At 42.7% G+C, this 144179-nt stretch overlaps 1 protein-coding gene across 1 annotated transcript; it reads left to right on the forward strand.

Moving 5' to 3' along the window:
- Nucleotides 1-233: 233 nt before the first annotated feature.
- On the forward strand, nucleotides 234-48826 carry PAPSS1 (3'-phosphoadenosine 5'-phosphosulfate synthase 1). The gene is made up of 12 exons (XM_081020310.1): nucleotides 234-787; nucleotides 9909-10023; nucleotides 12195-12430; nucleotides 14715-14853; nucleotides 15701-15819; nucleotides 25133-25246; nucleotides 26425-26536; nucleotides 29496-29701; nucleotides 32159-32294; nucleotides 35088-35356; nucleotides 40574-40803; nucleotides 48106-48826. The coding sequence occupies exons 1-12, from the start codon at nucleotides 728-730 to the stop codon at nucleotides 48242-48244; spliced, it is 1875 nt and encodes a 624-aa protein (XP_080876436.1). The 5' UTR covers nucleotides 234-727; the 3' UTR covers nucleotides 48245-48826.
- The last annotated feature ends 95353 nt before the right edge of the window (nucleotides 48827-144179 follow it).

The raw sequence follows: 144179 nt of genomic DNA on the forward strand, positions 1-144179 counted from the left end.
GCCTTCCTCCCACCTCCGCCTCTCCTTCCTCCTCCACCACAAACAGCAGCAGGCAAGAGAGAGCAGCGCCGGCCAGGCTAGAGGGGCAAACCCGGAAGCACTGGGCCCCATCCGCTGCCGCTGCCGCTGCTGCTGCTCCTCCTTCCCTTTCATAGGCCGGAGCCGTCTTAGACGCCGCCCTCCCTCGCCTCGCGCATTTCCCGCCCCCGCCCTCGTCTGACAAGGCGAGCGCGCGCGGAGAGGCAAGCGCTGTGCGGCGTGGCAGTCAAGGGTTGCGCGCCCGCCCGCGCGCGTGTCCTGGGAGGAAACCGGGAGCGCGCCGCCGTGCGCGTGGCCAGAGCTCTCTCTCTCTTTCTCACTCCGCCCGGCCGCCTGATTCTCGCTCCTCCCCTTTCGGTCCCTTCTCCTCCCTGGCTCGCGCCCCACCTACTCCACCCGTCTCCGTTTTACCAGGCAGGCGCAGGCGCGCGCGCAAGAGTCTCCCAGCGCCAAGCCGGCATCTCCGAGCAAGCAGCAGCAGCAGCAGCATCTTCCCCTCCCCTCCCGCCTCGCCTCCTCTCTCTCTCTCGCTCCCTCCCCTATCTCCTCGCCTTCAGGCCCCGCGCCGAATCCTAGCTCTCAGCGCGCGCGCCTTGCCTCTGCGCTCGCCCTTCCTTTTTCTGTCCCCGCATCTCCTCCTCCTCCTCCTCTTCTGCCAACATCCCCGGCGTCCCGGGCTCTCTTGCAAATGGATTTGCCCGCGAGCCACTGCAAAAAAGTCAAGCTGAGCAACAAAGTGCAGAGTTGGGTAAGTCTGTTTTTTTTTTCCTTTTTGAAGCTAGCTGCAGTTTGGCAAAATAGCACACCTGGTGAGAGGAAGGTGGCCCCTTCCCAAGGAAGAAAACAGTCCAAAGAGAAAAGAGGAAGGGGGGAGAGGGATGCCTCCCTGCCGGGATGCGGCTTTACTTGAGCAACCTTTTGGCGTGGTGGTTTTTGCTGCTGGCTGCCGGAGGCTCGAGTGAGGCGAGCGCAGTGGCTTGCAGCGCCTCTCTCTTTGCGTTTGCACAAGATGGGGCAGGCTTGGGAAGTGGGTGGAGGAAATAACGCAGGCTGCTTGGGATACGAAGCCTTCCTCGCTCGGCGGGAGGATCGCATTTCAATAGATTCCACTGACGTGTCTGCATTTTTATTTTATTTTTTTTGCTCTGAGGGAGGGAAAAAGAGAGGAAGGCAATTCATCTCTTCGCTCTCCTCGCTGCAAATGTCTCTGGTATAGCCTGTCTTTATGAATGAAGTTAAATATGCCAGTTCTCCGTTGCTAAGAGTGGCCTTATAGTGCCGTGTTTGCTTTAAAAGTTGTGGGTGGCAAGCATAACTGTGATGCAGAGGAGCATGTAACCTCATTCAGCATCACCCCCCCCCTCTTTTCCTCCTTTTTCTTCATGTCTATTGGAGGAGGAAAGGAGTGGGATCTCAAGAGTACAATGTGAGCATTCATAAATCTTGGGCAGCCCCAACACTGAAGTTCTTTGTGGGTTGCCTGTTGAATGAGAGCACTGTGGAAGGAGGCATGAACAAACTTGGGTTTTAATTGCAAAGGTGCCAACAGGTCAATTTACAGTGCTGGCCAAAGGCTAGGAAACTACTGGGGGCAGTGGTGGAAAGAGGCCTTTGCTAGAAAAGAGGTGGTGGGTTTTGATGGCATAATTAATAGCTGTAATTATTGGGGGGGGGGGGAGAGCTATGTTGCTTTCTTAATGCATGATTCTGAAAGCTTTATCATGATACTTTTCAAATGGAAGAAGAAATTTAAAAGGTGTCCTTTACCTACTTCATCTCAAAGATTATGCTTTAGAAAAAAGACTAGTCTTGTGATGTGTGATGAACATTCATTGTGAGACCCAGAATCTAGCCATGTGAACATAGGAACTGCCCGATACCACCAAGCCAGTGGTCCATCTGCCTCAGTATTGTCTACACTGACTGGCAACAACTCTCCAGGGTTTCAGATGGGGAAGTTTTCCCCATCCCTTTCTGGAGATGCTGAGGATTGAACCTGCGACCTCCTTGCAAAATAGATGCTCTTCTACTCTGCTATATCCCTTTCTAAAGGGCTATCAAGGAGGGTGGGGTTGGGCAGTTAAGGTGATGCAGAGAGCATGTTATTGGTGGTTAGAATTCCTTGATGGTCTGCCTTCAGTTGGTTAGAGTGTGGCGCTGGTAAGGCCAAGTTTGCAGGTTCGATCCCTGTTTGGGACATCTGCATATTCCTGCATTCCAACTCTGATTCTAAGGCCAGAAAGAAGTCTGAAATGAGCGTTGAATCACACTAACCTCAGATCCCCGCTTGAGTTCCATAGCTTCTTCTGGTATGCCTCCTGTAGTGGCACTTTAGCTAAAAGGAAAAGTGTTCCTGATGAAAATGTGTAGCCCAGAAGAACAGCTGGAGTGCTCTTAGTTTACATAACCCTTAGCCAAATCATGGCTTAGCACAGGGGTTGCCAACCTTTTCAGGCCTGTGTGCTGCCAGTGCCACTGGCAGAGGAAGAGGAGTGCGGGGGGAGTGCACTGCTCCTGGCAGGGTGCCATTGCGGCTGCCCCTCGCCCCAGGACACACGCCAGCCCTGCCCCCTTCTCTCCCCCCCCCCGGTGCCAAAGCATGAAGCTCCGCCACTGGTCAGTTCCACTCCTTCTGGTCACTTTTCTCCCCATCCCCTGACCAGATCAGTTTCCATCCCTCCAAAAGGCAGAAACAGAGACTGTGCACGTGCTTCACTTTTTCAAGGGATCTGGGTAAAACGCGAACCCAGCGGAATTGACCTGAGCCTTGAAAAGCCCAAAATAATTCACAGAGGAAGTGGGAAAGAATGCCACTCTTGCAACTTTTCCTTCAGCTCCATGTACTTTTTGAGGGAGAAAATGTTAACTACTTCCATCACCTCATGACCAAGGGGGCATTTGGACGGAGGCTTTGTGGGGTCTAGGAAAAGACTCTAAGGGTGCTGTGTTGGGGAACGGACTTAGTATAAGCATGTGGGTTCCTAGAGAGAAGTTCATGACCACTTCTCGCCTCCCCTGGTCCTGCTACTGTCTTGCAATCTGTGGCAGAGACATGGTTTGACTTACCGTACCTTTGAAACCAGACTCGTCATTTGTCTCCTACAGACAAACCATGAGCTCTAAATGAAGATCAAGCCACAGTTACATCTCATAGTTTGTCATGTGACAAACCATGAAATCAGAGGCTCTACGCTCAGGGTGGGGTGCCAGATCTTTATTTCACCCCCCGCCATGCCAACGTTGACCAGAGGGCAGCAGCACCCTTAGTTGACATCAGGAGACTGATAGTTGGGTAGCTCTGCCCACCTATCAAAGTGGACCCATGGGGGAGGGTTCTACTTCATCCGCAGGAAGCATGTTGGCAGAACAGCAACCAGCTAATGAGCGGAGGGTTTGGTCTTGCTTTCTGCAGGGGTCTGCTTCACCCTTCAGTTCCCCACCCCTACTCTAAGTCACATCTTGGTTCTGCCCCTGTGCCTGTAATTTTTTTTTAAAAGTAAATTTTCTTAGCTCAAGTGAAACAAATTATTCCACCCAGCGTTCAAAACTCACCCGGCACCAGTCGCATTGCACGACAGGCAACTGGCCTTTCGCAAGCAAGGGGAGAGATGTCTGGTTGCCAACATTTCCATCTGGCTGTCTGGTGATGCTGCACTAGTTAGCTGGTTAGTGGTGCACCAAAAGACATGTCTCTTTTGATGCTGCCCTGCCCTGCGAATCAGCTGATCTGTGGGGCAGCGCAGCACCAGAAGATGCACCAACAGGAGGCTGGACCTTTGATCTGATCCAAGAGGACTGGTTTTATGTTTTTATGGTAATGGATTGCCCTTTATTCAAAGTTTCAGATAATCAAAGTGTGGCTATCATAACAGCTTGTTATGATTTCTCATCCTTCTTGTAAAGTAATAATTCCACCTCTCTTTCTTTCTGCACTAGGGGTGTGTGCATACATGTGTGAGTTCATAAGCTTATTTATTTACTTTGACCACTTCATGTACCTGGTAATATGGCTTCCTTGAGCCAGAGACCACAATTTGTTAGTCTTCAAGGTTGCATAAGTGTTTTTTAAATGTTACTTATGGAAGACACCTGACCCAACACTCTTCTCTGGCTGTGCCCTGTAGGACCAGATCAGTAATAGAAGCCATACTCTTATTGACAGTCTCACTGCTACTTAACAATGTTGTCACTGAGGACTCCCTGGTAAGCTTTGAAAATGAAATTAGCAGGGTTCCTAGGAACACGGTTGGTTGTGCACATACCACACTAAAGGGTATCCAGTGTAACTTTATCATGCTACTCAGTAACTTTGTAGAACATCAATATAAATAGCACCGCTCCTTTTTAGTAATGCATGACTGCTATAGGTAAGACGACTATAGATAATTAGCTGCCAAGCACTTTGGTACTCAGCGGTAGAGCACCCTGTTGCTGAGTAAACCCAGCACAATCATGGACAGCAGATAAGTTAGCTTGAGAAAAGCCAACAAAGCTAGATTTCAGCCCAGAAACCTAGTAAGTCAGCATTCTATCCCATCAGACATCGTGAAAGTTCAGGGTGCTAATTCTGAAAAGGACGTTACTGACATTCCGAGGCACAACTTTCAAAGCAGCTCAGTAAAAATTTGCATAAATGCTTCCTAAATCAAGACATGATTATTCTTCCCTCTCTTTAATTTTTTTTTTTAGTTTGGACTAATTTCTTTTTTGGTATTTATAGGGCTGGGAGGTGGGGATATTCCAACTGTTTCCCTTCTGTTTTCTAAGACGCAGAACTACCTGTTAAAGGCAGATGCATATACCCAGCCTTAAAGGCTGCTGTATGTAGGGAATCCTCTCAACAATTTTAAGTGTGGGACAGTTTGGAGCAGAGAAGCCATTTCCCTCTCTTCCCCCAGCATAGGATTGCAGGCATGTGTTTTTGGGGTAAAAGTGGAGTTTTGCATATTTCTTCAGTACGCACAACCTTGCCTAACCTTGTATCATGCTTCTCTTGATAAATGTGTGGTTCTGGTTTGTTTAAATGCTCTGAACCTGGGCAGGTGACGTTAGCGGGGATAATTTCTGTTCAGTTTAGCTTCAGTAAAACAAGGAAGGGGGTGTTTAATTGGCCTTGACGTTGGATTGGTACAAAAGCTGCCAGTAGCAAGGTTCCAAATAGAACATAACAATTGCTTAGCGATTTTTATATCTTCTGCAAGTATCTGCATTGCCTGTTCCAAATTTTTACTGGAGTTCTGTCCAGATTACAGCGAATAGATTAGGTGGGTGGTGTTGCAGAGGTGGATTTTTTTTCCAGCCTTCCTCACCCACTTCTCTCAAAATGTTAGTGTCATACTTTCACATCTGGTCTGTGGTATACTAAAAAAATATAAACCCTATTAGGGAAGAACTGTAGCTCAGTAACAGAACATCTGACTCTCATGCAGAAGGTTCCTGGTATCTCCTGGGAATAGCAGTTGCCTGAAACCCTGGAAAGCCACAGCCAATCAGCATAGACAACACTGAGCTAAATGGGCCAATAGTCTGACTGGATATAACAGTGCATAGACAATAATAGAACCTAAAATATGCAAATATACTATAGTGTTCTCAAATAATATATATGCAATCGATATAGCAGAAGACTGATTGCAAGTCCTTTTTGACTAATTAGGTTTTTTCAGTCATGACCAAATTTCTTCAAATACATACATCACTGAGAGAAGATCATTTCTTGTTCTCCACAAGGATGCAAATAGGATATTTCACTCAAATTACATTCTCCGGTTCTTCCCAGGACCAAAACAGAAGGCTTTCCAATGTGGAAAATCTACCTCTCCTTGTGGTATTGGAATTTCTTACCTTTTCTAGGAAGCTAATGACCATTTCTCTGTGTTTCAATATGGACTGTTTCTATCAATTCTTACCAAACTTGAAAAACCCCCAAAACAAAGCTGAGCAAGAAGAGGCTTTTTTTAAAAAAAGAGAGAGAAAAGGAATGGGGTATTTATGACCAGAGAACTGTTCCTTCTTGCTGCTTGGCAAGCCAGGTAAGTATTCCATGAAGTTGGCAAGCAGGCATAGCCAACTGAGTTTCTGGACCTTCTCCAGTTTTTGTTTAAGCAAACTATTATATCCCCTGTATTTTAACACTTCAGTTTGCTATCATGATGGTTCCTATGTCCAGGAAAGCAAAACATGAAGATTATCTGCTCGCTTTTCTTGTTGCTGTGGAGATAATCTCATACTTTTGCTTCTCAAAGGAAGTTCCTATATCAGCAGTTAGTGCAAGATTTTAGTTAAATGTTTTTGACCACAGTGCCTAATTTGTTAAACTGCTGTTGCTGTTTGGAGGTAAGATTACCTTTGTAGGTTCACAGTGCCTGTATGTTAAGAAGTCAGCAGCCAGCAGGAAACTTAGAAATTGTAGGCCTATTGTATATTTGGTATGTGTTGTATATGTGACAGTTATTCCCCACTTTTTAGGGCAGTGTCAGCAGAGTTTCTTGCGTCGTGATTGTCAACTGTTCTTTGTTGATGCAGGTGCCATGGAAAGTTGGGATGCTTAGGGTTAAGTTATTTTAAAAATGCTGAAAATGTTTTAGGGTTGACCTTTCCTTACAGCCCAAGGCCCAAGTATTATTTCCTCTTCCTTGAATGGGCAATCCAGGTTGACCTTTGCTTCTCTGCTGCCACCATCCTGATGCAGTTCAGGCTACTTGTGTCAATTTCACAGGCAAGATCTAGAAATGCTTAGCTAAGTTCTGTGCTAGTGGACTTCAGCTGGAGTTAGCTGGTGATGAGGCCCCATGAAGTCTACATTGTTTATCTGCCAGGAGAATAGAGAGAGAGACTTCTGGTTCCAGGCTCAGCTGTTGCTGCAGCAGATAATCGAATCGTAGAATTGGAAGGGATCATGAGGGTCATCTAGTCCAACCCCCTTTTTGCCCCACATGGGTCTTGAACCCGCAACCCTAAGTCGTGCTTACCGACTGAGCTAAGCTGATAGTTCAGAAGTTAGAAGAAACTTTAATTCTATCTTTATCATGCTCTGTATATTCTGCTTGGTTATAGTGCAACTGGTATAGTTTGATCCAAGGGGATTCTGAATTCACATTCTTATCTCCAGCCTTTTAGCCAGGCTACCATAGAGTCATATTTATCGGTATTCCGAACTAGCAGCCTCATATCCAGTGTTGTGCAGGAATTTTAAGAAACAAAAGGAAAAAAGTGCAGTTATTTGAAGTCAGTTGCTAAAATCCGTGCAATTTTGAAAGGTTCAGTCTGCCATCTTGAGTTAAAATGGCATCCATTTTTGTATTCAAAAATAGACATAAATATATAGCAAATATGGTGGGAGCTAACAGCTGTTCTCCTAATGGTTCTACTTAGATGCCCAAGTAAGGTGGTATTCTTTGTGACCCTCTGGGGATGCCAGGGTGCAGAGAAGGGAAATACCGTATTTTTTGCTCTATAAGACTCACTTTTTCCCTCCTAAAAAGTAAGGGGAAATGTGTGTGCATCTTATGGAGTGAATGCAGGCTGCACAGCTATCCCAGAAGCCAGAACAGCAAGAGGGATTGCTGCTTTCACTGCGCAGCAATCCCTCTTGCTGTTCTGGCTTCTGAGATTCAGAATTTTTTTTTCTTGTTTTCCTCCTCCAAAAACTAGGTGCGTCTTGTGGTCTGGTGCGTCTTATAGAGCGAAAAATACGGTAACTATTTTAAGGAACCCACACTAAGTTGCAGCAGGCTAAACCTGAGTAGCCAATTTGGTGCATTCCAGATGTGAACTGCAGCCCACATGATTCCTGAGTTATTGCCACGCTGGCTAGGGTTGATGGGAGTTGGGAGTCCAAGCCATCTGGAAAATACCATGTTGTCTATCCCTGGAAGCTTGTTTAGATAACGCAATTTTGTCCTGTGAAACAGCTTTCAAATCTTGCTCCGTTGAAAACGGGCAGGGCTTTACAAGCCATCTTTATCGGTCATTGTTTGTGTAGTGATTCAGCCTCCAAGTAACAGTTGGAGAGATTCAGCTAGGAATCTGTTGGGTGACTGGACCGCTGCTACCTCTTAACATAGCCTACCTTGCAGGGTGCTTGCAAAGATAAAATTGTGTGAGTATGTTGTTGTGACGTGGCCTCCTAAGTGGGTTTAGCTTGGAAGTGGAGGTGGTGTAATAACTTACATAACACATTGTTAGTCAATGAAGGTCTAGGACATGGCTGGTGTAGAGGAGGGAAAAACCGTTGCGGCTGTGTAAATGGATGTGTACAATGGTAAGTAGTGGAACTGTGTTAGGTAATAACGTATTTAATTGTGATGACCTCCAGATCCTTCTGCTTTTTCTAGTTAGGCATAGACTAGAGGAGAAATGTCATTTGAGTAACTTGAGGTTTGTATGTCTTCCGCTTTTGAAAGACTAGTATAATTCCATTGTCAGAAGAATCCCAAGTGGGGTAAAGTAGATCGTAGGCAAATTAAATGTAGTAGAGACCAGAGTGGCTTTAAAAAGAAACTAAAATTTTGCCTGTAGCTTCTTATTTTTGTCTTGTGGTTAGTGCATAAGGCTGCACTCTGTTTTCAAGAAGTTAAATTGTTTAAATGCTGGCATTGCAAAAGCATGAGAGGACATTCAGAGCTGCCCAATCCAAGTGCACATAATTTTAATTTGGGAGTTAACCTATGGATTTTTGACTGCAGCACGGGGCAGTACCCGCAAGACAAATATTGCAGAAGCCATGGGGAGCCCAAGAAGGAAGTTGGTGTGTGTAGTGGGGAACAACTATGAATCAGGAGTTCCCCAGTTTAAATCTAATCTCTGCCATGCTTTTGCTAGGTAATATTTGTAGCTTGCCTATCTCTAACCTCAGCCCTATATCTGCTATATGGAAATAACACTTACCTACTATACCAGGTTGCTGGCAAGAATTATAGTGAGAGAATACATATGAATCACTTTGACCTAGGGCTATACAGACACTGTTTAGATGCTGGATAGTTAATTTTGCCAACTAAAGGGGGTCATGGTAGTATCTTCGTAGCCAGAAGAGTTGAAGTTTGTCATCCTTGGAGCAGTAGCTGCCAGATTCTTGAGTGATCTGAGACCATCCTGCTGAATTTTGAACTGCCTGCTTACTCCCCTCCTTTCTTAGAACCCATATCAGCAGGAAGTTGTGCAAAATAGGTCTCTCCCAGTCCCGGGATGCTACAAAACTCTGGTGTGCTTTTCAATACTGTGTCTTATGAGGAAGGCAGAACTGCCTGTGTCCCCTTCTTAGTCTTAACCAGCCTTCGCCAGGTGGATGCCCACCAGATGTTTTGGACTACAACTCCCATCAGGCCCTGCCAGCTGCAGTCCCAACAACATCAAGTGGCAAACACTAGTCTTAACAAATTTTGCTACAAGGAGCTGTGGAAGGCAGCCATCCCAACATGGCCACACGGTTAGTTGTCCCTTCCTTGCATCGAAATGGATCTTGTGCCTTTTTAGTGGCCCTGTTAGAAATCATGAAGAAGCTTTCAAATCTCTGTGCAATTTATGCCTGTTCAATTGAGCCTAGAGTTCAGTGTCGGTGGTTCTAAAATGTGATGGTGAAGTGCCCTGAAACGATGGACAATATCAACAAGTGTATGGATAATAGCATAAAAGCATTTTGAAACTCCAGTAGCCCAAAGAGGATTATCTTCTAGTTTTGACATACTGCTGCATTATTTTACATCCTTGAGGAAAGTGTCACAGAACTCCACATTTATTTATTTTTTGATCGCACGGCATTCTGTTAATATTTCTCGTTTGTGCCAGTTCGCTTTAATATGTTACCTGGATTGTCGAAAATTGATTATTTAAGGAACTGAAGAACTTTACCTGTTTATTTCTTTCAGGGAATGCAGAGAGCTACCAATGTCACCTACCAAGCCCACCATGTCAGCCGCAATAAGAGGGGTCAGGTAGTAGGGACCAGAAGTGGCTTTCGGGGCTGCACAGTCTGGCTAACAGGTACAGTATTGCTGCCCATAAGTTTGCTCTGTTTTAGTGTGTTGTTTGCTCTCTTGCCATTATAAAGTGATGGCAGCGGCAGGAGGTACCAGCTAAATATTTTCGCAGTAGCTCTTGCAGGAGCCAGAATTGCAAATTGACTACACTGGTACCTTGGGTTGCAAACACTTCGGGTTACAGACTCCGCTAACCCAGAAATAGTACCTCGGGTTAAGAACTTTACCTCAGGATGAGAACAGAAATTGCGCAGCGGGAGGCCCCATTAGTTAAAGTGGTACCTCAGGTTAAGAACAGTTTCAGGTTAAGAACGGACCTCCGGAATGAATTAAGTTCTAACCCTGAGGTACCACTGTACCTTTACACAGATTCCCTTTCACTGTCTTCATTGAACATTTGTTTGTATGATCCCAACGTATCTTCACAGAAGGCTGGGGTTAGTGTTGGCTCCCTCATTTTTTAGGGAAGCAATATGACCTATATATATATGCTTGGGAACATTTTAAACATTACAGTTTGGATTGAAGAGTCTTTCACTTGGAGAGGCAGAAATTCCACCATCTTCCCCCTCCACCTGTAGCTCTTGCACCATATCCAGTCCGGAAGAGCCGGTGTGGCATAGTGGTTAGAGAGTGTTGGGCTAATGCCTGGGAGACAGGGGTTCTAGTCCCCACTCAGCCATGAAGCTCACTCAGTGATCTTGGGCCAGTCACTTGTCTCTCAGCCTAATCTATCTCACAGGGTGGTTGTGAGGATAAAATGAGGAGGAGGAGAACCATTAACACCCCCTTGAGCCTCATGGAGGAAAGGTTGTTAGCAATTTCACTCCTCCGATGCTGCAGATGGGATTGTTGTAAATTACATGCCTATCTGGGACGACTCTGGGAAAGGAAGACAGTCTTATCTATTCTGCTGCGGGTACTATTACACTGTACTTTTCCTTTTATTTCTTTCTGTTTGTTCTCTCGGAGCTGGAGAGAACGGACACCATTATGCTTTTGTCTGTACATAGTGTGTAAATAAATAGTAGATTAGCTCTACGGTGTCTCACTCTTCTTGCTGTGTTATGCCAGAAGATTAGTGTGCATTTATCATTATGATGTATGTCGTTAGAAGCGCACTGGAAGAGAAGGGAGATGCCTTTTCCAGAGCTGCGCGTACCGGAGGACGCTCAGAGTTTCGGGGGCTTGCAGGGCACCCCAGGGTGTTTTCCAACAAATAAAATAAAAAAAGAAATTCCCTAGGGAGGTGGGCTCCCTCTCAAACCATAGCAACAGATTCTAGAGTTGGGGAACACAGAGAAGACTTACCGTACTTTTCTGTGTATAAAACACCCCCATGTATAAGATGCCTCCTATTTTGGGGGACTCCAGATTAAGAAAACACCCCTCAGCGCTACCCGTGTATAAGACAAGCCCCAATTTTAAACCTAATTTTTTGATAAAAAACACCCCTAGTCTTATACATGGAAAAATACGGTAATTACATTAAGAGAATGAAAATTTAGAAAGAAGCTTATGAATTTCCCATGTGGCCAACCGTTTGACACAGGGAAAAATGAAATTAGCACATAGGCATGTATTTTTTGCAGTTTTGCTCACTGGCATACTGGCACGTGCCTATGCAGTGAAATGGATGCAAGTATTTCTGCCATGTGGTGATACATGCAGTTTGTTCACATTTTCCTGCACAGTGTGCTTTTTTCCTGTGTAGGAGATACGCAGCTTTTCAAGGCAGCTGATTTCTTGATGTTATCTTAAAGAGCGAACATTTTGCTGATGAACTCTGAAAAAGTAGGGAGTGTCAAGATGAGTACCCATTTGTCTAGATGGAAAGAGGGAGGGTAAAATTTTAGGGGGCCTTGTGCGACATTTTAAGAATGTTATGTGAATGTTAAGCATTCACATAACACAGTCCCCCCCCCCCCGAATTTCAGGCATATACTTAAAAGCTGCAGGAGTTGTGTGGCCATAGGCGGAGTCCTAAGCATGCTAAACTTGGAAGTGTATCCCATTCATGTAGTTTATTTTGGAGTGAACATGATTAATATTACATTTCCAGTCTCCTAAATATGATGAGCCAGGCATGATTTTTAAATGTCAGTCATCTATTGACTTTTATTGACAAGATCCTGTGTTTTTTTTGGGTTATTTTTTTCTTTAAAACTAATGTAGGTTTGTCTGGAGCTGGGAAGACCACAGTTAGCATGGCACTGGAAGAATATCTAGTGTGCCATGGCATTCCATGCTATACCCTGGATGGTGACAACATCAGACAAGGCCTTAATAAGAATCTAGGATTCTCACCAGAAGACAGGGAAGAAAATGTCCGCCGGATTGCTGAGGTTGCCAAGTTGTTTGCAGATGCTGGCTTGGTGTGCATCACTAGTTTTATTTCTCCTTATGCCCAGGTGAGCACCCCATGTCCTCATTTTACACCGAAATTGCACTGCGGTGTTAACTATTTCAAGAATATGGTCAGATAATCCTTCCTTTGTTGAATGTGTTAAATTTTGGCTGAGATTTAGGAGCCCCTTACACACATCAGAAATTGTGTTTTTTCAGTGGGCGTTATATGCTCATCTGAAGGGGTTTATGAAATTCCCTCTAAGGGGTGTTTGAGAGGCCACGGTGAGGACAAGCTTGGTGTACAGCCTTTGTTTCCTGTCCAGTAGATTCAGGTTACTATAAATTAAAAACAACTGAAATTAGACTCAGTGGCGCTGTGGTCTAAACCACTGAGCCTAGGGCTTGCCTAATGGAAGGTCGGCGTTTCGAATCCTCGCAGCGGGGTGAGCTCCCGTTGTTTGGTCCCTGCTCCTGCCAACCTAGCAGTTCGAAAGCACGTCAAAGTGCAAGTAGATAAATAGGTACCACTCCGGCAGGAATATAAACGGCGTTTCCGTGCGCTGCTCTGGTTCGCCAGAAGCGGCTTAGTCATGCTGGCCATATGACCCAGAAGCTGTCTGTAGACAAACGCCGGCTCCTTCGGCCTATAGAGCGAGATAAGCGCGCAACACCAGAGTCGTCTGCAACTGGACTTAATGGTCAGGGGTCCCTTTACTTTTTTAATGCTATAGAACACAATAAACTGCAGACTTCCTGTTTTTGAAAAGCCAAGCCATGAACCCCCTACTTTTGAAAATTTTAATATCTCTATGGTCGTTTTATTGGTGTAAATGGCATCATGGGTGGGTTAAGCAGACCCCCCCGGGACCCACAGATCACGAGCTGGGAACTACTGCTATGGAAAGGAAGACCTGTGGTGCAATTTATTTGCAGATGTGTCAGTTGAGCTAACCAGAGGGTGTAGCTAGAAGCACCCAGGGTACTAGGTTCATAGCCTCCTAAGTGAGAATCACATCAGAACAGCAAAATTGGCAACTCCTTTCCACTTTGCTTAACGCTCCCTCTCTCACTCCAGGCAAAACTGGCTAACACCTTAGTAGGTACTGCCAGGATTAAGGGGGTTAGCTTCCCCTTAAGTCACATTTTTTAATTTTTGTAAACTACTTGTTTATTTAGAAGGCTTGGGGCAGGTGGACCTGCAAATGGTTAGGCAGGTAGTTAAACACAAAGGTAATACTGTGGAAGGGAAGCTGGCAACACCTTGCATAGGCTTGGAAATGGTGCAAGAGAAATCTGAAGCAAGTTTTCATTGTATTTCAAAACATAGCCTTAGACTTAGTAAGGCAGAATTTTTAAAACATAATTAGCAAGGAGAAAATTGGCTTTTTAGAAAGAACATACCATATATTCAGTAACAAAACAAGCCTGTGTTACTTTCTAAACAAGTCATTTTCAAACCATGAATTACAAAGCAGGCTTTTTAAACTTTTTTTTTTTGAAAAACTTTTTTAAAATACCAGTTTTCCTGTTTCACACTTAACATTAAGCTGAGATCCTTTGAAAATAAACTCAGAAGATTTCCAACCCCAACCCACATGTGAACTGGGTGCTTTTTTCTGGCTCTCTGAGGCTCATTCACATAGTGGTCTAACATTATGTGCAAACCAGCGCTTGGAAAACGTCAGAAGTACAATTCAACCTCTTCTGATCCTCACTGTCTCTCTATCTCTCATCTCTCTCCCATCCCAGCTTCATGTTTAGGAGTAGGCTGGGACTCATCACATCCACCCCAAAGGGGTGGGATGCTCACCATGGCAAGTGTGACAAACATATGTTTATGCTGGGCATATAAAAATGCTACCTACTGTGCAAGTCTAAATTAATTACTCGTTTGGTGTGCTCTGAAGACCAGCAGTCATTCAAGCAGATACAACATTTGATAACATTTTCAGTTAGCTTGATACGTAAGCAGCCACTGTGTCTAATCATGAGACTTTGCAATGCCTTGTGTTTCATTCCCCTCCCCCTTATGACATGATACCCTCATGTAGACATAGCACTGGTTCCCTGAAAATTGTGGTTTTGTAAATTGGGAGTCAGATTCACCACCTTCCATGTGCATCAGCACAAACTAGGTTTTCTCTTAAACATGGTTTGAAAGCCCACTTCAAACTGATACTACACTCTACAGTGAAGATTTGTATTTGTTATTGATACTGATAACCAAGGTTACAAGGAAGCCTTTTTGTGTTAACCGTGACTTGCATTTCACTGGGTCGTTGTTTAGCGTGTGATGTGGTGGAAAGTTTTATTTCTGCCATTGCTTTTCTCTTTGTTACTTCTCAGGACCGTAACAATGCAAGGCAAATTCACGAAGTGGCAAGCCTGCCTTTCTTTGAAGTATTTGTGGATGCTCCATTGTACGTTTGTGAGCAGAGAGATGTGAAAGGCCTCTACAAAAAAGCTCGTGCTGGAGAAATTAAAGGTGAGCTTTCATGCCAAAGTTCTTTTATGGTGTCCCAACTGGGGCTGTTGGGCTATTGCCTACTGTACGAATGAGCTAATGACAAATAAAATATAATGCAAGCCATCTGCTCTCTGTAATACTAGGGTACAGAAGAGCACCCATTTAATTATTTTCTTACTTTGATATCTTGCCTTTTCTTAAAAACATGGAGCCCAAAGTGGCATAAATGTAGTTCCCAAGTGGTCACCTACCTAGGTGCTGACCAGACACAGACCTGCTTAGCATCAGAAAAGTGGTGGTCTCATATGCTATGTCTAAGCATATATACACAACCCAGTAACACTGCAAAGAATCCAAATGGAACCATACTTAGCTGTCGTAACTGTTACTCATTCTCCCTGAGAGCAAAATTATTGATTACTCTGGCTATTGTTTACTCTGGATACAAAGCTGCTTTTTAAAATCCAGTACCTTCTCTCAAACTGCTCATGCCCAACAAGATATGCTGTCTAAGCATATATATAAGCAATATATATATATGCACACAAACATTGCCCAGAAGAGAAATAAAATTTGAAATTACTGATGTATCAGCCTCCACAAGCTTTACTTGTAACTCATATTCCCTGTTCAAAAATGTGCTTATGACATTGTCTTTGTCCACAAGAAGATTTACAGTGAGACAGAAGGACCCTTTTAGTTACTGTTCAGTAATTATTTTGGGATGGACCAGAAAAGACCAGGAATGTTAGATGCAAGCAAGCTTTTCAGATAAGTAGCTGGAATAACATATTACAGCAGGAGACTAGAAGACCCATCTGAAAAGCAGCCTTGTCCTATGTTCTGTTTTTCTCCCCCCACTCAGGTTTTACTGGTATTGACTCAGAGTATGAGAAACCTGAAGCCCCTGAGCTGGTACTCAAAACAGATTCCTGTGATGTCAATGACTGCATTCAGCAAGTTGTGGAACTTCTGCAAGAGAGGGTATGGAGTCTTGTAGTGCTGACTTGTAAACATCTTGTGAAGTTGCCAGCTTAATATTCACTGCACATGTAAGCGGGCTTATTGAGAAGTAGGAGGTGCAACATTTGGTCCCTGACTTGGTTAGATTCATCGATTTAAAAACTTCCAATGGAGTGGCAACTCCTGTGTATTTTCCAAGAACATGTAAAATGTGTCCCTCTCTTCAGAAGTGTGGTTTTATTAATATGCAGGCTTCTGCAGATCTGCTCAGTGCAAACTTGCACCATTAATTAAGTTAAGTTTCGTTGCTTGCTGATATCCCTGTTTGAGGGTGGAATTCATAATACTGCTAAGAATATTGTCAGTGCAAGCATTTTTACTTGCCCAGTGGAGTGATCCCCACTTTCCTCCCTCATGTGCTTTGCTTGGGGGGTTCTTCCCACTCTTAAAAAGGGTTTGGTGGAGGGATGGGGGAAGCCCTGATGTGGTAGCAGAGGTCCTTGCACTGACTTCTGCTAGTGGAATGGGGTAGTTGAATCTGGTGAAATGCAACATTAGTCACACTCGAGTGTAAAACCCCTAAAACCAATGCAGCGGGTCTAATTCTATTGGGTGATACCCAGCAATCTATATCTTGCATCGGTGAACAAACAGTACTTCACCCGCATGACTTCAAATATTTCAGTCTTTTCAATGTGACAGGAAAAAGGACAGCAAAACCGAGAGCTGCTTTTGCATTTAGTGCTTGAGCAAAGCTATTGTTGGTCTGCCATGGTAAGAAGTGATGATCTTACACATTCGGCTTATGAAGGGATAACTGCAGTTACTTCATGAATAAATGGTATAATATGCGAACTGCAGCTTTTTTGGTATTATTGTTACTGGGCTGACTTGCCCTTCTTGTAATTGGATCATTTGAGGGTGGAGGAGGAGTGCCTGTATTAAAGTGTCTGTAATAAACGAACAGCCAAGAGCTATGCAAGAGGAAAAGTTGTTCTGTTCTGAAATGGCAATTCCCAAAAGGCAGGTTGTAGCTGCTACCATGGGCTTCCAGCTGTTAGTGGTGCAGAGATCATAGTGGAATTGCTTGAATGAAGAGAATTGGGGAATGAATACACAGAGCATCAATAAAGAGAGACTTTACGGCAGCGCTCTTATTTTTGGAAACTCCCTTGCCCCTCTGTCTTAAATGGAAATGAACTACCTGTTTTTTGTTCTCGTTTTGTTTTCACTGTGAGTGAATGAAAAGAAAAGAAAGGCATGTTGCTGTCCTTTTTTGTATGTTTCTGCTACATTAATGCACATTAGCAGAATCACTTTTTTATTTTGTAAGTCATGGAGCTCTGTGAGATCCTTATCACGGAAAGGAGAAAGCAATTTGGGCTTGTATATGTCTGCTAAAACATAGCTTAAATGTGTTTGGCTGATCCATGTGGAGGCTCCCATTGGGTACCCAATGGAGATCCAACAGTAAACACTGATTACTTTTCAACTTTTTGCAGTTTATGTATAAGCTATAACCACCACCTAGATAACTTCCTCAGTAAGAGAGGGCAAACCCCCTGGTATGTTACTACTGTGAAAGCTATCTTACCTCCACTGTTGGAAGTGGTATGCTTCCAAATATCAGTTGCTGGAAAACTCAGAAGGTGGGAGTGTGATTGCACTCGGTCGCTAGTTGTGGACTTCCCATGGCATCCTAAACAGGGTGTTGGACTAGATGGGCAACTTGCAGGTTATGTTCCTAAAACTTACAGAAGAATTTCAAAGGCATTTAAGAATTAACCCCCCCCACCCCAAGTCAGTGAATTCACCTAAACTCTCAAACTGCTGGTATTCCTAGTACCATTAGTAATCCAGTTTATTTTGTTGTATACTTGTATTAGCACTTCCATTTGATGCCGCTGAGTCAGGTTTCTGCTGATGCCACAGTTCATTTTTATTGAAATAAGTTTCATTTCGCACCATTTCAGCTAGAGAACCAATGTGCCAGTATGAAAGACTCCCTGTTCTTTCCTTTGTGCTTCTTAAAATGGGTTTTGACCTGTGCGGCCATGATAGTTCCGCTTAGAGACTGCACATGTTCCATTTTCTTCCTCTTATTGCAATGGGAAGAAGATGACATGTTTTAAACTCCCCAGCAAGTATTGGACCCAAAGGAGAGAAAGCAGTCAGTTTTGAAAGTATGCTCCAACAAATGTTCTCAGTTGAGTTATAAACGTGCTTTTCCTTAGTTATGTTACTCAAAATAAATGGTTAGGTAAAGTGTCTCATAATATTTTTCATTGCTGTTATGTCAGACTTGGGTGAAATATGGTCTCTCTGTAATTGATATACCTCCTAGGATGTAGCATCCTGGAACTCGCCATTTTTCAAATGAGCATTGTTCACCTGGCTCCATCCACATATAGAGCTCCAGCAGATTCCTCACCCAGCCAGCTGTCCAAAACGGCTTGTGCTGAGCTGTGTGCATTCAAGTGAAATAGTTGGAAACTACTTCTCTTGGAGCCTTTTCAAAACCCTCCATAAACAGGTTGTCATTCAAATGGTAAAATAATTCAAAGCCTTGCATTACCAGAGATGAAAATAAGCAAATATTATGGGTGCTATTGGCCATGCTTGCTGGGAATTCAAGTTCAGCGACACCTTCCAATCAATGGTACATTGGGACACCAGAATGCAGAAAATTGGAAACTTTCAGATGCTGCCTCCCTGTTTATAGGAACATGGGACATTCCCAGTTCTTTCTGGGGATGCTAGGAATTGAGTTTGGGACATTCAACATGCTAAGTAGATGCTTTATCCCTGAGCTATAGCCTTAAAGTAAGAAACCATGGCTCACAAAGAGCAGTCAAACCAGGAAAAAATTCTGCATTGCAACAGAAGTTAAAATATTTATGCCCCGAGACACAAAATGTTTTACTCATGTGACCAAACAGAATCAGATCATTCTGGCTGTAATCCAACACAGACTGATACTAGTGGTTTTAAGCATTTCTGTATTGTGGCCTTTGACTTCTTTTGGAAACAGTTGGCAATGTGAAATGTACATGGCTGTTAAGGGGCAGGCAACATCCTTGCTACAGAACAAATCCTTTGCAATTATTTAGTTCAATTTATATCCCCCTTCCTTTCAAAGGAGCCCAAAGGAGATTGATTTAATTAAATCTACGGCTTTGTTCATGCAACGTTGTGCATGTCCTATAGTACAGCTAAGTTCATTATTTGAGTTACCTCTGCAATGTTCATTCTGTAATCTTCCTGTGGATATGCACTTGATTCAGGCAGTGTTAGAATTTTGTTAGGTTCTGGATAGCTGTTAAAAAGAAGTTACCTCGTGTTGCTGCATTCAGTTTTAGAGGGTGCAATAAACATCTTTTGGTTCCTAGTCCTGAATAATGAATCAATATTGACCTAACAGCTCATTAAAATGAATAATAATTATTTTATTATTTGTACCCCGTCCATCTGGCTGGGTTTCCCCAGCCACTCTGGGTGGCTTCCAGCAAAGATTAAAAATACATTAAAATAACATTACACATAGCATTGCAGCTATGTAGATAATAGAATACTATCTTTTTATGATGGGGTGGTTTTGCATTTTCTGACTAGTGATAAATGCATTGGTAAGTCCAACAATCGCAGTGAAATGTGGAACAAATGACTATGTTAAGATACATTTTAAAAGAAACTTGGAAACACATACACTAAGTAGAAGAATAGAAGCATTGTTACCCTTCCCTATGTACCTTCCCCACCCTCCAACTCTTCTCCCCTTTTTTCTTCCCAGCCTTATACTGCATGCAACACTAACGCCTCACAACAAATGAAACTGAGCTGTAGAAAACAAAACTTGAAAAAAGAGACAATGCACGTAATTCTTTTTGTAAACTAAGACATCTTTAATGAAAGTTATTATTAAAAAACACTTCGAAAAAAGCACAAGCTTCACCACTAGAGGGCTTCCAAACACCGCATTTTTCACTGAGCTGTATGTGACTCCTAAGAGATGAGGTTCTTGCCTCTGTTTTCAATCTAAAGCGATGTTTTAAAAGTTGTATCTGTATGTACCAGGAGCATTAGATTTACTAATGCTATAAATTACTTGGATGTTTAGCCTTTTCATGTAGTCACGGTTTAATGTCCTGAAATGTATTTTGTGCCCGTGCACAAGTCAAGCTTCTCAGCTCAAGTAGCGTTGAGATGCTGCTGGTGTTTGCATCTTGGGCTAAGGGTGAAATGCAAGTATGTACGCTGATTGTGCCTTGTGTGTGTCACATTTATGGCAGTCAGGATAGTAGACTCTGCAGTAGTCACACAACACGACTTGATTCCCACGTTTGGAACAACTTCATAAAGTGTAAAAGAAAAATGCTTTAATAATTTGCTAAAATGCTTCCTAAAACGACTTGCCTCTATGCTTGTTCTTATACTTTCAAAGCAGACGACGACGAAGGAGCTTTTAATATTATGTGGCTTTTAACAGAATGCTCATTCCTAGCAGTTTGATTGGAAACACTCTTTAACTAAAACTATATTTTTTGTTTTAAAACAAGGCACACCACATATTTAGATGCAGTCTCTTATATCTGTCTTGCCCACAGGCTTTCTGGCTATATACTTTAAAATATAAACATTTAAAAATAGACTTGTAGTGTTCACAAATAAAACATATGCCCCATGTGAAAAACGACTGTGCAAATGAAGTCCTTTTATTACATTAAAAAACAAACACTTTGTTTCTAAAACTTTTGCCGATGACTATGTATTTCTGCAAAATAGCAGACAATATCTTTAAGGCCGCTTACTAATAGACTTTGGCCATTAGGCGTTATGAAGTAAAGAAAGTAGTATTAATTTCAAAATAGACATAGAATCTAGCAATAAAATGATTCGACTTTGTTGTTAACTAAACGGGTTCCTTGTCTGTAAAGCCTGAGGGATATTTGTTCTCCGGAGCTCACTGACATCTTTTGTAGACACACTAAAAGCAAGATACTTGCATATCTGCAAGCACTGAAGAGTAAATGTGTAAATCGCTAATGCATGAATCTCAGCTGTGCTTGGATCTGCGTGCTCCAAAGTTCTTTTAATGACACCGATCTGGCTGTGACTGGGACTTGTGTTAACTGTGATTCATATCCATCTTGTTTTTGCAGTTACAATGGGGGTTCAGAACCAGTTTTAAGTGTCCAATCTGATCCTCATCATTATAGCTTATCCTAGCACTTTTTTTTTTTTGCAAAGATTTACTATAGAAGTCTTCTATTACTATAGAAACAGCGAAGATCGCACAACTTACAACAATCTGATCCGATACAGAAATGTCATAATGAAAACATAACTTTGAAATGAACAACTTATATCAAATAAAGTAATATTCAGTAATCCATTGGGATTACAATAAAATAAAATTAAATATCAGCAAATAAACGAAAATTCATTCTTAATTGCAATAAATATTTTCTAAACTATAATAAATAAAAATAACAAGTTACAGTGCATAAAATAACACAGTACAACTTGAGAAGCAAAGACACACACTATCTATCTATCTATCTATCTATCTATCTGTCTATCTATCTATCTCCCTATCTCCCTGAACTCCAGATTGGGCTGGGAGAGAATCCCATCTGAAATCCTGGAGAGATGCAGCCTGTCGTTGTATTCTTGAATGGTCTGACTCAGTGTGAGGCATAATCCTGCATTTCTGTGGATGCAAACTTTTACACATTTAACCCGAGATCAAGCCCCATAAACCTCCACTGTTGGTCTGTAGGTTCGTATTTTTTCTTTAGTATTTTGGTGCAGATCCGTAGGATGCCACCCTATGGTGTTAATTACAGAGATCTAGATTGTGGTGGTGGTGGTGTCAACAGCCCAGCCAAAAACAGTATGTGCTTCATCTGAGGCAGCTACCTCCTGGACTTTCCTGTTGGAAAGGCGGATGGTTTCGCCACTTTAGGACAGAGTTGTGTAGGGTCCCTCTGCCAAACAGTAGCCAAGGAAGACTCCTGCTGGCTTCTTCTGTGGGAAAGGATAGGGCAAGGAGAAGCTTGCCAGCTTGGCTCCTCTGAAGTGAGGCATACTAGACATTGCTATCCAGCTGATTGGAGCAACCCATGCTTACATCCTGCAGGAAGGCTTGTTGCTTGCCAAAGGTCTACATCACAGTCACCAGGGTCACTGAAAAAATATTAAAAGTTGGGTTCTTGGGAGTAAGGGCCCATGAAACAAGCATTTGTCCCCCCAAATGGACAACACACCATTTTAGAGCCCTTTAGAGACATTGAAACTGGCCTCAGTCACTGCTTTCTTCCTCAATCTTTTGCAGCCATTATTCTCAACAGTTATTTATAAAATAAAAACTAGTGGAACATACCACTACCATTGTAAAGTCAGCAACACTGCTTACCTTTGGGTCTGACAGTAGATTCCTTTCTGTGCAGTATTATGTATGTTAAAGCTGCCCAGATGCTATGAACTGAAATCTGAGTGGCAGGGTGTTTGCTTTCATTTTGTTAGTTTCTAAAATATTTTGGTAGATGCTCTTTGGATAATCAGTCAGTGTCTATATACAGCCCATCATCTTCCTTCTACAGCAATTGCTGTTTCCTTCGGGAAGGAATTAACATACAAATTTCTGAATGAGGTTCTCATTGAGCTGTTTTCTCAAACTATGCTAATTAGGTTTGGATAGAAGAATCCCCTGTGCATCTAGTTACTGAACCTTTTGACAGATTCCAAGCATATTGGTGTAGATGTTCCAGCCTTGTGAGGAATGGAAGAATTTAGGAGCAGACTTCGGTTTGTGTTAAGTCTTTTGAATGGCTGCCTTATTTTAAGACACCCTGTAGTATATTTTTCCAGATTCAGAATCGAAGCATGATAGACTTTCCTTTTTTTAAGTGCACAGAACTTTTTGGTAGGGGGAGGGTGGGACAAAGAGGCTGCTTAAGCACCAATATTTTAACATGCTTTAAGTTACTTATAGCATTTGAACACGTCATTGGCGAGGAATTTAACTTTGTGGTGACTCTGTCACGTTCTTTTCCCACTCGAATGTTGTTCTGGTTGTCTGTGTCCTCCTCTGTGCTGTCTGGCAAATGCTGAACTGCACTGTTTTTTGGTTTTTTAATTCAAAATGTTCCAAACCAGGCACCACATTTGTATTGTCTTGTGCCATGCTTTTAAGTCTTAGCTGTGATGAGTTTGGGCCATCACACAGTAAGAAAGGGGAGGACAAATTTATCACTGTATAAGGTTTAGATTAGAAAGTGGAGGGAGGACAAATAATTCTTAGTTCCTTTGTTGCTGCTTTGTTGTCTCTCATGAAGTTGGAGGAGGAGGTACAAAAGGGAAGATGTATAGATGTATGGTTCTGTCCATCAGTTAGGAGAACGAATGTCTCCCTGTGCAGAGTAAGCAGCAACAAAGGAAGTAAGGTAAAGGTAAAGGGACCCCTGACCATTAGGTCCAGTTGTGAACGACTCTGGGGCTGCGGCGCTCATCTTGCTTTACTGGCCGAGGGAGCCAGCGTACAGCTTCCGGGTCATGTGGCCAGCATGACTAAGCTGCTTCTGGCGAACCAGAGCAGCGCACGGAAACGCCATTTACCTTCCCGCCAGAGCGGTACCTATTTATCTACTTGCACTTTGACGTGCTTTTGAACTGCTAAGTTGGCAGGAGCAGGGACCGAGCGACGGGAGCTCACCCCGTTGCGGGGATTCGAACCGCCGACCTTCTGATTGGCAAGCCCCAGGCTCTGTGGTTTAACCCACAGCGCCACCTGCGTCCCTAACAAAGGAAGTATGAGCCACCTATTCTTTTTTTCTATCCTAGTGTACATTGTTCCATCAGTTTTGTCAGTGGGATTGCTAGTGCAGGTTGATAACGCTGGGGGAGCAGATATAACTGGAGAACTGCTTCTTTTTCTATCATTCATTCAAGGTAGGGTGCGCCTAGTTCTTCCCCTCTTCATTTTATACGCCCAACAGCCCTTTAAGGTAAGTTATGATGAGAGCATGTGATTGGCCCAGAGTCACTCCATGAGCTTCGTGGCCGAATGAGAAGGGCTTTTTTTCTCGCTGGAACTCACCAGAACTCAGTTCCGGCACCACTCAGGTGGGCAACATTGCCATTGTAAGAGAACAAGGGAGGTGCCCATGGTGAGTTCCAGAATACTACTACTACTACTACTACTACTACTACTAATAAATTTTATTTATATCCCACCCTCCCTAGCTGAAGCCAGGCTCAGGGCGGCTAACAACAATAAAATAATACAACTTTCTAAAATCATTTCATTATAAAATTAATTCAAATCAAATTGATGGCAACCATTGGGCTAGAGTTCTGTGAAGATTGCCAAAGGAGGAAGTCAGGCTGTGCCCTGGCCAAAGGCCTGGTGGAACAGCTCTGTCTTGAAGGCCCTGCGGTAAGATGTCAAGTCCCGCAGGGCCCTAGTCTCTTGTGACAGAGCATTCCACCAGATTGGAGCCACAGCCGAAAAAGCCCTGGCTCTAGTTGAGGCCAGCCTAACTTCTCTGTGGCCTGGGACCTTCAAGATGTTTTTGTTTGAAGACCGTAAGTTCCTCTGTGGGACATACCAGGAGAGGCGGTCCCGTAGGTACGAGGGTCCCAGAACCTCTTTTTCTAGAAAAATAGCACTGCCCATGAACATTTGGACACCGATCTCCCAGGTCTTAATCTCAGCACTCTTAACCACCACCCTGGGGCTTGGATTAAGCATTCATAGGTCTGGTTGAATGGCCACTTTTACTGTAGGGATGGGCAATTGGTTTCCTACCTAGGCTCCCAATTCTAAGACATCTTCTTTTTCCTGTGTATATAACTTGTTTCCATTTAACTAGGCCTCCCGCTTCTTTTTTCATCAGATTATTTACATTCTTGTGGTGAAAGTAGGGTCGAGCCTTTCCTTGGTTGAGAGGTCAGTTCAGCCTTTTTTTGGCTATAAGGGAAGGCAATCAGACCTCCAGGTATAGGGCGGTATATAAATTCAATAGTAATAATAAAATGACAATGCAATCTAAACCAAATCTACTCAGAAGTAAGTCTTGTTGACTTCAAAGGGACTTAACTCTCAGTTAACATCAAAATGTTTTAGAGCCGCTGCTGGATTTTTCAGCGATGTGAGATTTAAGAAGATAAAAATGTTTCTGCAGATAACTTGAATGGCAAAAGCACGAGCATAAATACAGGTTACAGCTAGTTTTAAAAGGCAGCAGGCTGCTGACCCGCAGCACCACCATTTGATATGTAGCATATAAAATAATAATACGAAATTTTAACAACTTTCGCCTTTTTCTTTCAGGACATTGTACCAGTGGATGCCTCTTACGAGGTTAAGGAGCTGTATGTGCCTGAAAACAAACTTAAATTGGCCAAAACAGATGCAGAGTCTTTACCTGCCCTGGAAATAAATAAGGTAATATAGTTTTGCAAAGCCCACAAAAGTATTTTTACTTGTCCAGATAGAACCTGTGTTATTTGTGGCATATTGATCTCCCAGTCTGCTAAAACTGTTTTGCCTTGGAGTCTTCTCTTGCTCACCCCTCGTGATTGGCTGAGTAGCGATTTGCAAGCTTGAGATACAGTGGTACCTCAGGTTCCATACACGTCAGGATACAGACTCCGCTAACCCAGAAATAGTACCTCGGGTTAAGAAGAAGAAGAAGAAGAGCTTGGATTTGATATCCCGCCTTTCACTCCCTTTAAGGAGTCTCAAAGCGGCTAACATTCTCCTTTCCCTTCCTCCCCCACAACAAACACTCTGTGACGTGAGTGGGGCTGAGAGACTTCAAAGAAGTGTGACTGGCCCAAGGTCACCCAGCAGCTGCATGTGGAGGAGCGGAGACGCGAACCCGGTTCCCCAGATTACTTGACTACCACTCTTAACCACTACACCACACTGGCTCCTGGGTTAAGAACTTTGCTTCAGGATGAGAACAGAAATCGTGCTCCGGCGGCGCGGCGGCAGCAGGAGGCCCCATTAGCTAAAGTGGTGCTTCAGGTTAAGAACAGTTTCAGGTTAAGAACGGACCTCCGGAATGAACTAAGTACGCAATCAGAGGTACCACTGTAGCAGGAATTGGGTTCTGTTTCCATGATTCAATTTCAAACTACAATTCTGATTGTTCTGCCTTTCAGCCATAAGTCTATCCCCCCCCACCCCCGCCCAATGTGTCAGTGCTTTGGGACAACTTGCCTTACTTTAGGAAGTATCTTGTTGATATCATTGAACTGGCCTATTTTCCCTTTCTAACTAGTCTGCCACTGTCTCCGGTAATTTCCCCCCTACAGCATCTGTATTGCATCTGAGTAGCCGGTAGTTTAATATAATCACGTTTCTGAAGTCTTCAGCATGCTATGCATTTCTCTTTTTCCACTTCAGTTTAGATTTATGCCTCTGTTTTAATTGGTTAACTTCTCTTTCTGCAGTCCCAAATTTGACTGTTGACCCCTGTGGCATTCATGCAACTTCATTAATCCCTTGTTTGTTAATGGCTACTTGTCTCTGTTTATCACTCTGAGCAGCTGCATCTAGATGCAGTAAAGCAGTGATGGGGGATCTTTGGTCTAATATTATCAACTTTCCTGTTTTAGCTGGATATGCAGTGGGTACAAGTCCTGGCGGAGGGCTGGGCAACACCACTGAATGGCTTTATGAGAGAGAGAGAATACCTGCAGTGCCTTCATTTTGACTGCCTGCTTGATGGTAAGACACCTTGAAATTTACATACAGTAGCATCAGTTTATGTTGGTCATGTGGGCGGGCTTTGGATAATCATCTCATTTAGTCTCTTTAAAACATAGCTTGTCATAGGTCCAGTAAAAAATTCAAAGTCAGCTTCATAAGCCACTTCAAACCATGAGTCATGAAGCTAGCCTATTAAAACTACCCATTGTTTGTTTTTAAACTAGAATCATTGGTTTGAATGTGATGCTAAGCTGAGATTCTTCGAAAGACTCTCGGCTGAGTATGAGGAAAAGGGGAAAGTTTTGCCCAGGCTCCTTGAGGCAAAAGCCAATATTTTTGCAAATGTGGCTACTGGTAAAAAACCAAAACCCTCCTCTCCAGGGTTTTCCCCAAGCAATTGGAGACTGCGCCTGCACTCGACTGATCTTTCCCCTGCCCTTTTCATTTCTCTCTGTGTTATGGGGCACCAGGGAGCAGGGCAGCTGGTTGCAACAGGAGGGGGAGACTCCCTGGATTCTTCAGCAGCCTGTCTCATCTGTTTCCTGGTTCCCCTCCTCTCCTGCCTCTGAGTCTGGTCTGCCTTCTGCCACAGTCTCTTCCTGCTCACTAAACGCTGTTGTCCCTTCAGCTTCCGACATCTCCTCCCCACCAGTTTGCTCCCTCTTCTTTCTCTGACCTTACATCATTGTCCCACCACCAATCCCCTGGTTCTGAGCCTTGTTCCCCTATGGGGTTCCCTTGGAGGTTCCCCAGCTGGTGCCTCCCACCTCTCCTCTGCATCCAGCCAGACCGTGACATCACGTATGGTTGAAACCACATACGTGAAATTCATGTAAGATGCATGCGCACAGACACACTCAACACACACAGCTCCCTGTCACATATAATATATATGCACATGCTTAAATATATTTATACACACAAACATATTTATTGATTTATCTTGTGGACTAGTAGGGACCCAAAAAAATGATCTAGATGTCATTGCTGAAAAAAAGAAGGAACCTGCCAGGAGTCCAGGGGTCATAGTGAGTTTCATAAAGGAGTGAGAAACATGTAAGAGAAGAGCTAATATGTCAAATGCATGGATAGCCATCTGCAAAACATTTACTCTACAAATATTATAACCTTGTATACTAAAATTTGTTTCTTTATTGGAAACAAATGTAGTTCTAAGAATTCCAGGTAATAGCTTCCCGCAAGCATAAAATCAACTGGCAATCGTTGAAGCTTGAAGTGATAAATGCAGAACGTTTCTTTGTAAGGAAATGGATATTTAAAACAAACCATGTATTGTTGTAGGATCGCCATACATTGCAGCAGGCTGTTGGGTGTCAAATTCGCAAGACATAGACAAAAATGCCATGTTCCAGATTAATTTTGTAGGAACTCCCTATTAATATGTGCACAAGCTTTTTCAGCTTGAGCATAAGTTTTGTCAGTGTTACAGTAGGTTCATATTTTGGAGATCTGTTCTTGTTATTAACATTGATTTATTAATTGCCTTCTAAGTCAGTGTTTCCGAAGCTTGGGTCTCCAGCTCTTTTTGGACTACAACTCCCATAATCCCCATCTAGCAAGACCAGTGGTCAGGGATGATGGGAACTGTTGTCCAAAAACAGCTGGAGACCCAAACTTGGCAAACACTGTTCTAAGTGAAGGAGCCTGCCTGATGCCGGAAGGCAGTGTTTTCCAAAGTGTAGGAACTGCCACAATGAAAGATCAATTTAGTACAACTCCGGAACAAATGCTATGTGGCTGTGCCAGTTCTGCGGATCGAAGTGGTTGAATGGGTATATATGTACTTTACCATAGTACTTTTGACATTTGAGAGATTATTGTATTATTCCTACTAATTTTTATGTGCATCGGTGAGCTCCCGATTGCTCGGTCCCTGCTCCTGCCAACCTAGCAGTTCGAAAGTACGTCAGAGTGCAAGTAGATAAATAGGTACTGCTCTGGCAGGAAGGTAAACGGCATTTCCGTGCGCTGCTCTGGTTCACCAGAAGTGGCTTAGTCCTGCTGGCCACATGACCCGGAAGCTGTACGCTGGCTCCCTCAGCCAATAAAGCGAGATGAGCGCCGCAACCCCAGAGTCGGCCACGACTGGACCTATTGGTCAGGGGTCCCTTTACCTTTACCTTAACCACCTTAGTAGAAGTAATACTGGAGAATGGATTGCATAAGTCAAGTAAGTCTGTCTGTGTTTATACCTACCCCTGCCAAAATGTGAACTTCCTTTTATTTCCTCAAAATGCTTCAGTGGGTGCTTCCAACTTTTCTGCAGCAGTTGGGTATCTCTTAGCTTCCAATCTTGCGGATCACCAGAAGGAAATATGTGTCTCTTTGCCCCAGGCATTAGTTATTTGCTTCAACTGCATGACAATAAGGCAATTTCAAGCCAATATGGCAGGGGCAGTATTGGGGAACAGTCGTGTGTGCCCTACTCAGTTATGGAAGAGCTGGGACTTCGCTAAGTTTTTACTGTTGAGTTGGCGGGTTTTTCCACAAGGCACGTTTCCTGGGTGTATCTGTGAATTGATGGCATTGCAACTCTTCCAGAGAACCAGGAACCATTGCAATAGCAGCCCGAATGCCGCATGTGTTTGGAGAGTGCAATTGCTATTTGCATTGCAGTGAGAATGAATATTAGAATGAGAGAGTCTTATGCAACTTGATTCCATCTTCCAGCTCAGGGCAAGGGATCTTCCACTTGTACCCATAATAGACCTGTTCCTTGGTGCCTTTACCTAGGTACCAGTCTGGAGAAGTAAAAAAATTCTGCAAAGGATTCCTGAGACAGGCCTATATCTCAAGTGAACCCAAGGCTATGTAGCCCTGCTATGCATTAGGAAAGGGTGGGCTCTCAGAACAGTAGGCTTTTAAGCACTACTGTTTTGCCAGGACACCTGGATGACTTTTCCATTTAGATGACAACTACCATTGCGTTGCTTCTTCTTCTTTTTTCACCCTACAGGGGGAATCATTAACCTGTCAGTGCCTATAGTGTTGACAGCCACAACGGAAGACAAGGAGAGACTAGATGGCTGCACAGCTTTTGCTCTGCTGTATGACGGTCGCCGTGTGGCTATTCTCCGCAATCCAGAGTTCTTCGAGCACCGGAAAGAGGAACGCTGTGCCCGGCAGTGGGGGACAACGTGCAAGGACCACCCTTACATCAAGGTAGGCTTTTGCAAGGCTTGCTAACCTGAAGCTCTTAATGAAGTTCCATACAGAAGTGCGAGGAATAATCCATATGCAAACCACAGCCCAGATTCCAATCTTCCCTAGCAAATTCTCTCTCCCGTTTGGTACAGCCGACTGCTTGTGGACACATTCTGTGGCCATTCAGAGCGTGGAAGCCTGTCTCGGGTGATTGTGTGTGCATATATAGATAGATATGTGACAGAAACAGATTTAGGATGAGCCCCGTAGTCTGCCAGGGAAGATCAGAGAGAATTTTGTCCTCTCCTGTGGTTTATAAATGTAGCCTTGTGTGCAAGAGACATAGAGGAAGCACACCAAAATGAATTGCTCAGCAGCGATGACAGGAAAACAGCTGGCTGCTCTGCTTCAGGGCTTGGCTCAGCCGGATCAGAATATTTAGAGCCCAGTCTTCAAGTTAATGATTTTTTTAAAAAATGCTATGTTAATTGTTAAATGGCCCTAATTCAGGTCATAGTTCAAATTCTTAAATGGGGTAGAATGCTAGTTTTGCTGCAGGCATGCTTGGGCAAAAGTGGATTTTGTGGGGCTGGGTTGGAAAAAAACATCGTGAAGGCAGGGGTGGGGAGAGAACTGCCTCGCTCCATCTATGGGGCAGGTGGGGAACTGAGTTTGTCTCCCTCACCCCCCACCAACAGAACGAATGCTCTGCCCCAACCACTAGTTGCCTTAGGTCTGGGAAACACAATCTGGCCTCTGCTGTTGAAGAGTTTGGATTTGGATTTGATATCCCGCTTTATCACTACCCGAAGGAGTCTCAAAGCGGCTAAGAATCTCCTTTCCCTTCCTCCCCCACAACAAACACTCTGTGAGGTGAGTGAGGCTGAGAGACTTCAAGAAGTGTGACTAGCCCAAGGTCACCCAGCAGCTGCATGTGGAGGAGCAGAGATGCAAACCCGGTTCACCAGATTACGAGTCTTAACCACTACCCCACATTGGCCAGAGGAGCAACACTGTAGGATGAGTTGCAGAACATGTATTCAAGGAAGGCAGAGAGAGTCTGGCGTAGTGGTTAGAGTGTCGCACTAGGACCTGAGAGAGCAGGACTCAAATCCCCAATCCGCCATGAAGCTCACTTGGTGACTTTGGGCCAGTTGCTGCTTCTCAGCCTAACCTACCTCACAGGGTTGTTGTGGGGATGAAATGAGGAGGGGGAGAACCATGTACACCACCTCGAGCTCCTTGGAGAAGAAAGTGGGACCTAAATGCAGTAAATAAATAAACAAACCACCAACAGTTTGGCCCCAAATGGACACAAAAGCCCGTTTCCAACTCACCATTTTTGTTACGGCATTGTCAAACTGATCCCCTTCCTCTGCATTTCTCCCACCCCCACCCCAATTCCCTTGTACAGTGGTGCCTCGCAAGACGAAATTAATCTGTTCCGCGAGTATCTTCGTCTAGCAGTTTTTTCGTCTTGCGAAGCAACCCTATTAGCGGCTTAGCGGATTAGCGCTATTAGCGGTTTAGCGGCTATTAAAGGCTTAGCGGCTTAGCGGTTTAGCTGCTAAAAGGCTATTAAAGGCTTAGCGGCTTAGAAAAAGCGGGGGAGCGAAAAAAAATCTCAAGACTCGCAAGACATTTTCGTCTTGCGAAGCAAGCCCATAGGGAAATTCGTCCTGCGAAGCGCATTGAAAAACAGAAAACCCTTTCGTCTAGCGGGTTTTCCGTCTTGCGGGGCACCACTGTATATGTTTTTTTTTAATTTGTGAGCTTTTTTTTAAAAAAAAGTGAGTTATTTTGGGGAAAGTTGGATGAAAATAAATATGTGAAGTATAGCTTGGCACGATGGCGCCAGGGGCATATAGCAGCTCTGTTGCGAACTAGGTGAGGGCATCTCGAACACCACCTTCACTAGTCTTAAAGCGTCAACAGTGGCTCCTGATCAATTTCTGGGCCCAATTCCAGGTGCTTGTTTAAAACGCCATAGTCCTGTTGGATCAATCAAAGACATCTTGGTTCCGATAATGGCCATCTACTCCTGTTCCCAGCAAGTGGCCTTAAGTGGTATGCTGAGAGCCAGTGTGGTGTAGTGGTTAAGAGCGGTGGACTCATAATCTGGTGAACCGGGTTCGCGTCTCCGCTCCTCCACATGCTGGGTGACCTTGGGCTAGTCACACTTCTCTGAAGTCTCTCAGCCTCACTCACCTCACAGTGTTTTTTGTGGGGGAGGAAGGGAAAGGAGAATGTTGGGCCACTTTGAGACTCCTTCAAGTAGTGATAAAGCGGGGTATCAAATCCAAACTCTTCTTCTTCTTCTCTGATAGCGGAGCAGAATTCAGTCATTGTAACTATTGGCCATTGATAGCAGTGCCCAATCCCCAAATCTGAAATTCAGAATTAAAAACAGCTTAGACAAATTGCAGGAATAGTGTTGCATGCTGTTGAAACAACTCCGTTCCTTAAATTTCCTAGATGGTCATGGAACAAGGGGATTGGCTTGTGGGGGGTGATCTCCAAGTCCTTGATCGCATTTACTGGAATGATGGCCTTGACCAATACCGTCTCACACCTGCTGAACTAAAGCAGAAGTTCAAAGACATGAATGCTGGTAAGTTATTGCATGAAGAGGGGTGGTGTGAAAGTGAGCAAGAGACAGAGAAATTCATTTCCCGCTGCCCAGAAGCTCACCAGCAATGTCTCTTTCAGCAAAGGGCAGCACAGTACCAGTGGGATTTTACTTTATTTCCCCTTTTTGTTTTGAACAAAACACAATTTCTGTGATTGCAGTCCTAAAAAAGCAGTAGTGAAGGACTGTGGTCAAAGTAGTTCTGAAAGTGTTTGCTTGCCTTCCAAAAGTGATCGGCGGTGGTAACAACTTTTCAAACACCTTTGGTGATGTGTGCCCAAGTTTTGCTGCACCTTTTAAAAGACTTGCCAGGTAAATCCCAGCGTATGGTGAATCTTATGGTCTCTCTCAGTACTTCGACTGTTTTGCCTTTGTTGAATTGTCCTAGATTTTCTTGTGAAAGCAATAAAAAAAAAGTCCTTGCAAAGGAACAAACCACATGTGTCTCACAGGGAACTCAGAGTGCGATGAAAGGTATTACAGTTTTTCTGAAAAATTAGTTTTGGGAATAGTTTTGCTAGCTTCACAGCCGAGTTGAGAAATCCGCAGCCTGTTAGGTTGTTTGTTTTGTTTTCCATTTTTGTGTTTCGTGTTAGAGAAATAAGGAACAGACCAAGCAGTAATAATCTGGCAGCTGATTGTTCTGTGCTGTTTTAGCTGGGATAGTGAGAGCAGCCTCCTGTACAACTCTCAAAAGGGTGCTTGGGGGAAGGCGGCTGAAAACAGAGGCAGGGGAAAAATAAAAACCCATGTTCTTCTTTGAAATAACCAAATTATAATAGGTAGGACCCCAAGCTTGAATTAATTTTGGTTTTATATGGGAGAGAGGCGGGTTAAATCTCCATTGGTAAGGTTGATATTTAAGGGTGAACTTTTTTCTTTGAATTTATTTTGGCCCTGAGATATTTCTTTAATAGGGCAAAAGGGCATGGCAGCATATGTGAAGGCGTTGTGCTAAAGGGTTGGGTTTTTGGAAGACAGTACTTTTAGAGTTACATAATTATAACTGGTAATTCATTCACCTGAGTTAGCTTTATTAAATATATTTCAGAGTCAGAATGCAGATATCTTATTTAAATCTCTCATTGCTTACCCACTGTTTGCCCGGTTTGGGAAAGACTTGGAAGGGGTGTCCTTATCAAATTGGCTTAAAGGAGCTTGGACCGATGGAGAAATTGAACAACAAAATATGGTTAGCTCATGAACGAGACACAAGGACTCATTTACAACTGACTACATAAATAAGGAAAAAAATTCTGATTTTTTTTTTGAGACATCCAGACTTTTTGTCGTTGTTCTGTGTCTTTAGACTGCTGATTGTGTATTCTTGTGCTGTATTTTCACAATAATTTTTGTTAAGGGTTTTGTGTGTTTGTTTTCCAAAAAGTCCATAAAGTTATTTTTTAAAAAATAGAAAAAAGTTTTGTGGATGTGTTTGCAGTGGGAAGGAACTTCTAGTAATGAGTAGTGGTTTTAGAAAACATTCTTTAGAATATACTGGACCTAAAGTTTTGCTACTGTACTGTTAGTATTACTTAAATTGATCAGCTCATTCAATCAGTTAGAGCTATGAGTAGACAGCATGTAGCACTCCAGATGTTCTTGGACTACAGCTCCCATGATCCTTCACCACTGGCCAAGCTGTCTGGGGCTGATGGGAAGTGGGGTCCCATCTGCATGGAATCTCATTAGCTTCCCCGAGCTAGAAGTTAGGTAATGGAATTTAAAACCTTCCGTTGTCTTAAAAAGAAGCAACTTGACATTTACAGATCTTGAGTAGCTTGTTTGGAAAACCAAACATAACACGAGAACTGAGCTGCTGCACTTTTCTGTAGTAAAAAAAATGAGCAATGAGTAGAAACAGGACTTGTTATACTTGGGTTAAGAAAACGGAGGCTCTAGTCCAGTGATAGCAAGTCATGTGGAAAGAGATTTCCATGCGTGGCGAAGTTGAAGTGGGAAAACACACACACACCCTCTTTCCATTATGAAAGGGAGAAGCATCTTTTATCTCCCCCTGCTTTGCCCCATGTAGTGTCTGATTCTTGCCAGTTTTGATAACTTCTAAAACATGTTTAGGGCAAGGGGGAACTCACTGCTCCTGTAGCAATGAGTGTTTAATTTGGGGTTGGTTTTTTGTGGCATGCCTATAATGCATACAAAAATTCCCTTGATTCAAGGGAATATGTTGATCGGCCAAGCCTCTTTTGATTCTTGGTTTCGCTACTCTTTTATTTCCAGCCATTTATCTAATTGAGAGCTATTTAAATATCCCTGTCAGAGCTCTCATCGCTCAGTTCGCAGCATTGAGACATTACACGACCAGTGATGAGATGTGGCAGCCCTGTGCTGCTGGGCTGCCGTTTGAAGGATCCTTGGCGCCAAACGCAGGTGACAATAGTGCTGGCGAAATGTCATATGATTGTAGAAAATGCCAGGCAGCCAGCCACTGGCTGAGACTTTAAATATTCCCAATAGAAGTACAGCCCTGTGTAGTAGTGTTCATTGCAGCAATGTTGTTCTTTGATCTCTCAAATGCTTGGCACTGTCAAGCGGACAGCTGTGTTGTCGTATCTCTCTTCAGTCGTCTGGCAGGGTTCCTGTCACCCACCCATTCCTCTCCCAGCTGCATTGGGAGCGAAGCCTTTCTGCAAATGATAGACTGTGCAAGGTCTGAAACCGAGGCCTATAGAACATTGCAGGCTGCTTGTCGCTGACGGCTTCTGCCTGAATGAATAACTGTCAAGCATATTGGCTCTCTCTTTCTCCCCTTAGACGCTGTCTTCGCCTTCCAGTTGCGCAACCCTGTGCACAGCGGACATGCCCTGCTAATGCAAGATACTCATAAGCAGCTTCTGGGTCGAGGTTACAGGCGCCCAGTCCTCCTTCTGCATCCTCTGGGGGGCTGGACAAAGGACGATGACGTTCCTCTGTCGTGGCGGATGAAACAACACGCAGCAGTCCTGGAGGAAGGGATATTGAACCCAGAAACGACTGTGGTGGCCATATTTCCTTCTCCCATGATGTATGCTGGACCAACTGAGGTATAACGAGTTGTGTTTTTGTTCTTAGTTCATCCCGACTGATTTCCCTGATGTTTGTTTGTCAATATGGTCTCCTTCGGAGACAACCACTACACTCCAAAACCCTTGCGTGGTGGTTGTGCTGCGAGGAATTTCCAGAGTTTGGTTTCAAGGCCTTAAATGGGAGGTCCTTCAGAAACTTCCTGTTTACACTTAAAGGGGCTTGTTGCGCCATCTCTTCCTCTTCCCTTTATTTCAAAGGTCATATGAGTGCTCTTTAACAGGTTGAATCGTGGCCAAAGCTGAAAGAGCTGGGTTCTCTTCTTATTCCAATGTTTTTCGTCTGATCTACATGGAGTTGAGGAAAACAGCTGAGAAGGGAACATGCTTTTGGCAGACTCCTTGACTGAACAAATGGCTTCGAGGCATGACATGCAGTGCTATAAAGATGGCTTTCTTTCAATCTGCGATTTAGAAATATTTGAGTTGCTTATTGGTGGGGATTAAGCTTTTTTATACCCTATTGCCATTTTGCATTTTGTAAAGCTTTTGAGGTCGTTTCACTTCTGTTCCCTCCCAATTGCTTAAAGTCCATTTACTTTTAGGCCATTTAGCTTGCTTGCTGGGGTGGTGGCGGTGGTGAGTAAAATTCATGCAGAAGGCAGAACCACATTAATCCTAGGATTCAGGTGAAATATATCCTGCCATTTCTTTTGATGATCTTTCTAATCTGTGTCCTATCTGTATTTTGAAAGAGTCTCTCACTTGATGGACTCTTCAGCCTAGGGGAGAAGACTGGACTAAGGTGAGGTAGCATGTAGGATAGTAAACGCAACTTGGGACTTCTGTCCAGGGAAATTCTACTAAAAAGGTGCTAAACTCATAGCGTCAAAGCTGTGGGGTCTTGTATTGTTAGCTAGCCATCATGCCCTTTGTGTGTGTATATATATATATATGTTTAAAAAAGGTGTTTGCCTCAAATAACTGCAGAGAACTTTGCAAAAACTCAAAACAGAAAACTATAATCTTAAGAATTCTGATACTTGGGCAATGCAAATGTTTTTGTGTGGAGAATTCCATCCTTTGGATCTCTGGCATCTTCCTTTCAGGCTTTCCTTTTCAAGACTTCCCTTATCTCCATTTTACATTCCTAAAATGCTAGTTTATTAGTGGAAGAGCACTGTCCATGCATATTTTTAATGCTTCACACTATGGGCTATCACACTATCTGGAGCAGGGGTTGGGTAAATCCTGTTCACTACAATGGAAACAGATAACATGCCTGATCCCTTCACTACTTGCCATATTTATTGTGTTTTCCGAAAACTTTGCATGTGAACATGCTTTCCCTTGTGGTTTTGAGATGTGCGTTTGGGGAACATGGAAGCAAGGAGCTGAACAAAACCTGTAAACACTGTTTTCAGTCATGGATGCAAATAAAATAAGAAATGTTCCTTTATTTATGCCGCGTTTTTCAATGACCTCAGAAAACCATTTGCCAATAGTGTGTTTTAGGCAACTAATAAAATACAACTCTTCCTTTAATCATTTTCTGTAGGTCATTTAGAAGACATTGGTACCAGATTTGTTTCTGTAGCACAAATGACTTGCAGAACAACAGACAGCTGCTAAGCCAATATGGTTATCAACTGTCTGAACATAGTTTCCCAGTCAGTAAAGATTTAATGGACATGTTTTGTTGGTCTCAATCTGATATATTTTTTTTTGAAACTCCTTTAAAAACAAGCTTTTTATGGGGTGCTGTCCAATAAGCTAGGAAATTGTGTTTTCAGCCTATAGGTTTATTACCTACATGATAGCAAAAGATATGTTTGAAAAGTATAGATACTTTTGCAGGAGTGGGGTTGGGGTAAATCCTGATTGCTAAAATCATTGGGGAAGATGCGTGCATAGCGGCTTATGTCCAACACTATCAGTCTTTTGGAAAACAACCTTGCTCATAAACCTTATGAATTTTTACCAGTAGGATGGGAATCTTCCTTCCTTGCTTGATTTGCCTACAGCAACCTAAAGCAAATAATTTTCCAAATCTGTCCTAAACACCCAGAGCTGGAGTGGCACAGCTGTGCATCATTGTTTAAATAGGACATACTGGTGTAGAGCAAACTCCTAAAAGTTTGGGATAACAAGGGGGGGGGGCCCACATGTTTTTGAAACATATCTCCCTCCAGCTGCAGCATAATCTGTAGTGCATGTCCCTCCTTCTTGTGGTCAAGGTGAAAATGTTTACCACTTGTTCACTCTGGCAATTGTTCAGATTAGCTGCTGGCTGTCATACTTGCACTCTGGTGTGCAGAGGGTTTGGGTGGTAAACTTCTTTTGCTAGTACAGTGGTACCTCGGGTTACATACGCTTCAGGTTACATACGCTTCAGGTTACAGACTCCGCTAACCCAGAAATAGTGCTTCAGGTTAAGAACTTTGCTTCAGGATGAGAACAGAAATTGTGCTCTGGTGGGGGGGGGGTCGGCAAGAGGCCCCATAGGCTAAAGTGGTGCTTCAGGTTAAGAACAGTTTCAGGTTAAGTACGGACCTCCGGAACGAATTAAGTACTTAACCTGAGGTACCACTGTAATCTGTGCGTTTTATAATGTCACATTTTAAAGTGTTTTGAAAAAAGTTGTGAGTGTGATGGTTGCAGTGGTGCCCACACTTTTTTCAAAGAGGGCCGGATTTGATGAAGTGAACATGTGTGAGGGCCGACCAAAGTTGTTGAGGAGCTTTTTGGGGAATTTAACCCCAAAGTTGTTGAGCTTTTTCTACAATTTTACCCCAAAGTTGTTGAGTTTTTTTTCAGCATTTTACCCCAGGACATATACTGCCACGGGGGCTGGATTAAATTGACCGGCGGGCCAAATTAGGCCCCTGAAACGGACCTCAGACATGCCTGGTTTAAAGCTTTCTCTGAAACCTGATGTCTGACTTGCAACATAATGTGCCAGTAAAGAAGAAAGAGCTTGACTGCATTTGTAGTGGCACTGATGTGTTATGTTAATGTTTATTTCTGTGCTGCCTTTCAGCCCAAAAAAGCCCCCAAGTAGACTCACAAGAGATACAATAAATAAATAATGTTAGATACCAGATAAAAATCTTTTGGGCAGTATTCAGCACACCATGGAAAAGCTTAGAGGACACACTAGCCTGGAATCTGTACAAGAACTTTATTATTTCTCTCCAAGAGGAACAGAACAGCAACAGGTAAACTCCTGATTCTGCTGCACTGCCACCTAGTGATTAAACTATATAATGACACAATCCAAGCACATTACTTACTATGAAAAGTCTTTTTCCGCCCTGAATTTTGTAACTTTGTCTTTTGTGTTTTGTTTGTGTTGTCACTTCTGGGTAGATGAGAAACTCTGCAGTCTTTGACTACTGCAGAGGAGCTTGCAAGCAAGGGTGGGGGGAGATGAGTGAATGCTAAGAAGCATAAACCTTTGTCAGCTTGCAGTTCTGGAGCTATTCTTAAGCATCCAGCTTAAAATGAATAATTTTTGTTGCAAACACTTTTTATTAGCAATTTATTTTATTATGTCAAAAGGATGTGAATTGGAAATCTCCTGGCTGGAATAAGCAAAATGGTGTTGTTGTTTTTCTTGAGCAAAGGTTCTGGAAAAAATTAGGAGAATCTCAGCTTACTACTTCTCTTTCCTCTGTGGTTGTGCAAAAGCCTCAGAAACTCACAGATGAATAAAAGATCTCTAACAAACCCACAAAATCCATCTCATGATTAGGGCTGCAAAGTTGGATTGATTAACTGGTTAGATTATTCTTATTTTTTAAAACAAAATCTGTCGCTTGACTACAAAGATGCCCAGGCTAACTCTTGTTATTTTTGTTTTTAAAAGCATTTTTAAAAATTAGACGTACATACTCAGGGTTGCAGGTTCGATGCCCGTATGGGACAGCTGCATATTCCAGCACTGCAGGGGGTTGGACTAGATGATCCTCAGAGTCCCTTCCAACTCTATGATTCTATGACCTATATAAGCCTATATCTTTCCAGGTTTATTCTGGTTTCAAATAAGGGTTAATATTATGGCATAAAACGGTAGCATTCAGATTAACTGGTAGCCTAGGAAACCCTCCTGCAACATGAAGGGCAATATGGCCACACACCCAGCAATTACCGTAATTTTCCATGTGTAAGACGAGGATTGTTTATTTTAAAATTATGTTACAAATTGGGGGGTTGTCTTATACACGGATAGTGCAGTGTGGGAACGGGCGCTTGGTTGCTTCTGCGAGCAGGAGATAGTCAGTGGCAATTGGGCGGGTGATTGGAGACTGTGGCAAGGGCTGTTGTAGATTAGCTGTTGCTGCAGCAATTGGGCGGGTGATTGACAGGTGCTAGTGGTGACCAGGCAGACGATTGGTGGCTTTGTCGATGTGTGAGATTGCCTGCATTTGTCTGGTGGGTGAAAGATTATCAGGAATCCTCCCCCAAAAAAGCTCAACAGCCCTGGGCAATCCCCCCTCAAAAAACCCAACAAGTCTGGGCAATACTCTCCCCCCAAAAAAGCTTAACTTTTGGCAACCTCCCCCCATTTTCTTAATTTGGAGTCCCCCAAAATAGGGGGTGTCTTATACACGGGGGCGTCTTATACACAGAAAAATACGTATTTCTCTGGGCAATGGGTTCACTCATGACCTTGAAACCAGCTCACCAGCTTTTTGCTTTCTGCTTCTACACGCCATCCCCCCAACTTGTTGCTCTTTTAAGAATCCAGTTTCCCTCCTTGTCCATGCCTTCCCACTTTAGCTAACCAGAGTTGAATGCATGACTGCGATTGAAAGCTTTCCTTGGCACTAGTCTCTGTCTTGTCCAGAGGCATGCCTTTATGGTCACTTGATCAAAGGGGAGCTAATTGACTCAAATGGGTAGCCTCCCCTCGAGAGTGCTAGTTTTGACTCCTGGCAGGAAGGTTTCTTTGCCATGGGGCCGTCTATTGTTTTAGGGAACTGCTGTACAAATTACTTTCAAGTATTGCCTTTCCGAATGGTGTGTGTGTGTGTGTGTGTTCGTTCACCCATACCTAATAAACAAGTGGGTGACCACAGTAGCTCTGCTGTGGGTGAGCACATGACCTGGAGGCTTGTTTCGGAGAGCTGGAGAATATTTTTTTGCTTTCTTGTACAGCGAGTGATGGGCTTCTTCTCCGGTTTCCATGGTTCCATCCTCCCTTCTGCTAACGTTGCTTTTCCGATCTCATCCTAGGTTCAGTGGCATTGCAGGTCGAGGATGGTAGCTGGAGCAAACTTCTACATTGTGGGTCGAGATCCTGCCGGCATGTCTCATCCCGAGACTGGAAAAGATCTCTACGATCCAACCCATGGTGCCAAAGTGCTGACTATGGCGCCAGGCCTGATAACGCTGGAAATCGTACCCTTCAGAGTGGCAGCTTATAACAAGAAAAAGAAATGCATGGATTACTATGACTTGGAACAGTAAGTTTTTTCGGTTTTAAGAGCTGATTAATGTCCCACGGTCCCACACAGTACGCTGGATATGGTGATTTGGAATTTGGCTTTGCACACCAGCACGTCTCAGCATATACCTTCCAAGTAAATTCTCATTTCTCGGGGTCCAAGGTCCATTCATTCCTGTCTTGTTTGGAAACCAACGGCCCCCACTGGAAACCATTTAGCGATTTTAAGCTGGTATCTTGTGAACTTTGTATAACCGCCCCCCCCCCCCGAAAACCAACTTGAATCTGCGCTGCTCTGAATTTGCTTTGCCAGTCTGGGTGGCCTGGGAATGAAACCAGACTGTGTTCCCGCATCTATCATACAAAATATTGCTTTGCCACGATAATGTAGGCCATGTTTCAAATTTTTGTTTCAAACTTCTTCTTTTAAGAGTTTAGTTTCAGGTTACACATGATACTGTTGTTCAGTTTTACAAGTTTCTAGGTTATGTTTCAATTTCAGTATGTTTATAATTATGGGCAGTACTTTTGTCTGTGGTACCTGTCTAAAATCCCTCTGTATAAATCTTTAATTTTTTGTTAGCACACTTTATGCAGAATGCTGCGTTGTGTAGGACAGAAATCAGATGCAAGGTAGGCTGTACATTCATGTCACTGACAGATTTAAGGAAGCCTATTTATGCTTCAGATAGAAAAACAGTAAATAAAGAAACCTACAAAAAGAGACCTCAACAAAATACAGCGGATCAGTCGGTTTATTTTTATTCATTTATTTAATTTAAATATTTATAAGACACACTTTCATATAAAATATTGTTGGCAAGCAGAGGCGTTATGTTGCAAAGTTGGTGCAAAATCAGGCATGCATAATTTTATAAACTTCTATTATCTCATCTCTTACTCTCCTCCTTCTCTAAGCTAAAAAGACCCAAACATTGCAACCTTTCTTCATAGGGAAGTCGCTTCACCCTTTGGTCGTTGCTCTTCTCTAAACCTTTTCCAGCTCTACAATATCCTTTTTCAGGTCAGGCGACCCTACACACCGTATTCCAAATGCAGCCTGCACCAACAATTTGTGCAATGTTGTTAACGATACTGTTTAATTTCCAAGGTTTTTAATTAAGATATGCTGCATCATGGAGGAGATTAAGGGGGGGGGGGGAATGGTAGTTTCCATAACATCACCTCTCGTATGAGAGGCAGAAAGAAATTCTGACACAATTTCATGCATTTTTTAGCATGAGTTGCGCAAGCAGCCCTAGTGACAATCCTGTTCTGGCTCTGTGCACAGTGTCACAAATCCAATATTCTGTCATCTGTTGGGTTGGTTGGTCACACAGGGTTAATGCTCCATTAGAAAGCAGGGCCAGTGAATGTGGTGTTTCTTCTGGAACACACACACACACACACACACACACACACACACACACCAGATTCTGGGAGGGCCCAGTCAGGAAGCCCAGCTGGGAGTTAGCATTCTTGTTTTTATGTTCCGTAGCAACGTCACTCTTATTTGTCTCGCTGCTTCGTGTGGACAGGCATTGTCTGTCACACGGATTAGCACCTTGGATGTGTCGGCTGGGAATGGTGTCTGTACTCAGGCCTTCACTCGCTCGCAGCCAATCTCTGCCCCGAATCAAACCCCAGCGAAGTTTCCAGAGCAGCTGGCCTTGTGGCGCAGGTGGCTGTTTGCTGGTTGGTGGCGGCCTGGAAAATGTATACTTCCCCTGCTGTATAAAAACAGCTCGCTGCATGCTGTGGCCTTTTCCATCCGCGAGGCACGGCGGTGGTGGGGAAAAAGAAAAAAGCATGCGGCCGGGCAAAAGCTTCCAAGTGGTTCTTAATTAATTAGGCTGTGCCGATGTGTTTACTGTAGCTGGATTGGAAAGAAGATGGCTGGCAAGACGTGAAAGCAGAACTCCCATTTGGAATGGTGTCTGCAGCATGAAGCGCAGATGTAGGGTGAAAGATTCTCAGAAGAAGGTGCCTAGGGAGCGGCGCTTTAAATCCCCCTTCAAAAGGGAAGCATGCCAGCCGACAGAGCTACACACACACACACACACACACAGAGAGAGAGAGAGAGAGAGAGAGAGAGAGAGCTTGGCACTCTGGGGGAATATAAGGCTTTGATTGGCCTCCTTTCCCCTCTTTTAATCAAAAAGTCGGAACAGAACAAACTTGTAGGCTTTTATTATTCCATTTCCTGTGCCAGACAGCAGGTCATGCTCAAATCTTCTACATAAATATGGGTATTGTCACTTGAGGAATTTTTGATTAAACAAAATGCAGCGTTGGAGCAGTTTATTGCCTGAAGAGACAAGCAGCGGCCCTAGAGCACGATACAGATTGTCTGTTCTTCTCTTCCCCTTCCCCTCACCCAGTGCCATTTGTATTTGAATCGGAAAGACGTTTTTGAAACCTTGGCAGGCACCAGCCACATATTTTATTTTTTGCAGGCCCAATGCGCAAAGTGGAAAATTGGGAAGGAGTGTGCATAGGGAATGTTTCACAAGGGGGAAATTAAGATGGGTTTAGTCTTCCCAGAGTCCTAGACTCGGTCTTGGACTATCAATAGCAAGCATGTTCCTCAATTGTGTAGGTAGCACTTTGTCAAGACTTCTGGACGATCCAGGCAATGAATACAGTAGGAGGGCTTTTGAAGTATTGAAAACATTGATTGTGATGAAAATTTGCCAGTAAACACACACACACACACACAGAGAGAGAGAGAGAGAGAGAGAGAGAGAGAGAGAGAGAGAGAGTGTTTGGCCAGTTATCAGACTGCTTATGATGAAAGAACATCTGGCCTATTTAATATTTTTTTTTTTTTTAAGAGTACATGTATTTGGCCATGTGAGGATGGGTAAATATTACAAGACAAGACTTGGCAAGTCAACCATATTGTTTTGGTGGTGCACAGATTCATAAGCTTTTATTGGAACACTACTGTACAATTTAGCCACAGGGTGCTGCTCAGAACAAGCATTGTTCAGCATGGAAATGTGTCTTGCAAAAAACCCAAGAGAGGTCCCTTTGGAGAAGTTAATGGTTCTGTGTCTTTGCAATATCGGATGTCCCTTTATCCCTTGCAGAGTTTTTGTATACAGTAGCTCTAGGAAGTTTATATCCGCTCCTGGAGCATTTGTTGTTGGCCCAAGAGAATGAGAGGTGGTTGCCACACATGCTTCTTGACTGATGGCTACAGTTTAGCAGGAGGGTCCTTTAGCTTAGTTAGAGAAACACTTGCTGTGCATGCAGAATTTGATAGCTCAGCTAGAACGTGTACTGCTGCATAGCAAAGGTACAAGCAAGTCCCAAGAGGATGGTAGGAATGAATGTCAAGCAGAATTGTGGAAAACTTGCCCAGGTGAGGAAGAAAAAACCCTGGACTAAAAACTCTTGCAAGTACTGGGGGGGGGGGGGGGAGCTTTCACTCTTCCCTATTTTAATAAACCTCTTATTATCCAGCCAGACTAATTGGATTCAGATCAGAAGAGAGAAAGTAGTTCTTCGAATGCAGTACATAATATGCAGAGTTCTGTATTCCACAAGACGTCGTGATGGCAACGAAAGCTTAGATGGCTTTAGAAAACGGGGATTAGCCAGATTAGAAATCTCTATCAGTGGCTATTAGGCATGGAAACTTAAGCGGAAACACATTTTGTGGAGGCTGTGTGCCACTGAATGCTGCTTGTTGGATGACATCGGAATGGCAAAGCTGTTGCTTATGTGCCCTGCTTGTGGGGCATCTGATTGCCCAATGTAGGAAACAGGACACTAAGCTAGAGGGGCGCCTGGCGCAATCCTGCAGGTGTGCTCTTACGTTACATCCTTATGACTTCTCATATGGCACGTGTTGTTTTGAAGCCAAAGAGAAACATAAACGTTGCTCTTTCTGATCCTCCACATTTTAATGATTGACACTATGAGAATTGTGTTTTTTTTAACCTTTATCTTTTCCATTTATGAATTGCTTCCCGTTACGCATCCCGAAGCAGTTTACAATATAATAACATATATAAAAGCAGTTTTTTAAAATAAAAAACCCCAGTTATAAATACAAAACAGTTTAAAACAATGGCATATACATAAAACCCAATTCAAATCCAAGGCAGATACCAACTGGGATAAAGGTCTTAGAAGACTTTAACGGGTGCCAGAAAGACAATAGAGAAGGCATGGGGCTGGTATGCAGTGGGAGGGAGTGCCAAAGGTTAGGTACTGCCTCACTAAAGGCTGGATTCCAACATTGTGCAGAACAGACCTCATGATAGGATGGCATCTGCAGGACTCCTCCTCCTTCAGAATGCAGTGATTGCTTGGGGATGTAGGGGATGAAGCAATCTTTTTGCTGAGGTGGATTTAGGGCCGCGTGACCCGTTCCACCACACTGGGCACTGAGCCTAGGGGACACCGCAGGTCACAGCAACTATGACATAGTTATTTGAGCAGGCGAGAGGTTTTTTTTGGGGGGGGAGGCGGGATTTGGCCTTGTACAGGGCACCGCTGAAATTTGAAAGGCCAAAGTCCGCCCTGCTTTTAGATCTTTTTGTCACAAGCTGTATAGGACTTTGCGCACCAATGGCAGCACCTCAAACCTATCCCAGTAGCTAATCGGCAGCCAGTGTTGAAATATTCTTATAAAAAGCAAAACATCGTATGGAATTTAAAAAAACAACGTTCCTGCCCCAAAGATTGCAATTTAATAAACAGCATAGAGATTTTAAAAAAAGAAATTGGACACTCATCTAACCAACTTGAGTATAATGGAAGCCTCTATTTGTTAAGGTTCTTAAAGGATGAACCAGTTGAGTGTACCAGATCTCAACAAAAGCAGAGTATTGCAAGCAAAAGAGAGAGAATGACTCGAGTTACAAATCTGCTGCCCAGATAGGAAAGGGGAAAAAAGGACCAAGGTCAAAACAATTCCCTTGAACAGGACCCAGACATGAATGGGCTTCAAAAAGGCAAAATACGAATGTACCAACTCAAACCTGCTCACAGTCAAAGTTGATGGACATCATTAAGGATTGCTCTTCATGCAGTTCTGCTTGACAGGGGCAATCAAAGAATTGCAACAATCCCACCTTCAATTGCATACAAAATAACTGGATGTTGCAACTTCGTATCCAGTGAATCAAATCAAAGATGTATGCCCCTGTTGTGTTGCATGCACTGTGAGAAAAACGTAGTCCCTGTTTGCTAAGTGTAGCTTAATATCCGCGCAAACAAAACGATCCCCAGCAAACATTTGGCTTCTATTCTCCCCCTCCCACCACCACCACCCTGAGCCATATCCAACTGAGGTCAGCGTTTGGCTTATATTTCAAACAAGCTAGCAGCAGATGAGTAAGAAATAGATGCTGCAAACTGAATAAACAGAGTAAGTAAAACCATTGCATTTTATTGTTGGATTAATCGCTGTTGCTCCAGAGGATTTAGAAGTTCCTGTCTCTTTGCATCCTTATTTTTAATTTGCTTTAATAAAATTCAATCTAGGTACTTTACAAAAAAAAAATCTTGTGGTGACCTGGATTTTTGGTTTTTGCCTCATGGGTCCTTCTAGCAATTTGATAAATGTTATGTTTCTGACTGAATGAAAATATTTTCCATTCTAGGAAAATGCCTTCATTCTTTTATTTAAGGCCTATAATTGCCATTCTGGGTTGCATAATACTGTCTCCCATAGCAGTCAGCTGGGTATCCAGGCATTGATGCCCACCTGTTTTATTTTTCAGTCTCAACACTGGTAAAAAGGTAAAGGGACCCCTGATCATTAGGTCCAGTCATGGCCGATTCTGGGGTTGCGGCGCTCATCTCGCTCTATAGGCCGAGGGAGCTGACGTTTGTCCGCAGACAGCTTTTCCGGGTCATGTGGCCAGCATGACTAAGCTGCTTCTGGCGAACCAGAGCAGCGCACGGAAACACTGTTTATCTTCCTGCCGGAGCGGTACCTATTTATCTACTTGCACTTTGATGTGCTTTCGAACTGCTAGGTTGGCAGGAGCAGGGACCGAGCAACGGGAGCTCACCCCGTTGCGGGGATTCGAACCGCCGACCTTCTGATCAGCAAGTCCTAGGCTCTGTGGTACCTGGTACATGGAGGGATATTGCGTCTAAGAATAGCAGTCCCTTTTTCAGTTATCAGAGTCACTGTGATAAATATATAAACTCTCTCTATATTTTTCTAATCCTTCTAAGAAGCCTGTAGTTTAGATTTCTTACATCACATTCTGTAGCGATGAATTTCGTAAGGTGATTATGTATAGAAAAACAAATGGTTCATCTTGGCATCTTCTGTGTGTGTGTGTACACACTCATGTGAACACAAACACATACATTTGCAGCAGAACTATTATTTATCTGTGGATCCTTATGCCGTTAAAACAGCACCAGTCACACCCAAGAGGAAGACACCAGCTCGCTCGAGGGTACCTGGAGAGTTACAGAAGTACAAAAAAAGGGGGTGGGTGGGACAATCCCTCCAAATGGCCCAATGAGAACTGAGAGTGCTTGGTGGCCATGGAATGCCAGCTGACTGTTGGAGGGGGAAGAGAAAGGGAAAATGGAATGGGCTATACGGTGAAGGGCATGGCTGGCTGGACCTCTCAACAGGAACATTCCAAAGAGCGACATTTTATTGCAAGTCCAGCTTGTGTATATGGTTTTTCCTATTTGTTCTATTTATTACTGCATATGGAGACGCTGTAGAGCAGCAGTTCCTGCACCTCATGCCTCCAGATCAGGCTTCCTCAAACTTGGCCCTCCACATGTTTTTGGCCTACAACTCCCATGATCCCTAGCTAGCAGGACCAGTTGTCAGGGATGATGGGCCTTCTCGGTAGTGGCGCCTTCCCTGTGGAACACCCTCCCACCAGATGTCAAAGAGAACAACAACTACCAGGCTTTTAGAAGACATCTGAAGGCAGCCCTGTTTCGGGAAGCTTTTAATGTTTGATGTATTATAGTATTTTAATATTCTTTTGGAAGCCGCCCAGAGTGGCCGGGGAAGCCCAGCCAGATGGGCGGGGTATAAATAATAAATTATTATTATTATTATTATTATAATTGTAGTCTCGGAACATCTGGAGGGCTGAGTTTGAGGAAGCCTGCTCCAGATGTTGGACTAAAACTCACATCATCCCTGACGGTTGGCCCTGCTGATGGGATCTGTAGTCTGACAACATATGGAAGGCCCTTAGGGTCTAGACTACTCAGCAGTGGGCACTTGCAGATCACGGTTGTATTTTTAAAATACAAAGTTTAGTCAAAACTGCTGATTCACCCTCCTTTCTTTTGTTTTTTTTGCTTTTCGTTTCAGCCACGAAGACTTCGAATTCATTTCAGGAACTCGCATGCGCAAAATGGCTCAGGAAGGACAAAATCCTCCTGAAGGCTTCATGGCCCCCAAAGCATGGACTGTGCTGAAAGAGTATTACAAATCCTTGGAAAAGGCTTAGGCTACTTATTTGTTGCAGATCAGCCTTTGACGTTTGATTTATTAGCAAGAAGGAGGACCACACAATCGCCGTTTTGGTGCTGCTTTGTTGTCGTGTCTGTCAGGAAGCATTTCCTCTAAAAAACACCAGGCCCTTTCTCCTTAACTTAGCATCGTTTTCTGCTTCTCTTATGGGTTCCATTACTTATTGGCACCTAACAAACTGCTGGTTCTAATGTCTTCTATTTTTATTACAGTTGATATTCTTGCAGTAAGTTTTCTAAACCTCGTCTTTCTGAAACATTATTATACCTATGTGCCCTGCGGTTCTCAGTGCTGCTGAAACTGTTCCCCTCCCTCCTTTCACATTATTTAATGTATCTCATGTCTTTTTCTGTGTGGGTATGTTGCTTTTCATAGTTTACGGGCTAAATATGGCAGTTTGATTATACCAGCTAGATATAGGTGCTAAATCGAATCAAAACGAAAAAGATTTTTAAAAAGATACTAACCTTGTACTTTTCAGCCAGTGCTCTTTGAAGTTCTTGTATGGAATCTCCAGAATAGACTACACTGTATTGCAAATTAAACTTTCTGTACCAAATCTGTGAATTTTGTGGTTGCCAATCCTCAAGCATTACTGATTTTTTTTCCTCACATACTTGTGGTAGGTTTAACACAGTTGCCTGCTTTTTTTAAAAAAAAGTTTTGCAGTTTTCTCTCTAACCTCGCCCTGGTCTTCTAACATCACATTAATATTTTTTATTTGTTGAAGAGCTGGTTGTCACTTCCATTGGATGACTATCACTTAAGATACACTTTTAGGGAGTAGGAGCAGGGGAGCTACTTCAAAGGTGCTTCCTTGAACATCACTCCTTTCTCCTTTCAAAACATGATGGTAACATACCCTTTATATGGGAAAGAGAGTCAGGAAAGTCAATGTTTGCTAGGTCTTGTCTCCTCATTACTTAGACACAATGAGTTGCATCTAAAGATGTTCTGCTCCCAGTAGACCCATTGCAATTAAGACTCGCTACCATCAGCGTGGACAGCACTGAGTGAGGTTGACCAATGGTCTTACTCTGTATATATGGCAGCTTCCTATGCTCATCTCAAGTCCTGATCATTCTAATTCCACAACAAAGTATGTTGCAGTTGTAGGTGCGTAAAAGCTAAACTAAGCTTTTTATAAACACCAAGGAAATGAGAAGAGCCATAGGGTGCTTTTCCATGCATTTGTTCTTTCAATATTAAGTGAGTAACACTAACAGAGACCCTAAAGTGTGGGCAGAAATATGGCAATGCAAAGAGAAGATTGAGGAGGAAGAAGGTGGGAGGAATGTAATTCAAATTATTTACGTATCCTGATGGGTAATGTCAACAGAAAAAAGGCAGAGTTTAAAATGGCTGTGGGGAAAATTTGTGGTAGGCTTCCAAGACTAGGTCTGGGAAACCTGTGATCTTCCAGATGTTGTTGGACTACAACTACCACCATACAACTCCCACCAGCATAGTCAGAAATGAGTTAGAAAGACCCTAGGTGGAGATTTCTGAGAGTGACTTCTGCTTGAGACCATGGGATATTACATTAGAAAATGCTGACCTAGGTGTTCCAGTTGCTTCACTCTTGAGTAAATGAGCTCCTTCTATTCATATGAACTTTACATATAATGCTCACAAAGGTGATGGTATAGAATGCTGATGCATGACAGCAAAACAGTAAAATTGGGCACTTCATTCCAGCTATTGAGGATTTGCCATTTCCTTAGCTTAGCAGATGCTTGGATGCTACATCTTTGAAAGGGATGAGGACGAACAAGTCATTTTCTGTTACTGCATTACTTCTGTAATGTCCAAAGAATGCACAGTGGTACCTCAGGTTACATACGCTTCAGGTTGCATATGCTTCAGGTTACAGACTCCGCTAACCCAGAAATAGTGCTTCAGGTTAAGAACTTTGCTTCAGGATGAGAACAGAAATCGTGCTCCGGCGGCACGGCGGCAGCGGGAGGCCCCATTAGCTAAAGTGGTGCTTCAGGTTAAGAACAGTTTCAGGTTAAGAACGGACCTCCGGAACGAATTAAGTACTTAACCCGAGGTACCACTGTACTTGCATATCTGTCCCATAGGGAGATGTGTGAGTTCTAGATACAGTGATACGACAAGTGAATCCCATCTTCAACTCCAGGCGCTGTGGAAGACATTAGAATGGCTTGTTGGCTCCTGTTAACTCCTGCTAGATTTACTGGTCCAAATTGTCTCTTGTAAACCAGTGAAGTTTTCCACCTGGTTTCTCTAAAGCAGACTTCCTTTTGAACCTTTCCCAGTGCTACTCAGTATATGACAATCTATCCAAAGACCCTCTCTTCTTGGATCATATTGAAAATCTTTTCAAGCAATGTCTTTGGGTCATTAACTTTGAATTTAGATACAAAATTCACGGAAGTGATACTTTTCCTGTCTAGCTATGGTCCTTGCCAGTGTGCTGAAATCTTCCGTTCTTAATCTTACGCAGAAGGACCATATGTTTGTCCTAATCCTGCTGTAACCTTGGAACTTTTATTTGCCCCTATCAGAAATCATCCTGACACATGGAGCATGACTGCCTCAGGGCTGGGAGGGGGGGTGGAGAGGGAGAGTAATAAAATAAAACTCTTGATAGTTTTGAAGAACCCTAAAATCAATGAAGCAGGAGAGTGGGGGACACTCTTCTCCTTTCCCCTGAAACTGAAGTTAATGAGGTGGATGGAGTTTGCTAAATCTTGGTGAGGAGTTGAATAAGTGCTATAAAACCATTACAGTTCATCAATGAGATATCTATTCCAGATGATGCTTTCTTCTCTAACCTACTTTAAGTGACGTCAATTATTCCCCTGGGGTCAACAAAAAAGCTAAAGGCTAGGTATATGCCACTTTGCAAGATGGAGGCTCCAAGTTGTTTATTTTTAAAGCTATATAAATTCACGTGCAGAATCTGAGGTCCTGAACTTGGATGGAGAAGTCACTCTCTTAATGAAGATTAAGGGTGCTGGCGTGGATCTGGGATGCTCGGTAAGAGATCTTAAACCCTGGATTGCTCAATAAGTACTACCAGACGTGGGACTGTTGCATAAAGCTATTAAAGAAAAACCCTGGAGCCAACCCAAAGGTCTACATTGCAAATAATACCACTAATAAAAATCAGTAAGGAGAAACCACAATGGATGTATTTGTGGGTTTCAGTTTTGTTGGTCTTTGATTGTCTGAGAAGATTTGCAAGTGAAGCACTGAAGTCAGCCCTGTTGACTGATTCTTAAAAGAAATGGGCCACAAAGACCTTGGTAAGCAAATTTTTAAATAGAAGCTTCATTCTAAAAGGAGCATCGTGTTTGGCAAAATGGCATCATACCCTTCTGGTGTGATCTTGGAAGGTGGTTTAGCGGTGTAAATGTGAGCCATGCTTAGTGTATTGGGGACTTACCCCTCCAAGGCCCATATGGTGTGAAGTGACCTTCAGAGTCCTCAGTCAAAGGGGCCAAAAAACATTTCCTAGGCTGTTCTAAACATTATTGAATTGCCCATTTATTTTCTCTCCTCATTTATAGAATGATTGTTGACTTAACGCTGCCTAATTTTTGTGTTGCTTGTGTTTCTAGCAGGATAGGTCAGCGGTTAACTTCTGAGAAGTTCCACCATCACTATCCCATTCTTTTTGATGAAGGAAAGAAGGGAAATTATAAAAGTGGAAAAAATAGAAGATGAAGAGAAAGGGGCAAGACTCGGAATTGGAGCTGAAGACTGCATCTTGCCAAATAATTATTAAATTCTCTGCATGGCACCCCTTAGCAATAAATTAAATTATATGGCCGATAGTCCAAGAAAGGCACATTAAAGTTGTATTGAAATGAATGGGATTAATTAGTCATGTTGATTTTAATAGGAGTTAGTAAAGGGACCCCTGACCATTAGGTCCAGTCGTGACTGACTCTAGGGTTGTGGCGCTCATCTCACTTTATTGGCCGAGGGAGCTGGCGTACAGCTTCCAGGTCATGTGGCCAGCATGACTAAGCAGCGCACGGAAACGCCGTTTACCTTCCCACCGGAGCGGTACCTATTTATCTACTTGCACTTTGACGTGCTTTCGAACTGCTGGGTTGGCAGGAGCTGGGACCGAGCAACGGGAGCTCACCCCATCGCGGGGATTCGAACCGCCGACCTTCTGATCGGCAAGTTCTAGGCTCTGTGGTTTAACCCACAGCGCCACCCGCGTCCCTTTAATAGGAGTTAAGCATGACCAAAGTCCCCTTCATGCGATGAGCAGGATGCAGGGGCCGTGCTGCAGGCTGTGCCAGCTTCCCCCTGCTGATGTTGATGCATTTATTGTGGCTGACCAGCTGCTTATGTGTAAGTGCTCCTCTTCATGCTCAATGCACAGGCCTTAGGATTTGGGCCAGATGGGCCTCTCTAGTCACTGCGTTCCCTCCTTGCACACATTATATGCATGGACTTTTTGTGGCTTTGGCCACTGATGCTAAAGACCACCTCTTTCCCTACAGACCATCCTGGGTGTTAAGAACCCACTGTGGTGCCCTCCCAGTGTTGTTGGATTCCAGCTCCCACAAGCCAGAGCCAACATTGTCATTGACCAGAGATATTATGGGACTTGTATTTCAGCAAGATATGGAAATGTAATATAATGCTGGCTACTCCCTGCAGTGAAGTGATGTGAAGTTCTTTCTCCACTGCTGGATTTCTGTAGCATTCACACATGAAAGTGTGTGCTTGATGCTGCCATCAATGCAACTGCGCAAGCAGCCCTGAGACCTATCCCTGAGTGAAGACTAAAAGAGTCAGTGCAGGGCAATGGATAACGGCACAGCTGTTTAAGAGGATGCAGTCTTAAGCATGCTTAGAGAGTTAGTCCCACTGATCACATGCTATACATGCTTACTTTTAAGTATAGCTATTCCCTTAAAAGCCTAAGAGGATCAATATGCATTTGCAAAAGAGTAAACGTTAGAACAAGTATTTCTGTATGAGCGTTTATGCACATGTAAAAGGAATTTAGAAAAATGGGAGTTAGGGAGGACATGTCAGAAATGTGTAAGATTATGTACGTTGTTGAGAAAATGGAGAAAGGAAGCTTTTTTAAAAAAATCTCCCTCGAACTTAGGGCTATCCAGTTAAGCTGAACGTTGGAAGTCTTGGAACAAACAAAAGAATGGACTTCTTCACGCAGTGCAAAGTTGGACTAGAATTTGTTCCCAGAAGATGTGAGGACTGGGCTAACTTAAAAAGATTAGACAAATTCATAGAGGATAAAGCTATATTCTACCTCCACTGTTGGAGCTGCTGTTCCTTTGAGTACCAGCTGCTGGTGATCAAGTTGTCTTATTTGGGTAGAGACTGGTAAATGAAGGGCAAAATTTGGCTCTTTTGTGACATGTTACTGCTTTATTACCAATTTAGAGACAAAAGAGATATATGAAAGAATGACATTGGTGGTAGTAGGCCGCAGGCTTTTCGTCTGGGGCTTACGGCCTACCATGTCTATTCCTGGTCCTTTTAAAAGAGGCCTTTTGGGGGAACTGGTTGCTGACCAGGAGATTAGAGGCTCCTCCTGAAAGTTCCTACAGCATACCATGCAAAAAGAACAAAAAACTGTTCTTTCCCATCTCCTTTTTGTTACGACAGGGGTGAGGGTGGCTGGTAGGGAAGCCAAGTTCATTCCTATAATGTCACCATTGATTTTCCTGGAAACTCCATGTTTATACTGCTTGAACTCTTCAAGTGGAAAGAGGAGGATAAGGCTGTTCCCCTGAAAACCATCACCAGGCTTTAAAGCCACATCTGCAACTCCTAAAAGACAAGAAATGGCCCCAAGTATAAATCACTTGAGTTCGCCCGCCCCCATAAAATTCAGTGAGGCTTGGATGGAATCAAAGGAACCTTTCTCCAAACTCCTTGTGCACAAGACCATTGTGGCGAACTTAACTATGCAGTATGCTTTACCCTACACATGTAAATAAATCCCAACGGGAGTTAAACAAGTACTTGGGCCGTGCACTGAATCTCTTCATTATGGAGAATTTCACCCTCCATTTTATATAGCCATTAAAGAACAGCTACGTCATTTGTAACCCTACCCTTGTGTTTTTCCATTTTCCCACTGTCTGGTGGACTGAGAATGCTTAGTCTAGAATGGTGTCTTTCCCAGATGGTTATTTGGGCTTTGGTCCTCCCTCCAGTTCCCTTGATTATTGCTGTTGAGGCATAATCAAGAGTAATTGCTGCTTCACATTTAATTTAGATTCATTAGGAAGGATCTGATGTGCTTGTTTGGAGCTAAGGAATCCAGAGGGAGGCTTCCAGGACCTGAGATGCTGAGAGATGCCTTTGGCAATTTAATCAAGGCATCTGTTTGAATGGCTCTCCAGTGAAATATTGATTATCCCAACATCCCACCCTCCTTCAACCCCGAGGTCCAGTGTGGAAGTTACACAAGGGAGAAGTGAAATATATGTGACAAGGAGAAAGAAGTATAATATTAAAACTACTGTAGCTGTGCTTATCGGCCTCCCTCATTTTGAAATCTGATTTTAGAAGTGATGTATAAGAAAACATCACTTTAAGTAAAACTAGTTATTTTCTTTCGCTAGGATTAGGCTTTGTTATCCTGTTTTTACCTGGGGTTCCATCCTTTTACTGATCTTACTCTGGCAAATTTCCCAGCCATTAGGAGTGTGTATGTCTATAATCTCTGCACAGTTTTTTTTTAATGATGTAGCAAAATCTGTCATAATCAAATGAAATTATGAAGTTTCCAATGTGTACGTTACAGAGCTTTGACGATGGCATGCTCAGGATGGCTTCATTTGCTGGAGCTAAGTGATGCTGGTATCACCCTCCAGGCTGAGACCTTGCAATGTTAATGTGTTGAGTTTCTACGTCCAGAAATTCTCTCTCTTTGCTAACATGGTTAGGTCTGCTGGTATCTCTATAACAATTTTCGGTAAATCTGACAGGCTGTTCTCAGAACTTAAATGTCTAGCAACTGGTTGCTCCATTTCTTTGGTCAAAATCACAGATTTTGTGGCTTCTGAAGTGCATGTAGTTTTACCTACATACAGTGGTACCTCGGGTTAAGTACGTAATTCGTTCCGGAGCTCCGTTCTTAACCTGAAACTGTTCTTAACCTGAAGCACCACTTTAGCTAATAGGGCCTCCTGCTGCTGCCGCGCCACTGGAGCACGATTTCTGTTCTTATCCTGAAGCAAAGTTCTTAACCCGAGGTACTATTTCTGGGTTATCGTAGTTTGTAACCTGAAGTGTATGTAACCCAAGGTACCACTGTACTGGATATGACATCCCTACTTTTTGCACCAAGTGTTATAGATCCCTGTACAAAATAATCCAGTAAAAATGTAACTTCTGTTGGAGAAGGCGATGAGCACAGAATGCCTGATTTAAATCTTCTTTATTTACAAATAAAACTTGTAGTGCTTAATATAAAATAAAGTGGTTCACATACATAAAATACAATTTTAGAGCTACAAATGTGAGAGTGGTAATCTGTTTCTCTAGAAACTGGCATATTGTTTTTATTAATTAAACTATTAATAAAACCTACAATTAATAACAGGCTCATAAAAAACAGGAAAAAAAATCCGCATTTTAAAAACAATGAGCAAAATTGAAATGGTTGAAGCTAACCAGACTGATAGCTGGATCTTTTTCCTCATTGGCAATTGGCCCGTACCCTCCTGAGGGTAGCAGTCTCGCTTAGAAGATGCAGAGGAGCTGCATGGCTTCAACCTATCTTTGTCCTCCAGCAACTTACCCACTCTCCAGCACCTGTTGTTTGAAGGTACCTCCTCACTCTGCCTAATGCCAGGGCAGACCTTGTCCCAAATCCAGCACAAACTCTTTGGGCCAGATTTAGTAATGCTTTGAGCAGACTCATTGAAATGAACAGACCTGAAGTTAAGTATAACTAACAAGTCCCATTTATTCCAGTGGGTCTACTCAAACTACTCCATGGCCTTCTCCTTCCCTGGCTCTTTCCACTCTCATATCCCAGTGGCTCCCTGCTCTATAACCTTTGCTCCTCCAGCCCTACTATTCTGTGCCATATGGTGGTACTTGCTCTTTTAAGCGATGCCACCATTTGCCTCTTGCTTGCCCTTATTCCTAGAACTCCATCCCAACGCACCTGTGTGAAGCTGCCTCTCTCACATGTTGCTTCTCAGGTTGTAAGTTGTCCTGGCTTTATTTTATGTGCCAAGTTCTCCTGACCACATTTAGGGAAGATGCACATGAAAGTGTGGGTGAAATGACCTTCCTTCTTGGGGGAACCCAGGAGGTGACTTCCATGCATAGAAGATGCTCATCTTTGCTTCTTGTGGCAGCTGACCACCATTTTGGTTTTCTGAGAATGCCTCAGAGCATCATGTAGCCATTAGAGATTAGAGATTTGGAATAGAATTGTGGGGGCCCACAATGTTTCTATGAAGTTTGCTGGGTGTCCTTGAGTCTCTCAGCCTAAGCTACCTCAAGAGATCTGCCATGAGCATAAAATGGAGGTACATGTACTCCACTTTGAGCTCCTTTGGCAAAATATGGGCTATTAATGTAATACACATTAACAATAAGCATTCCAGGACATCCTGAGTAAACCATTTCCAGCAGGAGCGGGGAGGATTTTTGGTGAGTTATGTATCACCTCACCTACCTCAAAATTATCTGAAATGGATTCTTCCACCTTTCACAACCTGCAAAGGGGAGGGCGTGGAAATTGGTTTGTTGTGCTATTTCCTTTCAACTCTGATTCTAAGCTCTTTGGTAAAGAGAAACTCACCTCTTTTGTTGTCAGTCAATGGCATGACATGCTCATGGGTGCCATGATCAATGGCTCCTTAAAGGCTACTTGAAGCAATATTGAGTGAAACTAAATATATAAATAACTTTGCTGAATGAACAGCGATGGTCTTCAGTGACAGCTTTGCTTGTATTTTGAACCTCTTAGCATGAGGTTCTTTGCTTTTTCCTGCCACGGGTGCCAGAACTTTGTTTTTCTAAAGCTGCTCAGCTTTGAGTCAAGATTCTCAAAGTATCCAGATTTTTTATTTATTGTATATAAAAAAATAACAACTAAAACCTTTCAATCAACATCATTTTTCAATTATGTGAGGAGTGGGGGCTGAGGCAGACAAAGCATGTGAAAGGGGAAAACTGATTTCCTCCTTTTAAAAACACACAATATAACTTAAAAATAGCAAAACCTCTCTTTCTTTTTTGCACACACAATGCATACCCCCCCCCCCCAACCCCTGCCCTGTAAATAAAATAACTGTTTTTGGCAGAGAATTTTAACACCAGTCATTGTTTTGCATTTTGTGAATTTTTTTAACAGGCGAATTCCTGTAATTTTGCAACGAGACATGTTAAAGTACGCTAAGCCCAGCAATGATTGGATGGAAAGGAGTGGGAGGTGGAAGTAGCAGATGCTTTCTTGTACCTCAGCTTGTGTGAAGAGAACGAAGGGGCTACTTGAAAATGTTGGTTAAGGGTTTCAAGTTTTTAAATGGACTTGCTTTCACACGTGGATTGAGCGAGAAAGATCCAGACATTGCAGCAAGCTTCCTTGAATGCATCACTGTCTGAGCTGGGTCTCAAGAACTAAGAAGGATGCACTGTTTTTTGTTTTTGTTTCCATTAGAAGAGCTATGCAAGACAGAGCTTTATGCATGGTTCTCTTGCAGGACTGCAGCCACAGCAAAGCTGTGGTGAGACACCATGGAGTCGTTGAAAAGGAGGCAGACATGATTCAGCCACCCCCTGCTGCTTCTCAGTCTCAGCAGGTGAAAAGGTCACCTTTTTGACTCCTTGCATCAAAGCTGGAAATAGCTGCATTTAAAAGAGCAGTGGCCACGAGCAAGAGAAGCAAACTTCCTAAATATGAACATTCCAAGCAAAATTCCTAATATTAAAATCAGCCAAAAGGTAGCTCTATTATTAATTATTATTATTGTTGTTGTTGTTGTTACAAAGCTGGAAATTAAGGGAAATAATTGTTTATGGTAGCTGGTAGCCCCTCATTTATTTCCCCTCTGCCTCTTTGGTGCAGAGCTAAGACATTATTCCAGCAGGCTGTCAAAAAGACACTACGCACCAGCAATTCCTATTTCTCTTGCTTCCCTGCTCTCACTCTCTCTCTCTCTCTCTGTGGCCCAAATGAATAGCTATAACGCACTGCACTGGGACACATACTGATGGAAAAATTATACCCAGATTTAAAATACATTAAACGCCACATGTAAGATGGGGAAAAAAGTGACTACAACCCAACAGATGCATTAAAAGGCATACACTGTCCTACCATTTTCACTCCACATATTAAGGCTAAGCTCCCTGCAATACTAAATGTGATTTCAAAAAACACAAAACTTGGATATAGTGGGAGCAGTGAGGGGATTTTCCATGATTGGGACAATGATGCTAATCTTTTCCTGCCCTGCTGGATGTCCCCTTTTGTTTCTCTCCGTTTCTCATTTTCCCAGTCTTAAGTTTCATTTGCCCCACTGCAAATTCTGTGTGAAAATTACTCTGCATTTTCAGGCATATTTCTCCCAAAATCTGCATTTATTTATTTTTACACAAGTTTGTACACAATGCGGTCAAATCCGCCCCATGCATTTGAGGTGGATGACTTCTTCCAAAGATTCCTGGGAACTTTAGTTTACTCCTCACAGATCTATAACCCCAGCATCCTTAAGAAACTACAGTTTCTGGGGTACTTTGCAGGGAACCATGTGCTTTAGAAGATGAAGAGTTTGGATTTGATATCCCACTTTATCACTACCCAAAGGAGTCTCAAAGCGGCTAACATTCTCCTTTCCCTTCCTCCCCCACAACAAACACTCTGTGAGGTGAGTGGGGCTGAGAGACTTCAGAGAAGTGTGACTAGCCCAAGGTCACCCAGCAGCTGCATGTGGAGGAGCGGAGACGCGAACCCGGTTCACCAGATTATGAGTCTACCGCTCTTAACCACTACACCACACTGGCTCTGAAATTTGCTTTCAGCGTGGGGTGGATATAACCAGTGGAACCAGCTTTGTTTTCACCCTTCTTTCTTTCCTTTCTGATTAGGTGACTGGAAGATTGCCCAAATGTCTCAACAAAATATCTGGCACTCTGTGTGTGTGGTGTGGCTTGCCTTTCTTTTTTTCTTTTCTGGTACTGCTTTTGATTTGGTATACTGCATTTCTTGAAGCTATAAAATTCTCAATAAATTATATAACTTGAAGAACTAACAAACCTCCCCCCGACTCACCATAAGGGTTTGTGCTGAATGAGCAAGAATCGTAATAGGGTTCCCCCCACCCATCATCAAACCCCAACCAGACCTGCTGCTCAGATGTGACACACTTCGTTCCTTTCGCTCTGATCTCTTGCCCAAATTGGAAAGGGGGGGGGGGCTGAAGGGAGTTTAATTATATGGCGATTAGAGAATTTATTCTAAGAAGGCAGCTATAGATTGCCAGTGCTTTATTGCAACAAGAGTGCCGTATATATTTCCCGCCCGCCCTTTCTATGCATGAAGCTTGTTTGCTTCATAAAAGGTAATCTAGCTGTGGTTGCCGATTCATTCTGTGAGAACGCAAAGGCATCGGGCAACTGCTAACTATTGAAATGCTCCTGCTCAACACTTTTGAAATAGCGATGCTGTATTCAGAACATTTCTTTCTTATGCACAGGTCCAAAAGACAAATTTGCACCCACTAGTTCATGTCATGTTTTATTTCATAAAATTTACACGCTGCTTGATTGTGAAAAGACTCCAGGTGGTTTAACAAAAAACAAAACAAAACAAAACAAAACAAAACAATATTATTGGTTAAAAACAACTATTTAAACATAAAAAATCAGAAATTACTGATCACAAGATTACACCATAGAATCTAATTACGCCTCTTCATATGTGATGCCCTTCCTATGAGATATTTTTCTCAAGCATGTGTCATAGATCAAAGGTAAAAAAATATTCCAGATGGTGGTTTTGTTTTTTAGCCAGTGTGCTGATTGAGTACTTCATCCCCAAGATATGGGAGCCATTCCTTTTAAGAAGCAGGTTTTAACATATAATTAAATTTTAATTACTTTTAAGTTTTACTTATAATCTATTGTTACCTGCCTGGGGCCTTCTAGATGGGATAGATTAAATCAAAATTAATTAATCATCTATTTCCATATGTTCCTCGTGTCATTTAGTAGCCATATCTCATTGGCTATGTGATGCCATTATGACATCATAAGCATTCCACGATCCTTGACTAGCTGGCGTCATCCACTGAAAAAGCCCTTTAAAATAATACATTTTTTTATTTAAAAAATGGACAAGCAGTATGTATATTGGAGAAAGCCTGCCTGGAAACTAGGGTCAGGGGGAGGGGTCAGGGAAGCAGGAGAACAGGAGATGAGAAGGTTAGGGTCCATCACACACATGCCCCATTGATGGCAACTTTCACCATGACCCCCATGAAAATTTAGCACAGCACTACTACTCAGTTTATGGAAGCTATCTTGCTGAGTAGGGCAGGGCTGGAGTCGACCACTGGCCAAATAGAATTCTGATGTGAGCCAGAATCCTGGCCCATAAACCAGGAGTTCCTAATTGCGTCCTGGAGAGTCACTTATAGTCAGAGTAGACCACACAAAGCTAAATGGGCAAAGAGTCTGACCTAGTAGAAGGCAGCATTCTCTGCAGGCTCCACATGTGCTTTGAATTATCAATATATAATGGGTGGTAGTGAGGGCATCATTTGCATTTCCCACTTCCAAAAATCTAATAATAATAATAATTTATTATTCATACCCCACCCATCTGGCTGAGTTTCCCCAGCCACTCTGGGCGGCTCCCAATCGAATGTTAAAAACAATAAAATCTTGGGGCTGCCTCTGTATATGAATATGCAGGAGTGAAGATCCAGAGGTTGTATTATAGGGTGAGGAACATTGCACTCCCTCATGTTGCTGGACTACAACTCCCATCTCCCTTGGCCATTATCCCTGGCCACTATAGCAAATATGGCACATATGTTTGCCATCAGTGACCCCCTCCTTACTTATGACCAATCCAGGGGTTGAGCCTAGCTGTTGGCTTTCTCCTCCATAGTCTCACTTTTGCCCTTATAGAACTCAGCAAGGAGGTGATGGGAAACTAGAATGAGTTGGCTCCTCTTGTCATTCACTCTGGTTCCACCTACAGTGAGGCTCCCAGCCTTCCACCCTACCAGTCCCAATGTGCTGGGGATGATTGGAGTTGGAGTCAAATGTCTGGGAGGTCACAGGTTCCCTCTCCATCTTGCAATACATCTCCCAGACAGGCTTGTTTCTTCATGCCACAATCAGCTGCTTCTACCACATAGAGTGCTGTCAGTGTTGAAACGCAGCTCTTCACCACAGACACGTGAATTAGGTTAAGGAGTGAGTCCTAAAAGAATAGTGAGGCAGATGGTTTGTCACTAGCTCATGTCTAAATTCAAAGCACAGCACTGGGCTTAACCAGGAGGCAACATTTACTCATGGGGTCGTTGCCACTCATCTGTTTTCTTTTGTGAGAAACCAAGTGTTTACTTCTGTTGGCATTGTGGATTGATAGAACAGTTAGGGAGCCAGCTGGACTCTATCCCACAGCACCCTTTTGCCAGGGCCAAAGCAAGCATTTTCCAAGTGGAAAAATGATGTGGAGATTAAATAGTTCCGTTTCTTAGTAAACGAAGACTGCAAGATGTGTTGTAAAACATTGCCCAATTATTCCGTGCTCACCAAAGAAACAAAAACATTGTGAAAAGCCCAGATTGTTAATAATTGCTTGATGGCCATTTCCCAATAACTATTCCAGAGTCCCTGCCTCTGTTGGATTAGTAAATAGTATCCCCATTAGGGCTGGCTCATGAGAGCCAGTGTGGTGTTAGTGGTTAGAGTGTCAAACCAGGACTTGGGAGACTAGGGTTCAGATCTCCACTTGGCCATGAATCACACTGGGTGACATTGGGTCAGTAACTATTTCAGCCCAACCTACTTCACAGGGATGATGTGGGAATTAATTGAGGAACAGGAGAACCATGTATGCCACCTCGAGCAACTTGGAGACATAAACGCAACAAATAAAATAAACAATGTTTTGCTGTTTGATGCAAAGGACAAAATGATGTACCATGTACAGAAGTTGAATGGATTGGCAGGTCAACACAGGTGATGGGAGAGCATCCTTCACTATACTTGAAGGCAGCATGATACCCCAGGGAGGTTCAGAGGAGGCCACATGGCATATATTGCTGTGTCTCCTAAATCCCCATCATTGTTCCCCACTTTCCAACATCTAATGCTTCACTCTGTCCTGATTTTTCCCATGTAACATGGATGATCAGCGCACAGCCTGAATATAACACTCGTGAAACACATCTAACTTGTTGTCTGGTTATTTCATCTGCTTAGCTGATGCACATCTTTCAATACACAAAGGTCTCTTTCAATTCAGAATCCAGCAAGAGAAAACAGACCTACAACAGCACTGTGTAGTAATGATTCCTTGGGCAGGATTACGTGAGGTTTATGTAAAGTTGGGGTGAGGAACCTGGGGTCATACAGATATTGTTGGACTCCAACTCCTATCATCCCTGGCAGGCTGGCTTCCAGAAGAAGGTGTCAGGCTTTCCCTCCTCACCTGGCTTCAGGTGATATCATCCTGAGTAGAGGGAGAACAATAGACCAGGAGTCTGTCTTGTCCTTTTGACCTAGGGTTGAGAGTCAGAGAGACTTGCCTTGCTCTCTGCTGGAACCAAAGCTGGAACCTAATTGGGTAGCAAGATCTGTTAAAGTGTTGATGCTGTGAGTCCTTCCATTTTATGCTCAGCTTGTATAAATGTGGTGGTGGTGGTGATGATGATAATAATAAATATTTATACCCCACCCATCTGGCTGGGTTTCCTCAGCCACTCTGGGCAGCTTCCAGCAACATATAAAAAATAAAAAAATGTGAGACATTAAAAACTTCCCTGAACAGCCTTCAGATATTTTCTAAAAGATGTGTAATTCTTTATCTCCCTGACCTCTGATAGAAGGATGTTCCACAGGGATGCATATGAGATAAAGACACCACAGTCTCCAATGACCTTCATTCCAAGGTATGTGATGGAATCCTTGAAGTATGTCACTGCTTAGAGGTGCACACAACGATATGTTTGCACACAGCCTAAGATAAATAATATGTTAGAGGTTGAACCAAGGAGGCCCCATTGCCTTTCTGAAAGGGAGGTGATTGGCCTTTCACTTAAGGTTAGTAAACCACACATAAGATCTTGTATGGTGGTTAGTGTATTGGACTAGGATGAGAGATACCCAGTTGTAAATCTCCATTTGGCCAATCATGATTTCTGAGCCTCATTTTTCCCACAGGATTGCTGTGAGGATAAAAGGGGTGTGTGTGTGTGTGTGTGTGTGTGTGTGTGTGTGTGAATACCATGCATGTTACCCTTGGAGAAAAAGCAGGAAAAATCTATAATCAATTAAAGCTCTGCTAAGATGAATTTAAGTACTCTGGTGTGACAGCTGGGCTGATGACTCTGTCTGAGTGTGATCCAACATGTGACATGAGGTTTTTCCAAATCACGTATTTCCCATTCTATTTTGTCTTCCACTTCCTGCCGTTCCGCAAGAACCACCATCACATTGTCCTGCATTATAATCATGTTTAGTGTCTGCAAAGGACTATTGTGGAAAAATAATCCAGTATTGGGTGATGCAAAGGATATATCTGCATTACACATGGCATTCTAATTCTTGGTTGACTTCCATAAAGAATAAAGGATTTCATTGTTAATCCCCCCTTCCCAAATAAACATAGTTTTTCCTGGACTCCTGCCAGACTCCCTTTTCTCTGCCTGTTGACATGTCAATGATACTGTCAGGAAGACATTTCTCCGAACTCCACATAGTATCCGGCCCAATTAGATGAGCAGACTGTATAAAACCTAACTTCAAGCTGATGTTCTTGGAAACAGTTTGCATGGATGCAGTGGCACGGACACAGCTATTCATGCTGGAGCTATATGATTGACATATGCTTTCCTGTTAGGCTTGTGATGATAAAGAAATTTTAATTGCTCTGGGCTTTTATTACTGTTCAAACTTTCACAGAGCCTGTTTTGAATTCAAAGTCTGCTTTTTCTTTTCTTTTCTTTTGAATGATGTACATTACAGCACAGCCATGGTTTGAATTAACATTTATATTTATGCAGAATATGTACTTGCATAGCCATCCTGCATTAACCCTTCCACCCTTTCGTGGACCCTGTGTGTTCTCTTGACAAAGCTTAGGAAATGCAATTTGTGTGCCATTGCCGGAGACCTGTGGGAAGGAGATGGCTCTGCATCTGGTGTGTGTACACTCACACGCTCAAACCAGCTTTATGCGAATGGAGTGGAAGGGAGTGATAGTGACATGTGGGCATGTGCTGAGCATGTGTGCTGGTGCTTTTTTATGACCAAGATACAACAAGGAGGTGGGAGATAATGAAGATTTGATTGTGGCTCTTTTCCCATATAAATGGTTGTTTTGAGTTTAACTGTGAATTGTTGTGCTGGGGGAAAACAGGCTTTACTCATCAAAGCAAAAAGAAAAGAAAAAAACTGAAAGGGAAAAGAATGAGGTAAGGATTGCTAACAGCAATAATAATTTCATTCTGTTTCGTGGTGTTGTCCCCACCCCTCCAATACATGCTAGTGCCAGCCATTTCAGTCTTCTTGGTTAATTTGACCCGGGATGGTGCCAAGGCCCCCAACACTGATGCCTGCCTCACCTTTTGGTTCAACATGTCAGTGTCAGCTGGCTGGATCCAACCACCATTTTGATTGAGTAGAAAACTTGACATCACTATAGGGCATTGTGGGAAATGAAAAGAGTGGCATTCAGCTGGCTAGGCTTCCTCAGAGTGCAGCTGCTGTGGCCAGGTAAGTCACTTTGCTCAGGACCCTTCAAACCTAGAACCACCCCTGAATCAGTGTTCATTTCTAGCTCTTCCTGTTAATGCTCCTGAATGGATAGCTAGTCAGGACAGCTCTCTGAAGTGAAGGACATGAGAAAGGAAGTTGGCAATGCAGGTGAGCTGTGCATAAGCAAGCTGCCAGCTAGCTCTGCCGAAGCTCTTTTTATTAGCACAATATGCAAAACCAGTCAGATACATTTTGGACTGTGACCTTTACACATCTTCCAATCCCGAGATCGAGGGGTGGTACAAAGTTATTTTGGCACCTGTTTCCACCGCGTCATTTTCTCCTTGAACAATATATGACGAAGGAGACAAAGGTCACAAACAGGACACGGTAGACCACTAAGAGAGCAAAGGTTAAATAGAGGGCATGATGTTCAGACAGTTGTAGTTTGTCTGCTGGTGGAAGTGTGCTCCACACCCAAAGGTCACGCATTCAGACAGCTGAGGCTTGTCTGTGGGTGGAAGTGTGCTCCATACCCGGCAATCATTCCTTCAGCTCTCTCCTCTTAAGATTTGGTTGGAGCTCAGGTTGTTGCTTCCAGGAAGTCATGATGGGAAGGAAACAGTTCTAGTCCCAGTGGACCTCCATTTATTGATACACGATGAGATAATCTGGCTAAGCTATGCAGGTAGTTTGCTTGTGGTGCACATTTCCAGAGTCTCACTTCATCTTAATGCAGGAAGCTAGCTGAGAAACAAGCCCATTACTGGAGTGATCAAGCAGGTGGAGATCACTTATCCCATCCACATCTTCCCATTTCCACTGGGTTCCATAGCTGTCAACGTTTCCCTTTTTTTAAGGGAAATTCCTTTATTCCGAATAGGATTTCTCGCAAGAAAAGGGAAAAGTTGACAGCTATGCTGGGTTCAACTGTTGTTGGCATCCGTCTGTCTTGAGAGACGATGGAGTGCACCTCTAGGAGCCACAGGTGAGAGCTGAGTTTGGATTTGGACTGCATTTGCCAGGACCTGGAAGTCAGCAGTGATACCATTTCTGCTTTGCACGCCCCTCCTCTTTCAAGTTAGGCAGTTCCTGGTGCCAGCACTGCTAAGGGTTCTGTACTGATGCTGGGTATATTTAAGTATATTTCAGCTGTTTGACAGCAGCAGTGCTCTGCAGGCACAGGCTTCCAGGATGCTGAGCTTTATGCTGGGTCTTGGTGGGAGATCAAACAGAAAGGGAAATGCTTGGCAGAAAGGTCATAGCTCTACAATGGAAAACACGTTTTCCATATATGAAGTCCAGCTCCACATTCAATAGGAATCTGGTATTGCAAGGCTGGGGAAGATCCGTAGTTCAGTGGCACAGCATCCGCTTTGTATGTAGAAGAATAAGAAGAAGAAAAAGAAGAAGAAGGAAAAAGAAGAAGATTTATTTATTTACCACCCTATTTATTTATATACCACCCTATACCTGGAGGTCTCAGGGCAGTTCACAGAACAACATCACAATATAAAATCACAAAATATATAATCAAAATAAAAACAATACCCCCAAAACCCCACATTTTAAAAGGGCATAGGTTGTCAATCAAATCAATCAAAGGCCTGGTTTAAAAAGAACGTTTTTGCCTGGCACTTAAAGGTGTATTAATGAAGGCACCAGGCAAACTTCCCTGGGGTCCAAACCCTGGAATCCCCAGGTAGGTCTTTAAATGTCCCCTGTCCCTGCTGGTCAGTGTGGACAACACTGAGCAATAACTTATAATGGTCTGACTCAGCAAAAGGCAGCTTCCTATGTTCCTAAATATTTCTGCTTGAGATCTCGGAGAACTTCTATCCATCAGGGCACACTGCTACTCTATTGAGCATTGGTCTGACTCTTTCTCACTGTGCATGGCCTTCAGCTGTTTGGCAGAAATGCGGTGATGCTGTGCATACCACGAGTAGTATATACCCACTTACCCACTATAATGGAACTTCAAACCTATCTCCCCCCATGCACAACCTGCATGCACTCCAGATAGCCTTGCAGGGACTAGCAGGGCTCTGGAGAGCATGTGGAGGAGGCAGAGGCACCATCTTCTCAAGATGACTGAGAGGGCCTGACGTGACTTCCTGATGTCTCACACACAATGCCGTGAGGAGTCAGGGTGAGGAAGCAAATGCCCTCTGAACATTGAGGGAGCCCAACACCTCAAAAAACAACAACATTGGGGAGATCAAAAAGTGCCTCAGCCCCTAGGAGCTGGGACCTATAGGTGGAGGTAAGGGACCAGGGGAGTAACCCAGCAGAGGGGACCAGTGATATAAGAGGTGTGACTTCACCCACAAGGCAGGGAGTCTGAGACAAAGGAAGGTGCATCAGATGTAGCTGAAGAAGCAGAGGAGCAGCAGGACCCATCACCAGGGCCAGAGGGGCCCCTGTATTCAAGACCACGGTGGGTTCTGAGGCATAGGGGGCAGCAGGAATGGTGCTCTAGGAGGCTGAGGCAAGTAAGGGCTCACAGCCCAAATCCCTCGCTGGCCAGGTGGGCCTCGGAAATGATGGGAGGAGGGATGTGATTCCTCAGCTGGAGTAAGCATGGAACAGGTGAGGATCACATGCCTCTTCAAGTCCAGATGCTGCAATCAGCAGGTACCAAAGGGCAGCAGAGCTGAGGTGCTGTATCTGCTCACCTGCCCACGTTGATGGACCTTGGCTTGGATGCTCCTGGACCTCCACAGGACTGTGGTTCAGGTTTGACTCTGGACTGTATCCGGACTGCTGGACTTCAAACTTGGCTACTTGGACTGACCCTGAACCTCATTTCCTGACCTTTGGACTTCACTTGTGTGGATTGCCTCTCAGACTTTGAAACTGGGACTTGGCATACTGACTTGCTGCCAGGTAGGCCAGGGATTCAGAACACACAATTTCATCAATAAAAAAAAGATGGGAGCATGCTAAAAGGAACACATGAACAATAAAAACTACATAAGTGAAATCACAGATAATCAGCCAACTGTAACAAACATTTCTGCCTCCTTTTTAACTGTTTGCATAAACCTGGTGGCATAGAAGAGGTTTTGGAAAACATTAAAAAATTAAAATATAGGCGACACATGCTAAGGTAGAGTAGGGAGGAAGGGAAACATAGTGATGACATAGTGGTTCTTTTTGCCATCTGAACTGTGTTGAGATTAATAGTGATTACTTGTGGTGGTGGTGGTGATGAGAGAGCTTTCTTCTAGTCCTCTTGCAAGTGAACAAAAAGACCCACATCACGCTTTTAAACAGTTAATGTTAATAAAGGATTTGCCTGAGTCTTGCTTTATATGCTTCCCCTGTGCTTATTGCTGTATTAATTTCCCACATGTGAATCAGCAGCTTCTTTGGTACATTAAAGGTCTCTCTCTCTCTCTCTCTCTCTCTCTCTCTCTCTCTCTCTCTCTAAATGAAGCGTATGTTTAAAGCATCCGTATTTGTTGCATTCGGCGTAGATGTATTTGTTATTTACCTTTACCTTCAGGCACTGCTAAGCAGCTGGTCTTAATGAATAAAAATAGCCAGTGAAATCATACCATGTGGTGGTTGGGAAAGAAGAATTTATAGCTTGCAGTTTTATAGATTGAGGTGGGGCGGGGGGGGGGGGAGGGAGAGAGACAGGACGCCCAGCCTCAGAAAGCATGTCCAATCTCTGCTTTTATGTAGAGCAAGGGCACCTGTACTGCTCAAGGCAATGGAATGCTGGGTTGATTAGCAAGTATTAATTCTCTTTCTACTGCTGATGACCATGGGAATTGGGAATCCAAAATGGAATATTTGAGATCCGCAGGACTTCCCCCCACCCCAGGTTTTTTTTCTCTTTTAAAGCCTCATTATTAGCATCCGTATCCTAATCACCTGAAGCATGATGTCATTCAAACTGGGCATACAGAAAGGAAGTTGATTTTCCTGTCCCATTTGGTGCCTATCAAAACAGTGTTTTGCAACCAATAACCTAACCGAGAAGGCAAGAGGCTCAAGGTGACTGTTATATGAGTTGCAACATAACGCAAAAGGACTGAGTCACATTTTCATGGGGGTGGCAAAATAGCCCCAAGCTATATTTTCACACCTTTATGTAGAGTTCCACAGTGCGTGAATGACTTTCACTGCTAAAGTCGTAAGGGAATAACCTGCAGGACCAAATAATAATTTTGAAAGCTGAGAGGGTTTCTGCAGTTTAGGAATGCAAGGAATAAGGAGCTTGAGCTACTACCTACAAAGGACAACAGTGTCCCTCTTACCTGCAAGAGTTGTGCAGAAGAGGGAATGCAGGCAGTTCTTGCTTTCCTCACTTCAGCATGACAAATGGTACTTGGTCAATGTCTCTCTCCAGTTGTTTACAGCAGAGGACCCTGCTTCTTAATGCCAGCTTCTGGGAATCAGAAGTAGGGAGAGTACTGTTGTACTGTTGTGGACTTTCTGTAGGCATCAGTTTGACCACTGTGAGAAGAGGACGTTGGACTAGATGGACCTTTGGCCTGATCCAAAAGGGCTTTTCAAATGTTCTCTCTTGCATCTGGTCACTCAACTGGGAAGTTGATGGGCAGGATGATCTAGATAACTAAGCAACCCCGGGATATGAAAGGCTCACTTGGGTTAACTGGGCTGCCTTTACGGACTCTCCTATCTGAAAGTTCTGTAGGACAATCAATTCATCCATCTCCAGTGGAAAAGCAAAGTTCAAAATGGAGAGGTGTGTTGAGAAGTGCAAAAGAGATGGAAGAAGAGCAAACAAAAAGGTCTTTGGGAAAGAGTACATGCACACCTGTATATGTATGCGTGAGTATATGTGTGATATAAATCTAATGCTTGAGATGTGTAGGGGCAGCTAAAAGGGAATCTGGGCAGAAGTACCACAGAGAGTAGACAACAAGATCATGAAATCACCCCATTCCCATGGCACTGTTGGACTATGTTCATTTGTGCATGGAACAAACACACTAAAAACTGATTTATATATTTCAATGAAAATATTGACGCACATGGTGTTTAGGAGATTTTTGAAAACTTTATTATGGAAGTCTCCATATGCAAAATGGGTGTGTATGCTGTGGGATAGGAGAGAAACACACTCAGTATTCATCAACAGTTTCTTAATGTTGAGCCATTTCTAATGTTATACAGCTGAGCTTTGAGCTGCCAGTTTGCCAGCTCTAACTGTCCTTTAATAGCATTTTAATCTGTGAATGCCCTTCAGAGAGAATGACATATCATACTTGGAAGGCTGTCAGGACAAACAGTGTCAGATGACAAAAAATCATGCTCATTTTATTAATTTTTTCGAGTGGAATGGCCTCACCCAGAAAATATTTTATTCATAATAACGGTCCTTTTTAATACTTAATCTTGGTATAACTTTTTATGACACCCTTCTTAGTTCCAAGATTAATAAGCTTAATGTGTTGCTGATATTAAATGAAAAATTATGGAGCTATTGCAGAGATTCTTTTGTAATTACTAATAGGATGCATACCCTCCATTCCTCAGATGAAAATAGGAATGATAGCCTGGGCTTTGAGGTGCAGCAGATTCTTTCATCCCGGAAAACTCTGGCAGGTGCCCAGCTCCACCTCCAGCAAAGGCATTTTCCCCCACAGGGTCACCACCTCAGTGCCCAGTGGTCTTAGGGCTTCAGCAATCCTTCAGCTTTCTCTGTGCCCCCCAGTACCGCCTCCTCCTCCAAGGCCGGGGCAGGGATATAGACTTGGTAGCCAAGCAAAGCAAACCAGAGCCAAGCAACCGTAACAGCCTCGCCAACAGGCCCTGCCCCATTCGCTCCCCTACCTACTGCTTTCTTTATGGGAGTCCGACCTGCTGAGGAAACAGTGAAAGACTTTCTTAGGGGCATCCAAGCGACCAGGATCTTGTTTTCATAAAAATAGGAAGTAACGCCATATTGACGGGGGGGGGGGGGAGCAAGATGCATATAAATGTTTTAGAGGAACTAACGGATCTGAATTTCCAGTAAAAACGTCGAAACACTGTAGTGAAGGGAAGGCCTCTTTGGAATTTGGGACTCAGCATGACAAACTGAGAAGCCGTGATGGTTTAAAGGTTTTTGTGATGCATTTTGGGGGCAGCTGGAGACTATGAGAATGCAGTCACCTGCAGAAGATAGAAAAGGGTGGAGAACTATTGAATATCAAACTGTGGATTGAAATATAAGAGAGAATGTGATTTTGCCAATGAAATGTTGGGTATGCAGAGGTGGTTGGAATGTGGTTATATAAGTGTTGCAAGCACTTATTTTGTGTTGCTGATTTTGTGTCACTATCTTTCATCCTCAGCCATATTAAAAAAAATAGGGGAACTTCTTTAAATGCTCCCCACTGTGCTACTCCACTATGGAAGTCTTCATGTTATCCTTTTCATTGTACATTTAATATAATATATTGTGGTAAGCATCATTACATGAAAACATGATAAACGTGGGATGCATAATACATAGTCCCTGACAATGTGACATGACTCACTTTCCAGCTGTTTATATTTGTCCTCCTGTCTTAAATTCAGACTGGATATTGAGCTAATTATTAACCAAATATGTTTCCAATAAGAAAATCAAGATGGCATAAAGATGCATCTCAAATGTGTGCATTCTTGCATATCAAGCTCAATTTGAGTGCATGACTGTCACATTGTCGCTTCTGAGAGTTTACTTGTCAGCACCTGGAACAGCTGTGCCTTGGTATAATGCCCTTTGCAATATTGTTGGATGGGTTGCGTAAAAGGTTACAGAGAACTTGTGCGCTAAGAAGAAGATGACTATCAATGCAAAAACCGCAAGTATAAATAGCTTGTGAACCATTGCACCAAATCCATCCTTCCAGTCATGTACAGTACCTGCCAAGGGTCAACCCCACCCACATTTCTGAAATCTCAGACAAGCAGAAAAAATAAGGGTTGTTTGAATATCTGATAGGTTGTTACATTTGGCTGGTGAACTGTTTTTAGCCTGATGGGTCACCATGTATGTAGATATGAACAAGAATGTTTGAAATGTCTTAAATATCTATGCTTGCACTTTCTAGGCCGGGGCGGGGAATCTGGGATGTTACAGGTATCGCTAGACTGGGACTCCTATTGTTCCTGACCATTTCTATGCTCTCAGGGCCAGATGGGAGTTGGGAGTCCAATAACAGCCGGTCCTCCAACCCCAGCTCTAGGCTATGCATTTTGGCATTTCTGTGGGAAGCCTACTTTAATCTTGCCAGACTTTCTGATCTCTTAAAAAGACCTGCCTGCATTGCTAATGAATAAGACTGCCCTTTTAACTCCATACCAGAAACAGCCTTAGATACTGTAACCTGTCTCCTGTGTAAAAGTCACACTGTTGTTGTCAACCCAGAAAATGAAGCATTTCAAATGGGAAGTGTTGAGTTAGTTCGGGACCATACTCATAAAGACGTTCATTCCACCAGTCACGTGTGGAAGCAATCTGGGTTGGCTTTCTTAAACAACCTGTTTTTTTGTGGGGGGGGGAGGAAGGAAAGTATTTATTTATATTTACTCATTGCATTGCATTTCTGCCAAGGCACCCAAGGCAGTTGGCCAATGTAAAAGTGCAAAGACAAATCATATAACAAGCATTGTGGTACCCGGGGGTGGTGAGGGGAGAAGGGGGCAGCCTGCCAGGAACAGGCCCAGTGTCTTCTATACCTGCCTCTCTCACACATTTCCTCCTCATAAGGCAGACTTCCATACTTCTGCATGTGTTTTTGCGGCTATTATTTTGACCAAAGGTAGAATAGCAAAAGCTCATTGGTCTATGGAGTAATTGCAGCTACTTCAAGAGGATGAGTACAAGTGAACAATTACAGGAAGGTGGCAGAAGTGGGTCTACATTTTTTAATTGATTGCCTTGAAGTTGCATGTTAATATTAATGTTTCGGACCTAGGTGTGCTCAAAACGGAACACAGCAATATCAAAAACAACATGATGGCCAGAAACAATCACAGCATAGAAAACTTTATGAAATAATGCGAAACATCAAAACTATCAAACTGAAGTCTCTGAAAGTCCTTGAATAAGTCATGGTGCCAGAGTTTACCCGGCGGAGATCAAGCTTGCAACACTGGGGTTTGTTTGTTTGTTTAAAACAGAACACAGTCAAAGTCTTGCCTCGTGTGTGTGTGTGTGTGTGTGTGTGGTGGGGCAGGCTTTGCCAAGCCCATGGATCTCATTTCCCCGCCTACAAAATGGTGCTGGCAATTCAAGGCTTGGGCAGCATCAGATGTGCTGGGGCGCTTAGCCTGCTATTTGGGCTATGGTGAGGTCAAGAGTAAGGACCTGTTTCCAGCTGATTTTGCATTCTATTCATGAATAGCATTTTCCAAGGTTAAATGCCAGTTGCACAAATCTTAGCAAGCATACTTATTCTTACAGAGGGTTTGTAGAATCATAGAATTGTAGAGTTGGAAGGGATCCTTAATGTTTGATGGACTACTGTATTTTAATATTTTGTTGGAAGCTGCCCAGAGTGGCTGGGGAAACCCAGCCAGATGGGCGGGGTATAAACAATAATAAAATATTATTATTATTATTATTATTATTATTATTATTATTATTATTAATCCTGGAGGTTATCCCATCCAACCCCCTGCAATGCAGGAATCTCAACTAGATCACACATGACAGATGGACATCCAACCTCTGTTTAAAACCCTCCAAGGAAGGAGAATCCATCACCCCTCATGGAAGTCTCTTCCACTGGCGAAAGTTCTTCCTGATGTTTCGTCAGTATCTCTTCTCTTGCGGCCACTCCTTTTGAATCTGAAAGACCTTGTTCATCACATCAAAACATAGGAATATAGCAACCTGCCTTATGCTGAGTCAGTCCATTGGTCCATGTAGCTTGCTACTGGTAACTCTGACCTGCAGTGGCTCTCCAGGGTTTCAGGCAGGAAATATTCCTGGAGATGCCATAATTAAACCCGGGGCCTTCTATATGCAGAGCAGGTGCTCTACCACTGATCGAACTGATTCTTTCCTTTCGCCGACTCACAGAAAGCTCCAGAGCTGCAACAAAAACACTGACAAAGAATCCCAGAAGGAGAATGCTAAAGATATCTTAGATGTTTAAGTCAAAAAGCCTTTGCATGAAGTCTTAGAGGATCTGTAGCCATCATTCTGATGCCCTTTCATGGTGTTCCAGACTCTGAACCATAACCCTCTTAGTGTGTGTGTGTGTTCCCACTCTTTTTCCTGCTCCCACTCATTCCACCCCCAAAGGAGGAACTGATTATCTTGAACACAGGATGTGCCTCTTGAGAAGAAATTAGGAAGGTGACTTCTTGATGACTCTGAAGATATGTCAGAGAGTCATGTGAGCAACAGATGTGTTCTTTTGGTTTTGCTGCAACGCGTGTCAGATTATTTCACATGCTGTGCAAGCTGCAGTTTTGTAACGCTATAATTGCATCTAAGTAAAATGCTATTTTAATCTTGGCCCGCTAAACAGATACTCTCAAGCTCACCGTGACTTTTGTGTGTGTTAATATGAAGAAGGAAACTTAATCCTTCCCTCTTTGTGTGCCCCCACAGCCATAATATTTCTTTGTACGTTCTTAGTATTTTATAAGCTAATGAGTCCCCAAGTCACCATTAATACTGGGTAGATGACATTCAAAAGCAACAAGCTAAACAGTTTGGTCTCCATCCAAAATTTACTGGTATATCAAAGAAATCTAAGCATTGCTTTGATTTAATGTTCATGTTGAACCACTTCATTTTCCTATAAAACTCAGGGGAGTATTGGAGTTAGCCCACATTACATTTACATGCGTACATTTCTTTTCCTTTGACTAACAGCCTTGATACTACTGATCCATGTGGAAAACCTGCCGTGCTTCTGAGAGCCAGTGTATATGCCATGACCCCCCACGTGGAAGCTCTTTGAAGGGAGCCTGTGGGCTGCCTGGTCCATGCCCCGGACTAATGCCATTATGCAGTTTTAGCTCCAAGAATTTGGAAACTCTTTGGCAGGGCACCATCTGTGAGTCCTTTTAGCTTCAAAGAGCTAGAGTTGCAAATCTAGAATCCTCACTTATTAATTCTCATCTTATTAAAATTTTTTATTTAAATGGTTTATATTCCAAAGCAGTTTACAAAAGCAAGATGCAGCACATAAATAAAAGATAACAACTTTTATTTTGTATTAAGAAAAGTACATGAAAAAGATCAAGGGAATCAAAGCATCTTTGCCTGGTGCTGAAGGGATAGCAATGTTGATGCCAGGAGGGCCTCTCTGGAGCAGGAATTCCACAGAGGGGATGGGACTTACCAACACTGAGAAGGCCTCCTCTCTGCCTGCCACCTACCTTACCTCACATGGCAGGGACGTGTGGATGGAAACCTCCAAATGGTTTGGACAGGGTGATTTCGGAGCAAGTGTTCCTGCAGATACTTGGGTCCTAAACTGTACTGGGCTTTAAAGCTAAGCACCAGCACTGTGATGCTCTAAGGTGCCATTAGAAAGGCAACACTGCTGGAGTGATGGGGTTCTTGCTGGCTAGTAGGAATGGTTTGATAAGATGGCATGATTAAGAAGGACAGAGAGATTTTGTACCTGCACATACAAAATGGGACAATTTGCTTTGAAATGCATCCAGATGGATGATTAATCCCTGCTGGCATACTCTACCAAGAGATAAACTGTAAGGGCAATTTCACAGGCACAAAACTGTATGCCTTTTAAAAACCTTGTGTACATTTGGGCTTTTGTTTATTTAGGATGACATTGCCATACATAAGTCAAGGTACAGATCATGTTTCATTGCAACTGAAGTAAAATACTGCACTTGGATGTGAGGAACACTAAAGTGGAGATTAAGCAGAGATAAGATTCTGCAAGGGGAATCGTGTGCTAGAGCAAGTGAAACTCTATTGACCTTGATGTCTCATACTTACTTGGCTTTCGAATTGTAAAATTGCATGTTTGACAAGTTTCAACTGAAATAGAACTGCCTTTCTGTGTGTGCGGAATAACTTGCATTGGAGAAAACATGCAAAAGGAATCTCTTGTGTTGTCGATCTGTGCAAAACTGTGTGGCCTAAACTGGAACACCAAGAGCGAAGACTACCGTTTGAGTTGAAAATGTCTGGGTATAAATTGGCCCATAATAAAGGTGCAGTTTACAATTTATTGTAAAGTGGCAAACTCCTTAAAGACAGGTGCTCTGGTCAAGTTAGGAATCATACGAATGCAAGGAGAAAGCTTTTGCAGCCAAAATCCTAGCTGGAGGTGTAACTGTGGGTGCAGATGGGTGCTGCATGTGCAATGCCAATCCAGGGGCTAGAATGTGGACTTGTAGCACAGAATACTTTTCAACAGAGGACTGTCTTCTGACAGTCCTTCAAAATAGAGGACTACCTTCTGTAAAGTGGGGCACATGGGCTACCCTAGCACCAGCTCCATTCTCTTGCCATTCCCATCTGAAGCTGGGTGATGGTGATGGTGAAGCTTTTCTACTTGGGTGGGCTCCCTGTGCAATTTAGAACCCTAATCTTCTAAGATTCTAAATCCTGCAGGCAGCTTTCATGAGTAGAGGAGGATGCCAATGAGGATGGTGATGAGTGGCAGAGCCAATGTGCTTGTCCTTGCTCACAATTATAATTGCATGGGGGATGAGAATGCCTCTGGGGGTTTATATCTATCTAGTCTGTCTGTCTGTCTATCGATCTATCGATCTATCTATCATCTATCTAATCTATCTATACTTATCTGTCACATGGCAAGTTTGGTGGAGATAGTTGGAAATGCCATTGCATAGATGATGCTGAGTTGCTTGTAATTTGCTAGGAAAATCTGCCTATTTCAGTTTCTCTCATTTCTCCACATTTCAGTTCAGTTCTCCATGTTGTTGCATCATTTTCTGTTTTTGGGTTTTTTTTAAAGTCCTCTTGAAAATTTAGCATCAGTTTAGTGTGAATTTCTCCCAATCGACACATCTTTTAATACAATTCCCTTTAATGCACACATTTTTGCAAAGCACATTTCTCCTTATATAATGCAGTTTTGTGTGTTTATGATTACCACTGATTTGTTAATCACCTTCTAAACCACTGTGCAGCTTGGATAGCTCAGCTGGTTAGAATGTGGTGCTCACGATGCCAGGGTTGCAGGTTTGATCCCTGTATGGGGCAGCTGTTCATTCCTTCAGGGGGTTGGACCGGATGATCCCCAGGGTCCTTTCCAACTCTACAACTCATCTATGAAAGTGATTTACACATTTTATTTTCACTAATATATGCATTTTTGAACATATTTCTTAGATGTGGAACTGGAAAAAAGTGTGGATTTTGAAGGATGGTTTGTGTCCTGTTTCGCAAAGTGCAAATTAGGTAGATTAAATATGAACTGACTCAGATTTCTTCCCCAACCCCCATTGCTTGGAAGTTGGTTGTTCTGTGTGCTAACCAAGTAGCTGTATGTATAATTTTTGTCTGTCTTCAAATGGATATTGGAGCAATGAATCTAGCCTATTGCTAATTCGCTACTGATGCCTTGTTCTTGTGATTCCTCCATCTTTACATATGTTTGTTCCCTCCCCCCCTCGCATAATAAATAAAATAAAATTGTGTGTGGATCAAGGGATATAACATACAGATATGCCCTCAAGTAGGTAAGGAAGGATCAAAAGAAAAGCCAAGGAACTTTATACTAGCTACGGCAAACCTAGACATTATGAATAACAGAATTAAATCCAGGATCACTTCAAAGGGGATTGTTGAGGAAATGGATAAATAATGATTCTGAACACATCAGAGGATCCTAGAAGCAAGGCTTTAGAAATATACATTAGATGATCAACATGAGCAATAATTTTATTACCATACCAGCATAAATAGTTCAGAGGCCTTTATAGAGTTTTGCTGTTTTTCATTTCAGTCCATTTATCTGACTGGCATTTGAGGTACCATAAGGAGTCAGGGTGCTGTGAAGTTGAAGACTTGGCTTGTAGCTGTCAGCTGATCTCCATAATCCTCTAGGTCTTGGATATTTTTGCAGGCTCTGGAAAGCCAGCTGGACTCCCATAGGTGATGTGGCTCAGAGCCACTGCTGCTATGGCGGCAGGGAAGTGAAAGTACTCTCGATGACTTCCACAAAGACTGCAAGCCACAACTTTATTTAATATAGCACCAGGAGGTTCCAATTATTCCCCACAGGGCTGGGGGGGGGGGCAGAAAGCTGCCTGTTGATTCTGATACGCAAAAGTATGAGCTAAAAGACCATCTCATCCTTTATATACCACTGCTCTGCAGGAAAGGTCATCCTGCAGGTACCATCTTATCATGAGATCCATTCTGCACGATGTCGGAATCAGACCTTTAATGTGGAAGCACCTTCCCATTATGTATCAGACAGGCACCATCTCTATTGTCTTTTCAGCACCGGTTGAAAACTTTCCTTTTTGAAACAAGGATTTTAAAAAAAATTAGATTCTTTATTGGATTTGAAATTGTCTCTATATATGTAAATATATATATATATATATATATATATATATATATATATATATATTAGAATCACAGAATTGTAGTTAAAAGGGACCCCAAGGGTTATCTATTCCAACCCCTTCTATGCAGGAATCTCATCTATGACAGATAGCCATCCAACCTCTGCCTGAAAACTTCCAAGGAAGGAGAGTCCACAGCCCCCCGAGGCAGGCCATTCCACTGCTGAACAGTTCTTACTGTCAGAATATTTTTCCTTATGCTTAGTCAGAATCTCCTTTCTTGTAACTTGAAGCCATTGGTTCAAGTCCTACCTTCTAGAGCAGGGTATGTAATGATTTTTAAATTATTATTTTTAACAGCTATTTTGTTGCATTGTGAAATTGCTTTGATATGCTATGCATAGGAAGCGATTCATAAATGAAATTAATAATAATAAAAATAATCATCATAGCAAGTTCTTATTTATTTATTTGTATCCTTCCTTTTCTCTTTGGTGCTCAAGGTTACATACATGGTCCCAGGGGTGGACTATGGTAATCTTTCGTAATATGGCACCTTGAGTGAGGCCAAAATTTAGTGCCCCTAATGGATTTTCTTAATTTTGCGCCCCTTTGGCTCGGCACCCTGTGCCTATACCACCCTAAATCTGTCACTGATGGTATTTTCCACTACTACCGCTACTAATTTATTTCTACCTCGCCCATCTGGCTGGGTTTCCTTTCATACTGAGAAAACTATACTTCTTCATTCCTGGATGTGTTTATTCTTCCCTGTTTCACAAAAAGTAGCCTCTCAATACCCCGTCCATCTGGATTGTCCTGCCCACAGTCAGAGAAAGACAAAACAGGGTTGGAATAGCAAGAAATATAATGTGTTCTAATGCCAATAACTTGTCCTTGAGAAGCAATATTCCAACCTGCTTGGATTTATGGTTTGGCCTTGGGCAAGTCACTTTTTCAGTGTCGTTCTCCCATCTGTACGCTGGCCCCACATTTCAGCACTGTGTAACATCTGGGGTTATATTTTAACTTCTATTAGCTAGCTTAAGAGCGGAAGGATTTGTTCCTGTTATGCCTCCAAGACTTCCACATTTCATTTGATTGTTCAGCCTGCAGTTGAATAGATTGAAGCTGTGCCTTCCAGCCAAAGGTTTTCAGAAAATTTAATGCTCAGGTAGAAGCTTGACCTGACCTATTTGTTGCTCATCAACATGCAAAGAACAGGGCTCAAGGATACTTACTCCTGTGGAACAGTGTTCCTGTCATGATATGGCAGGTGCTTACTATCCACACTTCTAATAAAAAATTGAAAACATGTTTGTTCCAATGACTTTCTCAGCTGGTTGAATAATTCTCTGCCATGGGTTTCTCTCCCCACCCCTCTCTTTTTATATTTAAACTGGACTTGGAGCAGATACTCCTTCATTTATCATCATCATCATTATCACTATCCTTCCCTTCCTCCCAAAGTTGCCCAGGGTGACAAATACACAAGTGGTAAAACACTTAAAACGTCTAAAAAGTCCAATGCAAGCTGGAAAAGATCTTTTCTTAAAAGGCTTGAAAAGGAAGGTCTTCATTACAGTCCATGCCAGTTGTTTCTGCTCAATGAAAGTACCAATTGAGCCTTTAAAAGGTGAAGGTTGGAGAAGCTACCTCTCTAGCTTGGCTCTCTCTTCTTTAGCTGGATGTAAGTTCTGTTGTGCTTTTTACTCATGAGTTCCAAGTGTTTTGAATTAAGAATAAGATGGAAAGTTCACGACGAGAAAAGCATAATGTTGGCTGCAACAGAGCTAACCAAACAAAAACTGAGTAGTAGTTGGATAGTATTTGGAAAGCATTAAAATATTTCTCGCCCTCAATTTTCAGCGAGCGCTGTACATTTACAAGTAATGAATGGGCTATATATCGCCGGCATTAGTCTTTGGGCCAGGATTATGACTTGTGTAATGAAGTTTTGATTGAGGGTGGGTGGGGAATATTTTTACTAGAGTGATAGATTGGAACAAAGGGAAATGAAAGAGGTAGAAAAGGCTTAAAACAAGTCACTTGCTTGACGGATGGTTCCCATGGGAATGACCATGGAAATCTATATAGAGTATAATGTGAACGGATTGAGATTCATTGCCTAGCCTTTTTCTAGGGTTTTGATAAAAGGGAGGCGGGTGACGGGTTTGTAGTGCTGCAGAACAGAGTCTGTGCAATGATAGTACTGGTTACTGATCTGTCATACTTCCTAAACTCACAGACTCTTGATCCAATAATTTGCACAAGACAATCAGCCCTGGCAGTGGCGTAGCATGGGTTGCCAGCCCCCGGGGCCACATGTGAGGCTATCATGAAGCATTCAGCCTGAGTTGAATTTGTAGAGCTGTCCACTAGCTTCTGTTGACCTCAGCCCTTTCAAAAGAACGCACACTCAGAGGTAGAATATATAAGTAGGAGAGCTGCACAAAAAGGAGAGGATGGATGAGAGTATAATAGTACAGTGGTACCTTGGGTTACAGACGCTTCAGGTTACAGACTCCGCTAACCCAGAAATAGTAAATCAGGTTAAGAACTTTGCTTCGGAATGAGCACAGAAATCACGCATGGCACGGTGGCAGCGGGAGGCCCCATTAGCTAAAGTGGTATCTCAGGGTAAGAACAGTTTCAGGTTAAGAACAGACCTCCAGAACAAATTAAGTTCTTAACCCGAGGTACCACTGTAATACCACCAAGAAATAAAGGAAGAATGGCAGACTACTACTATGAGGTAGATAAGTAGGTGGTTTTTCCAATATAGATCTGTCTTCCTCTTCTTCCTCCAACCCTACAAAGCTAGATTTAGCTCTGTGGATGTTTTAAAGAAACAGTGAGAGATATGATCACAGATCTCCCAATATATTCTTCAGAATTCAAAAGAAGCTAGGGGAATTTTGGACTGGTGTTGTGGTGCACAGGGGGCAATTTAACTCTTTCTCTGTGTACTCATTCAACTTCCCCACCCCAAAAGTTGCTAAATCCCTTTCTGGGGGAAAGAGAGAGACACTACAGGCTCCCTACCCACTCTCCTAATGTGCCGTGGTGAGGCTTTCCCAGTTTCAGTGATATCTAAGAATGGGGGGGGGGGTTAAATTTATTTTGCATATTAAAGTAACTCTACCTAATTTATACTTTCTGAAACACTACATAAAGTGAAATGCAGCCATTCCTTGAAACTGGCATTTCTCCTAATTTCATTACGCACTTTTCCTAACAAATGATGTGTACAAAACTGTGTATATGGGGAAAAATGTGCTTAACTGCATGTACACTACAAAAAAATGGGTCTACTCTAAGTATATTGGATATTGGCTATCACCCAATGAGTCTAACCATGCAAAACAATTCACACAACTGAAAAAAAACACTTCACTGCACTTTTTTTTAAAAAAGTGAGACCTTCTTTATGAAATCTTTAGTGCTATTTACTTGCTTTTACATGCTTGACAGCCTGTAACGATGTGTGAGATGATAACTACATATGGTCACTTATTAACTGTAATAAAGTGAAATACTTTACTGACTCCAAAGTCACCCAGTAGCTAGAGCAGAACTTTCCTGTGGGCAGTTGCCACAGTCGACTTTTCTCCCATTCTCTTTATTTTTTTTTTTTTTAATCAGGGTCCAATTTCCTCCATTGAAAGGTGTGTCTCCTTGATAACTAGCAGAACCTGCCTTAAATTTGTATCATTGACGCAGACTTCCCAAGTGGCTCCCACAAATAGGCACGGGAGTGTAATTAAACTGACAAAATTACAGTGAGTGGAAAAGTTGCTTATCTTGTACTTGTCAGCATGTATATATACAGCCTTCCTTTTTTGCCAGGAGACCATTTTCAAGCTCCACAAAATTGGAACCTCCTGCTTCAGCTGATAGTTCGGCAAATAATCTCTTGCTACAGTTGAGCAAGAGTTGAGCAACCTTCCCTGCTGGCTACAACTCTTTTTAATGTGCTGTTCTTTAAGGGGAATGGCCAGGATTGTAAATGTTTTAGGGAAAATGCAGGTCTTTTGCATTAGCTATTGTCCCTCCATGAGGGTTGATAGCTGTAGGGGGTTGGACAGTAAGCACCAGATATGATACACGAAGTAAGGAAGAGCCTGTGTTGGGTAGTCATTATGGTAGCGGTCACCAACATTTTTCGGTTAGTGAGCACATTTGGAATTCTGAGGAAGTGTTGTGGGATCCAGTCACAAAATGGATGCCCTGTGAGTGTGGCACTTCACAAAATGGATGCCATAGCGGCATGGCATAGAAAGAAGAGGAGTCAGGGCCACAAAATGGCGAAGGCACACCCTCTATCAACCACACTCCATCAATGAGGGAAAAGGTTATTGCATCTGTCACTTCCTTTCACTTCTCCTATGTTTAGAATGGAAGCAAAGGTGGGTGTCCAAACCTGGTATCAGGTGGATTTCTAGGGGGTAGGGAACCCAGAAAAACACATGGAGCTTAACAGAGGGACATTAAGGAGGTCCCACGTGCAGAGATCTTAACTCCCAGGCAGGAACATACAGGGAGAGGCACTCCTTCAATCACTTATTTGTTTTCTCGAAGCCTTCTGACATCTTTTTCTGTGTGTCCAGAACAGCCCCCACTTCTCTATTTACCAATTTCATATCCCTCCAAATGATAGTTGTAAAAATGCAGGTCTGCTCTTACAGACCTGAAAAAATACTTGCAGAGGGAAGACTTTATTGCAATGATGTAATAGGTTAACTTCACCCAGCCAGATAAGCAGATACAATTTATGAGAGGTCAAAGGTAACAAAAAAATAATAATGATGCTTTTGTGGTTTCATTTTCTACATGTGACCATGATAGGAGGGCAGAGTGGGAACCATATGAAAAATGCAGCTTCAAAAGTCTTTTTCTTCACAAATTTCTGCTTTTTTAACTCCTCCCCCCTCATTTCTTCCTGCTGACCTTCTTTTTCCACTTTCATGTCAAGCCAAGTATATCTCGCAAATCCCTGGACTTTTATAGTCCATCTCTCTACAGATTGTTAGAGAAGCAAACACTTTGTGAATGAAACAGGTGCAACATTGTTGAACAATCCAAGTCATTCTGCTTGAAATCACAGGTGGGTCTAGAAGGCAGCAGCACTGGGTCTAACTGTTCCTGAACAGGAGAGAACTTTTGATGCTGAAGCAATTCTATTTTTATTGTCTCAATCTGTTCCTCTGCACAGCATCCAGGTCAATATGCTATACACCTGGCAGATTAATTTTAACATTTCCCCCATACTCTTTTTGCACTTCACATTCCAAATTCATATTCGAACAAATGTGGACCTGCACTTTTAAAATTGCTAGCTGTTGCTTAGTGAAAGGTGTTTGAGACTTGTGCAATAAAAGAATCCCCTCTTCCAAATTATACAGTTGATAAATCAAGATGCTTAAGAATAACCCTCTATTTCTGATTGCTTTCTCCCACCTCCTTTCATTCTCTACCACACCTGAGAGAAGCTAGCTAGATTAGGGGGTGCAAGGCAAGCAGCGTGGCACACACAATTCTGCCCTGTCAATACCTAAGTACAGCACACTCCCCTCTGCCTCACACCTGCTTGCTGCCCACTCAAACAGATGCTGCAATATAAGAGTGGTGTCACCAGTGTGTGTTACACGAGCAAAGCAACGTGTCTAGAAGTGTTGTAGTTGTAGCTGGAATTCCTAGGCCTAGATCTTTGATCTCTCTGCATGCAAACCACCAGCATTTCCCCACAGTGGTGCTGTTTGTAAGGAGTTGCTAGAAGGCTACTCTCAGGTGAGATAGCACAACTGTTGGAAGGTCAGCTCAGGAGGATGGGAGTAGCAGGGAAAACTCCAGAGAATTGACTGCAGGGGCTGCCGCTGCTCCCTAGCATCCACTGCCAGAGGTGGCTACCTCACTGCCTAATAGTAGGGCCAGCCCTGTATCCAGTTAGGAAGTACCTGGCTCAGTTAGAGAGGCTGCAGTGGGGCTTGTGGTGGTGGTGGGAGGAGGTTTGTCATGGAGGACATATTGCCTCGGACCACCATGGTGAAGGGCAGGTAAGAAATCTAATCACCATCATCTTCAGGTTCCTTTTTCTGCTGAACCCCTCCCCCTCCTATCTTATTCTGCAACCTGGACTTGGGAACCATTGACCCACAGTGCCCCATTCTTGCTAGGATTCACTCAGTTTGTTGGCCCAGCCTACCACCCTCAATCAGGCACAGGTCTAGGTCTTACACACCCTTTAATGATTCAGATGTTACTGAGAAATAGAACTGGGACATCTCACCCCAAATTTTCTAATGGCTTCATATAGACGTTAATTAATAATAGGGTCAGGATGATACTCTGTAGTATCCCACAGCTCAACTGTCAGGTCATTGAACGACAATCACCCACTGCTCTTTTCTAAAGCTGATCCCAGATACAGGACCAGAACCACTGTAGAAACAGTGTGCCCCAAAACCATCTTGGTTCAGATGTATACCATGGTCAATGATATCAAAAGCCACCAAGAAATCAATTAAGAACAACAAGGTCACACTCTCCTTCATCTTTGATGAAGGTCAGTTCAGTCCCCAAACCAGGCCAGATGTTAGACTGGAATGAGTCAAGGTGATCAGTTTCATCCAAGATCAGATTCGTTTGCTGTAGAAATAAAGAAACAAAACCTGAAACTTATATCAAGTCAAGACCTCTTGGAAGTACTGAAAATTCATTATAGCAATACATTGTGAAATGGAGGCCTATTCTACATAAATTATAAAAATATAGCTATATCTACTGCTCTGCTATGACAGCATCACTCAGTTTGATATTGTACTGGCACTGCAAAGATGTTACTCTAGTGCCAGAATCTGTATCCACATTGCTACAGGAAGTTGTTTGCCTATAGGTCTTTCTAAACTGTTCCCAAGAAATGCATCATACCTATTATTCCAAATGAAATCACAGCAAACAGCTCATGTCTGTTTTCAGTTCCCATTTTGGTGCTTCAGGGGAATAACATGTCCCTCCCCAATCCTTGCTCAATGCTTCGAAATAATGTTTTGCATGGTTGGTGGGTGGGTGGCAAGATCTCCTTCACATGCCTAGGACATATGCTGCAAAGAAAGATCACAAGAGGCAGATGAAAAAAGCAAAACAAAACACCAAGCTATTTGAATTACTTTATTTCTGATTGTGGAATTTCTGGCCACTTTTGAGAACAAAACCAGATGCTGAAAAACCAGGGGGGTGCCCCTCTGAAGCCTTCTAAGTGTTAGAGTGCTCCAGGCTTTGGTGCATGCGGGGGCTTGGCTCCCACTCGTCATCTCAAACAAGGCTTGTGTAGCAAGATCTCACTTCTAGGAAGCAGTGACTAAGTCAGGATGTTAATCCAATTTCACTGAGCCTCAGGGTTGTTTCTCTATTGGACCACTTGCAGGACCATCTTCCATTTCATCTTAGAAGGCAATCCACCCACATGTCAACAGCTGTTCATGAACAAATGTCAGCCTGCAGCTAAAAGGACAAATGTATTTTTCTTGAAGTTGCACCCAGTCTGCCTCATGACAATGGCATGTGACCATTTTGGCTTGACCATTTTGTTTTGACCTCATGACCTTGAGATATGAAAATGTTACTGCCAAGTGTTTAGTGTGGTGATTGTCCCATATGTTTCTTGAAAAGGGGCTTCAACTTGCTCGTAGAGAACATAGGATTTGCATGAAGACAGTCTCCAGATTCAGTGCCCAGTACATTGAGTTAAAGGCTATTGCGTAGCCGGAGAATCAGTGCTAGTCACAGCAGATGATGCTGAGCTACGCTGACCAATGGCCTTGTTGCTTAAGGCAGTTTAATATGTTCAGGAAAAATGGTGCCAACATATTGAATGGAAGTAACAAACAATGGGCTTCCAAGATACATTGTTTTGATGAGCATATTGTAGCAAGGCAGGTGTTGCTGTGCTGAGGGACCTAGTCTAAACCACCATGGAATGAACTTCCATTGCATGTGGTACCACAAGAAGGGCCCCCCAAAAATGTTAGCAGTGAGTGAGCAGGTATAAGAATTTAAGAACATTAATTGAGCCTGCTGGATCAGGTGAATGGTCCATGTGGACAAGCATCCTGTTCTCACCTTGTCAAACTGCATACCTATATGAAGCTCACAAGCAAGACTTTTGGTGGTTCCCAGTAGCTGATAGTCAGAAGCATACTGCCTTTGACTGTGAACTTAGGGCATAGACAGAGTTAGTTGCCTTTGATAGCCTTATCTTCCATGAATTTGCCTAATCGTTTTTTTAAGCCATCCAAGATGGATGTTGGAGGTATGGAGGTAAGGTGATTTCTTTGATATCCTGGTCACAAGTTGTTTAGGGCTTTAGAACAACAAAGCCTTAAACTTGGCAGAGTAGCACATCAATGTGCCTTCTGCTGGGGCTTTTATACAAAAGGACTGGCCTTGGTGGTTTGTGGATCATAGTTTGAAAGGCTGGTTACGTGGAGCACATTACAAGTGGCATATATCTGGTGTCTTTTGTATGTGATGAGTGTAATTTGTAGTGCTATATGTGAATCCTTTGCATTACATTGAATGTCTCTGTGTCACTGCTGGAGTTCCAGGTGGTTGTTGATAGTGGTGGCATGAAGGTATTGTAGGATGCATGTGGTGAACTGTGCTGCATTATTCTTGCAGTGTGTAGAAACGATGTGGCAGAAGACACTTAGACCCTGCGGTCTTAGTTGTGCTGCAGCATGTTATGCCAGTTTGCAATTTTGGACCATTAAAAGTTAGGCTATGCAGCCTAAATATGGATGCAGAAACCTGCGTTGCTCAGCCTTTTTTCTTTCTTTTTTTGAACCTTACCCAAAGCAAAGATCTTACAATCACGATGTGTTTTGGCAGGTATTTAGAATTTGAAGAAAGGTTTTCCAGTTCTGGCTAATCTCTTGTATATTTGCAAAAGTGAAATTTGTGAATCCCAATGGAAGGAGGAGCTGAAGGTCACTGAGGCGTCCATATGGGTCAACCACTTGCCAGCTCCCAGTGAGAACAGGTTGAAAGGAAAAGCCTGTGAGAGTCTTGGATGCTCAGCTAATACTGTATTATGTGATAAAATTGGCAGACATGTTGGCATATGTTTTAGCTTCTCATTTCATTTTGGTCTCTTCTTCTGTTAGTGAGCCAGAGATAATGGCTAGAACAGCAAAGAGGTGCCAGTTTAGGCTCATTTCCCACATTATATGGTGACTGGAGAAGCCTCACTAGGAACCATTGAGAACGTTATTTAAGAACACAACTCTGGACAGAAGCCACGTGCTAATATTTAATTTCCCTTTTTGGTTCACGAGCACTTGCAATAGATGGACACCAGTATTGAGCAAACTACTGAGTAAGAGGAGGAAATTAAAATTTATTACGTGGTCTAGAGGATGGCCTCTTCCAATAAAGAAGTGCAAATTGAAACAACATGATCATAAATGATACAATGATGTGTGTTGTGAGATATTGCTCCCCCAGTATCAAATTTTCAATTGTAAGCTCTGCAGGTAAGGGACTTTTGAAAGCCCCATGCACACTGCTGCTGCTATATTATCCTGATGTCAAAGTCCATACTTAGGCCTAGGTTGAAATTTTTTACAAAACAACTAGACCCTACTTCTTCTCCCCTCCATTATTTGTCCAGCACTTCTTCCCCACAACACTGGAGCTTTGGGTCAGTTGAAGGAACTGCAAGCAGTTCAAGCTCAGACATGTGCAAAGAAGACTGGACTCATCCCAGCCCAGGAAGTCATGTGACATCAAAGGGCAAATCAGCTTCTGCTGTGTGACAGATGGCTGCCAGTTCTGCTGCTCCCAGTTCTGTTGCTATCTACCCACAGTCTAGGTGACTTGCTGCTGAATGAGGACAGCAGGGTCTACTTCTGTGTCACCAGTCTCGAACCTACCTGATGTTCATTCACTTGCCATCTATTCCATATTTTTGACTACCCTGACCCTTGGCTTTTGAAAATATTTTACTTACAATTATGACACTAGAACCACCAGGAAGTGAAAACATTTTAATACAGTGGTACCTCAGGTTAAGTACTTAATTTGTTCTGGAGGTCTGTTCCTAACCTGACACTGTTCTTAACCTGAAGCACCATTTTAGCTAATGGGGCCTCCTGCTTCTGCTGCGTCACTGGAGCACAATTTCTGTTCTCATCCTGAAGCAAAGTTCTTAACCGGAGGTAATATTTCTGGGTTAGCGGAGTCTGTAACCTGAAGCGTATGTAACCTGAAGTGTATGTAACCCGAGGTACCACTGTGTTTCTTTTGTATATTCTACCTAAGTCCTAGGATGGAATTCTGTAGACCATGGTGAGCAAATACAAGACTTGTGAAGACTGTGCATGGTAAAAGTAGGTGATGGTTGCAAGTTCTGACCATCAAAATAGAACCGTTGGTGGGATGCATAGGAAAATGCCTTAAACCAAGCCTTACCATTGGGTCATCTAACTCAGTATTGTTGACCCGGACCAGCAGCTCTTTAAAGTTAGAGATAGGGGACTTCCCCAGACCTACCTGTAGATGCCAGAGACTGAACCTGGGACTTTCTGCAAACAAAGCATATGCTCTTCTTTACAATGGTGATTTCTGGATTACCTGTATTATCAAAGATGAAAATCAGTATTTAGTGTTAGATGATTCCACTGACTTTTGCAAGTATTTTGCATTGTGAACTATATTACATGGAGATTGATTGAGTTTACATTCAGCATGATTTCCCCCCACCCAGAGAGAGAAAGAGCTATGAGAACTGGGGAGTCTAAGAATTTTAAATGCACAATGTTGTTGTTTAGTCGTTTAGTCGTGTCCGACTCTTCGTGACCCCATGAACCAGAGCACACCAGGCACTCCTGTCTTCCTCTGCCTCCCACAGTTTGGTCAAACTCATGCTGGTAGCTTCGCAAACACCATCCAACCATCTCGTCCTCTGTCGTCCCCTTCTCCTTGTGCCCTCCATCTTTCCCAACATCAGGGTCTTTTCCAGGGAGTCTTCTCTTCTCATGAGGTGGCCAAAGTATTGGAGCCTCAGCTTCAGGATCTGTCCTTCCAGTGAGCACTCAGGGCTGATTTCTTTAAGAATGGAGAGGTCTGATCTTCTTGCAGTCCATGGGACTCTCAAGAGTTTCCTCCAGCACCATAATTCAAAAGCATCAATTCTGCGGTGATCAGCCTTCTTTATGCACAATAGGTTGGTTAATTTTCAAGAAGGTTTAGAGCAGAATCCAGAATTTGCCTCTGATAATACATGTGGATGACCTCCAGTTGGTTGATGTCTTCTTTAAGCAGAAACTGTATTTCTGAGCCAGATCCTTTGGCTCAGGGGGATGCTGACATATGTAGATACAATTCACCCTGCACTTCTATGCTCCAAGTCAGGAATTCTGAAACATAACCTTAGGAATATTTCTTCCTTACTCTTTTCAAAATTCTGAAGAAAAAGTAATTGTGGGCTGGAAAACTGAAATATGATTGCAAAACGTTGGGGAAGCAGCAGCTTTTCATTTCTTTTCTGGCCTCGTGTTTCTTCATTAAAATGCACTTAATATGCTTGTGTGATGAATTGTTTTCTTCTTCACACTAACCACAATAAACTTGGGAGGAGAACTTATCCCTATTAGAGCTTGCTCCAAGTACAAATAATTTATAGCATCCCCAACAGTGTCGTGAATATACCATTTCTGTGGAATGAATGATTCGGGGGATATCTTGAAGTTTCCTACCAGTCGCAGAGTTCAGGAGAGGCTAATGTATAGCTTTCACTTTTGGGGTGTGTGGGAGGGAGAAGAGAGATATTCCTTTTAAATGGCTCATTTGAGAAACGCAGCAAAAAGCACACATCATGCCTGGTAATCATTTGCTTTTTCTTGCAGAGTGCAAACCTAGTGTAGAGATTTCCTAATACTTTTTGAAGCAGTCTTGTAATTCAGCGTTAAGCTACAGAAATGCAGAATGTTGCAGATGAAAGAAGCCCCATGTTTCTTTATTTTTGATCATTTCCAATCTGATCCATGTAAAACTACAATAAGGTAAACAACTGTGTTCTTGTTGTTGTTTTCCATGGCTAAGTGAAAATTTTCTGCTTCATGGGTCTTAAACTAGAGTCTTGGCTGCTCAAGGCACCGTTTTACTGCATATATAACACCTTTGACTCAAAGTGCACTTGTAGGTGTGAGTGAAATGTCTGTTTCTGCATCTGCACTTATGAAATTCTTTCCCACAATCTGCTTCTACTTGCTCCTAAAAAATGCATTCATGTCTGATCCCATAAGCTGCCCCATAAAGTATGTCAACTTCTGAGCCATGAACACTTTAAACAAGAAAGAAGATTCTGCTTCATTGTTTTGATAGATGATTTCTTTTTCTTCTTCTGAGAACCAGAATCATTGATAGATTGATGAAAGCACTCTGTGCAACTGCAACCAATCTGATACTAAAAGAAAAATAACAATGGACGAACTGGATTGATGATGAACAGCAAAAGATAATATGTTGCAGAGAAGCATTCATATGGCACAATCCGTCCACCCAAAATTTAGCAAGCCCCATTGAATCTATGCACCTACTCTTCCCTCAGCTCCCTACTTCTAAACCCACATTTTGTTATTGCCTCTTGAACCATTCTCCCTGACCTTGACTCCTAGGTTACTTTCAGGCTAGCTGTTTAGTCTGGATTTACTGTCCTTTGTCTGCTAATGTTTTAGGGAGAATCCAAACAGCCTATGGCCAGATTCACACCAAACATTTTAAACAAACCCAACACACATTTAAAACACATTCCTAAAGTCTCCTGGGAGCTGTACTTTCCCCACACAAAACTATAATTCCTAGCACCGTTTAAAACCATAGCTACCAGAATTCTTTGAGGGAAACCATGTTCTTTAAATGTGCATCACACTCTTTTATACTGACCTTATTATATTTTAATTCACTCCCTTGAACATTTTTTTGGGAGGAAAGATGGCATGTAAGTCTTAGAAATAATTTTGCCTTGTTTCAGAGCAAAGGTTAAAATGTGCTGGAGAGGGGATGGCACATAATCCGATTCATGCTTATGAGCAGTTTAGCTTGTGGCAATAGTATTCTTTTCCTGTTAAACTAGATTAAAAACTCAGAACAACTTTTTGGCTTCATGGAACAGTCCATATGTTAAAATCCTGCCTGCAATATAGTTGTTCTTTGATATTTCATGTTTGCAATAGGATAGACTGATCTGTTACTATACTCCAGAGCCACCTTGTTTCCATAAAACATTGTCTCCCGCCGCCCCCATTCTACAAGAGAAGCACAGACTATTGTTTGACTGCTGGGATGTGCAGTGAATTATTGGGGGTTGCTGTCATCCATCTAGAGTCCCCGCAGTGCAAAATGGTACATAGATGTCTCTGCATGGCAGGTGTTGGCTAATAAAAGAGAGGAAAGGCAAACTCTTTCTGCCACCTGATTTGTCAGGAACCATCCAGATGCACTGAAATTAAGTGAGCCCAGCTGCAATTGTTTTATTGTATACTTTACCACACGGCACATCTATCTATCTATATAAATAATCACTGAGCCAGTGTAATATGTAACATATGAGTGCTTTACGGCACCGATGCTCCAAGTTCCTAAAGAACAAACAGCATGGAAATGGATGGGTTCTGGAAAGATTCTGCAACTCACTGCAGCTATAGTTTAAGGGAGGATTCCTGGCTGAGGCAAGTGCTGATAATCTAGTATGGTTTCCAACAGTTGCATCATGTTAGTGAGCATCCTTGGCTCATCCTGTTTTGCCGCCTGAGGCCCTATGTACCCCTTCCTGCCACCCTGCCACAGCCTCACTTACCAGGGTTGCGTGTTGGTGGCTTCCAGGTTCTGGCAAGATCCTACCAAAAGCTGCCACTGCTTCTCCTTGCTTATCTAACGGCAGTGGGGTGGTCCAGCCACTCCTGGAGGTGCCAGAGAAGCGAGGAAAAGCACCTGTGGGGGCAGGTTTTGGTGAGATCTGATTGGAACCTGGAAGCCACTGTGTCTGCTCGCTTCTCTAGCAGTGGCCAGTGATCCTTTGGGGAGTCAGGTCTGCCACCCTGGTGAATATTGCTGGCTGAAGTGGACTGCTTCGTAAAGGTAAAGGGACACCTGACCATTAGGTCCAGTCGTGACCGACTCTGGGGTTGCAGCGCTCATCTCACTTTATTGGCCGAGGGAGCCGGCGTACAGCTTCCGGGTCATGTGGCTAGCATAACTAAGCCGCTTCTGGCGAACCAGAGAAGCGCATGGAAATGCCATTAACCCTCCCACCGGAGCGGTACCTATTTATCTACTTGCACTTTGATGTGCTTTCGAACTGCTAGGTTGGCAGGAGCAGGGACCGAGCAACGGGAGCTCACCCCGTCGCGGGGATTCGAACCTTCTGATCGGCAAGTCCTAGGCTCTGTGGTTAACCCACAGTGCCACCCGCCTCCCGGACTGCTTCATATTGCCTCATTAAAAGGCCAACCCTGATTTGGTAGACATGTGTTTAATCTGCACACATTCTAAGAGCCTAATGTATTCTGATCTTTCGGCAGTGGCAAAAGCAGGTCTTGGTAGATTTCTCCAGTAACTTACACTAGCACAGGTCTTAAAATTGGTTGAGTTCACCCCTTTGACTATCACGACATCTGTAACAGCTTTGATAATTTTTTTAAAAATGCAATCAAGTGGTGCATAATTTTTTATGAAATAAATAAATCTATTTCATGCTACTCTGCTTTGCTTGCCAATACTGGAGAGGAGCATCTTGCAGGCTTTTGTGGCTAAAGGCCTGCCAACGGCTGAAAAATCATTTAGAGAAACAACATTCTCTCAATATTTCTTTCCAAATGGACTTAATGAGTATAATTTTGAGAATGTTGAAACGCATGCAGTCTAGTCAGCCTGGAGGAATCTTTGCACAGGACATCCACCAGCAACTGGTGTGTCCTGACAGAAAGCTTTGAAAATTATTTACGGCCGTTAAAGTTTAATAAGATGGGCTTGCAGATCCTATGAGCAAAACTCTGTTTCTGGGACGTGCCTGCTGGTGACTGACCTTTTTTTCTCGCAGCCCAATACATTTTACTGTCTTGGATGAAGGACAAGGTGCCACATGCCTTCCACTCCACATGCAGAAACAGATTGTACTAGCAGCTGAGCCTTATTTCAACACTGACCATACGTCACACCTGAGGGAAGCAGTCTAGATTAGGGAACACCAGGCAGGCTACATGGAAGCCAGCCTTGTCCTCCAGGATTTTACAGTCTCTTAAGCCTCACCTTTAGAAGCCTTGCTCTATACCAGTGGTCCCCAACCTTTTTTTGGCCATGGCCCACCTAAGCATCTCTAAAATCCTGATGCCCCCCTCCATGACATATAATTCTTAGTGTTATACATTCCCTCATTGATAAATTGTGAATTTCCCAAGGTATTTGAATTTCTGCCGATCACCAGTGCCCATAGCAGGTAGCGACCCAAAACACCACTCCGAAAAATGGCGACTGCTCCGACTGAGCAGCTACGGAGCGGTCGCATTCAGGAGGAAATTCCAGAACTGTTGACTGAGCGCTCCCGGAGCGCTACTCCCCCTGAATGTGCCCCGTGTATTTTCTGTTTAGATAACTTCTCCATTGTCGCCAGCTGACCAACATGTACATTCTGACTTTAATTTTAAAAATGTGTATGTCACAATATATATTTATATATGGTATATGAGGCCCCTAGAACCATAAGAAATGAAAAAAAAATCACTGTTAATAACTCATTGTCAAATTGCCCCTTCTTAAAAATCAAATTGCCCCCCTGTGAAGCGTGTGCCCCATGTTGGGAACCATGGCTCTATACCCTACTGCCATCTGAATTATGGGGAAGAGTGACCTTTAATGTTGTGGTACCCAGAGCAAAGTTGCTCACATAGCCTCTCCACTAGTGGAAGCCAGCTCAAGGACTCCCACTACCACAGTGGGTCCATCTTGCCCAGAATACTGTTCTCACAGTGGCCAAGTGGATGCTTATGGGGCATCCCTAAGAAGGATCTGAGTGCAGCTGCATCCTTGTTACCTAGCAGTTCCTGGCATTCAAAGGCATACTCACTCCCACAGTGGAGCTGGTTCTTGTTAAACTTGGTTTTGAAATGAAAGAAAGCCTGTTTTTTTCACGAGGAGAGTACACAAGTTGTCAGTTATGCCCCTCTCATCTCCCCCCTCAAGACCCTGGAGAAAAACTATTGTGTGTCCTCCAGCTTGAAAGATATTCACAATCAAAACAGCAACGTCATGGAAACACCCTGACTAATGTTAACATGGCTCTGAAGGAAATTGTGGGTGAAACTAAAGTTGGAATTATCCCCACCACCACCTCCTCCTTCCACGTAATCAGACGGTAGGGTCATCAGCAAAAACGCCAGCGCCTCGGAATAGAGACGTAGATGGAAGAGGCCGCTCTGTAGTCATGCTAACATATGTGTGAGTGGGAAAGGATGCAAATGAGACATCCTAAAAATAAGTCATAATTTTTGTAACATTCGTGCTGTGCACCACATTGAAAGGAAACAGATTTCAGCAAACCAGGGTGGCTTTATTTAATCCACCAGGAATTTCATCTAGAGCTCAGAGGGTTCGCAGTTCAGTTCACTTACAAGCACTGACAATGTTAATTGCTGTGGATTTAAGATAGTTGTTATTAGTGGCCCGAGATGAGTATTCTCCGAATCAGCATCTGATCTTCATGTGCGGCTCCCAATCCAACACGGCCAAGTCTGCTTCCATGCGCACATGATGAATTTCACAAACACCAATGGTGCTTGCGCAAGGAACCCAGATACTCGCGTGTAGCAGGCCCTCTGCTATTTGTCAAGTAATGGGGCCCCTAGGGTGCTACTGTATTAAAAATGCCAATTGATGATCAATTTTAGCCAAGCTTCTGGTGGGTTTATGACTGTTGTTCTTGGCTTGATGGAGTGGTCAGAGGGCCACAAGAGGATTGATTCATTAGGAATCAGCAGTGCACAGGCATAATTCACAATGTACTATTAGCATTCTGTTTGTAGTAATTCCTAAGTAGCACCTTTTGGTCATTTAAAGTATTTTGGCAGACCGTGGGGTAGGAATGGGGCTATTTCCCTTTCTCGTTTTTTTTAAATCTCCACATTTCCACACCAGTTTACAAATTCATTTTTAAAATTCACCAGCATTTTAGAGCAAATTTCTTCCAATGTACACATTTTCGTATGCAATTTTTCCTAATACACACATTTTTGCAAGCAGTTTTCCCCAGTATAATGCAGTGTTGTCTGTTATTTTCACTAACACAATGCATTTTATGCACACTTTATTAGATATTACTTGGTTGGAAAACAGCATTGTGAAATTGGGGGAAATGCAAATTTTGAATGAGGTGGTTGCGTTTTGTGTTGCATATTGTTTCAGACTGCAAAATAGGAAGGGTTCCTTTTCAGTGCAAATCGAATCAAATTTCTTCCCCCAAACACCATTTTGTCTTTATAGGAGACCCCCTTTCCCATTTACTCATTTCTGTGCTGGGTTTTATTGTTGTTTTGGGTAGGTTTGGCGAGGGTGAGAAAGGTTAAACCTCTTGCCGCATGTGCTGCTTCTGGTAGAAATTGACTCTATTGCACCAAGGATTACTTTTAAAGACAAACAGAAATGCAGACCTGTTGAGGCTGCAACAAACACATTGGTTATTGTCCTAATTCTCCAAGGTTCTAAGAATCAGATTAAACATATAACCAGTGGCGTAGCGTGGGTTCTCAGCACCCGGGGCAAGGCAAGTAATTTGCGCCCCCTAACCCGGGGCAAGGCAAGTAATTTGCGCCCCCTAACCCGTGGATTTTAGCACTCGAGTCTCTTCCGCACCCCCTCCAGATGTTGCGCCAGGTGCAGCAGGCCCCCCTGCACCCCCCACGCTACGCCACTGCTCCCACCACAAGTCTTCAGGACAGCCATCCGAAGGCTGGCGCGGGGAGAAGGTCTCTCCGCCCGACCGCCAGGCTTCGGAGCAGCCTTCCAAAGGCTGGTGCGGGGAGAAGGTCTCTCCGCCCCACCGCCAGGCTTCGGAGCAGCCTTCCGAAGGCTGGCGCGGGGAGAAGGTCTCTCCGCCCGACCGCCAGGCTTCGGAGCAGCCTTCCGAAGGCTGGCGCGGGGAGAAGGTCTCTCCGCCCGACCGCCAGGCTTCGGAGCAGCCTTCCGAAGGCTGGCGCGGGGAGAAGGTCTCTCTGCCCGACCGCCAGGCTTCGGAGCATCCTTCCGAAGGCTGGCGCGGGGAGAAGGTCTCTCCGCCCCACCGCCAGGCTTCGGAGCAGCCATCCGAAGGCTGGCGCGGGGAGAAGGTCTCTCCGCCCGACCGCCAGGCTTCGGAGCAGCCTTCCAAAGGCTGGTGCGGGGAGAAGGTCTCTCCGCCCCACCGCCAGGCTTCGGAGCAGCCTTCCGAAGGCTGGCGCGGGGAGAAGGTCTCTCCGCCCGACCGCCAGGCTTCGGAGCAGCCTTCCGAAGGCTGGCGCGGGGAGAAGGTCTCTCCGCCCGACCGCCAGGCTTCGGAGCAGCCTTCCGAAGGCTGGCGCGGGGAGAAGGTCTCTCTGCCCGACCGCCAGGCTTCGGAGCATCCTTCCGAAGGCTGGCGCGGGGAGAAGGTCTCTCCGCCCCACCGCCAGGCTTCGGAGCAGCCATCCGAAGGCTGGTGCGGGGAGAAGGTCTCTCCGCCCCACCGCCAGGCTTCGGAGGAGCCTTCCGAAGGCTGGCGGTGGGGCGGAGAAACCTCCTCCCGCCGCCAGGCTTCGGAGCAGCCTTCCGAAGGCTGGCAGTGGGGCGGAGAGCCCTCCTCCCGCCCCCAGCCTTCGGAGCAGCCTTCCGAAGCCTGGCGGCGGGAGGAGGTCTCTCCGCCCCACCGCCAGGCTTCGGAGCAGCCTTCGGAAGGCTGGCGCGGGGAGGAGGTCTCTCCGCCCCACCGCCAGCCTTCGGAGGAGGTCCGAGGACAGTGGGGTTCCTGCTTCCTCCAGGAGGGCCGGCCAAACGCGCCCCCCCCAAATGTTGCGCCTGGTGCGGCCGGCACCCCTGGCACCCCCCACGCTACGCCACTGCATATAACAGAATCACAGCACATTTTTCCCCCCTGAACTGTACAGCCTTAGGTTCCACGTGTGAGTCTAAATGTTTCCATTTTTCTCTTTGGTTATGTGAGAATTTTCAGATCTCTTGTACATATGATCCAGCATCCCAGGGCCAAGACTATATTGAATCCTTTTTCAATGGCCAGCTTATTTTCTGTGATCACAGCATTCCTTCCTGGGGTGCCTTTCAGTCACAGTTAGGAATGGGGGAGAGATTTGATTTCATCTGCATTTAAAGGCAAATCTACCTAATTTTCACTTTTTAAACAATACAGAAATTGCAACGCATCCATCCTTTGAAATTTGGCACTGCTCTGAATTTTGCAGTACCGTTCTCCAGCTAAGCAATGTGTACAAAAATGCATGCACTGGGTTAAACTATGCATAAAGATGCATAAGCTTGCAAAAATAACATAGAAAAATGTATTCTATTAGGGGAAATTGCTTTGCAAAAATATGTACATCATGCAAAATTGCATTAAAATTGTGTTATATTAGGAGAAATTTACATAGAAATACTGATGGATTTCCATGAGGACTTTTTTAAAATTGCAAACTGATGTGGAAAAATGGAGAATTGAATTTAAGATTGGAAAAGTGAAAAACTGAGAGAAACTGAAATTGACACCATTTTCAATCCCTTGTCACAGTCTGAAATGAGACAATGCAGAAGACATTTTTACTACTTGACTCTTCTTAATTAAACAGTTATGACTTCCAATACATTGTCACAAATAGAAATAACAGCTTAAGAAAAATCAACTGAGCCAATAGTCTTATGGCCATAAAGATAAGATAAAACTGTATAATTGTATTCCATTTGTTTTCCAAAGCTTTAGGGAATGCCCAGTGTTGTTTTCTTTCTGATTTATGTGAGGGGTATTTTTTTTAAAAAAGTTCATTTTTTAGGGAATTTCCAAATTGTTTCCTTAGGGAAAAGGTAGCTATTTTGAATGACTGTAGATCACATTTGACATATAAAGAATTTTGTCAACATTTATCCATGCTGACCAGTGACTCTGTTCAGAACTTGAAAGGACAAAGGGGCATGCAAAAAACGTTTCCGTGACTAAAATATTGTTATAATTGGAAATAACCTACAATTGTCACCCTCCCCGTTACCTTCTTCCTTCATCAATTAATGCACAGATTATTTTAGATTTCAATAGTAGTTCATTTTAACATATGCATGTGGTTCTTAAAATCCTAGCTGGATAGGATTTAGTGATTGCATATGTACGTTTATGTGAAACCTTTGTCTTAAATCAGAAACCATAGCTGTTTCTTGACCTTTGGTCGACTCTATATAACTATCTAGTTCTGATAAGCTATAACAAATCTAAAAATTGTCTTGTATTGAAGCCAGGAGTAACAAAAGGCCAACTAAAATGATGAAGCACAAGTTCTCTAAAAGATCTAGTATCACATTACTTGGTTACTTTGTCTATTGAGCAAAACCCAACTAATTTATTATTTTTATTATTGCTCTTAGTCATTCCTGCTTTGGCTCCATTAGTGAGACTGGGAAAAGGCTTTTATTTAGGTCACTGTTTTCCAACCTTTCTGGTATGGCGGCCCAGAAGTCCAAATCTCATTGGTATGGTGACAAATGATTTATTGTCACACGAAGTTTGGACCTTATATCTTTGGCAGCCATCAATTTCATGCATTTTAAATGCAAGTTTTACCATCTTCTAGCTGGAGTGGTATAGCAGTTAGAGTAGCAGCTTGGGGGACCACATAGGTTTATGGCTGTAGAACAGCCTTCCGCAACCTGGTACCTTCCAGATGCTTTGGACTATAATTTCCATTTCAGCTCCCACCAAAACATCTGGAAGGCACTGTGGGGAAAGCTACCAATGGACTTTGAGTAACCATGTTTGATTGGGTTGCTACTCAGTGTGGTGAGTTATACTTAAGCCAGTGTGGTTATAGTGATTAGGATTTTGGACTAGGACTTGGGATAAAGGTAAAGGTAAAGGGACCCCTGACCATTAGGTCCAGTCGGGCCGACTCTGGGGTTGCGGCGCTCATCTCGCTTTATTGGCCGAGGGAGCCAGCATACAGCTTCCAGGTCACGTGGCCAGCATGACTAAGCCACTTCTGGCGAACCAGAGCAGCGCACAAAAATGCCGCTTACCTTCCCGCGGGAGTGGTACCTATTTATCTACTTGCACTATAACGTGCTTTCGAACTGCTAGGTTGGCAGGAGCTGGGACCGAACAACAGGAGCTCACCCCGTCGCAGGGATTTGAACTGCCGACCTTCTGATCGGCAAGTCCTAGGCTCTGTGGTTTAACCCACAGCACCACCCGCGTCCCTAGGACTTAGGATACTTGGGCTCAAATCCCCACTTGGCCATGAAGCTCACTGGGTGATCTAAGAAAAGCCACTGTCTCTCAACCTAACAGGTTGTTATGAGGATTAAATGAAGCCACCTTGAGCTTTTAAAGATCAAAGTGGAATATACTTGTTAAATTACACATTCAGAGGAAAACACACACACACATCTGAGCTTCTTCAGCTTGGGAATCTTGCTTGGCTAAGGCTAGCTCTGATTCTTTTGCCAGCAAGAATGCAAGAATGGTGTTGCTGGATTCCGTAATTACCGGTACCTTATCTCACTGAATCTCTAGGCCAGGTTTACAATCAAAATAATGCCTTTTTTCATTGGCAGCCCCACAAAATATGATTCCAAGGATGACCCAATTCTGCATGGCTTCTCCAATTCTTACAGGCAGCATAAGTTATTAAACAGGACAATCAATAATATCTTATAGAAATCCCTAACAGTGATTGAACTAAGATGACTCCAGAGTCTTCTATGAAAACATTGCTGAAATTATTCCCAAACCTCAGGATGATAACCCTTAGTTCTTATGCTCCAAACCAAGCTAAACAGCCATGCTACAGCTGATCAACACAGATAAGATTGTCTTGAGAAGCCTTAGAAAATCCACTTCTATTATATTCCATAGGCATTTCCTATGAGTAAACCTAGACAACTAATAAAACAAAGGTTCTATTGCTTGTGTTTTATTAGGTGCTGATAAAAATTCCTTCTCTGATTCAAGGTGATGTTAGTGGTATTTCATTAAATGGAGTAGATCTATATGTAGGATTTTCCCGTTGGAATTACTCAGAAGTATCACAAGGGGCTTTCAAAGTGCTGATTCTGATGTAATGTTATCCACATCCATCTCTCTCTCTCTCTCTTTCTCTTCTGCCACTGTCACTCTTAACATTCTTTTTGCCTGAATGAAAATCCATGGCTGTGATCCAAAACTCCAAAGGGCTCCGATAAGCACCCAGAGCCTCAGTTCAAGCAAAAACAATGCAATTTCCTTTAATTGTGTTGATTGTTCCATGTGTGGATTGTACATCTTGCTTGCTCCATTGTATTTTTTGTATAATCTGGAACGTCAGCCCAATCACACTTTTGGACATGTTTTGTTGCAGCTGGGCAGATGAAGGCATCTGGTTGTGCTGACGCAGGTGTATTGTGACATTTCTTCATTGTGCACTGCTCCCATTTCTCTTCTGATCATGCTGGCGGATTTTTTTCCAGGCACTGTGGTCGTCTGCAAGGGATTCCCACACAGCTGGTGACAGTTACTAAGCTATCCCTATTCAGGAACAGGCATAGCTGGCACACACACTGAAACTGGTAATAGGTGCTCCAGAGGTCATTTGAGTCTGGGGCGCTGACTTGCCCACCACATTGGGGCCCCCTGGTGTCATGTTCTGTCCCTGCCCGATGGGCCACACTTGCCCATCAGCCGCCACTATAGTTGGTGCACCTGTTTGATCTTCCAGTAACAATGATGGATCCGAAAGCATTCCCAAGCTACATACCTGTTACTTCAGACGCACTGCAGGCACAGGATACCCCCTCTGCCTAATTCTTGACCCCCAGATTCACTTAGCCCAGGGCCTCCATCTTAGTGGGATTTAGTTTTAGATTATTGGCCCACATGCAGCCAATCACCGAGCGAAGACACCGAGCCCATGACCACTCCTGACTCAGGGGTAATGGAAAAACAGAGCATATCGTCACCAGCATACTGATGCCATCTTGCTCCAGATCTCCTAATGACAGCTCCCAATACCTTCACACATATATGTTGGGGACAAATGTTCCATCTGAAGTGACCAAAGGGGTAAAAAAATGAGGAAAAATAGCATTTTTCTCTTTGAATAAGCTGTCTTGCAGTCTTTTCAGACAATGGTTTCTTTGACAGCATCTGTTATGAGGAAAGGACATCCCCCCCCCCAGCACTCCATTTCATAGGTCTCAGTAAATATAATACAACTTTTCTCACAGCTGGCACTTCTACTAGAGCCAGGGCTTTTTCGGCTGTGGCTCCGATCTGGTGGAACGCTCTGTTGCAAGAGACTAGGGCCCTGCGGGACCTGACATCTTTCCGCAGGGCCTGCAAGACAGAGCTGTTCCACCAGGCCTTTGGCCAGGGCGCAGCCTGACTCCCTCCTCTGGCAATCTGCACAGAATTTTGCTTAACGGTTGCCATCAATTTGATTTTAATCAATTTTTATAATGAAATGTTTTTAGAATGTTGTATTATTTTATTGTTGTTAGCCGCCCTGAGCCCGGCTTCGGCTGGGGAGGGCGGGATATAAATAAAATTTATTATTATTATTATTATTATTATTATTATTATTATTATTATTACTGTGACACCTGCACTAGTATGGTGCTTCTGTGGTCCATAGGTCAACCTCCCTCTACAACTTTTGCTGACAAGTAAGGACTTGTTTTATTTTTTGTTTTTTGTTTCCTGTGACTACCATGGAGTGGATATTGAATGTATAGCTACAGATTTGGGGTACCAGAGTTTGGGGGTGGAAAAGTGCCCACAACATTGGTGAACGTTAGAAATTACTGAATGCTAGGAGTCTTCTCCTAGGATAGAAGTCGTTCATAATGACAAAGGTATTGATGGCCCATCAAAGGAGGATGCTTGGGTCTGTGAAACAGAGGTTGCCAGGGTAACGTGGGTGTGATATCGCACTGGAAAAATGTTGTCCTATAAAAAACAGAAATCTGGAGAAAGGGGGCAGAGAGAAGGGGAGGTGTTGCATTTGGCAAGGCATTCTGGGAACAAGAAGGAGGCTGTACTAAGAGACTGGGGGCCCTGACTCACTGCTGCATTGGACTCAAGCTTGCTTGAAACTATTAAAGGAGCAATGGGGGACACTCTTGGGGCGTAATGTTCTGCACCCCTTCCATTGAAGGCTCTAGGTGTAAATATGTGTAAAATAAACCATATTTTTAAAAGACACTAGTCTCCACTATTCCTTGATTCCCCAACAAAACCACAACCCAGGGTGAGTGCCTGGAACCCCCCTGGTAGCTTGCTACCTCTTGGCAGAGATTAAGGGTGGTGTGTAACCTTATGTTCTTGTATAGTTCTAACAGGTGCTATTATTATGTTTTCGCCCATCTTTTAAGCAATAGCTATTAAACGTGATTTTGTTGTGCCTTTTACAGCTGTAAGAAGCTTTGAGTCCAGAAAGCTGCTCTATGGTATGTCAAGCTCAGCAATGTCTATACTGGCTGACAGTACCTCTCTAGAATCATAGAAAATGTAAAGTTGGAAGGGACCATGAGGGTCATCTAGTTCAACTCCCTGCAATGCAGGGATACTTTGACCAATGTGGGTTTTGAACCCACAACCCTTAGATGAAGAGTCTCATGTGCTACCAACTGAGCTGTTGAGTTTCAGGCATGCCAGAGGTTGAACCTGGAGACATCTGTAGGAACAAAGCATGTCCTCTACTACTGAGCTACCCCTGGAGGGATGGAGGGAAGAATGTATGATTCTGTTGTTGGTGGATTTGGGGGTGGGCCCTTCTTTGCAGTGGCTCTCCATCCCTGAATTAATAAATATAATATAAATTTATAAATAATAAACTATTATTATTGACAACTGAAGGCGGCCCTGTTTAGGGAAGTTTTTAATGTCTGACGCTGTATTGTTTTTAATATTCGGTTGGAAGCCGCCCAGAGTGGCTGGGGAAACCCAGTCAGATGGGCGGGGTATAAATAATAAATTACACTGGTCAACAACAAATTTGTTGTCTGCGTTTTTTCAGCTGATTTAGGACAAATCTGATGCGCTGAATCCAAAAATCACATTGGTTTTGCTCAATCAGGTCAAGTTTTTGAGCTATGGCCACATGTCATTTTTTTACATTTTTGTTCACATGTACGCTTGTGTGGAGCATTTTAGAAGACGTTGGTGGGGGTAAAATGCCATGTCGAACAATTGTTTTGATTGGAAATGATTATTTTAATGACAAGAAGTATTCAGGTCCGATAGTTCTGGGTGATTATGTCGAAAAGGGATCAGTTTGAAGTCATAAAACCTTGAAATCTTCCATAAATTGGTGCGGCAAAGCATAAAGTTGGGGGATCAAAACCCCTGGCTCACTCGAGTACACTGCAGGAGAACTATGAAGGGGTGAAGTATGTGCTGGAGAAAATTGGTTATGATCAACATAAGTGGTTTATTTGTGTTGACCTGAAGATGGTGAACTTTTTGTTGGGACAACAGTTTGGCTTCACCAAGTACCCATGTTTTCTGTGCATGTGGGATAGTAGGGACCGTGCTCAGCATTACACGAAGAAGGATTGGCCTGTGTGGGAGGAATTGGTGCCTTGCAGAAAAAGGAACGTCATCAATGACCCTCTGGTGGACAGAGACAGAATACTCTTCCCACCGCTGCACATCAAGCTCGGCTTAATCAAGCAGTTCACCAAGGCTCTGGACAAGGATGGTGACTGCTTCACTTACTTGTGCCAGGCTTTTCCAGGATTGACCATGGAGAAGTTGAAAGCTGGCATCTTTGACGGTCCTCAGATCTGTCAGCTCATCAGAGATCCAGAGTTCGGAAACTCAGTGAACGAAGTGGAACTGAAAGCGTGGAAGGCATTTGTTCTGGTAGTGAAGAACTTTCTTGGCAACAATAAGGCCAGAAACTATGCAGAACTTGTCAACAACATGCTGACTGCTTTCAAAAACCTGGGCTGCAACATGAGCGTCAAGATGCACTACCTATTTTCACATATGGACCGGTTTCCTGAGAACCTGGGTTCAATGAGTGACAGGGGGAGAAATTCCATCAGGACATGAAAGAGATGGAGACCAGGTATTAGGGTCGCTGGGACGCAGTCATGATGGCTGACTACTGTTGGACTCTGAAGAGAGACCTCCCTGCCGCTGAGCATTCCAGGAGTTCCAAGAAACGGAAGTTCAAGCCCTGAAGTTTGAAAAATGGTGAAGCAACATGCAATTTGCGTGTACTTACCTTTATCAATGCCCACCATTCAGTTTACAGTAATCGATGTTTCTATCAGGTAATCAATATATATTGTTGGAAAAACATTTTTTTCTCTTAAAAACATATTTAGGATGATATGTGTTGTCAAAAATCAGCTGATAATGCCACAAAAATGTAATCGATTTTTGTCACAAGATCTGATTTTTTTCAAATCAACATAGCACAAAAACCTGACCTGATGGAGAGAAACGGATGCCATTTCCTGATTCAGCAGTGAAAAAATACCCTAAATCAGTTGTAGAAATCTAGACAACATTCAAAAAGTAAAAAATTGTTGCCCAGTGTTATTATTATAAATTATTATTATCTCACCTTTGAGGTGTTTCTAATACTGACCTTATTTTCCTTTCAGTGGCAGCTCAAGACATAATACTTTTAGCCTTCAAGGTTGAATGATACTGTTGGTCTATTAGATATGCTGATTTTTGCTTGTTTATTAGAAGCTGCTGTTGTTGTGCATTATTTTGGTATTATATTTGCAACGTTGGGTTTTAGTCTGCAATTATTTTGCCATGTATCATCAGCCTGGGACCTTTTTTGAAGGTAGGATTACAAATTTGGTGCATAAAATCACTGACTCCTATATGCATAGAGGAAGAATTCAGTATAGAGTTATAAAGGAAAAAGGGACTTGACTCTAAGGTATTGTCTGCATACTGTATATGAAGTATATACAGGTAGTCTCTCTCTCTCTCTGTGTGTATGTATGTGTGCTTGCAGTTGGGCCAAAAAGAACACGCACACGTGCTACATTTCTATTGGTGTTGAGCACATAGTACTTGTCAGCTGCTATCTACAACTTATTAAGCCATCTACTTTTTTAAAAAGGAAGAATTGGGTTTATTGTGTAGGAGATTTTCTTATATATAAAAAGGAAATAATCCCTACGGTGACTTGAAGGTTATCTGATCAAGAGTCAAGTCGTTGGATTCATCTGCTGAAGAATTATGTAAAATCTAGTTTATTTTTTCGCTTTTACTTACCCTCTGTGTGTTGTTATGACATCATTCCTCATAAAGGTAGAAATGGATTATCAAGCCCACAAAACAATGAGTTCGTATGCGATCTAGTGAATATCCCAAGAGTGGAGGGAACAAGACATAATTTGAAGCTGGAGCCGAGAGTGATTTATGATTGTCATTGTCTTGCTAGTTCAGATACTTTCCATATGTTCCTGTAGAAACCCCCTTAATGTACAGTATGCAAAAAACATATGTAGCAAATTAGGGACTCTTTAATTCTTTCTCCCCCTTGGATATGTTTTGATTTAAGAATGACAGTGTCTTTGTTTATCTGATCTATTGTGTCCAGCCTAATTTTTTTAAAAGGGGGCACTTGGAACATGAAAGAGAGTTTCTAGAAGACAATAGCGTGTTTTGCTTTGGCGGCTGTCGGAAAGCAAGCAAGGTGTTCTTAAGATGCTAAAGCGTCCCATTGCTTCGGATTTATGGCTTAACTTCTGTATCACGCTTAGCTTGCCTTACACATAGCATATTCTGTATCACAACAAAACGCCCTCAAGGCGCTCACCTCTTCCAATCAGGGGGGAAATGCATGCCTTGTTCTTTTCCTTTCCTTTCTCCCAGCTGTTGTGTATTATGGCCACATAAGCACCATACATTAAAAACACCATCATACCATTTTAACAAGCCATGGCTTCCCCCATGGCTGTGAGCTGTAGGGTACTGAGAATTGTTAGGAGACTTCCTATTCCCCTCATAGAGCTCCCCTTGGAAGGGCCAATTATTATGCCGCTCTGGGAATTGTAGGTTTCCTAACCACCCTCAGCATCCTTATCAATCTACAGTTCCCAGAATTCTTTGGAGGAAGCCAGGACTCTTTAAAGTGGTACAAAAGTGCTTTAAGTGTGTAGTACAGATGTGGCCTCATATCTATCTTACATTACTTAAATGGAATAATTTGAAGGTGAAACTATTCCTCTTATGGTAACAGCAACACTCAAACTGTTGTGGCACTACTCAGTATGTTTTAATGACCCATGAAAAACCACACTATATTAGATAGGCTGTTTGATCTTCCCCATTTCCCTCCACTGGTTGTTTAATATATGAGGGAACATTTATGAACTAAATAAATCTCAGCCTCAGAGTACCTACAGAGAAGACTTTGTTTAGTACCCATATGGAATAATTTACACTGTGTCATCTTTGTTCTGTTGATTATTCAGTCACAGATAGCCATTGTCTGCAACAAATCTTCCCGACCAATTCTGCTGTGAGAACAAAACCATAGAAGTATCTTGGCAATGTTTCTCACTCATAACTTGTGTTTTGTTTTGACGATACAATGCGGATTTGACGAAATGTCAATTAATTAAGACAATACAGTAGTTGCTTCTTTTAGGCCACAAATAGATATCTGTAGAAAGACTTTGATAGTATAAGGCTGCTTCCTTTGTTCCTAACTAGGGTCAGCTGGAAAACTCATTGGGTGCCCTTGGGTCTCCCACCCACCCCGCAGGGGGCCTGGGAGGGGGAATACACAGGAAGGGAAAAACCTTGTTCACCTCTCTGAGGTTATTGGAGGAAAGGTGAGATAACATATTATTATTTACATGTATACTATTTAGAAACATGTATCCAGAGCTCAGCTGTGCAAGTAAGCTTCACTGAAATCAATGGGATGTACATCTGAATAAACACGTTTAAAACTGATACATATAATAATAATAATAATAATAATTTATTATTTATACCCCGCCCATCTGGCTGGGTTTCCCCAGCCACTCTGGGCGGCTTCCAAAAGAATATTAAAATACAATGATACATCAAACATTAAAAGCTTCCCTAAACAGGGCTGCCTTCAGATGTCTTCTAAAAGTCTGGTAGTTGTTGTTCTCTTTGACATCTGATGGGATTACTACATTACTACAATTAGCCAAAACATATTTGTAGGGACCTACTTTTATGTTCTCTGGTAATTATGCAAAGCAGAAATTGTGCCACTGTTCAAGTACATGACAAGGGCTTGGGATTTTTTTTTTTTTTGGTAAGTGGTTCTTCTCTTCCTTCCAGCAGGTGGTGCCTGAGAACCTAAAATGCAAGCTTCTGGTCACTGGATGCTAATTGTTCAGAAAACTGTCTTGCTTTATCCATGAGATGGCTGTCCAGGATTATTGCATCACGGATCTAACTCAGGAAGCTCCAAAGTCAGACCAGCAACGCTGGGAAAGTAGGGAAAAAACTGGCACACCCCAACTCTTTCAATGGTAAGCTTCTTTGTCAGTTTCAACCCTTGTTTAGATTATTCATTCAGTTCATTCAGCATTCATCCTGATTTGTGTGTGGAAAGCATACATCATGGTAGTGATGAGCGAATGAGTCCATTTCAGTTTCTCTCAGCTTCTCATTTTTCCAGTCTTCAGTTTCATACCCCATATTTCCACGTGAGTCGGAGATTATTTTTAAAATAAAAAAAGTTTTCATGAAAATTCATCAGTAATTTAATGTGAATATCTCTCAACAGGAACATAAGAAGAGTCTGAGGGACTAGGCCAATGGCCCATCTAGTTCAGCATTCTGTTCTCCCAGTGACCAACTAGATCACTGTGGGAAACCAGAGAGCATAGCATGAGCGCAAGGGCACTCTCCCCTCCTGAGGGTTCCAGAAAGAGCATAGTCATCTTGCCTAGTATAGCCACCAATTGCCCTTTTCTCCACGAATTTGTCTAATCCTCTTTTAAAGACATCCACATTGGTGGCCGTCACTGCGTCCTGTGGGAGCACAGTTTTAATGCAGTTTTGCCTATTTAAATGCATGTTATTTTCACTAATAAATGTATTTTTATGCCCTTTAGCTAGAACATGTATATTACTTGACCGGAGAACTATATCACAAAATTCAGAGAACTGCAAATTTCAAAGGAGGGCTGTGTTTTGATTCACATTTTCTTTTGAAAAGTGAGAATTAGGTAAGTTCACCTATAAATGTGAACTGAGCTGAAGCCTGGATCCAATCTTATATTACTAACTTTATTTCAATATCAAATTCTGTTATTAAAAGGGGTGAACATTACTGGCCAGTTAATTATTCATACATGAAAGACATATTATGCCTCTTATGCTAATAATTTGGAAAACAGCCTCTTATTACAGCATTCACAGTGGAAACAGATGCTGACTCCTTCCAAAGACATCTCCATATTGTTGCTGAAATGCTTTTTTCCAAATCTGTCTTCAAGGCCACCTGATTATTTTGGTTACCTTGTCATTCATAGCTAAAAGCTATTTAAGTATTAAGGTTGTAATCCTATGCATGTTTTTCTGGCAGTAAGTCACGGTGAACACAGTAGGATTTACTTATGAGTTTGCCCTGACAGGTGTGATTTGGGGCCCTGTTACAGCGGTGGAATAACTAGACAGGACACAAGGTTGGGAAAAATCAGCCCAAATCCGAGAGCAGTAGAAAGCGTTGTTCACATGGCAGCAGAGCAAGATCCTGTTACAAATTGCAGCAGTCCTTGCTGATGGAATGGTCCTCTGCCAGGGTTGGGAAATGCCCCAACCCCCTCAGTGGGAATCATCCAGCATTGGGGCCTGGTATGGTGCAAACCAGGCCTCCCGGGTTTCTCTGGGTGATCAGGGCAAGAGATTCTAGCCATGCAGGGACTGTAACCTGTGCTCAGGGCATACTATCTCCATGGCCCCTTGTGGACCCCTGTTGCACTATGTTGATCCGGCCCAATGCCATTTCCACCAGTAAACACAAGTTCCAGACCCTCCAAGTATCCCTATTTTCCAAGGACAGACCCAGATTTACCAAAGCCATCCCAGTTTCTGATTTGATTGCAGAATGTCCTGCTTTTCCTTAGGATGTCCCTATATTCATTGGAGAAATATTGGAGGGTATGGAGTTATGGGACCCCCAAGCCAGGGAGATAAGTAACTATACAATCTTTAGAAGACATCTGAAGACAGCCCTATATAGGGAAGGTGTTTTTTTTTAAAAAAAATTTAATGTCTTACTATGTTTTATATAAGTTGGAAGCTGCCCAGAGTGGCTGGGACAACCCAGTCAGATGGGTGGGGTACAATAATAATACTAATAATACTAATACTAATACTAATACTAATACTAATACTAATACTAATACTACTAATAATACTAATACTAATACTAATACTAATACTAATACAGTGGTACCTCCGGTTGCAGATGGGATCCATTCCAGATCTCCTGTCAGATCCCAAGGTTTCCACAACCGGAGGGATCGCTTCTGAGCATGCGTGCGGGGTGAAACACTTCTGGGTTTGCCACTTTCGCAACCTGAGGGTAACGTAAGCTGAGGTGCTACTGTAATGGAACAGGGCATCCTATTTTCATCGGAGAAATGTTGGTGGGTATGAAGCACCTAACATGAGTAAGCCTAATGTCACTGAGGGAAATGCACCCCCCCCACACACAAAGAGGCCAATTAAGGCTGGGAGAAAAAAGCTAAATAGCTCAGTAAGGTGTTAATATGGAGGGTGGATGGGAAACTCGCAAGGGTCAAAATGGCCCTGAGGACACATGAGCAAGGCTTTTTTATCATCTAGCCCCCCCATGCTATATCACAGTTTATCACCACCCTGTGAGATCCCACGTGAAATCAGGAAGACATAAACACCTCCTCCCCTCACTGTTAGGGCCCCGCACCTCTGGGCCCCCGCACCCCCTGTGCTCAGAGGTGCCTGGAACAAGGCAAACATGCACAGAATTGAATGGCACATCTCTAGATTTTGAATTACAAGGTTCAACAAAATTCTAACTTATCTGCAGCCAGTCATGTGGTGATTTTAGGAGCGATTACTGCTTCATTTTAATGCCTAGGTGCTCCATTTTGCAAATCTCTACTTATAAACTGTTAACAATGAATAAAGCCTTTGAATCTGTGCACTCTGTTTTTCATCCAAGTTTTGAATATTTGAACCTAGATCTCAAGTCAAAAATTTATGCTCAGCATATGTGGGGATAGGAGCATGTCCAAAACACATTTACATTTATACATTTATGCTTATACACCACCCTTCCTCCAATTGCCCAGGGTGATGCATAAAACGATGAAATATCTGTCAATCACACAATCATTTATAGCAGAAATGAAAACATATAAAAACTGCAAACTTTGTGAGGTTATAATAGATGGATTAATGAGGTCAGATGAACCAGATTCAGGCTTGCATCCCAACACTTCTTTTTCACTGAAGGCAAATGGCAGACTATACCGCTATCATTTAGCAATATACATTTTTTCGTACCAGTGTCTCCACTGTTATAAGAGATGTACCTGTCAATAGTATTTTCACAGCTAAAAGGACAAGAAACAAGGTCTCCTTACAGCACTTAAAAAAACAAACCCTCAGAAATTAACAGCTCTTCTAAACACAGCACCTAAACTAATATTCGTAACCATTTGACAGAATAAATCTCTGAAAAGGCTGACACAGTAATGACTTGAAAGGAAGTAGATACTTATCTGGCCAGATGCTTGAATCCCTAGGGATAGCTTCTTCCAGAAAGGAGTCAAGGTTAGATGCCCCCTCCCCATCAGTGGATTTTGCCCCTTTCACCTTCATGGATTATCTTACTCCCTATTGCTTCCTAAAGTGAAATTACCTCTGGAGGTCTGCGGTAATGCATTTTAAATCATATACAGTGATAGGAGAAGATAGGAGTGAGGCTAAGGTTCTGACTTTGAATCGGAAAGATCAGCTTAGGTATTATTATATTGCAGCTGAAGCAGGACAAGTGCATTAGGGCTTCTTTGTTTTGTTGGATTTATCATTTTCTTCTTCCTTTTGTAAGACTCTATATTTCAGAGCTGTCATCTGCATCTGCCTGGCTCATGGGTGTTTTGTGTGCAGGGATAAGCTCTTAGGACTCAAGGGAAAGGTTTGTGGATGCAGTCCATTAGGCAGGTCATAAGGCATGTGATCTCCCAAATGTACTGGGAAGCAGCAGACTGACTGCCCAGCCCTATCGTTTGTCAAGGATTGAAGGAGGAAGATCAGACCGCAACCCTGTTTCCCTTTGCACATTGCCATTAGTTGCAAATTCAGAGGGAGCCTAGCTCAGTGGTAGAGAACACGTGTGCACAGAAAGCCCTAAGGTTCAATCCATGACAACTTCAGTTAAAAGGGTCAGATAGCGGCTTATGTGGCCCACCATCTGCTTGAGATTCTGGGGAGTCACTGCCGGTCAGAATAGACATCGCTAAGCTATATGGACAACAGTCTGAAAACGAATTCTTATGCCCCTATTTTGTGCCATCTCAGCAGTTACATTTGTACTCCTACAACCATGTCGGCACAATTGCACCAGCATTGCCAGGAAATACGCTTCTCATGCACTTCCTGCATTGCAAAAGGAAGTCCCTTCCAGCTCTACAATTCTATGGTTCTAAGTAGGTAAATAAGAACTGTGATGTAGAAAGGATCTGGGACTGCTGAGTTTAGTTGCAATTATTTATTAAATTTGTGTCCCTCCCTTCTTCCCACAGGAGCCGAGGGCCCAGTCCAGCAATTACCATAGCTGGTTTACCAGTTGTAAAAGGAAAAGGCACCACAGGTAAGAGTCACTCGTAGCCACTGGACCTCTAGCTCCTAACAAATCACTCTTTACTGTGGTTACATGCTTACAGCTCTTGCAAGACAGACATGTTCAACCAGTCGACCGCGATCGACAGGTAGATCCCCAGGGTGATCCTGGTCAATCGTGAGTGATCCTTGTTGATCACTGGATTAAATAACTTGGGCAAGGAATGTAGACAGCCCTCACCCCTGGCACTAGGTCCCTCCTCTGTCATAGCAGCATCAGTCATTAAGCGGAAGTAAGCGCGACTCATCCGAGTGGCAGCATAGGTAAGGCTTTTTGATTGATTCTCGGCATTTTCCCCTAAAAAATGCTGAAGAACTCGCCCCCCCCCCAAAGCTCAACAACTGTGGGCACCGTTCCCCCCAAAAGGCTCAACAACTCTGTGCAAACCTCCCCCCCAAAAGCCCAGCAACCCTAGCCAAAAAAAGGGGTCAACAACTGTCCTCCGAAACAGCTCAACAACTCAGGGCAAACCTTCCTAAAAGAAGCTCAACAACTATCCCACGCACGTTCCTCCTCCATCCAATGACAATGGGTAGATCACTGCCAGTTTTCTTATACTGGGAGTAGATCGCAGTCCTTTGGGAGTTGGATGTGCCTGCTGTAAGACAGTGACAGTCAGGGATGGATAGTGGCCCTCCTGATGCTGTTCAACTCTGACTCGCAGCAGCCCAAGATAGTATGCCCAATGGCCAAGGATGACATTTGGAAAGGCATGGGTTCCCTATATGTGCCTTGGACAAACAACACAACATACTCCAAAGCTAAGGTGTAAAAATATCTTAATGAATTCACATTAAGTTATTATATATGACAATCATATAGCTGTTTTATGTTGTGAACCACCCTGAGACCTGTGAGTATAGGATGGTGTACTACTACTACTACTACTACTACCACTACTATTAATAATAACAATCAGTGCTTTTTTCTGGGGGTACGCAGGTTACCCCTAAACATTTTGCGAATCTTTGTACTTTTGTCTGTTTACTGTATTTATTTTTCCTGATTCGAACTATAAAATGGTGATTTTCTTGAGTCAAAATGAGAGTACCCCTAAACATTTTTTTTAGAAAAAAGCACTGATAAATAATACATTGAAATTAATAACTAAGTCAAAATTGATTAAACAGCCAAAGGGGATTGGTTCTATTTATAATCATAAACTGTTGGTATTGTTATCAATTAATAAGAGTAATCAAATGAAACTTTAACACGTGGCATGATAAAAGTCTGTAATTTTACAAATTATCTGTTGTTTGCTGTTGTAAAAATTGTTTTCTCAAAATTTATCTTCTGTACCATTAAAATAATTAAAAAACAGTATATATATATATATATATATATATATATATATATATGAGAGAGAGAGAGTGTGTGTGTATTTAGCATCCTAGAATCACTATACAAACTTATTATAATATATATAATGTTGCACCATATCTTTTTTATCTTGCATATATTTATCCAAACTTCCATAGCTAAAGAACCATTTTAGTCCATGCTTAGAGGGGAAAATAGCATCCCAGAATCACTATGCAAACTTATTATAATATATATAATGTTGCACCGTATCTTTTTTATCTTGCATATATTTATCCAAACTTCCACAGCTAAAGAACCATTTTAGTTCATGCTTAGAGGAGGAGAAAATAGCATGATACACAACCGCAATGTCAAGTCCCCCCAAAACACATTTCCCCCTCCCACCACCACGCACAACAGGCGTTCCAGCGAATACCAAAACAAAAATAGCTTTTCAGCGCAAGTAGTCACTTGGGTCCATCAAAATACCCAACTCTCTGAGGAAAATCAAGCTGGAGAAAGTCACTAAGCAGTTCATCATGATGTCAGCTTCTATGGACACAGACAACAGCCATCATGTACGGATGACGGCACGAAAGCTAAAGAGAATTTTCATCTTCCTTCAGTGACAAATTCTTCGCCTCTCCAGATTAAATGAAATCAAATCCTCCAGTGCATCTGGAGGTTTAAAGTTATGCTCAGCCCCCCCCCCCCAGCCTGCCCTTTTTCGAGGCCAGATGAGGCAATCAAATGTGAGCAACTCTTTTTCTCTCTTGCAGCAGCTGCTGATTCTTTTGATCAAACTTACTCTCTGTTTTCAGTGACTATAAATCTGAAGAGAGAAGTACTTTAGGTTGACGGACTTGACATGAATCACCCTCTCTGCTTCTCAGTCAATGGGCCCTTCCAGACTGCCATTATTTTTGGGTGGGATTTAATCAAATACCAGCAAATCAGGTCTCACAGCCATAGTTGATTGGGAACGCTCATGCAACCCCCCCCAAAGCATCTTCCTAAAAGACTGGACTTTTTGTGATCTGGAAAGTGACAGGAAAATGTAAAAAGCAAAACCAAAAATGAATGCTTACTAAACAGTAGCCACCATTGAACCGCCCTGCAAACTATTCAGGATGTAGTCAGGGATTCTGGTAGTGACCATTTTCTTCCAATTAACAAGTCACACAAGTAGGGTTGGGGGACAAAGCTGATTCAGCTTGCATTTAAAGGCAAAACTGCTAAATTTGCAATTTCTGAAACAATACATAAACAAAAACACAGCCATAATTTGAATTTTGCACTGAATTTTGCAATGTAGTTCTTCAGCCAAGTAATGGGTTACATAAATGCATACACTGAGGTCAAGTGTGCATGAAAATACAGAAATGGGTGAAAATAACGTACAAAAATGCATAATATATATTGCAAAAAGGTACATTAGGTAAAATTTCATTAAAAATGTTTATAAATATAAATATGCACTAAAATGCTGGTGAATTTTACGAGGGCTTTTTTAACAACCAAAAAATAAAAATAAAATCACAAACTAAGGTGGAAATGTGGAGAGCAGAATTTAAAAGTGTAAAAATGAGAAACAGGGAGAGACTGAAATCTATGGATTGTCCCATCCTACTCATGAGTGAAACAATGAACCATATATAAAACAGCAACTAAACTGCAGGCAGTTTAAGTCTGCAGATCAAAGAGTTTGGTTTCCTGGTATAACACCTCTGCACATGCAGCTATACTTGATTAATTTGTCTAATCCCTCGTTAAAACCATCAAAGGCAGTAACCATCCCATGTGACAACAGCGAATTCTACAAACAAACTATGTGAAAAAGAATTCCCTGGATCTACTGCCAGTCGATACCATTGAATGACTCAGAATTCTAGTGTCAGCAGGGAGGGTTGAGAAAAAGTTCACTTCCTCCACAAAAATGCATGACATATAAGCCATTTGAATTCAGTGGGACCAAATCCTGATTAGCATGCATAGATTTGGACTGGGAATCATACATCCCTCCCAACGACGCTTTTGCTTTTCCTTGTAGGAAAGGTGTTTTAACCCCTTAATCATTTGATACCTTCTGCTGAAGGAATTGCCCTGGCTGCCAATTAGCTACAGGGCAAAGTTCAAGGGGTTGGTTTTGGTATATAAATCCTTATGCAGCTTGGGATAAGGAAACCTGGACACAGTGCTGGATTTACGTATAAGCTAAACAAGCTATAGCTTAGGGTTTCATTCTCTCCCCCCCAATATAAAGGTAAAGGTAAAGGGACCCCTGACCGTTAGGTCCAGTCACGGACGACTCTGGGGTTGCAGAGCTCATCTCGCTTTACTGGACGAGGGAGCCGGCGTACAGCTTCTGGGTCATGTGGCCAGCATGACTAAGCCCCTTCTGGTGAACCAGAGCAGCGCACGGAAACGCTGTTTACCTTCCCGCTGGAGTGGTACCTATTTATCTACTTGCACTTTGATGTGCTTTCAAACTGCTATATTAATATACTTCTTCTTAATTGTATTTCAGTTCAATAATTACTTTGATAAAATACATATTTTGTTATGTGCAAATGGCTTTAGATACTTATTAGGTCCATAAATTACCATATAGCATATATTCAACACAAAAAACAGCGGCAATTTGTTGTTGACAAAGGGCAGCTGGACATATAAAGGGCCCCATTACCTTCAGTAGTTTAGGGCCTCATCAAACCTAAATCCGGCCCTGCTTGGACACCACGCTATCAGGAGGTCCATCCTGCACAATGTAGAGCTACACTGGCAGCTATGCTTTGGAATGCCATCCTGTTAAAGATTAGACAGGCGCCGTCTCTGTTGTATTTTCAGCACCCTCTGAAGACCCTCCTCTTTCAACAAGCCTCTCAGTAGAGATCTTTCCCAATCTGTACCTGCCATGAAATTGTTTTCAGTATGTTTTTATTGCTTGTTGCTTGCTTCCCCTCTAGACTTCCTTTTTTAAAGGTGATGTTCCATTGGCTATGTCCCAGTTGTCTTTTAGAGAGGCAAAATTTTAGTCTGATGATTTAGTCTGTGATTTTTATTTTTAATTTTTATGCAATTTGTCAGGCCCGGGAGTTCAAATTCTGTCATCTCCATTTGATTTTCAAATGCATGCACATTTAGAAGTGACTCTCTCTGTGTTCAGTAGAGCTTACTTCCCAGGTAAGCATTCATGGGATCACAGCCTTAGTTCTTCAGATGGTAAACATTAGATGCTTCTTTACAAGTATGTTAAGCTATGTTACAGTATCTGTCCAAAATCTTCCATAGTGGTGATAGACACAAAGAATTTGTTTAACAACTCTGTGACATGAAGTTGGGGACGATTTAGTCTATAGCTTGAGTCTATGTACCCACTTTATATATCTCCAATAGAAGAACCTCTCCTCATAGGACTGTATCCAGCACTACAGCTCTGCTTATGCAACAGACTTCTCTGTGTGTGATAAAACTTCCTCTCCAGCTCCCCATGTACCCTTAAAACCAGCTCAAGAGGACTGGGGATTTTGGGGGTGCACACTGTGAAGAGAGGAAATTGAAGTCCTGTTACACAAGCTGGGAGTGTTGCTTACAACTCATAGGAATTTCAACAATGTAAACTGGGAGTTAAGGCGTTAAGGAGGTACAACAAGTTGTAGTCAATTAACTTTTACTCAGAGTAGACCTATTGAAATCAATGGCCGGGACCAATGTCACCCCAGTAATTTCACCAAATTTACTCTGAGTAAAAGTCAATTGAATACAGCCCAAAATATTTGATTATATGATGGGTTAGAATTGTTTCTTAGGGAAGTTGAAGGAATAAAATGAGTTGTTTATTATCACTGGGGATAGTTAATTTTCTCTTCAGTGGCCCCTGTGTAATCTTACTGACCCTATAGCTTTATAGCTGAGGATGACTGGCGGCTGTACAGTAGCTATAGAATGAAACAACAGACAATTGATTCCCTATGTTTGATGGAGTGCCTGTTGGAAGAGATTCTTTCCTTTTGTCAGACTATAAAGTTGTGTTTGTCAAGCTATAATAGTTGTTCCATAATAAAAACCAGACAGAACCCACCTCTCTGTTATAACCTTGGGTAAAGTCTTGCAAACATGAAAGCTGGCTTTCTGTTTCTAAGGTCTAGAAAAGTCAAGTCTCTTGTGATGTATTGAGTAAGGGGATTTAAATGTGGAACTAAACCAGATTACAAAAAGTCAATCTTACGTGTTCCAAGTTTATTACTTTTTAAAAAATAATTCCACTTAGCAGCTGAAGACTGTGGCTTTGTCCAGATGTTCTACTTATTTCAAAAGACCACTCATTGGTAATACTAATGCGGGATGAATTAGATGGCTTGATTCATATGAAGTTAATCCTCGAAAAGCCGGTTTACTCTAAGATGTTGCAAATTTCTTGGAATCTTGCTTTGTTTTATACTCAGCAAAGAAGAGCTTAAGTCCCAGCCACTCGGTAAGACAACTGTTAACCAAAATGAAATGCATAAATTCTCTCTATCATCTATGCAAATGTATCCCAAAAAGTTTGTGGGTAAGAAATTGGAACAATGGGCAGTCACTCCATTAGTGCAAGAATTGCCAGATGACCAACATGCAACAAGTATTCATGGAAGGAGCAGGGTTGCAATGGAGCATTGTTCCTTTTCAGTCAGTCATTGGCCACAATCCTAAGTATGCTTATTTAAATGTAGGGATGGGTAAATCTGACAGTTTTAGTTTCTCAGTTCCTCATTTTCCTAGTCTTAAATTCATGTCTTCACATTTCCACATCAGTGTGCAAATTTATTTCAATTTACATTTTTTATTTTTTGGCAAAAGAATCCCCCCTAATATAATGGATTTTTGTATGTTATCTTCACTAACCTATGCATTTTTTTGCACACCTTACCCCAGTACAGTTGTACCTTGGAAGTTCCTTAAGTCTATTCAACTTCCAAAGCATTCAGAAACCAAAGCACAACTTCTGATTGGCTGCAGGAAGCTCCTGCAGCCAATCGGAAGCTGTGGAAGCCCCATCGGATGTTTGGCTTCCAAAAATAGTTTGCAAATCATAACAGTCATTTCCAGGTTTGCGGCTATCAGGAGCCAAAACGTTTTAGAGCCAAGCTGTTTGAAAACCAAGGTATGACTATATATGCATTTTTGAACACAGTACTTAGCTGTAGAATTGCATTGCATTGCAAAATTCACAAAAATGTGAATTTTGAAGGATGGTTGTATTTTGGTTCGCATGTTGTTTTGGAATGTGTTAATTAGCCAGAATCACCTTTAAATGAATTGAATTTCTCCTCCACCCCTACTAAGTTGCACTGAAATCTACAGTATAGGAGATTTCTATGCATACATGGTTAACACTGTTCAGTTAGATATGTAATGCAAAGAACCAAGGTCAGTTTAATGACCGCTCTTCTTCTTGCTTTTTAAGCCTGCCATTAACTGTTTATAAGCCTTGGCCAATCTGGTGCCCTCCAGCTGTTTCAGATGATAACTTCCACCAACCCCAGAAAGCCTCAGTTTAGACAGCTGAACTGCAGGTAAACTAATGGGCCCATGTCTGCACAATTACAAAGACAATTGACCATAAAGCTATACAGTCTGTGAAATTTCCAAACACCCTTCAGAACTGCTCAAGCATGGTTATGTTTTATTGTGTATCTAATACATGTGGCATACCATACACAGAGTCCACAAACAGACTGTGGCGGTTAGGGAAGAAGTGAGTGAGATCATCTAAAATTTGACATTGCATACGGACACAGAGGGAAACTAATGTTCTAAATGACCCAAAGTGAAAACATCAAACATGGAAAATCCAGAATAGGAAATGGTTGCTAACTGTAACAATAAAAATATCCAAAACAGGAAAAGGAATTGTAAATGTTGAGGTTACTGAGTTATGTAGAAGTTAAATATCCTGAAAGTGCATGATTAAAAAATCTGTTACTCATATAGTAGTGTTCGAAGTATGTTGTTTATTCCCTTATGGTTGATGGCAGAAAAACCTGGACTAAGTCCAGAGATCGAGTGGCAATTCGATGCAGATACTCATTCGCAACTGATAGAAGAGCGATCCAAGTTTTCGCTTTACATTTTCTGGTCTGCAATGACTTTGACCATATTTCTGCATGCAGAGCACTGATCTTTGAATGGGTACTTGTTTTTTTACCTGAGTACATCAGCATCCATTGTATTCTGTGCAAACAGAGCAGCTGAGCTTGCCATCACTTTCTGGAGCAGAGCACTTATTGTACAATTTGGGAAAAATGAAACATAACAGTTGTAGCCAATGTTAGTCCTACTCAGAGTAGACACCCTTTGAAATTAAGGACCATGACTAACAGGTTCAATAATTTTAATGAGTCTTCTCTAACTTGGTTGGATGGTACTCCTCCCCCCCCCTTTTAAGGCCAATTTCAGTGATTGATCCTGGGAACTGGTGAATTTTGGGACCAAGTCAATAATATTTTTCACAAATGCAGATTACAAGCACATGTTGGGCACAATCCATAAGTGTCAAGGATGCTTAAATTTACATTGAAATTAATTGGACATCACCTATTGATGCCTCATTGATTTCATGGTTTTAGAATGCTTAATCTCATTGAAATGCAACAGCATATGATGCACAAAACAAAAGCAAACTATTGGCCACAGTTGGAATGACAAAAAAAGCTGCATTTCTGTTGTATGCCTCATACAAATGAATGTCTTCCTATCCACATTTGTAGTATAAAAGAATAGCTTATGTCTTGTTCCTTTATTCAGTTTTGGATCATCATGCAAAGATTGTGCAAGCCGTAAGACTCCCCCACCCCTCAAAAAAGTAATTTAATAATCTGTTGTGTAAGGCTGAAAATATCAGAATAAGAATTTGCCAAAAAACCTGAAATGATTCACAACAGAAAACCCCCACTGGACAATATTTCTTTCCTATGCAAAATGAAATCTCATCTAATTACTTTCACCAGGGCCCTATTTAAATGCCTTTAAATGATGCTTTGGTGCAAAGGGAAATGTGCTGAGTAAACTAGAGCTTTACTTTCAGCGAAAGGCATTTAAACCATGTTCACAGTTGCTTTTCCTCCACAGATGTGCATCAATGTGCTGGTGCAAAGATTAGGGTGCATTGATCTAGCAGCATTCTATATGAGGCAAGTAGGCAAAAATAAGGCGAGTCTGCTGGATCTAGTCCAGCAGCCTGTTCTCACAGTGGCCGTGGTGTGACCTAAGCACAAGAGCCTTCTCCACTCCTGTGGTTTCCAGCAACTGGCATTCAGAAGCATGACTGCTTCTGACCATGGGGGCAGAGCACAGCCTTCAGGGTTAAAAGCCATTGGTAGCCTTAAGTTGTCTAATTCTCTTTTAAAGCCATCCTTGTTCGTGGCAATCACTGCCTGAGAAAAAGAGAGGGGATTGTCATTGCTGGGTGTTTTATGAACATGGGAAAGGGTTTCAGAGTGGCAGACAGATGCTGCGTTGTGCCAAGTCCCCACAGCTGTGAGGCATACTGCTTCTGTAGCCACTGCTATACAACATTGAAATAGCTCTATCTAGCATATTGTAGAAGAGAATTGAGACACCTGGTTAAAATGGGATATCCTCCCAGCACAGTGGACTTGATCCGAAGGCTGCACATTTCTGACAGGGATTAGGGTCTTGTGGAACAACCCAGACTCCCCTGCTAGTCTGGTGGGGGTTTAGGGAAAAGCAAGACCACCAGAGTGTCCATAATCCCATCGTGCATGGCAACCAGGTGGAAGATGTGGGATGCAGACAATTGCTGCATCAGTCTTGAGGTGGTGCAGTGATCAGGACTGGATTGGGCCCATTGGGGGTCTTATCACTGGCTGCTGCTGGTGGGGATCTCTCCAACCCCCACTTCTACCTACTCATTTAGTAGACAGAAGGAGGAGCTGTATGGGAGGCTGATAAGGCTAGCAGAGAGGGACACCAAACGGCCTTCAAGCCTCACACAAAGGGGGTTTGGATTGCTCAGTAAGTTATATTGTGTTATACTATGGATCCTACATTGGTTTCAGCGTGAATTTATCCCCTGCTTTCTAGCAAAAAGCAAAGACCCTCAAGACAGAACACACATGTTTTGTTATTTTTATTTAATTTTAAAAGGTCTTTATCATCTTTCCCATTCCCATTTATATTTTTTCATCATTTTAATGTCTTCCCCCATTTAAATAATAATAATATTCTAATCTCCTTCATGGGTCACTGCAATGACAAACCTAGACAGCATCTTAAAAAGCAGAGACATCACCTTGCCGACAAAGGTCCATATAGTTAAAGCTATGGTTTTCCCAGTAGTGATGTATGGAAGTGAGAGCTTTACCATAAAAAAGTCCGATCGCCGAAGAATGGATGCTTTATGGTGCTGGAGGAGACTCTTGAGAGTCCCATGGACTGCAAGAAGATCAAACCTAGCCATTCTGAAGGAAATCAGCCCTGAGTGCTCACTGGAAGGACAGATCCTGAAGCTGAGGCTCCAATACTTTGGCCACCTGATGAGAAGATAAGACTCCCTGGAAAAGACCCTGATGTTGGGAAAGATGGAGGGCACAAGGAGAAGGGGACGACAGAGGACGAGATGGTTGGACAGTGTTTTCAAAGCTGCTAACATGAGTTTGACCAAACTGCGGGAGGCAGTGGAAGACAGGAGTGCCTGGAGTGCTCTGGTCCATGGGGTCATGAAGAGTCGGTCACGACTAAACTAGAACAATATTCTAATAACAATGTGACCCCATCTCACAACTGTTCTTCAGACTCCATGTATGGTAAGGACAGGTTTTGATTCTTGCATAGTAAAAACTCCCCATTTTTAATGGGATTGTTTTTGTAGGGTGGCAGATGGTGCACCAGTTCCCGCAATCCCTTTCACGTGCCCTTACTTGGGGTAAGACTCAATGCTGATCAACCCTAGTTCTGTTGCTGAACTCTCTGAAACGTTTTCTAAAATGCATCTGTAATGTTTATGAGGTGTTGCTGTTTTTATAGTGTGCCAGTGTCAATTGCTGAGCTGTTTATTGGGAGGAGATATATAAGGCCTGTGGTAAAAAAAGATACGCATTTTCAAAAGTTGAGTCTTCATTAAAGAGGCTAGTACTTTTCATACGACTTTTGAGGGATGCACCAGGGAGAAATGGAAATATATGGCTGGATGCTCTCTTTACCACCTTTATACAAATGAGAAAGATTGCCTGCACAAGTATTGGATGTTCTGCTGTCTCTGTAGTTTATGCACAAGCAAAATGAATGCCCTACCATCCATAGACTACCCACTTGAATATCTGATTTCCTGCATGTGCCTTTATTCACATCCGGGAGCAAAAAATAAGCCTGGAATAACCCAGACTGTGCAGTCTCTCCCTCTTTTATAAATTCAATTTGTTCTTAACTGATTGATGGGGAATAGCAATAACTTCAAGGTATTGATCTGCTTTGTAGCAGAGCATCCCTATATTAAAAAGTCTGCTTTTGTTTTAATTGGTCAGACAAATGATATTTTACATTGATCATAGCAATGTATTTCAGCAAACTAATTGCTTGATCAGCAAGGGACAATCCGCATTTGTTTTAAATCAAGTAAGCTTCAGAAACCAGAGCATTTGTCCTTGTGGCTTTGATCCAAAGCCTCATTAAAAGTCTCTTTTAACTGATATAGAGCTGCATCTCATTAATATAGAAATGATGATCTCAAGGAGCCTTTAACATTTAGCTATGATGTGACCTTAGTCATGCCCTGCTTAACAAACTGGATTGAAGGATGGGGGGCAGAGAGATATGAGCTTCCTGGAGCTTGGCTCTGAATGCATGGATGGGATCCCCATAGGCATTCTAGTAAGCGCTCCCTCCTCCCCCATTGGCTCTTAGCCAGGTGTGCAGCTGTTTTACTGTGTGCCGCATTGTGTGTTTGGACATTGCTGAGTCTCATGTACAGCTATCTGGTGGAATATTTATTTATTTTATTTCTTAAAATATTTATATCCCACCTGCTATGCCAAGCATCTCGAGGTGGTGGTCAGCAGATCGTACAATGCAATACAAAAAGTGAAATTTTTTTCAAGTAATCAAACACAAGAAATAGCAACCAACCAACCCTTCCCCAGTCTACAAACATCTATAGACTGGGAGTGGCCACCAAGACCATATAACACCAGTCTTGAAAGATCTACATTGGTTCCCAGTACGTTTCTGAGCACAATTCAAAGTGTTGGTGCTGACCTTTAAAGCCCTAAACGGCCTCAGCCCAGTATACCTGAAGGAGCATCTCTACCCCCATCATTCAGCCCAGACACTGAGGTACAGCGTCGAGGGCCTTCTGGCGGTTCCCTCACTGCAAGAACTGAAGCTACAGGGAACCAGGCAGAGGGCCTTCTTGGTAGTGGTGCCCGTCCTGTGGAACACCCTCCCATCAGATGTCTAGGGATGTCAGATGTCCAGAGTGGATGGGGTATAAATATATTATTATTATTATTATTATTATTATTATTATTATTATATCATTACACATTTATAGCATGCGCTGAAATTACACTAATGTCTTGTTTCTGTGGAAAGCACTATTCCAGAGAGCAGGTGCCACCACAAAAAGGCCTTCTTCCTTGTTGTAGTGCAAGAGACATCTGTAGGATGTAGCCCAACCAAAATGGCCTCTCTTAGTGACAAGGAGGTGTATATTGAAGTAGATGTTCAAATGTCCCTATTTTCATTGTGCAAATGTTGGAGGGTATGTGTTGCTTCTGATAACCTAGTTGATTGTGGCTTTGTAGATTAAGACCAATAAGTTGGCCCAGTAGCATATTGGCAGCCTGTGTAGCAATGTGATTTGCTTTGTGATGAACCCCTGCTCACAAAAGCCACCAGAAGCATATTGTGCACTGAGAAAATGGAAGGGAGTGGACCACCAGATGAAACATGTAGGGAAAGTGTTGGAAGAACGCATGTTATTTGCAATGGCATGTTGCACTCTGTGGAGGGAGGTGAGGTGAAGGGAACGGGAACAGCTCCAAGAATGACTATAAGGAGGCTAGAGGTGGTGTGACAGAGGGCATGGTAGCCAGGAAGCTAAACAATAACTTTACTGTCTCTCTTAAGCAAGAACAAAACAGCAAAAGAAGATTCCTTAGACCACCCAGATACAACTAAGTTCCTAAACTCTAAAATGCGACACTGCAAAATTGGTGTAATCTGTTGATGGGAGATAGAGACAGATAACCAAACAGAGAGTGGTGTCATTTGTTGCTACAAAAGTGGTCAGTCCAAAGCCTGCGTGTTCTATGGAGCTGCCCATGATATTTATTTCAAGGCATCTGTAGGCTAAGTTTCATACAATGATTCTGAAGGGCTAACAGTTTTGAGAACTGGACTATACAATAGTCAAATGCTGTGTCTCAATGTGATTTTTTTTTATCATTATGCTGAATCTTGGTGAAAATGTTGGTGTGGCCCTCAGAAGGCTGTCCAGAGGGGAATGTGGCCCTTGGACTGAAAAAGACTCCCTACCCATCAAGTAGAAAATTCACCCTGAGCTAGCTACTGTCCTTATGTTCACCCGGTCTTGGATGCCGCCCTCCTTCTTAAAAACACCTCCATTTTCTTCCCTTGTGAGCAAACTTCCCACGTCCATCTTTGGACCTATTCCCCTCCTCACATGCAGTTTCTCAGTAACTTCTTGTAAATAATGTTAAATGGAACAAATCTGACGTATTTTCTTAATGAATAATCTCTCCTTTGTAACACTTTATAAATCAGCTACTTTCAAATGGAGCCCATCAGGAATTAAGTGTGCTTGGAGGAGTTAGGGAAACAGATTGAGGAAGAAACATAAAAAGAGCTCAAAGCAGATATGATTTGGCCAAACAAACCCTACTGGGGATGGTGGTGCAGTATGGGGAGTGCAAGAACCTCATATTTCAAGGGTATAATCATCAGTAGAAGATGAGAGTCATTTAAGAGGCTTAAAACAAAGGAATGGAGAGGATCTTCTCTATGGAAAGAGGGTGGCCCTGTGAACTACTTTATAGAGGACAGCTATTTGACAGCATCTTCTCTCTGAAGGACTACCTGATCCAGGTTTGGTTTAAATATAAAATATCATAACAAAGGAGAGCAGGCAGGGTTTTGTGTTTGCCTATCAGCAGTTAGCACCTGGACTCAGCAGGCAAACAGCCAAAGCAATATGGTAAGATTCAGTCTATTTCTGTTTAAATCATAGGGTGGTATTCAACAAAGTTTTACTTAGAATAGACTTCTTGAAATGAATGAGCCTAAGTGAGGTCAACTAATTTCAATAGATCTACTCTGAGGAAAACATTGTTCAATACCACCCATAGCAATTATTTCCAAATTTGCATCTAGACACAGGAGGATACGTAAAAGTTATGGAAATATTTGTCCTCTTTTGTCCTTCATTTGGTGATGTGATTCTGCCACATCTCCAGAATGAAAGGGGTCATGCTAAGAGGTAGCCAACCACCAGACACTGGTGGAATGTGCACTCCGTGATAGTATGTGAGGAAGGGCTAGAAAACCACAGGAGGTGAGAGTGCTCTTGTGCTCAGGTCCTGCTTTTGGGTTTCCCACAGACATATACGTTTGGCTGCTGTAACAACAGGATCCTGGACTAGACGGGCCATTGGCCTGATCCAGCAGGCTCTGTTTAGGTTACCTTTGTTGTTTGTTGTTTAGTCGTATTCGACTCTCCCTGACCCCATGAACCAGAGCATGCCTTGGAAACTGTCACTTTCTTCTCAAAGCTTCTCCTTTTTTTTATGTCCATGGAGTTTTCTTGGCAAAATACTGGAGTGGATTGTCAGTTCCTTCTCCAGGTGGATCACATTTAGTCTAAACTCTCAGCTATGACCTGTCCGTCTTGGGTGGTCCTGCATGGCATAGCTCAGAGCTTCTTGGAGTTATTCAAGCCTCTTCACCATGACAAGGCAGTGATAATAATAATAATAATAATAATAATAATAATAATAATAATTTATTTATACCCCCCCAACTGGCTGAGTTTCCCCAGCTACTCTGGGCAGTTCCCAATCAAGTGTTAAAAACAGTACAGCGTTAAATATTAAAAACTTCCCTGAACAGGGCTGCCTTCAGATGTCTTTTAAAGATAGGATAGCTGCTTATTTCCTTCACATCTGAAGGGAGGGTGCTCCATGAAGGGGTAGTTTATCTTATGTTCCTCTTTTCTTTTGTGTTATTCTGGTGCATGGGAAATATTGGATGTATTTAGGGTGCATTCTAATTCATGTGGGATGATGGTGAGGCACAACAGGCCCAGCCAGTGTTTTGAGCGCGCATCCTGCAATGCTCTCCAGAATTCTCTGCAGCACACAGGAGGTTTAGAGAGCCATCTCTGCTATTAGGGAAAGTGGGGTGTCTGCCTAAGTGGTCTGGAATAGGCTGGGTGGTCGCCAGGAGGCCCGGGGAGATTCACTGTGATTTGGGGGTCATGGATCAGGGCCACAGGATAGATTGGAGAGGTCTGTGAATAGCCTAATAAGTGCACTATACGTTTAATGCAACATCACACCATGTTGAACAGTCATGGAATCCCCCCAAGAATCCTAGGAACTCTAGTTTGTTAATAGTGCTGAGAGTTATTAGGAGACCTCTATTCCACTCACAGAGCTATAGTCAATACCTCTTCCCAGGGAATTCTGGATCTTGTAGCACTGTGAGGGAAATAGGGGGTCTCCTAATAACTTTCAGAACTCATAACAAGCTACAGTTCCCAAGATTCTTTGGGAGACGCTATCACTGTTTAAAGAGGTATGATACTGCTTTAACTGCATAGTTCAGATGGACCTCAGCTTAAGCCAATATTAAGCATCTTCTTACAGTGGTGTGATGGAATTTCCTTTTGAGTCCAGTTCTGAACTCCTGTTTAGCTCTTTTCAGAGTGTTTAGTGCTTTGCAATTATTATTGTGAGCCTTTTGCCCTTTGTTCGCAGAAGGCCTCAAATGGGACCACTTCCAGAACAAGCAGGAGGAGTTAACTTCCCTGACCTGTTAAACTGCCATCAATCTTCCGCCTTTGTCCAGGGGTTAAATGGTTTGAAAAATGTGGTGTTGTACAAGTTCCTCCCTAGTTCACCATGGGAAGAAACCTGGCCTCCTGTTTTCACTTTCTCCTTTCACTTTCCCAGTGGATATAAAATATATGAGCATCCCACTATCTTGGCAACAGCTAACACTTTCCAAACGCTAAGTAAATGCAGTTTATGTGAGTATGCTAATTGTGATATCTAAATGGAAAAGCTGATTCTCATTTTTGGTCTAGAAGCTTTGTGCTTATGAGGTTTGAATGAATAAAAAATTGGTGCAGGACTGTGAGGAGGGGGAAGTGGAAAAAAATATCCTTTATGTCTATAGTGAGAAAATACCGGTAGTTATTGGTAGGGTGGTAAATCTTCTTGTCACCAGGATCTCTGCCAGATCTTACCAGGATCTCTTCCAGGTCTTGCCAGGAGGGAGGGGTACAAGGTTGATGTGGGACAAATGTGCACTGAAAATACCAGAGGATGTTTGGTGCAGTTGTTAGATTTGTTTTTGCCAAAGCGCAATTAAAATGTTATTATCTAGATATAATTTAGAAATAGAAAATCTTGAACCAGAAGAAAAGAACTTCACAGTACAGTGGTACCTTGGGTTAAGTACTTAATTCGTTCCGGAGGTCCGTTCTTAACCTGAAACTGTTCTTAACCTGAAGCACCACTTTAGCTAATGGGGCCTCCCGCTGCCAGAGCATGATTTCTGTTCTCATCCTGAAGCAAAGTTTTTAACCCAAGGTATTATTTCTGGGTTAGCGGAGTCTGTAACCTGAAACGTCTGTAACCTGAAGCGTATGTAACCCAAGGTACCACTGTAATAAGGTGCTTTTTGAAGATGGGCCCAAATGTAAAGGGATGGAGCTGGGATGGCTCACCATTTTTGGCCCTTGGTCAATTCTCCAGGGTGGTCACGTGCCAACAGTGGGTGTGCCCAGTGCAAAAGGGGCACCGTCCTACTAACCTCATTCTACCCTCAACCGTATCCCACCCTGTCTGCTTTCTTACACCCAGCCCAGGGGGTTGCATAAGCTATCAGCTTTCTCTTCCTTAGTCCCTATTTTGCCTTTGCAGAACCCACCTGGGAAAAGGAGGGGGAGAAAACTAGAATAAGTTGGCCTTATCTGCCATTGGCTTTGGTTCCACTTGTCATTTGCCTCCCTGCTTTCTGCCCTATTAGTCCCAATGTGCAGCAGCCACCGCTGGATGTGTCCACCCCGCACTCATGCATTCACACTCATCCCTGCACACACAAAGACTTACACAGTGTGTGCACATACAAATATACAGTTCATCAAATGATTGATCTGATGACTGGGGAGCTGGTCATTTGCATCCCTATCAGGGAGCTGGGTTAGAGAGAGATGCAAACCCCTCTCTCCACCCCAGCATTATGTCTTCTTGATTCTCCTCCCCCCTTTTGTCTACTTCACTTCTGAAATTAGAGGTGTCTTGGGAATGTCCTTGGGGGAGCAGATCTGGCCCTTACTTCAGTGGTTAGTAGACCCCGAGTGAAGGAAGGGACTGCAAGTCTTGTGATTCTGCATGAGCTGAGCTAGGAGCTACTGCCTTGAATGGAGTTCAATTGTCTTCTTTCCAGTCCCAGCACTGAGGATGGTGTTTTAGGAAACATATGGTTGTTTCCTTTTCTTTTTCTCTGCAGAAATTGAAGCTGCATCAGAATAGAGGTTCTTACGACTTCATTGGAGGCATCTCGATTAACAGCTGACTAAGGCTGTTCTCTCCCACTTATTGTTCCAAAGTTAATTTCCTTGAAGGTGTGTCTTGCAAGTGTTGCCACATTTGCTAATGGGGTGTTTGGCTCGTCTCTTGGCCTCACTGTAAACAAAGTATTAAGGTGACGAGCCTAACACGTCCATTAAACAACATAAAAATACTTCGTCTGGACAGTGTTATGAAGTAACCTATGGGCATACATTTTAGACTTAGATTCTTGAGGCCACTGTGATCAAAGAAATTAGGGCCGAGTTGACTCGGAAGCCTATGAAATGGATGAAATTCTGCAGGTGATATTGGGTTGTGGTAAAGTTTTTTGCACAACTTCCATCATTTTAGTGGGGCTCATCCATGAGAATTTTACACAAACTGTGAACTTTGTCAGGGTAATCCATTTCATTTCAGTGGAGCTGCACGAATTGCACTGCTTACACAGACCCTCCAAGTGTCCCTATTTTCCAGGGACGTCCCTGATTTAGAGAAGCCATCCCAGTTTCTGATTTGATCCCAGAATGTCCCGCTTTTTCTTAGGATGTCCCTGTTTTCACTGGAGAGATGTTGGAGGGTGTGGAGTTATTCAGCCCCCAAGGCATCTGAAGGCAACCCTGTACAGGGAAGTTTATTTTAAATGTTTAATGATTTATTATGTTTTTATATATGTTGGATGCTGCCCAGAGTGCTGGGGGAACCCATTAAGTTATAAATAGTAAAATTAACATTATGGAATGGGATGTCCCTATATTCATTTGGAGAAATGTTTGAGGGTATGTTTACAGTTAGTGGGCATACATGGGCCTTCCTGAAGTGTTGCCCCACATGTTTTACTAACTAGCTGTGAGCTTTTACCACTGCCCAGTTTTCATGAGCAAAGTGCAGTGACAATTCATAAAACACAGTGTCTGTTTTCGTGTGTGTTTAGCTTTACAGTCTGAAATGGCAGCCGTGCGTTATAAGGAGAAATCCCAGCAGCACAAACAGGAACAACAGCCTCCTTTCGTAACGTGCATAAGTGATACAAAACTCCTTTGTTTTAGAGGTTGATTTATGAACTTATTCTTATATACTTTTAAAGAAGTTTGAATTCTAATAAGATTACATCACCCCCTGGGATTCTGAGAATCCATATGTGCTTTTATTAGTCCAATTCTGTCATATAGCTTCTGCAGCAGGGATAGGAGCCAGGCACACTATTCATTTACGGTCAGAATGACCCAGGGTTTCCACTGACCCAAGATTGTATCTTAATAGGTAGAATCGACCTAACAAAGGCTGCAACGGTGGAACAGCTCTTAAGATTGTAGCCTGCATGAACATATGAAGGTATGTACGAAGTTGAAGATTTAGTTATAGCCCACCTCTTGACTGGATGATCCTCAAGGCAGCTATTGTGTTTCATCATTGGAATGGAATTATCCTAATGCTTGCTATGTTAGCTGATCAGCACATAGGATTGGGTTCATAACACATGCTTGTTCAGGAGACTTTGATTTGATATCTGAAATTCAACGTCTGTGGTGTTTTTTAGTTCTGGCTTTTGAACCCAATGATAAGATGCCAGTTCAGGCATGACCAAACACTGTAGGATAGGGATAGCATTTTAAATTGGGTGGAAGGAGCAAATTGTCATCCTCCCCCACTGACATAGTTTAACTGACTCAAAACATTGGACCCCACGTGTCATAAAGGATGTCGTTAAAGGAACACAACCGTGGTCAGTAGTGCAGCATGGATTTCCCAGCCAAAAGCTACGAGTGTCTTGTCATCTTTAGGATATTATAGCAGAGGGTTTTCCTGTTGAAACAAAACAAAACTTTCAAACAACGTGGCAAATCTTTTCCATGGAGGCTTATATAAAGAGCTGGTGTCTGTAATAAATCAGATACCAATAAAACCACACAATCTAAAACTAAAATATTAACAAGCTACAACATTAAAACAGCAGCAGTTTAAACCATATGGAACACCACATTTTGAAAAGCTGTTTGAAATAGGAATGGACAAATTTAAATTTGCTTTGTATTTTTAAGTAAATAATTCACACCTCTTGGACTAAAACTTTGAATTGAAAGTAATTGACCTCCAGATTTCACACGTCTCCAAATGTCATGATACAGTTCTGAGCTAAAAACAAGAACAACAAATGCATAGACATGCATGAAATGTATTTTAGGGTAAAATATATTATAATTATTTTAATTTATTACCTACACTTCAATCTAAGGTCCCAGGGTGGGTTACAACAACTTACATCATTAAACACACTTAGGGATCTGTACTTTGAGCTAAAATATGTATTTAAATGCGTATCTTGTGAACAAATTATATATTTAAATATGGATTTTCATATGAATGGCTTTTTTTAAACAAAACAAAACAGATTATTGCAAAAGAAAAAAGTCAATATGGACTCCAGAATGGACACATGAGAAAGTGGTGAGGACCAGAAATTGACTGTTTTCTCCATCTCTAAAAAAAGAGAGAAATTTTCCAGGTGTGAATAGTGCTTCAGAAGCATGGAGCCCCTCCTGGAAAAGGTCTTATCTTCTGTGCTTGTCAGTCCCATAGATCTTGACCGTTGCAGCGTAAAGAAAGGCCAGCCATGTGCTTCTGCATCTTAATACCTTGGCCAGGGTTAATCTGAGAAAATGTCGCCGAGCTGTTTACTTCGAGGGGAGACCAAGTATTTTCTTAGCACCACAGCAGTTCAGTTGGTGTACATTCTTACTTTGTCACTAGCTTCATGCACAAGGAACAAGCAGGTGGCATGCAAAGTAAGCTGAGCCTTACCTTGGTAAGTCTTTGGTGACTCAGCATGAGCCAGCATCGTTATACTCAAAGGGCTAAACCACTTCAGCAGTTAGCTTAACTCCTCAAAAGCATGTTTGGTGAAATAAAGGCAGAAAGCAATGGACCAGCTTTGAGGTGTTATCATGGGATATGCAAGCTGTTTGTCCACCACCATGCACTGCCTCCAGCAAGACCTCTCTTTCATATGGGAAATAACAATTGAACTCAGCAAGGAATGGTTCCTTATTTATTAAGCATGCCCCCCTGCCTTGTTCCCATCCCATTTTGAATGCTACATAATTTTTAGATATGCAGAGCCGAAACCTGCCCAGTAAGTCCTATATCCTGAGCAAGGAGACAATTATAGTGCAGAGATGAAGGAAGAAACAAACCAAATGTGGATGGATTATGGAGTCAAGAAACAGCTCGACACACTTGTCTGATCTTTCCCTTCGCTCAGGGGACCGCTGCGTTATTGCTCGCAATTCTCTTTTGTTTCAGTTGGTTATTGCAATAGTAATTGCTCATCAGTGTATAATAAACCATGTCTTGTTTATCTCATAAATGGCTGGGGCTGTTTGTCATTCCTCCAGGGAGAGTGTTGAAAGCATGGTGGGTTTCTTAGTGGCGTCATGGTTCTGGGAATACTCCTGCAAATGGGCTCCAGATGCCCATTCCCCCCACCCCATGTTAGCTCTCTTTCTCCAAGGTGAAATAATCTCTTTGCACCAGGCTGGGAGGATGGGGAAAATCTTATCTCACTCTTCCTGACCCCCACCTGTGGCAACGAATCTCCACCACCTGTCTCAATATAGGTATTTCACCTGTATTTCTTGATTACATGAAGCGATCTTCTGCCACCCTGGGCTGCTTGGGGATGAAGGTCAGAGTATAAATTCAATAAATGAAATAATCCAACAAATAACCAATTCTTAGAAATTGCTTGTTGCAATGTGCCATCACCGAAATTTCCACATTTAAAATGTCGTTTTCATTGGTAGACCCCTTTTAGATCTGATGAAGAGTGATTTCAATAGGTGAGTCTCAAAACCAGCCTTTGGCTAAAGCTGAAGTCAAAATGTTTAAAAAAATCTCTTTCTCTCTCCCAACATGAATTGAATTCCACTCAAATAGGTTTATGAAAACATGTATTAGGAAGTCCCTTATTATTATGAATGCTGATGACACTCAGCTGTGTATTTCCACAATATTTGACTCATGAGATGGCATGTGAGCCATGGACTGGTGCCTTGATGTAGTGGTGGGATGGATGAGCATAAATAAGCTGAGCTTTAACCCTGTCAAGATGGAGGCACTGTGGATGAGTGGGACCCATGTTCAAGAAACTGGTCAATTGTCTGCGGTGGATGGGATTGCGCTCACACTAAAGGAGCAGGTATGTGGTTTGCAGATGCTTCTGGATTTAGCTTTATCAATGGAGGCCCAGATAGCCCCAGAGATTAGAAGAACCTTTTACCAGCCATAATTAGTAGGACACATATGACTGTTCCTGGACTGGGAGAGCCTGACCACAATAGTTCAGGTATGGATGTTGCAGGTACCACAGCGTACTTGTTTCACACTTGTAAGAAAATAGGCAGGCAACTTTTTTCTATTCATTTTGATGCCTGCTTAAAATTTACCTGTTTACCCAGGCTTTCCCTGTGGAGTGATCCAGTTAAATTGCTGTACTAATCTGATCTGTTGCTTCTGTAATTGATTAATTTGTCTAATTTTGTTTTTGATTTTATGATGTTTGCCAGCATATTTTTAATGTTGAAGGAAGAGATATATATATTTTTTGCAAATAGATAAGGTGACATTGGACTTTCTCTTATATTCAAACACTGTCTTCCGCCATCCCTTCAAAACTGCAACGCATAGCATGGACTGGAGTTAAGATCTACTGTAATAATCTTATGCCATGCCATGGTTGCTTTTTAAATGTATTTTGATAGTTGTTCGTTTTATGTAATTTTTAAATTTCAGGTCCAGGATGTAACTACATCTTAAACTAGCGGTAGCCAACGTGGTGCCTTTCCTATTTTGCTGGGCTCCAGTTCCCATCAGCCCCAGCCAGCTAGGTCAGGCATAATGGGTATTGTAATCCACTGAAGGCTCACTGGGCACTACATTTGCTATCCTTGACTTAAAGTGAGAAAGAGCAGCTCCAATGAAACCCTCTAATGAAACCCTCCATGCTTACCCACAACTTCCACTGGCTGTGTTGCCCAGACACATGTGGAGTAAGATCTGGAAATACTTCTGTTCATTAGGAGCACATTTCAAAGAGCAGGTACGAAGACTAAGGCTGCATTCAGACAGCACTTTATTCCGTTTTCCGAATGTTTCCTTAACTGACATTCCCCACATTTTGTGATATTTCACACAGCTTCTGGAAATCTAGTGGATTCCCGTAGAAGTTTAGTAATAATTTCCATGTCAATTATTTCTAGAAAATAATCAATTTGCAACCCCATTGACTCAGAAAACAAGCCTAGGAGTTTTGCACTGTAATTTCACGTGACAAATTTGGGGCTGCATATAGTGTTTAAAACTTAGCACTACATGGTGTTATAAAATAAAGTCTTCCCAAGTAAAGGATTAAAGAGCACTCTCACCAACATTAAACCCCCCACACTTTGAGCTGGAAACCTGAGCAGATGGGAGATACTTAAAAAGCTTCCTTCAACTAGAGCAATTTAGTGGTGCTATTCCTGGATGTGAAATTCCTGGATGTGAATGCTGCCAAACTTTAGCAATTTTTTCCTCCCAAAGGGAGATTCCAGTATGATGCTGCTGATTTGGAATTCATTTACAGATTTTATATTATCAGATGTGAACTGAATAGAATCTGGGGTCAGTGAGCTCCCTGTTGACAAGGGAATTCTCCTTCTGCAGGTGATAATATACATGTCTTCATCTTGCTTTCCTCATTCATGATTATTTGGGAGAGGATCACACCCACTCTAATAAGTCCCCCCCCCCTTTTATAACTACATATTGTTTGTGTCCATGCCTAGTTTGCAAAGCAACAGGCATATCTTCCCTTTGCATGGCTTGGCCTTCAGGCTTTCAATTTGTAAGAACATTCCGCACAGAGATGTTCTTTTAGGGAGCTTACAGACTGTTGCTCTTTCCAGGTGGGATTCAGTCACTTACCAACATATTTTGGTTGCACAATTATATGGGAGACTTGCACCACAATCTCACTTCCTCAGAAGATCAGACAAAAGAAAATGGTGGGAAAATGCCATGGGAATAGTGGGATAATGCTTGATGCATCTAACTTTGCCACAAACAAAATAAGATGAATGCTCACTAAACAGCCTATTATTCCTAATCTCCGTGAAAACAAATCAAATGATTCCTAAATAAACAGGTCATCTTAAAGCTCCCTTATTCTGTTCATACCCATATATACATATATACAGAGGCGGAGCAACCTGCTCTGGTATCTGGAGCAGTGCTTGTCCCAGGGGGCGTTGCACACATCCAAGGGGGCACGGTGAGTGTTCAGGGGGCTGCGTAGCAAGTGGTGGGCACCCTGGGAGGTGCCACCGATCAGGGGTCAGCATTTTGTCACCCCCACTTTGGAATGGTACCCGGGATGGACCGCCCCCTGCCCCTGCCTCGGAACGCCCCTACATATATATGCTAAATAAAAATAAGAGACACTTTAGGGTGATAATGATGATGATGATGATGATAATTTATTATTTATACCCCACCCATCTTTCCCCAGCCACTCTGGGCGGCTTCCAACAAAATATTAAAATGCAATAATTAATCAAATATTAAAAGCTTCCCTAAACAGGACTGCCTTCAGATGTCTTCTAAAAGCCTGATATGATGAAATGAGCTGTGGACTATTAAACATATCCCGCTATATCTATAGAAGTCTTCAAGGTTGCAAGGGCCTATGGCTACAAGCAAAAAATAAATAAAAAAATTATTGGATCGTTTTTAAGACACTGCAGGGATCTTTGTGCTCTTCATTGCAACAGACGAATGGTGTTTCTGCTACTTAATGTATACAGAGTTTAATGTCAAAATAGGCTTTTAAGCAGTTTGCAAGCACAACAACCATTGGCACAAACATTGAGATATAAAGATCCATTTTTTTTTTAAAGTCCAATAAAGCTACCCCATTAAAACAACACACCAATTAAAGCAAAAGACTCAGGTCAAGAGATCAAGGGCTAGGGTCCTAAATAAAACAAATGGTACACATAAGAAATGATTATGGCTGTTACCAAGTAGAATTCTGAAGAAAACTATCAATGCTTAGGATAGTTATATTTGAAGCCATAGAAAGGTTGTTTTCTTCAGCAGCAACTATAGTTGGATCCAGTTCTGACCTTTTAGCAGCATCCAGATACGGACACAATAGCCTTTTACCTCAAGTTCAAACTTAGTGCTACGTGTCAACAGGATTCTGCCGTGGTTAATATATTAATGACATCAAATACCTTCACAGGTGCTATTTTAACAGAGTGCCAGCATTCTGTTATTAGAGGTGCTTGAGGTCTTTGGGAAAGCTGGATGATTCAAGAATAGTCACTGGAACTATTGTTTTGTCCAGACAATCATTTGGGGGCGGGGAGAAGCAAAGTGCATTGGAGCTGGGTCACAGACAGCGATACATTTCTTTCGCTATTTGAAAGGTATCCTGAGAGAACTAGCTCTATAAATTGGAAACAGATGGGCAGAAATGCATGTTTGGCCATGGAGAACTCATAGGAGCACAGCACAGTTAAGTCAGGTGTCTGACACTCTGTGACATTTTTGTGTCTCGGTAGAAAAGGAGAAAACACCTGGAGAGGCTTGAGTGATTGGTATTGGTGGTGGTGAGTTAACATTTTTATAGTTAGGATACAATGGTAACTGCTTTAATGATGTGCTCCAAATTTAATAAACTGTGCATTTGCAAAAAATTATTTATTTATTTATTTATTTATTAGCATCACATTCGGTCTTCTGGATCGCACACAGAGTACATTCTGTAATGCTTCCTGCTCCCCCAGAGATGTGCATGAAGTGTGGAACATCATGGCTTTTACAATGGTCAGTAATGATGGTTCCTCTGGTGCGTGTGATTCTGGCACATGCATGTTAAGTAACATGCAACTATTATGCAAACAAGTGCCTTCTTTTGTCCCACTTTTGACAACGAATTGTGTCTTTCTGGCAATGTGTAAGTGGCCACCCTATTGATATAAGACCTGAAGGAGTCTCAGTATTGCCTGTGTATCAGAATGAATCTACTTTAGAACCATCAGCCTATGCTGTAGTAAAGGTAAAGGGACCCCTGACCGTTAAGTCAAGTCATGGATGACTCTGGGGTTGCAGCACTCATCTTGCTTTATTGGCCGAGGGAGCTGGCATACAGCTTTCAGGTCATGTGGCCAGCATGACTAAGCCGCTTCTGGTGAACCAGAGCAGTGCACGGAAACGCCGTTTACCTTCCCAGTGGAGCGGTACCTATTAATCTAATCACTTCGTGCTTTCGAACTGCTAGGTTGGCAGGAGCAGGGACCGAGCAACGGGAGCTCACCCCGTCGCGGGGATTCGAACCGCCGACCTTCTGATCGGCAAGCCCTAGTCTCTGTGGTTTAACCCACAGCGCCACTATGCTGTAGTCCCTTGGCATATCTAAGAAACTATGTTGATGGAGCAACATATTGACATATGCATTTAATTAACACATAGCATCTCTAGGTGTTTTTTGTGAATTGTTGTTTTTGCTTTTTGCTCATATCTTGCAGATAAGAAGTCCACAGCCCCACTTTGCTTTTTCACCTTTGGGGGAATACATGCCCTGGATGAATTTAATTTCCAGGTGCTGCATTTTTACCTCCTTGGATGTAATGTTTTGCCTGTAAATGTATATTTTTGAACATTTATTTTTCTCCTGGTCCTGCGTCGCCTATAAAGTATCTCATCTGTCTCACACTTCTTCACCATACAGAATGCTTGCAAGTGGCCTCTTTTGCGTCAAGTTACTATCCCCTGGTTTCCAGAACAATATGTGTATCTAACCTCTGGGGATCAGGGGGAAACCCAAATGTTTTCTATACATACAGATGGAAATTATTGTTTCTGCATTTGCAATATATTTCACATCACCATTATAAAACACCTTTGTGTCATATCAGACAGCTTGGAAGGTATTATTGAAACTATGCCGTGTATGTTTTCTCCCATGGATTTGTTAATTGCACAGCTAATACTTGATACATGTGTAAAATATTACTCAAGCTTCGCTGTCATCTCCCTCCCACCCCAATAGTATTGAAACCAGATCAAACTGCAATGAAGTAATGGGATTTTGTTATTGTCAATGGTTTTCAAGCTTTCTCACTTCAAGGAACCCTTTCCACATTGAAGGCCTGGAAGACTGGTGCTGAATCCATGTGTTCTGCAGGGGATTCTGGGAAATCTATTAGCCAGGGCAGTATATAAATCACATTTTAGACTACAGCTCCCACCAGCTCCAGATGTACCCATCACATCTGCAGGGTACCAGGTTCGCAAAGGCTGAACCGGGGCACATGCTCAGTTCATGCAGGGTGTTTTTCAGGCTTAACGTATTGCTTGCAGCCCAATATCCTACTATATATATATATATATATATATATATATATATATATTTCACATTTACAAATCCTAGGGCAATATACAATGAACATGACAAAATCATCACACCGAACTAAAATGCAATAGTCCCATCAATAAAGAGATAAATAATAACAAAGAGAAACAAAGAAAATGTATTTCAGACAGCAGCCAACGGACCAACAGTTAGAATGTTTAAGCCAGGGATCAGCACACTTTTTCAGCAGGGGGCTGGTCCACTGTCCCTCAGACCTTGTGGGGGGGGTGGACTATATTTTTTGGGGGAAAATGAACGAATTCCTATGCCCCACAAATAACCCAGAGACGCATTTTAAATAAAAGCACACATTCTACTCACATAAAAACACGCTGATTCCCAGACCATCCTTGGGCCAGATTTAGAAGGCAATTGGGCCGGATTCGGTCCCCGGGCCTTAGTTTGCCTACCCATGGTTTAAGCTGTCTGGTTCAGGGGGCAGGGTTTAACCTGTGGCTGAAAAGATTATAATGTTGGCATGAGTCGTATCATTCCGTGTAGAGGGTGCTCCTCCAAATTTGGAGCACCAGCATATTGCAAATAATTGCACCTTAGAAGGCACCCAACATATTTCTGCAGATGTACACTAGCAGGGGAAGCTTGAAATCGTAGGGCAAGTGGGGGATGCTTTGGAGACAGAAGAAAATAAAATGTTGCATTGGGCAGCCTCCCCCTCCTGGCGGAGGAAGAGGGTCGGGGGGAGAGCACCGCCCCTGGCAGCGCAATCCCGGTGGGGTGGAGAGCAGGTGGGGCTGGGCTGATGCATGCTCCTGCGGGCAGCATGCCACACCCCTGGGATACGCACCAGCCCCGCCCCTGCCTGCTCTCCGCCCCCCGGTGATGGAGCATGAAGCTCCCCCACTGCCTCCACATCTCCTCCCCTCCTGAAATAATCCAGTTGGGACCCTTGGGAAGGGGCATGGGAAATCAGTTTGAATAAGGAAAAGAATGCAGCAATGGAGGGTGTTTTTAAGAAAAACACACACGAAATACAAAAATCTGGATTGAAGACAGAGTTATATCTGCTAGCTCCGTGGTGTTTTTGGTTCCCACCCTCTCAGTGTCTTAAACACAGACCTCAAGGAGTGCACTTGTGTCTGTGCGCAATGCAGAAGTTTGGAAAGGTCTATTCTTGGTGTTAGAAGAGAAACATTGCGCGAGATTGCTTCCTGCTCCTGCCAGATTGCTTTCTGCGCCAGGCAGGCAGACCTGCACAGGTGATCTTGTATGTCGATGTTAGTGTTATGTGTTCCTATGAACTCTTAAATGGGTTCTTTTTGTTTTGTTTTTTCTGAACAAGGAAGAATGCCTGGTAGCACCTTACATAGCTGTCAACGTTCTCTTTTTTTGCAGGAAATTCCCTTATTTCAGCCCCGTTTCCCGCTGCTATCCCAGATTGTTAGATATCCTGTCGACTGTCTCAGGGACAGGTGAGGCTGCTGATCCCTTATTTTCAAATCTGAAAGTTGACAGCTAGGGCACCTTACAGAATAATAAGTTGTGTGTATAGATAGTAAGATCAGAAGGCACTTATAAATGCATACAATACTGACTGGCAATTGCATCCTTAACACTGGCAGCTCACAACAAGCAACGGAATAAGGGTTCATCCACACTTCTGGTTGCTCTTTGACAGGTCCAAGAGGTCACTCTTAACTGCTGAATCACAGCAAACGTCAATTGGGCTTTCTGCAGATTGACATATGCTCCTATTCAGCAGGTTTTCCCGGTGAAAGGAGCAGGATGAAATAAAAATCCCTGGAATCTGTGCTTAGTAGTCATGGACCAAATGGAAGAAACTGAGGGACAATGGGAAGTGTGGTTGAGCCCCAGCTCCTTTAAAAATTTTTTCCATCCAACCACTAACATATCTGCTCATTTGTTTTTTATTTTGAATCACATGCTTTCAGTGATTGTGGTTAATGCTTAAGTTGGTCTCAGGTTCCTGCATTGAAATCTCACAGTCTTGAATGAAATTGGGACCCATTTCTATAGTAGTTTGATCAAAACAAATTCAGTGGTATGCAACATTATTGAATACAGATACGACACCTAGTTGCTCCTCTGCATTGCTTTGCTGATTCTTGATCCGTTCCTGTATCCTACCTTCCCTTGTGTACGTAGTACAATGAACCAAATATATAAAATAAATTAATAAAGATTTACTCCTGCCTAAGATGAATGGGATGTGGGTGGTGCTGTGGGTTAAACCACTGTGGCGCTTGGGCTTGCCGATAGAAAGGTTGGAGGTTCGAATCCCCATGATGGGTTGAGCTCCTGTTGCTCTGTCCCAGCTCCTGCCAACCTAGACGTTCGGAAGCACGTCAAAGTGCAAGTAGATAAATAGGTACCCCTCCGGCAGGAAGGTAAACGGTGTTTCTGTGAGCTGCTCTGGTTTCGTCAGAAGCGGCTTAGTCATGCTGGCCACATGACCTGGAAGCTGTCTGCGGACAAACACTGGCTCCTCGACCTGTAGAGTGAGATGAGCACCGCAACCCCAGAGTCGTCTGTGACTGGACCTAATGGTCAGGGGTACCTTTACCTTTTAAGATGAATGAACATCCAGAAGATGTCCACACATACTAACACTTGGAGGAACATCCCAAATATCAATTGTTTGCACCTGCCCTCCTCTGCCATCTCCTGTAGTGTATGGGACAGAGGATTTTGAGAGGCTACTTTAGTATTGAAACGAAAGGTAACTCTTGTAAGACAAGATGATTAGGAACTGGCAAATAATGGAATGCAATTAGAGGTGAGATCAGATGGTAGGCTTAAAACAAACTACTCTGTTGATGCCTCTGCATTAAAAGGCATTTCAAATGGTTATCCAAATGGATGTTCAAATTGAATCAATTATAGCTGAGAATACATTAGTGCATATTTTTTCCTCATACTTTGTGACTTTGAACGAACATATCTTCTGAGGAACCTAATGGCAAAATAAGCAAGAATGAAAAAGAAAAAGAAATAAAACCAGTGAGGTATTTTTCTCTCTTGTGTCAACAAGATATATTGGCTACATTGACTTACAGTTTTTTGTTTAAGGAAAACAGCATACTGTATCCATGACAACTGAGATACACAAAGAGGAGTGTAAGAAAAAATTCGGAGCACCTTAAAGTCCTTCTTGTCTCCTACTGGGAAATCTCTGAAAAGATTCAGTGTGGAGCAAAGCATGAACAACACTTTTTAAGAAAACATGTTCATGTTATTTAAAGGGAAGTCTGTATGAAAAGCAGTGCTTTGTTTGTCCTTTATTGGCAGGAATTAGAATTTCCCCTTTGTTATATCACAATTTATTGCCTGGGGCAGTGAGAATTATGATGTCCATAGATTGTTACTTTGCATGAAATAAGTTACAAAAGAGGGCAAATGCCTTGCATCTATCGACAAAAAAGAGCATATGCAAAAGAGAGGATGAGAGAGGACACAAATTTGCATAACGTTTACATCTTCTGATTTATGGATCAGGGGTGGGGAACTACATGCTGTGGGCAGGCTTGCTCCTGGGTTCACCAAATCCTAATGGAACATTTTGATGTCAGGTGACACATTTTTCCATTGTAGTGTGGCAATGGGTGCTGTAAAATAAAATTCAAGTGAATTTTGCAGTAACCACATACAGTGGTACCTCAGGTTAAGAACTTAATTCGTTCCAGAGGTTCGTTCTTAACCTGAAACGGTTCTTAACCTGAGGCGTGCTTTTGCTATAGGGGCCTCCCGCTGCCGCTGTGCCACTGGTGCAGGATTTCCGTTCTTATCCTGGGGCAAAGTTCTTAACCTGGAGCAACCACTTCCTGGTTAGCAGAGTTCATAACTCGAAGCATCTGTAACCCGAAGTGTCTGTAACCCAAGGTATCACTGTACCAGCAGATAGATTTTCTGCAGGGATTGGTACTTGGCCATGCATCCAATCCAGGGGGCACAAAGTCGGCAAAACTGTTTTGTGCAGGGATTGGCTGCATGACCAAATACCTTACAATGAACTTGAGCAGGCAGCTGATCTAGCGAGCTTGAAGTCACCACCTATGTGTTGGCAGTGGGCGACCCCAAGCCTCAGAACTGGTGCCCATCAGAGGGTTTTCCTGAAATATCTGTGGGAAGTATACACCTATACATTCAGGGAGGGACACTGCTAGGTACTTAAATGACTATGTATTGTTTACACTGACTTGCAGCAGCTCTCTCCAGGGTTTTCAGAAGATCCCTGGAGATGCCAGGGATTGAAGTTGGGACCATTGAGCTAGGGCCCTTCCTGCATTCAGGAAATAATACAGTGGTATCTCAGGTTACAGTTGCTTCAGGTTACAGACTCCAATAACCCAGAAATAGTACCTCAGGTTAAGAAATTTGCTTCAGGATGAGAACAGAAATTGCGCAGTGGCAGTGTGGTGGCAGCGGGAGGCCCCATTAGCTAAAGTGGTACCTCAGGTTAAGAACTGTTTCAGGTTAAGAACGGGCCTCCAGAATGAATTAAGTTCTTAACCCAAGGTACCACTGTATCTGTAAAGGCAGGAGAGGCAGTTTGAAGCAAGAGTTTCACTGAGTCAAGACACTCTGCCTTTGCTGTTCAATTTGAGGTTGCATAATTACATAATTAGCAAATATTAATAATATCAGGCACTTTCTTCTTCTTTTTGGCTGAGATCATTTTTTGTTTACAATTTTAAACATTATGTTTCTCTCCCTCTGCTTAATTATCCGCAAATGCAAGAACTTAAACTGAAAAAGGATGATGAACCTTAGTACTGTATAAACATTGAGATTATCAATACAAATTATTGAGAAAATTAAATTTTTGCTGAGCAC

Source organism: Podarcis pityusensis (genome assembly GCF_964106645.2).
Source record: "Podarcis pityusensis genome assembly, chromosome: 9".
Classification (NCBI taxonomy): domain Eukaryota; kingdom Metazoa; phylum Chordata; class Lepidosauria; order Squamata; family Lacertidae; genus Podarcis; species Podarcis pityusensis.

What these genes read in the sequence shown, in the direction of transcription:
- PAPSS1 (XM_081020310.1), top strand. Translation starts at nt 728, where the DNA reads ATGGATTTGCCCGCGAGCCACTGCAAAAAAGTCAAGCTGAGCAACAAA. An exon ending in CTGCCCTGGAAATAAATAAG is followed by an intron (nt 25,247 to 26,424) that starts GTAATATAGTTT and finishes TTCCTGTTTTAG; the next exon opens with CTGGATATGCAGTGGGTACA. An exon ending in AGGACCACCCTTACATCAAG is followed by an intron (nt 29,702 to 32,158) that starts GTAGGCTTTTGC and finishes TAAATTTCCTAG; the next exon opens with ATGGTCATGGAACAAGGGGA.